The 143,128-nt window shown below is 45.1% G+C and overlaps 1 protein-coding gene across 10 annotated transcripts; it reads left to right on the forward strand.

Moving 5' to 3' along the window:
* Nucleotides 1-6,311: 6,311 nt before the first annotated feature.
* Nucleotides 6,312-109,558, forward strand: BIN1 (bridging integrator 1). 10 transcript variants are annotated; one of them, XM_075028715.1, is made up of 18 exons: nucleotides 6,312-6,443; nucleotides 50,502-50,582; nucleotides 58,215-58,269; nucleotides 58,732-58,826; nucleotides 60,714-60,809; nucleotides 65,162-65,269; nucleotides 73,315-73,400; nucleotides 75,199-75,274; nucleotides 77,289-77,371; nucleotides 80,148-80,198; nucleotides 85,049-85,199; nucleotides 89,272-89,400; nucleotides 92,247-92,354; nucleotides 97,838-97,927; nucleotides 98,719-98,829; nucleotides 100,241-100,342; nucleotides 101,572-101,622; nucleotides 103,840-109,558. In XM_075028715.1, exons 1-18 carry the CDS (start codon nucleotides 6,360-6,362, stop codon nucleotides 103,945-103,947), a joined length of 1,665 nt encoding a protein of 554 aa, XP_074884816.1. In that variant the 5' UTR covers nucleotides 6,312-6,359; the 3' UTR covers nucleotides 103,948-109,558. The 10 variants fall into 10 exon arrangements, with proteins under 10 accessions (XP_074884816.1, XP_074884817.1, XP_074884819.1 ...); XM_075028716.1 differs by having other exon boundaries at nucleotides 80,148-80,192; XM_075028718.1 differs by lacking the exon at nucleotides 101,572-101,622.
* The last annotated feature ends 33,570 nt before the right edge of the window (nucleotides 109,559-143,128 follow it).

Consider the following 143,128-nt stretch of genomic DNA (forward strand, 5'->3'; position numbering starts at 1 on the left):
CTATTATAAATGTCAGTAATTATTAATTAGAAGAGATTGTATAGTAATGGTGTATTGAATACATGCAGAAAACTGCACTTGCCCAAAGCAGAAAGTCCTCATTTTCTGAAAAATCAAATCCCAAACACCAAAAGCAAAGAGTTGGATAATTTTGAAAACTGAGCAAATCTGAAGTGATAGTGAGCTTACAGTAAATGAAGGTGAGATAGCTCTCATAAATAATTTGTAGTGAATGAGTCAGTCAATTGCATTACCAAAGAAATTAAATTAGGCTATCGGTAAAGGGAAGCAAGGAGGAAGACATCGCAACGGAGGCAACTGTTACCATTACATAAGTCTACCTGGTATGGTTATCACCGATGTGAAACCTTGTGGAGGTATGTTTTATTGAAAATATTTTCAGGATTTCACTGATGTTTTGTGCTGTTGATATGATATCCTGGTGATATGATATCCTTTATATGATTCCACCAGATGGGCCATGCATTCTACCATAGCTATAGATGGGGATAAACTGGTCCATTAATAGAGTATATAATTAATTTCCATTTTTTAAATATTGTAATAAATAGTAGAAGGCTTCCAGAATTCTCAGAATAATATCCAAAGCAAGCACACGATTCACTTACCTGCTCCCTTGTTAATTGATGATAATGAAAAACTAAAAAAGTTTGTTTCATATCTGCCAAATCCCTTCATTTCCTGCACGATGGGGCACACAGAAATTTTGGTAAGTTTCTAGGAAGTGTATTTGTGCAAAGCTTACAGACCATTCCCATTCTTTACGCACTTCATTTGTTACTGAAGTGTAGCTAATCTATCACACATTCAGGGCCTAAGATGACTTTGTGGTGGCCAAATCCACACAGGCAGAAACCAGAAAATAGCTACATGCAGCTGAATCAAGCATCCAAAATGGCACGTGGATGGAAAAGAAATTTGTTCTGCATTTTGAAATTCAGTGAAATATCTGCCAAAGTTTTGAGGTCCCAGTAAGATATATCATGAACACCACCACATAATTCTCAAGAATTTAAGCACGCTTGCAATCAAGGGACAGTCTTCAGTGAGATACGAGGCAAAGTTTTAATGTAATTTTATTTCCTGCCTCTCCTCCTTTCTGAGCGGGTGAGTCTTTCTGAACTAGACTGGCAAAGCTCTTAGCTTTGGAGCCTTCCCTATGCTGTGGCACTAGGTATTTTTTTGTGTTTGGGACATGAGAAGAGTCACTCGGGTATCATCATCTGTTCCTCATAACAAGATAGTGAAGAGATTCAACAGAAGTGGTGAGTTTGAGAGATGTGGGAAAGAACACCTTCTGGACACTACTTTTAAATCAAAGTTGTTTCATCTTGCTTTTGTTTTGGAACACATAATCAGCGAGGTTTTATCTATTATTTTTATGGCAGAAACTTCCTAATCCTTCCCAGCACCTTTCTGTGGGAGAACAAAGGGAGAATTTGCATGAGAATATAGTCAGTCAGAAAGGAATGCTAAAGCAAACTAGATAATGATGAAACTGATGTCTGAATTACCCTTGATAATGTTATCAGGTTAGAAGGAAAGATAAAAGTCACCTTTGCAAGCTCTTCTTCAATGTTGTCACAGAAGAATGCATACCTGCAATGGAAAGAAAAAAGTGAGCAGGCTGTGTAAGGCAAGCAAGGTTGGAGTCAGAAGTTGATTAGATTTTGCTACATAATATATTTTGTCTAATTCGTTGTTTTCAAGGTGTTGGATTTACTGTTTTAAATTAATCCTTCAACTGACATCACTAAAGCAAGGGAGTAGTGCTGGGAATGAGCGAAGCTAAGTGGCTTGTAGTGTTATGGCTAGAGTTAGAGCCAGAACAAGACTATGGATCCAAACAACCAGAGGCTTTGGGGTTGTTTAAAATATGAACCTCAGTTTTGAATACAAACAAGAAATCATGAGTGAAATAGACCCATCCTGCATTATATTAGTACTTGGGGAGAAGGGCTTTAGAGTTTTTGCAATAATTTATTGCAAATAATATCATTTAGTATGAATATAAACATTTTAAGAATTCAATAATGATATATTTATATTTACCATAAACATCTTTAATTAACCGAGCTCTACTAAATATTTTAAACTAACAATAATCATAAACTTAAAATCAGACCTTCTTTCTGAAAAGAAACAAAAATGGGTTTTAATCTTCTCTGTAACTGGAACAGAGAATATATACTTCTAGTTCCATGAATAGTAGAGACCACTACTATTGAAATTTTAAGATAATTTTATTTAAATGAATTGGATTATACATTAAAGATTTTGCCACCAGTAGCAGAGAAGCAGATACATTTTGATTATCGCAGCTTGTAGCTCTAAACACACAAGCTACAATTGAAAGGTTCAAGTCAGAAAAAATAAAGATATTTTAATGGACACATTGCTGATATCACTCTTTAAAAAATAAAATTTTATACCAATTTAAATTGGGAATCATGAAGAAAACATCCTGCTCCCAGATGGACAAACTTGGCAAACCAGGAACAATAATTAAAAAAAAAGTATCAACAATTTGTGTAATGAAAGGAATAAATTGTACCTAAAGTACAAAATAATATTCTCCAACCCAGCAAGCTCTTAAGCATATGCTTAATTGTAAACAGGTGAGCAGTTCATCTCTCTTTAATGAGACAAATGAGAAGTGAAATGCACTTATGGGGCTGAGACCTAACATAGGCATTATTGACTAGAGTATTAATCAATTAAGAAAGCAATAAAAAAGCAGTGGTAGGTATGTACATGTTAAATATGTGGGTTAGTGCTGTTGTGTTTGACAGATTTGTTTCTTCCCTATGAACTGTGTAAATGAATCACATTGTCACCAGGGAGATGGACTACAGGTGGGTTTCATAACCCACCTGGCTTTCTTAACTTTAGCTATTTAAGCTATTCATCTAATCTCCCTCTGTAGCTAAGGGGGGAGACGTTTCTAGAAGCTGTTTTACCTTTATCATCCTTTGGAGGTACTGATTTCGACTATAAAAGGAGCCTAGGTGACTCAGCTTAAATTAAACTAGATACAATTAGCTGGTTACAGTTAAGTGAAAGGAAGCGTCCTAGGGTCTAGTGTTAGAATAAAGGAAATAACTATGCACACATTGAACTTAATGAATCTCATTGCAAGAGATGGATGTAAGCATCAAGTCCTATTTAACTCCAGTTGTGCAGAATCTGTCACTAATGGCTTCTAAAAGGTTAGGCAGCTCTTCCTCACAGTGACACAAAGCACAAATGAGTATAAGTATTAAGTTGCTAGCCTGTATGTTTGTTACTATGTGCAGCCCTACTGAAATACAAAATTATTTACATTTATAAGAATGTAAAAACCTGTAAGCTTGAGATGAGAACAATGGTGGATAGATGTGAGACTGAAACCTCTCCTGTCCGCAAAGCAACAGCCTTCAGCATATATCACCTGGCTAAAATGGCTTATGTGTTCATTCAAATGCATAGCCACTCATCGTATGTGATATTCACTGGGTCATGCTAGGGGAATACCTTTTGCGACACACCTAGAGCCCTGCAAATGCTTTGCAGCTTTGGTGCTGATCCAATCAGGAACAGAAATAACTGGGAATTGACTCATGCTTAGAGGTGGATACTTGCTGTTAATCCCAGCTTTTAAAATGTACACAGTTTGTCATCGTTTTCATTGTGGTGAATGTGTGTGTCTGGCCACTTTTGTTTCACAATTGTCTGATGTTTGCCATGGACTCTTTTTTCAGCTCATGTGCTGCAGTCATTCACTTTTCACTTGAAAGGATGTAATCAGACAAAAATCCCTTCAAAACCAGTTTCACTGAAGAAACGACCTAAGCAGGAGGAGCAAATATATGAGGTAGGATGGAGAGGAATGTGTTCTGACCCTGAAACATCTGCTCTTTTAAACGTGACATTACAAATGTTTAACCACATGTGCATTTTTCACTCTTAAAAGCTCAGCTAAGGAGGAGGAGATGGGGAGTAAGAGACAAAGAAAATGTTTCCATATGAAACTGACCAGTGAGATGCTACAAAATTATAGATGATACTGGACAAGAAAAGTAATATGAAAATACCTAGTAAGGCTGGAATTATGGTCAAAATGAGATGCGTTTGGGACAAATACACAGTTGTGAGTCTACAGAAAAACACACAGAAATATGAATACTAAATGTAAAGCTAGAAAGGAATTGAGTAAAATGTACAGTTATGCATGTGCTTGAGTCTGAATATGTCTTGTATCGCTGCACTTTTCTCATATACAACTGAAGCACGTGCCTAGAGTATTTTATTAAATAGGAATAGTATGTCTAGTAACATAATTGAAGTATAGCACGGATTTAAACCAGTTTCTCAATGGGGGCTTTTGTCATTAAAAAAAAAAAGCCACTGTCATAACAGGCAAGAAATGCAGAGGCACTTATCTCACAAAGCCTCACAAAGAGGTGTTGACAGGTTCTCTGCCCACAGTTTCTAAGGGCTCTGGCAAGACAATTGTTTTTATTCTGAGTTCTGAATGAACAGAAATAGTACTGAAGCAGAAATGGGAAACAATAAATGAAATACAAGATGAAAAATCTGGCCTAGCTCTCTCAAATAATCACCTTCAACATTTCTCTGTTGCTTTAGATTGCAATAGTGAGTGCTATACTACTCCCTATGTGTGTGAAACTCTGGAGATAACAGTCTTCATCTGGCAAAATAAAGACTGTGTGAAATCGTATTGGAACACAGGTTTTGGTACCATCTTTCAATGAAAATAGGTGCAAGAGATGCAAATCTCCATCTTAAACAAAGGCAAATGCAAGTTCCTTAGATAGCTAAATTGCCCACAGAGCGTCGGTTTGGTCGATGCTGTGCTGGGTACTGTGTGCGCACAGAGCCGATGTAAGCTCCCACAAAGACGACGAGTGTGCAGAAGCAGGCTAGGAAGGAAGCTTCCCCACCTGACCGTGCGTGGAACCGACGGAAGCTTTGGGGCCGAGTATTAGGATATGAATATAACAGCACTGAGGTGGCTTCCTGTGTTCCAGGAAGCAGAACTTTGTCCTATCTTGTAAAGGAATAGAGTTTTGTGAAAGGTATTTGCACAGTAGGTCTAGCAAAGCACCACCAAAGCCCTGTTGCGATGAAAGCAGTGGCGTAACTGCAGTGTCCGCAGTCAGGAAGTCCAGGTTCACTGACGGGGGACAAGGGCAGGGTGCATGTTTGGGCCAGGAACAACGACACTGAAAAGCAGTTGAGTCACAGCTGAAGAGTCATACCATACAGACTAAGGTAGCAGGAATTCAGGGGAAGTTAGGCATATAAGGCTGTGCGGTCGTGGTTGGTTTTCTCCTGGTAAATGCCCCGTCACTGCAATGTCTTCTGCGGTGGAGACACACAGAGCACCTCACTCCACTGTCACCATTACTCCCTAACTGGAACAGCCATCACGTGCAGCCATGCTGAATCCAAATTCTTGTGCAAATCCTAAAACGTGTAAAAAGCTGCTACCACAGCACATCCAAAGTTCGATACAAGCATTAACTAATTAGCCATCCTAATGTTCCTGTGAGATAAGCCGGTCAATTGATTAATCCAGTTTTCAAAGGTGAAGGGTCACCTGGGTCCCATAACAGGTTGGTCCATTAAAGGGCGAAATCTTCTGAAATTTCAGCTCGCTTTTTAAAATCTGGGTTTTGATTGACTTACAGATACCCCCCCCCTCCCCCCAAGAATGTGAATTTCTCACTTTGTAAAGACCCAGGAATAATCTGAAGAGTCCCTTTGTTGTATAAACTTAGGAGCATGGACAATCGGTGATAGCGATTAGTAGTACAAATCTCTTAAAATGCAAAAGAATGCTATTTTGCTGCAGGATGAGAGACCTCTAAGTAAGGTTCCTCATTCAGCTGGGGTTTTTTTTAGCTCCTTTTACACCGAGAGGCTCCCGGGTGTCTCTCCCTCCATCCCACCTTGCAACGCCTCCCAGCTTTTCCCACCTTGCCCGGCTCCTCTGGGCCAGGCTGCGGCGGGTCCCCCGCCGCAGCCTGGCCCAGAGGAGCCGGGCAAGGTGGGGGAAATTTGGCTAACACCCGCCTCCCCCCCCGTCAACCAGCATCGCAGACGAGATCCCCAACCGTGCTGCTGCCCCCTCCCGGGGCTCGGCGCGGCCCCTTTAAGGCGGCGCGGGGCGCACTGTCCCTTTAAAAGGCGGCGGGCGGGAGGAAGGCGGGAGGCGGCGGTGGCGGCGGTCGGGGCCATCGCCTGCCCGCCGGCTTTTACCCCCCCCCTCCCACCCCCCCCTTTTTCTTGCCGGCCCCGCCGTTCGTAGCCGCCCGTTAAAAAGAGGAGGCAAGATGGCCGAGCTGGGGAGCAAGGGGGTTACCGCCGGGAAAATCGCCAGCAACGTCCAGAAGAAGCTGACCCGGGCGCAGGAGAAGGTAAGGGGGGGGGGGGGTTTTGCTGCTGCCACCACCGCCGTTTTCCCGGGATGCGGGGGGAGATGCGGGTACCGGGAATGACACCCCTCTCCAAAGCAGAGATGCGTCTCGCAATGGGTGCAGCGGCGACCCTGTCCCTCCCTTACCCCCCCACCCGGGGGGGGGGGGCTGTCAGCTGCCTTCTCTGCTTGCGGATTTAGGGCCCCTCTGCATCCTGAGAATGCAAAATATCGCTGTAAGGGTTTACCATCCGTCTGCACGCTCAGGATAAGCAGAAAGATGGCATCGGATTCAGCTGGGAGAGGGGAGGGAGGCACTTTTTTTTTTTTTGTTTTAAATATGTAGATGCTTATTGTTTCAGCAGGAGGAGACCGTTCTATGGTATTTAGGTTGCGCTTCATGCGACGATTTCAAGAGCCGTACTGTGTTTTGCGGTAGCGCTAAATACGTAACCTCAGAGGCGGTGAGGAAGAGGAGATGGGTACTGGCTTCCTTATCTCCTAACAGCATAGCATGATAGCTGCTACTTGCTTTTCTGACCTTGAGCTCCAGATTTTGAAATGGTGGTAAAGCAGAAGCCATACGGTCTTTAAAGGTTGTGCCGACGTCTGCTGAGAGAGGGGTGGGTTTTGAATCCCGGGAGCCCTTTCGCTGCTCTCCACCCACCCCTCCGCCAGCAAAAGGTGCCAGGCATATGCAACGGATACTTTTCGTGTTCATCTCTCCGGCATGCCGCATCTGATGCCAGCTGCCCGCTCTGTGTAGGGATTATCGGACATTTTATGCAGGGACATTGATCAGTTGCTTTTTATCTCAGGCACGCTCGTCTTGGTTTTCAGTGATTTGCTGTGAGATGACATTGACTGAATAAGGACTGGTGCCTCTTCGAGGGAGGGAGGGTGAACAGATCTGCCCACTGCTGCTCTTGTTCCCTGGGAGTTATCTTTAGCAGCTAGATTTAATCTAGGAGGTTTGGGATTGGATGCAGCGCTGGCCCGAGCCTTGTACCAATCGCCGACACTGTTACAAAATGCTGCTGGGTCAGAAAGGCAACCCAAACCTGTTGGGCCTAATGTTGCACGTGCTGCTTCCACTAGTTTAAGATCACTTACTGAGACTAGAAGCATGATTTGTACTTGCCTGACTGCTTGGAAAAAACCCCAAGCGAATAGCAGATCCAGCATGGAACTGGCTGCAGCAGCAAGGTCCCGGCTTCGCTTCGCTCCGTACGTGAGAGTGAGCGTGGCCACATCTGTGTTTTTTCCCCTGGCTGCGGTTTCAGGAGTGGACAGGGCAGGGAATCTGTCTCCTGGTATCTGGCCCACCCTGAACTCATCATAGATGCTAAATTCATTCTGTGTTAGCCACCAGATGGCAAGCATATTTTTAGTTAGCATTAAGGTAGGTGGTAAAGGCTGAGCTCCTTGGCCTGCTGATGAAGTTATTGTATTTATCGGTGCAGCCTGGTGCCAAGCGTGGCCTGCCAGGCCCTTCCCTGAGGGCTTCTTATCTGAACACATGCAGGTTCTTTTCCTAGGGAGAGTTTTCCACAAATTCCTCTCTACTGGAGATCCAGTTCACTTCCTTGCTTATTCCCTGGTGGGTACTGGGGACGTGGGAATGATGACAACAATAATAATCAAGAGTTTAGCTGCCTATTGCAGGTGATTTGCACAATCTGAAATAAGTTGTTTGTCTCTTTACACAGAAAAAGCACAGATCGTTTCCCTCTAAGGAGAAAAGGAAAACAAAACCCGGAGCACTTGTTTAATAAGTTAACACAAATTCTAGGCCCTTCAGCTGTTTTTATCCAAAAGCAAACAAAATAACTTTGCTCTCTGGGCTCTCAAAAAGGGGGGAAAAAAAAAAAAAGGCATTGCTTGCTTCATCATCTGACTTGCCCCTTCATACTGCTGCAGCTTCATCTCTAACAGTTCTTCTTTTGTGGAGGGTTAGGTATTTTAAACTTGTCTCTAAGGGATAAACGTTCACTGAGGCAAACATGTGAATGTTAACTTTCAGCTGGTGAGGAAAGATACAGCTGAATAAAAAGTGATGAGGAAGGCACCACAGGTTATGGCACTATATTGGTGTTAGTCTTGTGGTATTTAAACTGTGATACTACGTTTAGCAGGAAGGGTAAACCATAAGTCTGGAGATAAGGACCAGGTGTTTGAAAAACAATAATAAAAAAAAGAGTAAGCAGGAGTGTGCAGGGGTACATCTGGGTATACAACAGACCAAGCTCTTAAAAATGTATTAGATTTTTGTGAAGGGATGTTGACTGGTGTTGAACTTTCCTTTTTGAGGCTTAAACAAGCTGACAGTGTTCCTTTTACGTATCTTCCTTCGATTTGAATCTAGGATAAAAATTCTTCCCTTCAGAGTCATATCTCCCTCCCAACTTGAGCCCTGGGGCTTTGACTTCAGCAGTTTCCTTCATGGTGAATTTAAGCCTTATGTTAAGTAAAGAATGATGTCTTTTTGTTCAATGCAGAATTCACACTGAAACCCTGTACACATCCTTTTTTCCCTTCTGAGATGGCTTTTATGTAAAGTATGTAAGATATTCCTTCAAAAGTACTGTTTGTTTTAAGCCTTTCAGCAAAACTATTGGCTATTTTTGGAAGATGCTTTCTCAATTCCACAGGAAATGTGGGTCAGAATGGTTGACTATGCTGTTTGCAAATGGGCTGTGCACCCTTTTAACCTCTCTTTCTATTCAAAGGTAGCCTCAAGTACAACACTTGGCAATAATTTGCCCGTTGTCCAGTGAAATGTATTCAAGTAAGTTGATGCCTCTGTCCAGAGGAGCCCACCTAGCAGAAAGGACCCATGCAACCATTGCTTACTCGATATATCATCCTTTGCAACTAACAGTTAGGAGATTTAGGCTGGAAGTCGTGCTTTGTTCATCCTGTAGTTAGCTGAAGGATTTTCAGACCGAGACGTTGAGCTCTGAACCTTTCATAATTCTAAACTTCTTAAAATGGAGTAAAATTGTAATGCCTCCAATGTCATGGTGTCTTGGAGAGTTTGCAAGCTCTTTTAAACTGTCAGTAAGGATTTGAAGTGTTTTTTTCTTTATGTCTGTAATCCATCATCTTGTTAAAGTTTATGTTTCTGCTATGTGATCAACTTTTGTCTTATACTTTGAAACTTTTAAAAACCTCTGCAATTTCCACAATTCTCATTTTTCTCAAAGAGTGTCCTGTTTCTGGATGTGTCAGTCTGCATATGCACAAACATTTCTGCTTTGAACAAAATAAAACAGCACCTCGATGACTTGATGCAATCCTGGTGCAAGGGTAACTCCTCTGCAAGGTTCCAGGAAGGGGGTTGAGCTTGGGGAGCAAATGGATGGGGGTTTTGTTGCTTGGCTGGCAGTGAGGGTCCTTGTCACAGGATCAAGCTCTTTGCTTTCCTCCAGCAGGTTAGGCAGCGATTCAGGGTGGAAGGATGATACTGGCTGTGCGGGCACTAACTATTCAAATTGCATACAGCTTAATAGGCACGTCTGAGGAGATGAATTGTAAAGTTGACATAGGAAAGAGAGGCGTTTTGTCAGGACCTTTTTTGCGTGGAGAAGACTAGAAAGGGATGAACTTATTTTTCCCTTTCTAGACTTAGACTGAGAGTGGGAAGTTCCTATCCTATAGGAGTGGTGGTCTCTTGCTCTCTTTTCATTACAAAGCTGGGCAAAATGAGGAGTCTGTGTTCCATGACATGAATAGGCTGTCATATTTTTTTCATGTTTTTACTCTGATGCACCAACAAACCAAGGCGTCCCCTTTTCTCCCTCTCTGTCCCTAACCAAAGGGGAAAGCTTTGTTCTAGGACCTGGCAAAGTTTAGTTTGGACATCCCAACTTCCTTGCATTAGGGGGTATCATTTAGGTTGTAGGGTCTGCCACTGACTTTCCATGTTGCCATGAGGTGTCACTTCTGCTTTCTGTTCTTGGCTTTCTTTATTTATCACACCGATGTTTACCCACATCTATATTTGCAAAGTTTCCCTGATTAAACCTTCTGTCAGAGCAAAGTTCTGCTCTCCTGTGGCTGCACAGTCCGAGGAGGCTAGGCAGTAGTCCTGGTTTCACAGGGCTAGCATGACCACAGTTGTTGGTAGCCAGGCTTGCTGATGCTTATTGCCTGCCTGCTACAGTGCAAAAAAAGATTTATATGCTAGTAAACCAGAGGAAGCAATTTGCAGTCCAGCAAGGAGAAATAACCAAAGACACTGGCCCTGAAAAGGAAGGGGGAGGATTGCTTTTGGCAAGCCTCTGTGGCATGATGTCTCAATGCTTTTTCCAATTGATTTGTCTCACGTAACAATTGTAGTAGCACAGACTGTGTCCAGAAAGGATCTTTTCCTTTTCCAGAACCTTAAGTTTTGTTTCTTTCCCCTTGTAATCCTTTGCTGGATGTGAGGAGGTTGTGATTCGGGTGGAAGGGGGTTTGCAGGAGGTGTGTCTTGCATTTTGAGTTTGCCCTGACAAGACTCCCCCCCCTGCCCCAGACATGTGCCAATAGGTGGGGCATGGCATGTGAGAACACCTAGAATGAAATCTCAGCCCCGTTGAAGCAGGTGGGAGTCTATACCAATAAGCAGCACCCAGGAACCTTAAACCAAATTTAAAAACAGCTGTCTTCAGGATTCAGCTGTTAGAGGCTGCCTGATCTGTAGAACCTCTGCAGGTGGGGAGGAGGCTTCACATAAAAAAAGGTAGATGCAGAAAGCTCTGTTATTGAGAAGTAAGTATCACATCTACCTACTTGAGAGAAGTTCCATACTGGTTTTCCTTCGGGAACCTTCTGTCTCTTCAAAGCTTCCATGGTTTTTGCTTGTCTTTGCGTAGGGTAGGATGGTTTGGTGGCAATCTGCCTTGTTGTGCCAGTGAAGTACAAATAGCCTGAAGAGCTACAAGAGTTGCTGTCTTGCTGATGTGGCAGGAAACTTCCTTTTTTTTTTTCTTGCAGGACTCCCCAGATGACAAGTAAAGGGCTTTTTACTTTGTATCTGTTAGCTTGCTTTCTCAAGAACGCAGGGCTTAGGTGACAGGTAGAGTCTCAAAGGTACTTTCTGCCTAAAGGTTGCTGGAAACCAGGCCCTGGATAGAGGATAGAGATCTGAATTAATGCCCCTAACGTACAGATGATTCCAGTATGAGCTCAGACTGTATTGCTGGGTATCAGATAATCTGCGTGGGGCAGGGAGGAGGTGAAATAGGAAACCAGACTCCACATGGTTCCTTGCCGATGGAATGGTTTGACTGGCAGGGTGCTTACAGTGCCCTGCTGAAGGTGCTCCTCTAGGTATTGGCAACAGATTTCTTTTAAGCAGCAGAATCTCACAGATGGATGAATTTTCTGATTGGTGAAGGCTCAGCCCTACTCCTGGTCACTTTATCTTCCCTGTAAGTTCTGGTCTTACAGCCAGTCCTCTTCAGTGCAGTTCTTGTGAGATCAGGTTCATAAAGTAGGACCTGGAAGATCTCTTGTCGTTGAAGACTTTTGGTGAGGCTCTAGGCAGAATGGAGTTAGTGTTACAGAACTCATCTGTCAGGGGGGCTGCCATCAAACTTTTCTGTCCTCTCCCTCCATCGTGCATGCTGATTGATAAGCAAGGTTTTGTGTTTCCAGGCTCAAACGTTTTTTGCAACATCACGAATGATCTTGGCATGTGACTAGCAAATGACATGGCTGGTGGCCAAGCCATTGAGGAAAGCTGTGTGCAGCCTGAAGTGTTCAGCATCTAGCTGGACTGGGGTCTTCAGGAATAATGCAAGTTTTCCTTTGTTCCTGGCTCTTTGGACAGACAGGCAAGACCCTGTTTCTTGAGACCAAATGTGTCATAAAGTTCTGGTCCTAGAAACTTCTGGAGTGACAAGAGGGTAGCTTAGGTTGACAGGTATTAAAAGTGGCTATTTTTTTCCGCTGTTGTGATGGTGAGCAGACACCTGAGCTGCCTGCTGGGTGAGTTCTGCAGCTTTGAAAGGATCATCTTACAGTCCTGGCTGTCCCCTGTAAATGCAGGAATCAGACTGTCTTCCCAGAAGTGCTGTACGGGCAACTTGATGTTATCATGAAGAGAGACTCAATTTGCCCAAGCAGAACAGACTTGCAGCCCTGTCTTCTTCAACTGGCCACAGCACAGCTCAGCTGCCTAAGTGGGCCAGGAGACTGTGCATTCTCCAATCCATGTTCTCATGAGGTGAGAACAAATATTAAAATATGAATAAAGCCTCGCTGGAGAGCTGCTGGCAGATGGAATAGTACATTAAGGTCCATTTTGACATCAGCCTGTGTTTTAGCCTTCTGTTGAGGGACTGTATATTTGCTTTTCTCCAGCAACTGCAATGTTGAATGCACGCGTGCCAGCAAACCTGTACCATTCTGGCATTCCTACTGCTGAGGTAAAAGGGGACATCTCTCACAGGAAGGGGTTGGAAGAGAGAAGAAAGTCATTTACATTGTCTTGCTAGTTAAAATAAATTTTAAATATGGTATTAATTGACTGTTTAATACTGTGAGAACAGGAGCAAGGAACTTCTGCAGATTTGCCTGAACTATTTGCAGTGCTGCAAGGGATGAATAAATCTTGGCAGGTATTTTTTCAGCAGGTGCATGCAAGTGACTGATGGACCTCAGACAGCTCAGGTTTCCCTTGGAACGTTTCCTGGCTTTGCTAGCCTCTGAAGCTGCTTGATCTTCACAAAGCTGGCAAGTACTGCAGGGTAGGTCTCATCCACATTCCTGGAGAAAAATTGGAAATACAGTTATTAGCAGAAAATAGGATTAATGATTTCTTTTTTTGTTTTAGGTTACATTTTCATTATGGCAACTTGTTTGCATAGTTTTGTTTCTTAGCTGCTACTCAGAAAATACCTCTCTTTAGATTTGTAGTTCTGTGGTCTGAAGGAACAGCCCCGGTAGATGGGAATACAAACTCTCCAACCTGAATAGGTTGTACAGTTGTTTAATTAATTTTTTTCCTCCACTCTTTTTTCTAAGTTTCTACTTGACTATGTTGGGAGCTTGCATTCAGGAAGGGTTTGGACACTAGTTACATTTTGAGGAAGACGTGGAAGCCAGAGCTTGGGGCACTACACAGACCTAGACAGAGGTCTCACAGAATCACTATGAAGCAGCTTTATGAAATGAGGAATATGTACTGTGTTTGCTCAGACGTCTGCACGTACACATGTATGACATAGATTTTTCTATTATTTAGGCTGTGCTGGAGTAAAATTTGCTCAGACCTGTGGCTGGCAGGTTAAAGTTTTTGACAGTCAGCATTTCCAGAGGGGTGCAGTTACGGGAGTCATAACGGTCAGACAGTGTTGCGTTTCTTTTTGTCCCTTTCTTTAGAAGAAAGGAGAAGTCTGGGTGGCAGTTTGTTCTTAATATAGGCTGCTAGGCAGGATGGAAAGTGCAAACTTTACCAATAAGGAGGAAAGCAGTACTTAACAACAATTAATCCCTCTGTGAAAACCACAGGCCACATTTAATCTCTTGATGATACACAGATATCAAAATCTGAAGTACTGGCCTCTCTGCAAGGATTTGACATGCAGATTCAGAAAGCTGGTAACCTGTTCTGAAATAATTTATTTTTTGGTAATTCTTCATTGATCATGTTTGGTTTGTCTCTTTTAAGTAGGTTTGGAACTTTTTATTAAACTTGCTTTAAGAGCCATGCTAGTTTCTCAATTCTTTTCAGAGGTACCTTTTCAGGAGGGAGATTAGAAGTTGATCTAGCTGAAGTACAAACATTTTTCACTGGGCAATTGTTAATACCCTGCTTTGAAACTGTATTAGACAGAATTGCAATGCTTGTTTGCCAGCAGAGATCGAAAGAGAACTTCAATGGTACAGTAACTACAGTGTTTGAAAACACAGCTAAAAGTGTTCATGCTTTTTGGGTTTTTTGCCTTTATGCTACGTGGCCTGATTGCACATTTTATCAGGCCAGAAACAATAATGTGTGACTTATGTTCAAACTCAGCTGAGTTGGTTATTTGCAGAGTGAATTAGCAATTCTGTCCCATTGGATTTATTTGGAATGGTGCCAGTGACAGACGTGAACATACACGGAATGAGGTATAAAGAGGTATATTTGAAGAAAAGTAGATCTCTGCATCTTTTTCCTTAACAGAAATGCTAGTCCCGTAGCTCTCTAGTACCCTTGTAGGTAATGCTACCCATTCCTGTAAATTATAGTAAGTCTTGATCCTACGAGCTCTGGGAGTCTTGAGTGTGGAAGGACCAACCTTATTTCCATTCCTACTTTCTCAGCCATTGTGGGGGAAAAAAAGGGCAAAAACTTGAGGGAAAATATACTATATTTAAAAAATGCAGGGAATTCCTTTCCTGTAATTTGAATGTTCAGCTCATTAATTTTGAATTTTCAGGCAGTCGAGCACCGTCTTGGGGAGATACTTTCTTCCCCCTCTGTCTGTGGGTGCAACATGACGCCTCTGGTCCAAATGTTGATTCTGGCACAAGAGACCAAAAAGGGGATTGAGTTACTGTGGCAGGGGACAGCATGTTTCAAAGGTTGCTTTGAAAATATATTTTGGAAGAATTCTGGTGGGAGGAATGTCAGGCTCTGAGAGAAATAGTGGTCATGAAAAGTTTAAATCTGTTCAGAAGGAGAAATATACTTGGTATTCTGCATTGAAACACTCCTTAAGGTGTAGGTTCCTCAGTGGAGGAATGAAATGACTATTCTGTGTGTTGAACTGACTTCTACAGTAGGAGAATAGTAGGGATTTTTCTCTTTTCTGTCTGATGAGACTGAACAGTCATTGCAAAAGGCCAAGCCTAGCTGTGTGTTAATAAACTTGAGCCATTCAAAGAATGTACCCACTCTGATAATGTTTCCCTTGTCATGCATACAGACAGTATGATTATTTGTTAGTATCTGCAGTGTGATTGTATTTATAGATTACCAAAAAAGGCCATTCCCTATCCTGAAACAATTCCAATGTAAATACTGGACAGTCTCGGTTCATTAAGATACTTCTGGTTTGTTTCAGTAAAATTCTGTATTCCAGAAAACTTAAAAGGGTTTTCAGATATTTTTTGCAGAGGTTTAGTAAGGATGGTTTTGTAGGCAAGAGTGCAGGGGTGGTTTTGTACAGCAAAATTTTTATGAAATACATCAGCTGAAGAAATTGGAAAAAGAGATTGGCTTGCTTTGGAGAGGAAGAGCAGCTGTATGTGCAGGGCTAGGAGAAGAGGGTTTGGAGCCTGACTGTGGTGTAGTGGTGGTGGGGGTCAGAGAAAGTCAGAGGGGTGATGTGATCAGTCGATCATAGTGCCCTGTAGTGGTACGCTACATCCATTTCCTCGTGGTCTGGGACTTGTCAGTGAATCAGTATCAGAGCCAGTTGCTAGACTAGAACTTTTTGCCAAGCTGGAGGCTTTTGCTCTCCTTATTCCCTGACCCTTGGTGAACATAAATAGTTTGGGAGGAAGTGTACATTTTCAGGGCTGGATGTCCTTACAATGAGGCTGTGGGTATATTAGGTGAAAAGAGCTGTGTTGCTCTGCTGGAGGAAGGTAATCGACTTAAAGCTAGGGTGTTTTTAGCTGGAATGTTTTCTAAGCTGTCAATCCCAAGTGTCCAGTTGAGGCCTTAATTTTTGAGGAGGCTCTTTGGGGAGTGCATTGTGGTGCTCTTCCTCTCCAAAGACAAGGTGGCCCAGATTCTCAGCAACTACTCCGGCAAAAAAGCTGGTGAGCTTACATCCATTCAAAGCAGGAGAACTTGCCCTATCAAGCCCAGTTTTCAAATCTGCTGTTACTCATCCTTCAGCTCTTCTGAAGTAGAAGCAGTCCTTTCAGGTGGAAAGGAAGAAGAGCTGTTCAAAAGCCGCCTGGGGAGAGCCAACAAGAGCTGATCGTCTGTGTTGTTCCCTCTTTGATGGGACAAGCCACACTGTAACCCAACCTGGCAGTGGAGGGCACGGTTCCTAAATCTTTTCCCCATGTCTGATCTCTTGCAACTAGTGCCTTCTGGCTCAGGGAGTCCCAACAGCTGATCCAAATGTCTGTGTCTTTTCCCTTTGCCTCATCATGCATGCTACTTGTCCAGCTCTGTCCTGCATTTGAGAAACTCCCATTCTTGTTCAGTAAGGTGGTCGTGAACCCGTACAGGAGCTTTCCTAGCCTCTTAAGGGCTCTGCATCCAGCCTGTCCTTTCCAGAGCCCCCCTCTCACGTCGTTCTGCCTTATAAGACCTCCTCTGCCCCTCTCCCTCCTTCCTAGCACACACCTGCTCCTTTATCTCTTTCTCCAGCTCAGGCATAGCCCCAGATGCTTTTATGTTTTGACCCGATTTGGTTGCTTCATTTTGCATTAGGGCCAGCGTAAAAATAAAACTACTTCTTGCAAATGTATCAACATATAAAATGAGTGTTGCAGAGGAGGAGGCGGAGGACTTGAGAAGGGGGATTTGTACAAACAGCACTATTTATGCTATCTATTCCTCTTACTAGTGTTACTGTTGGCTATAGATAGGGTTTAATTAAGCTATGTTAAATGCCTACCCAAGTAATAGACATTGATGTTGCTGAAGTACTGTTGCCTGGAATGTCACATTAATGCCAGCTGAATAAGTGATGCCATTTGGCCTTATTAACTACAGAGCTATGATGTAGCTACTATCCAGCTCCACAGTTGTGCCCACTTTTTTTTGTCTCTGATTTGGTGTCTGCTTAAGACTGGGACAGATAAAAGTTAGGGTGGAAATTTACCTGCTTTCTTGGAGACTGTTTGACATTTCCTTCTTCTTTATTTTCAGGTTATTGATAGATACATATTCGCCCCAGTCTCTGGTTTGCTGAAAAGCAGGAACTCTGGGGAATTCAGTGTTTTTACCCACCTGCTTTGAATAAGAGCAAACCAAGTGGAAAAAAATTGCCCAGAAAGTTACGAGTTAGGCACACAACCGCATATGGCCAAGATGGCTTGGTTGCACAAGCACACCTAACAGCTGTGTGTTCAGTGGTCCGTCTCTTGGGCAGTGATATGGTAGAGTGGTAGACGTGCAGCTTGTGCACCCCAGACTCAACAAACCAAGGCTGGCTGGTCAAGATGACCATAATGGAGCCTATGTGTCTTCTGGTGAAGGTGTGAGTTTTCAGCACCTCTGGTATCAGGCAACCTGCTTAGGGTGTCAAGGTTGAAGCATTCAAAGTCTGAAAACTCTGGCTTAAGCTCTTAAGATTCTTAATCTCTCACACTTCTCAAGGTAGGTGCCTGCTTCTGCCTCTGGGTTTGTTCTGGTGGAAGAAGTCACCGCTTCTGAATGGTTGTCCCGCTGCCCTGTTTCCTGCTCTGTGCACCTGCCGCTGGAGCACTTTGTGTGAGTCTCCATCTGCTCGCCTGTAGATAAAATCTTGTCTTCGTCAGACCAGCAGTTTCAACTGACCTAGCTACTCCCACTGGGGCAACAGTTTCACATCACTTTTAAACCACATCTACCACTGAGATGTGTCATCTTCAGCTGCTTCTTTTCTCCTCCTTTCTGCATGCTGCTGCTCCGTTACCGTGCCTCTGGTTGTGCTGCGTTACCTGTTTTTCTTTCAAGCCTCTCCTCACAAATAGGTGCATTTGATAGTAAGTTCTGGATGGGCAACTAGAGGGGCAGCAACGAGTACAGGTACAGGGGAAAGAATAGCAATCCAGGGTGTTCCAGAGAGGATCTGCCCTTAGGTGAGGGCAAAGTGGAAGTAATCCCAAGTTTGACCCGGTGCAGGTATGCCTGAATCAAGCAGGACCATGGGGCAGTGGGGTGGTACCTGAGCCTGGGACGTTGGCCTGTCTTGTAGGACATTTCCATATCCTTCTTAAAGATAAATAGGGGACTGAAGAGTAAAGGGTAGGAGAGGGAGACATCTATGCTTTCTTTTTAACTGCTAAAATCTGTCAAGCAAATGAAGAGATAAATAAATAAAACCCAATATGTTTTTGTAATAAACTTTCATAAAGCAATGCAAGATCAAGCGTTTATAGAAGGCGGAAAAAAAAAGTTCACGAAACAACACGGTGAGTTAGACCTGGAGGGAAGATGATATATCAGTCGAATGTTTGGGGGTTGGTGAGGGGGTAGGAAGATAGATATATCCGAGGAAGAAAAAAAGCAAGAAATAATTCTTGTTTCACTTTTTTGTATACTGTTGGTTATAGCCGAGAACCAACCCTTGAATTTATGCTAGGGTACAAGCTTAGTGCATGGGTTGTACCTATCATACAGGGCAGGTTGGTACCTATCATACAGAGTAACATAACAAGACTAAATCAGCTAATGTAGCAGAAACCTTTTAAAAGGAATGTGGTTTTGAAGGTGCTTGGATGGCCTAGGGGTAGGCAGACACTGAACTACATGCAAGTGTGTGAGCGTAGCACGTGACTGCAGAGACCAAGCTATGATGTCATGTCAGTGAGAAGAGAAATTGCTTTTCTATACTGTCTGTCACAACACAACTCCTGCTTTATCATGACTTAATTTAGACTTGAATGATGCTAGAAGCTAAACTGCAAAAACTGTGGGTGGAGGGGGAGGGAGAAACAACCTACAATGTTGGAAACAGTCAAGAGGCTAAAATCATATAAAAAATCCTGGAACGTCAGGATTTGGGTCAGTGCTGTATGTACACCGGGGGGGCCCAGTGAGCTCAGCAGATCAAGACTTGTCCCTCTTCTAAGTGCCCTCCGTGGGAGAAGAGATGGTTTGGTTTGAGCCCATGGTTATGTATGTAAGAGAACTTTTCTGCTTGACTGATTTACCATGTGCAAAGATGGTGAAAGATAATGCTTGCAAAACATCTGGAGAACCAAGGATTTATTTATGTGTTTTTGTAAACATGCTGTAGAGTTGCCTTGAGGAAAATAGCTCTTGCATCGTGGAGATGTACTCTGTATTTTCCTAAACTGCCAGGGTGGCTGTTTTCTTGTGGAAAGCAGTCCTTCTAAAGGCTGATGTTAGAAATATAGAAGGTGTATTAATTTTCTCTTGCAACAACGAATACAGATTTTTAAGCTACAGCTTTGCTGCTACTCAGATTTCAGTTTAGATCAAACAATTAATATTCACCTATTTTCACAGCCAGCTTTTTGTTGCTGTGGTGTTGGGGCCAGTCTCCCACTTGTACTGGCCTTTTCATTGTTGTGAGAGCAGTTTCAAAGAGGTTTGTGCTACATCTTGGTAATTTCTGAAAGTCACTTGAGGGATTTAAGTATTTATCTATTTAAGTAACCACATCCTTAATGTTAGTGCCCTTTCTGAACAGGAAAGGCTCTCCCATCACCCCCATTTCATTTTGTTTCATTCTTAATGTAACAGGCAGCACAAATCGGTTGTTACTGTCGAAAAAACTTTGTCTTTACTGTTGATTGCCAGACTCCTGGCTGAATTCACAGTAAATCTCAGAGCTTGGGCTGGCAGGCATGGGTGAAAAATCTCTCCCCCCCCTCCCAGCCCGTTCATGCGCATGGTAAGTTGACCGTGACTTACTGCACATAAAGGGGAATAAGGAGTGAGGCTATGGCTGCACAGATTAATGAAATTTAACGGATTCTCTTTCTGGGACAAAAGAGAAAGCAAAATGATGTTGCAGTTCCTTGCTACCTTAATTTAATTTCATGGTATTTGATGGATGCTAACAGCAGCTTTCCTTTCCTACTAGTTCATGTTGCACCAATGTGCTTTCTCCTGCAATGGGTGCCAAAGCCGCTTTTTCAGTTCCTGCTCAAGGTGAATGCTACCGGAGAGTGGTTAATGTTCAGAAAAGCTGATGTGATAGTAAAGAGTCTGAGTGGCTCCTCCTTCAGTATCCCAATGTTTCAACTCTGATAACTGCAGTGCAGTATGGATGCCAATGAGCTGAACAACTTACCAGAGAAGGAGGGGAAAATGATGCTGCTAGCACTTCTCAAGATAATTTTCTTCCACACAGGGATAGATGATTCATCCAAAGTCACTCTTAAATTAGGTGAGAAGATGCCCAGGGTGATTGGGAGAGGGGAGGAAACACTTCAATTCAGGACTGCAGTAAGTTGCTATCCAGCCAGATATCCCTGGGTATGCCAGGAAACTCTTTCAGCAAAAGTGCCCTTCCCACAGTGCTCATGTCCTGTTCTGGGGAGCTGACTCCATAAATGGACTATTTGGAGGCTTCGGAGCGTAATATTCCCAATTACATTACCTGCAGGGTCACCATGCCCTCTAATGCAGCTTGCAGCCAGAGTGGCTTTGCCCTGTCATAGTTACATGCTTAAAGAGCATTACTCTCGTTATCCAGGAGGGTGTATTAATAGGAGTTGATGGATAATTGGAGGAAGGGAGAGGTGCTCCAGAGGTGAATTTGAGTTGGCAGACTTGTTATGCAGAACAGTGCAGTCTGCTTGTGAAAAAGTAAACCAAAGAAACAGGTCTGAGGGAACGGTCCTGCCTTGAAGAGCTTAAGGAGGCAGATAGCAAGGTGCTTGTGTGGGAAGTTGGGTCATTAGAATTGTCACTAGCGAGTTGTGGTGGTGTATGAGGTAAAGTCTTCTGGAATAAAATGTGGGGGAAAAAAAAATAAAAAAATCCTTCTGTCCCTCCAGATCTTGGCAGCTAAATTGGAATTGCTCTAAACCCCTCTGTTTTCTAGCTCCAGCCTTCTCCCATGGTGTAAGAGGAGCAGAGTCCTACCCAGTGGGACACGGGGATCACAAATGGGAGGCAGTTAGACATTGCACAGCAGCCTGATCTCTGTTCCAGCCATGAGTGGGCAGGGTTGGTGAGGAGTTGCCCATCTCTGTGGTGGACAGAGGAGGCCGTGTGGCAGAAGGGAATGAAGGAATGACCTGGCCATCAGAAACCTTTTGATGTCCAGTGGCTGAGAACAGCAGTGTGTTGGGAGTTGTACAAGCAGTTTGATGAGGAAGGGAATGGAAGTGTTCTCCTGGTCACAGAAGAAGATCTGATTGTGTAGAAGGAACAAATGTGTTTTAGGGAGCTGAACAGGATCCAGCTGCACTAGGGGTAATGAAGAATGGGAGAGAGCAAGGGCCAGAGTGGGGCTTCCAGAGGAGGAAACGAGACTTGCTGCAGGGGAAGTGACACTAGTGCCAGTTCTTACCTGGAAAAGGGCTACTTTAGCAGGACCGGAAAGAAAGAGATTGCCAGAGAAATCCCTGGAGAGTGATGGTCTGCTTTGTCTTTCTGGAGCTTGTGTTTGTAGGGACTGAGTCCTGCCCTTGAACAGGCTCTTAGCAGCACCGCTGACCTTGGCAGGGGCTGCATGTGCAATGCTAACCCCGTCTGTCCTCAAAGTCCAGGAGACAGAGATACGTGTGCCCCTGTTCCAGCGAAGTAACAGTAGCACAAGTTGGTTTCCTGGGTGAGTTAAAGTTTCATCATCATGAATGGGGCTGTGAATGAAAACCGGGATGGGACAGTGGAGTGGCAGGCCTTGGAAATAGTCTTTCTTGAGAGCCTGCAGTACCTGCCTGCCAACCTCTGGTGATGGGCAGCGGGAGGCAGAGGGACAGCTGATGGCTCTGAGGGACGCACCCTGCAGCACGTTCTTCAAGCCCGGGGATGGCATGGGTTCAAAACCAGTCATGCTGTAGATGTGGAAGGGTATCAAAAGCATTGATGGGTATTTTTAGCCGGAATGAGCAGGGGCAAGGGTTGAAGGGGCCAGAAAAAAATTAGCTATTCTTGTGTTTTCAGTCTCCTGATGCTGAGGAACCAGGTGTCCTCTTCAAGGGATGACTAATTCCTTGTTTTGTGGAGTGGAGAACAGAAGGCAGAGCATTTTTTTTTTCCTCATCAGATGAAACAAGTACTTGTTTTTGGAGGTGAATTTGTCAGGCTCGGAATCCGCTGCCTTCAGAGCTTCCTCCTCTGTTCCCTCTTGAGCTGTTAGTGGATCTGTGGCACTAAGACTTGTCTTTTTAATGTAAACCTCAGCTCCCTGGCACATTGTAACATCACAGACTTGACTAATGTCCCTTTCTCTTAAAAAAAAAAAAAAAAAAAAAAAAAAAAAAAAAAAAAAAAAGTTGAGGGCCGGAGGGGAACCCTGTTCAGGCAGAGTGCATTGTTCAGTTGCTCTGGTTTGTTATTGTAGGGTTGCTTATCAGAGCTGGGCTGTGAGTATTTATCTAAGGCCTTCCTGTTCCCTCCCTGCCCCCCCCCCCCCCAGTGAAACAGCTGGGGAAGATCTGGGAAGGGGAAACCTGGGGTCTGAAAGATGTGTAGACTCTTGTGCCATGCTTAAGTGCTCACCCGTAAGTACTCTCTGGATGATGACCATTAAAAAATGGAAAAGGGTGTGTGTGGCAAGAGAACAAATTCTTCCTTCATTTCTTTCCCCCCATTGCCACCTTCCTTAATTCTCTGACTGTAGTAACCCTCTGACAGTATTTTTAATCTAGAATATTGTCCCCAGTGGTAATGGTAGCTCTTCTACTAACCCCATGCACGTGTACAAACCTAGATAGATTTTTTTTTTTTTTTTTTTTTTTTTTTTTTTTTTTTTTTTTTTTTTTTTTTTTTTTTTTACTGTGTTATCCTGAAGCTGTGGCCAGGATGAGCAGGGATCTTAAAAAGTGGCTGGAAACTTGAGGAAGATGTATGAAAACAGAATCTGTTTTCATGGTGACAGGCTGAGAGATGAAAATTCATGTATAATGCTTTTTGCTGCCTTTGCTGTCTGGCTCTACTGCTTCCTTACTAAAATCCCTCAATCTGCTTTCTGTTTGTTGCTGTCATTCTCTCTAGTGTTTCTTCTAGCTGTCAGTCAGGGATGGCTTGGATTGCTTTTGCCATTTGTGTATAGAAAAAAAAGGTGCAAGTCAGGATATCCTCTGCTGAAGTCAGCTGTGGCTGCCCTGGGAGAGTCTTGCTGGTGGGGAGGAGATGGTGCGAGGTCAGTCAGTTTCCCTATCCTTGTGCTTTGTCCATGAGGCATGCTGGACTGAAGCAACTCATTTTTTTATGCTTCAGAACTAGTTCTAGCTAGTAACACATGGATGGCAAAAAAAGAGAGGCTTGGAGAAACCATTTTGTATTTACCTGTGTTAGTATATCTTGGAACTAATACTTATGCATCCTGGATGCTTCAATCCTGTCTCTCTCAAGCAGTAAGTCTTACTTTGGCTGAGAATTACTGGTAGGAATGTTCTTTTGAACCTGTAGACTGGCTTTCACTATGCAGTTGGTGTCCTTGCTTTTCAGAAGGAAAAGACCCTGTGTGGCTGAGATTCAGCCTATGCAAAGCTGACTCAAGTTTGCAGAAGTAAACAGTTTTTCATCCTGCCCTCACCATCACCCAGTTCTTGAAACCTGGAAGGCTGAAAGAGCCAGCAACACAATGAACATCTTTGTCTCCTCCAGCGATAGCTGGGCTTGCCTATGTGTCAGAAATCTTACCCTGCAAGTGTGTAGTGACAACACACTGGTCTCAGCAATGTTAAGGAACAATGTTCAGGCGTTGTGAAATCATGCACTTGATTTTTATCGTGCCTCCTCAGGGGCTATGTGAGAATACTAGCCCCACTACAATAGAAAGGAAAGGTAATGATATGGAAAGGCGTTACGATTTGTACAAAACCAAACAGAGCATCTGTGTGACAAAGGCAATTTTTCAGAGCAGCTTTTCCTGGTTTTGAAGGGAACTGTGACAGTTTCTCCATTCCTTCTGTAATAAAGGTTAATGTTTAGTATTGACCTACATGTAATTTAGGGTTGCTTCATACCATTATTGCAGACTCCTTGTATAGGCATGGGCAAGTTACTTGTTCTCTAAAGGTCTCATTCTGACATCTGCAAGTGATAAAGAGGAAGTGATTCTGTGGTGGGGTGAAAAAAAAATATCTTTGAACGCATGCATATGTACAAAAAGCCATCACACGTAGCCTGCTGTCCTCCTGACAGTGCTGTTAAAATGCGGGTAAGACTGCCCTGCTCTCTGTAGCAGAAATTTGTTAGGCTGTTGTCTGTGGTGGTGAAGATTGGCCTAGACAGACTGCCTGCTTTCAGCAAGCTTCTTTGGCTTATTTATGTCTGCTCTGGAGTCTGAGATGAGAAAGTAAGTGTGTTTTGTGCTTGCAGTGCAGTACCAGTGCTTTTCTGTGATGCACTTGTTTCTTTTGATACAGAAGAAGGTTCTGTGTTTGTTTCAGAGGAAGATGTCTTAGCATTTCTTGCACACCAGCAGGTGCATGTGGAAAAATAGCTGCAGCTGGATACTTGTTCTTCACAAGATATTGGTGATCAGCTCTGAGTCTGCATACGTTTCTCTCCTTTCACCTGCTTAGCAAAGCACCTATCTTCTTGATAGCATCAGCTGTACATCACTGAAGTCCCTCCTTCCAAACACATCTTCCTTTCCATCCCACACGGTAATCTCCAGCCGGCACTGTACTTGGTAGGAAGCCAAGTGCTTAATGGCCTGGATGCCCTCGGCAGACAGCTATCAAGAAGGGGGGCTTTCCCCAGTGAGATCCAGGGGAAGCCCTAGGGACCTGGTCGTGTTGCTGTTCTCCCAGCTCCTTTTTGTTGTAGGAAAAAGTGCCCCTGCTTTGACTGTATTTTCCTGCTTTTGGAAAAACTTAAGCTGTCACATCAAACAACTCTTCAGATTTTCTGTCCTCTGATTCTAGACCAGCCAAAACACAGGCAACCCTTCCTCTTCCAAGCTAAGACTTCTTTCTCAGGATCCATGTTGTTCCACAGTAATATCTATTTAGTTGTTGTTCTAGGTCCTTCTTGGCTAATTTTTCTTTCTCTTCCCATCATCTTTAACCTTTGCCTGTGGCAGCTGTGCAATCAGACCAGAATCAAAATGAAGCTGTCTCTTTGATCCTACCCTGCATTTAATAATAGAGCTGTGGTTGTTACTGAGGAAATAACATATCAACGTACATTGGCTCTTCTGTCATCCAAAAGCTTAATTAGAGATTTGGGCAATATACAATAGTCTCTGGGCTCTGGAGTGGTTGTATAGAATTAGGGATCCTGGACACTCAGGACTACATTTCCTGCTCAGTAATACCTGTTACTTTTGGTACTTACTAAACTATACTTAAATTAAAGGCCTGTGGTAGGTATGACATTGAGGTCATGATGCCTACAAAACCTCTGGATTCTGAATTTTTGTCTTCCCGTAAGTTTTCCTGGGAGCATTTGATGCATTCTAGTACAAAATCCAACCAGTTTTGGCTGCCCCAGATCTGGATGTTGTTTCTGTGGAGCGGCTAGATGGAAGCTGGGCACACAGAAGTGCTTTGGAGTTTTGCCATTATAGATTTATCTCCATAATTTTGGGTCATACTGTATGTGTCTTAGAACAGGGGAGTCTCCCACTTTTTTTTTTTTAAACACTTGAATCACAGTAAACCTTGAAGCATTACAGAAAGTGTGCAAAAACTGAGGTTTGGAAATGACTCTTGGTGAGTGGAGCCAAAGTTTTCCGTAAATAAACTAGTTCCTAAAACACTTCGAATTTGAATGAGTTTGTCTGCAAATGTGGCTGATTTATCTGCATATCCCTTGTATAATTAAGAGTTTAAAAAAATTTGAAATGCCAAGACCAGAATTCACCAGCTTATCTTGAAACAGAAAAAGGCTTGGCTGTGATTCTCCCTCTTTAGAAAAGGAAGTGAATTTTTAGTTCTGTTGAAATACAAGTTTGGCAAGTCTAAACCTTGGTGTTTTCCAGGGACTTCGTGGATAAACAGGACACATTCTATTCAAACTGCCCAGCCACTGAATCTAGTCCTTTAGCCAAAGATCCACCCTCACAGTCGGTGTGACTTAGGGAAAACAATGGCCCAACACTTTGTAGGAGGGCAGAAGTAGGCACTGCTGCTGAGAAAATTGGTTCCACCCCTTGTGAGCCAGGCTGGGACAGCAGAAACCATTGGTTACTTTTAACCCAATCTGTGTTGCTATTTTTAATTGAGGTTCATTTCTCAATCCTGTTCGGCATATGGCCACTCAAATTCTTGGGTTAGCACAAGGGGATACAGTGATGTAGAGTCAGGAAAGAGAGTGGGAAATGACACTTTTTCAGTGGCCTTGTTGGAAAATCTTTTAAGTATTCATGAAACTGTGGCCTCTGCAAAGACTCCTCTGTGCTTTGGGGAATTCTCCAGTCCAAGGTAAATTTTCTTTTCATCCCCGAGCAGGATAGTTCCGTTCTGGAACTCTATCCATCTGTGCTGGAGAACATACTTCAAAGGAAGGTCCTATTGTTTCTTGCAGGAGATGAGAGCAGAGCTTTCACCCTGGAAACTGCGACCATCAGATCTCTCACCTGGAGTGATTAGGTAGCAGTACTTCTGAATGCTTTGTATATATCAGCTGTCTGCAGAAGATGGCTTCCACATCTAGCCAGTGCCTGAAGGTTTTTAGGATGGTAGCCTTCTTAAGAGCCCGGGTCCCTTTGACGCGCAGCTCCCCTCAGTGCAAGTCAGAGGTGCACAGAAGGTAGGAGCAGCCCAGCCTATTCTTTCCTGCCCCATCCTGTTTCCTAGCGCTGCTGGAATCAATCCCTGTTGATTCTGGCGCAGCCGTGCTGAAAGCCACCAGGGGACAAAGGCTCTTTTTATTGGGATCTGCAGTCAGGGGCATAGACGTGCTTCTCGGCACTTGCCTCTTCCTGGGGTATCACGCAGTGATTTTGCTGCCTCCTGGGATGCGTGTCCCTCAGCTTGGTCTTGCGGCACTGGCCAGGGAGTGTTTCCCATTGTTGTATTCTGGGAGAGGGAGGAGAAAAAAGGCATGAGTAAAGTGAAGTGGTGGTTGAGGTTTGCACAAGAGGAAGCTAAATATTGGGCGAACATGACCCTTTATAGCCAAGTGCAGATAACAAACAGTGAGTCAATAGGGACAAATAGACTTTGTTCCCTGTTCTCTTCTCTCTTAAAGATATTTTATGCAGCTAAATATCAGTTGTGTGGTGTGGTTTTTTGTTTGTTTGTTTTTTTTTCCTAAAACCTGTCTTTGTTCAGACAGTATTAGTTCAGGCTTCCGAAGCTCTGCAGGCTGCACATCACTAATACTGGAGTGCAGTGGTTGGTTACTGGGGGGAGGAGTTGGAGAGGTGTAAGTTGGAATCAGAGGCATGAGCTGGGGAACACCTACCCTGTACAAGAATTCTCCTCCCTTCTCAGGTTTCTGTTCCCCTCGGTGGGAGCACTCCAGTTCCTGTCCTTGCTTGGCTGTGGTTGCAGAGCTGTTTAAGAAGGGGGAAGCGAAACCTGTGGCAGGATGGGATCCCAGCAGGGAGGTTTTATTGACTGGTGGGGAAGGGAGGCAGCAGAGCATGCCTCTTGTCAATGAGATCTCAAAAGCTCACGTTTAATCTTCAAAACGCTGTCTCCCATGTCCAGCAGGTATCTGCGGCATCATCCAGTGTGGTGGGGAATTGGGCAGCTGCTGCAGCAACTGTTGATGGCAGCCTCAATGCCTACACCTCTTTCTTGCAGGTGATAGTAGAAGTATTTAGGTGATGGCACTTGCCTCATGGGAGTGAAGGCACAGATTGGTGTGCACATGCCATGTTTGTTTTCCTGAACTATTAGTGTGGATAGCAGCAGCTGTGGAACACTTGCTGGTTGCTGTCATGATTCATTTTTATTAAAATCATGCCAAGCCAAAATTAGTATATAGTTGCTGCCCAGGAGGCTGATGTGACTGTACTGGAAAGACATCTGTGTGGGTTAGCACGCGTCATGCTGACGCCCTCTGTACTGAGGAGGGAGGTATGTCTTCGCCTGGTTGCAGCAGTTTGCTGCAGTCGCAACACGTGTGTTGCTGAATGTGAAAGTTAGTGGCTGGGTTAGGAGCCTTACTGGGTGTATAACATGGGATGTGCCATGTTTGGACAGCTGTATTGGCAGACCTGGCATGGCTCTGTGTTTGAGGATCAAGAAAGGGATATTACTCAATTCCCCTGACTTCTGCCTGGGAATTATAGAAAACAGAGAAACCTTTATAAGGTTTTTGGAAAGAAGACTCCTCATCACTATGGTTCTTTTGTTTTTTACCCTATTCACTCCAGGTTTAAGTCTTTAGTCATAATTTGAGTAGATTGTCTTGTGTTAGTCTAATGAGGTGCTTTTCTTCTGCCAGACACACTGGGTACTGGCTTCTGCTGGAGTGGTTAGGCCTGACAGACTGGTGTCTAAGGTGAAGTTTTTTTTTTTCTGTCCCCATAGCTGGGTGGTCTGCGAATGTGTTGGTGGGATTGAAGGAGGCTCCCTTAAAACCATGATGAGGAATATACCTCATGAAAAAAGTCCCATCCATGCTCTAGATGAACTAGGGCAGGGCTTCAAGCCTTTTCTTGAGTCACGGGGCCTTAATTTTCTTTTCCAGGGGTTTGGCCTTCTCTGTAAATGCCAAATCTACAGCTTGCTTTCCATGGTGCTTCTTCATGGGCCTTGAAGTCTGCAGACCACATGCTGAAATTCACTCAACGTTCTCTTATGTTTATTACCAGATCTGTAACTTCAACCCAGTATCTTCTGGCCTTGCTGTCTGTTTAACTCCCTGTGCTGTTTACACTTTGAGATTCTAAGCAAATAGTAACGCGTAGGCAGGCACCTATAGTTCTTCCACATGTGCTTGAGTTGTCCTCAGCTTGCTTGTCTGAGCAAAGAGTTTTCGGCTTCCCTCTTTTGAAAGGGAATTTAATTTAAAAGCTGAAGTGTTTGCATGTGGTGCTGATTCTGTGTGTCTCCACTTGAATTCTCTTCCCCCCTACTCCAAGCCCAGATCTTGAGATAAACTCCCTGTGCACAAAACTGTTCTTCCAATTTATGCAGGTTGGCTGGTAGATACAAGGTTTTCCCTCCGTTCACCCTGCTCCTCTCCCACCTCCCTTTGTTCCAAGTGGCCTCTCACCTTGTGATTAGGACCCAGTGGAAGCAGTAGCTTACCTCCCTTTGGTTAATGTTACAGGCAATTCTTTGAACATTATCAGGCTGGGAGCAGCAGTACTTGATGGCTTCTGCAGCACATACAGTATCTGGTTACTCATTGTGCAGGGGGATCTCAAGGACAGGCAGCCTTTCTTTCCGCAGCTGCTTCCACTGCCAATTCTTTTTTTTTTTTTTCCTCCCCAAGATATTTCTCCCCTCCTTTCCCCTAAATTCTTCCCTCCTGGTTCAGCCAAAAAGGAATGAGAGAACAGTGGAAGTGTCAGCTTTGCTGTTCTCTCGTTGGCAGGTTTTGAGATATAGAGCTGGGCATGGCTTGAACTCTTGGCAGCAATAGCTCTGCAGAATAGCCTCATCCCTGGACAAAGGTGCCTCAGAGGTGCTATCCTGATGGAGCTGTGCTTGCTGAGCCGGCCAGGGATCAGGGTGAAGGCAGGCATGGAGCTGGATGCCAAAGCGGCACATGTCAGCCCTGAGGATGATGCAGGAGGGAACAGCTCTTCTCTTAGCCTCCTTCTTAAACTCTGCCATTTAGTATGGCCTCCTTGGTCCAGGCATAAAGCTTACGATGCTGTATGTCACTCAAGTGAACTTGCTTTTCTTTGCTTGACAAATTTATACATACAGGAAGATTCTGGAGGGTCTATACCCTCATAGGGAAACATTTTTAGTGGTTTGCAAACTGAAAAAGGCTGAACCGCCGTCCCAAAACCCAGCACGACTGTTGCAGAGTGAGCTCGGACCTTTATTTGGTTCCTAACATGGTCTTCTGCATCTGGAATCCTCTTGGCCCAGTCCTGCAGTGATCAGCACCTGATGTAGCAGGTTTGTTTGTGGCGATGGTCAAAAACCTCAGTGGGCTTTTCTCTCCACTCTGAAGATGTTAGATGAATGCTGACAGTGTACCTTTTATGAGTCCTTTGTATTCTTGGAGGTACTTGCTTTATTAAAACCTGGTGACCCCGATCCAGGCTGTGTTGAACCACTAGAAGCACAGTATGTTGTTGAGAGCTTGTCGCTGGGCCCATCCAAACATGGGCAAAGCTAAATTGCCTGCTCAGATCTGGCTGCCAGAGTGGTGAGATGGCTTTGCACCAAACGCCCCCTCATTGATCCCCTTGTCTGTGCTGAGAAGGATGCTTCTTGGCAGTGCATGGTGGAGATGGGTTGGCTGATGCCTATGTCTTCCTGGCCGTCGTGGTTCATCTCACCTCCTGACTGATAATTGCCCTCCCTGTTCCCCTTCAGCATAGATCTGGACTCTGCTCTGCGGGGTTCATTCTCTGGGAATATAGTTTCTGAGTAGGTGAACAAAACCTTAGATCACTTCAGTCATTGAAATCTTAATTCCCTTCTTTTGCTGGTTCTGCCTCTTCCCTGACTTCAGCAGCACCAAGAACAGGAACAGAATGGGGAGCCACCAGGATAAGGAGGGGCTGTGTCAAAACAAAAGTGAATCTCAAGTTAACAATGGAGCAAATCCACTGCAAGGAACTGGGCAAGTGGAAAAGGCCCCTGCTGTATTTCATGTGTGGGACAAGGGAGAACAAACTGACTTGCACATAATAATCTGGAATAAAAATGCTTAAAACGTTGACTCTTTAATAAAGATTCAAACATGGTACCCCTGTTCCAGAGGCAGAAGGTTTTCAAAAAGCTCTTTGGGAGACTGATTATTACCCAAAGTTGTACATGACTGTCTGGAGACAGTTAATGTTTAAATGAAGCAGGTTTTAAAATAGATAACTTGCCCTGTTAGTTGTAACAAAGCATTTAAATGCATCCTGTTGGATAGAAGCACAAAAGCTTGTGTGTTCCTTTCTTTCTATTTGATTTCATGTTAAACTTTGATGATGATTGTGCAGCAGAGCGAGTTGAATGGAGTGCTGGCATTTAAGCGCTCCACTGCTGAATCTACCTCAAGGTCACAGCTTGGTGCTTTTGTCACTGTGGTGGTGAACTGGCTTTTCTTTTGCAGTACAGAAGATGAGCTGGTCTCAGAGCACAGCCTGCCTGGTCAGTGGACATGGTTGTAACATATCAGATATGAGATAGAAAGTATACTACTCTGTTTACTCTTGTTCCAATGCAGCAGTCAGGTCTTTGTGTTTTCCTTACAGTGCAATCATGTCTTGTGGCAGCACTGCACAGCCAGCACTGAACAGAAAAGGAGTATGACCACCTTCTTCTTAGGGCTAACTTGCTGCAAGGCTGTGTGAATGGCTGGGACATGAGTGTCCATATTGCTGCAGAGTGAGTTTGGGACTAGAGATGTATTAGCAGGTTCCTTGGTCCGACTTCTTAAGTAGACTGCATGCTTGAATCCTTCTTGGTCACCCAGTGTAGTGCAAGGTGTCTATTGCATATCAATTTTAACGTGTTGAATATGAAATGAAATGTAAGAGGCTGTCAGTGCACTTAGACATGAGGAGGGGCTTCTCTGGTTCATGCACTGTTTCTGTGCTTGAGAGTTTTGGGTGATGTTTTATGGCTGGCAGCTCCTGTGGTCTGTGTCCTAGGCAGGAAGCATGCTCCTACGCCAGCTCTCAGGTAGTCTGAAAAGCTGCTTCATCTGCAGTGAGACAGCTTTGTAGTAGCCAGTGGGCCAGATGATGTACAGTCATCTGTATGGCATGGTAAATTATGAAGGTTTGTTAGTCATGAAAACATCCTCTTCTCCTGTACTGCAGAGCAAAGCGGGTTTACAGCCTGTATGACCTCAGCTGATTGGATAGAAGCAGTCGGATCCACCTTGAATCTCTGGATTTGCCCTAGTATACACATGCCAAATTAAAACCTATGTGACTTAAGCTATGTAAGGTGGAATTTCAAGGCACTGGCTTTTGGTACTGCAAAGGGAATCTAGAAAAAGTTAGTGAAATACTGAAATCTTGGCATCAAAGACAGATTTAGTCACTGGAGATAAAGGTATCCTGGTAGTGCTCTTACAGCCCATGTCGAGTAACAGAGGAGACTTCACTCAGCTGTGGAGATGGTGGTGATATCATCAAGGGTGGGCAACAGTGAATGGGCATGGCATCTACTAAACAGCAGTGATGTGGTTAAAGAGTCTTGCTGTGATCCAGAGACTGAGCTTGAGTTTTACCTGGATTTGCTCTTGCCTGCCTCCTGGTAACACTTTGCCAACAAGCTCATGGGCAAGAGCAAATAAAAACAGCTAGATGCAGTTCTGGCCTTCCTTTTCCCATGAGTGCTAGTAGCTATAGAATAAGTGTGCTTTAACCACAGAAGGTCAGCAAGACCTTTAGGCTCTGGACACACATCTGATTTTATTGGTAGCCTGCATAACAAGATTAGCACCAAATCACTCATAGAACAAGTCAAGTGGTCTTTAATCTTCTGTAACTGGGTTGGTATGAAGGCGTTTGCATTATCATGACAGAATGTGGCTGAAAACTTTGACAAAATCAGGTCTTCAGTGACAAGTGTTTTCTGTAGCAACTCTCAACTTTAATCAAAACTAAACATTGAATGATTGGTGTGGTTTTTTATTTTTTTTAACAAGAAGTTGAAAATTCCCATAGCGAACCTATGATAAGGATTTTGTCGTTGAAGTTTTTGGTGGGAGAAAAAGCGATGCTTTCTCCTTGGCTCTGTGGTGAACCCAGAGGTGGTCCTGAAATTCCTGATGGAGGGGGCAATGGACATCACAGCTGAAGCTAAAAGTTGTACCAGATTTTGTTGTGGAGGGCAAGTTACTTTCTGACTCCTGAGCTGTTTTCACTTGTGTATTTACAGGTTGCAAGCTGCTAACTATTGCCCCAGCATGAAGTAGTGTTCATAGTACTAATAAGTTGGTGAATCTCCATAATAAATGAAATCTATGCTGAATAAAGAGTATGTGTTACAGCACAGACATTTCCCTTTCTGTTAACCGCTTCTGTGATCATGGCTGGCCTTTATGCCACAAGTACAGAAGGCACAGCAGTTTGCTCCCGTAGTAGGAGCAGGCTAGGGTTCAGATTAGAATACCTTTTTTTTGTCTCCATTTCAAGCTTCCTGTAAACAACACAACTGGCACAGTCAAAGGAATAAAATCAGAGCCACCCTGCAAATAGTGGTTTATATGTCATTTTGAAAATGTTCTGGAGTTTTCCTTATGCTGAAGGGAAGCTAATCCTTTTTTGGGTTGGGTTTTTTTGTTGTTGTTGTTTTAATGAGAAACATTAACCTATGTAAATACCAGGGGGCTTTAGCTTATCAAGTAGTGCGATGGGATGGGAAAGGGAGTTGTATTTTAAAAGTGGAGATCCTAGCTTGTTAATAGAAATGTGACCGGAGTTAATGATTTCTGACAAGGTAACTTATCCTCCCTGTAACTTTACATCTCTTCCTTCTTGTTATCTGGTTGCGATAAGTTTACGGTTCTGCATTGTAACAGAAGAGGTTCAAAAAGGACTTGGATTTGTGTAATTTTTGCAGGAGGGAACAGAGAAGCCTAGACTCTGATCCTTGAATTTTCAAGAGGCCCCTTGAATCATTTCTGAAAATGTGCTAGGGTGAAATCAGTTGTGCAGGAAGGGTGAGAACTGTGTGCTTGACTCTTTGCAGGAGCTGGGACCACTTAGAACTGTGGCACTACTTCTGTGTACCAGCTGTATAATAATAGTGTGTGAAGATGGTGAACAGAAGATCACAGAGCAAGAGGGAGGCCAGGAGAGAGTAGCTGGGTGGCATCACTTGAGCACACGGGTGTCTTAGCAGCCTTTATGATTCTGGCTGATATTTGTTTCAGTCTTACAATGACAGAGAAGGATTGAAGGAATAACTATGATGTCTGTAGACATGCAGGTGCTTTTTAGTGGATGATCTTCAGATATTGGATAAACAGAAAGATGATTAGTACTCTGGTGGGCAAGTAGTGCTCAGGGGCTGGTGGCTGTGGTTTCAGTGATATGCATGCCTAGGGACCAGGGAGTGGGATATACCGCCTCTCCTTTAGGTACTGCCCAACTTTGCTCCATGCAGAAAGCCAAAAATCACATCTGCTTTTCAGCTACTCTGCTTTTTTGCTAGGGGCTGTTTCTGCCCTGCCTTAAAAGGTCTGTATCGGAAATTTTAAGTCTGTAATGTATAACAAAACCTCCCCTTCTCTACACCCTTTCATGTCTGAGGTGCAAGCAGAAGTGAGTGGGCTGGGTTTTGTCCACAAGTACTGCCACAAACCTGGAATCATTCATCTAAAAGCAATGGGTTTTGCTCCCAGATCACTGAGAATCTACCTGTTTCCCAAAGAATCTTACATTCTCAGAGAGCCCTTTTGAGAGATGAAAGACTGCAGGTGCAAGGCTGCCCCTCTCTCACTACATAATAGGATGTGACTGGGGTGGTGAAAAGCAAATGTTGGCTTTTTGTGGCACACACCTGAGCGATGATGCAGGTGAGCTGAGCACAGGCTAAGCTTAGTCTGCTTGTGTGTGCTGTTCTGCAGACCAGAGGCAGGCACATTGATTCGTATATAAAATGTTTTTGTTTTCCACAAGTGATGCAGGTCCACTTACAATTTCAAGCTTTTCCAAGTGAGGCTGTAACATCAAGTGGTGGCGTGTGGAGCAGGGCCATGGGAAAGCTGCAGGTTGCTGACAGTTCCCCTGGTTATTAATGGCCACAGCAAGGGCTCGCAGGCTCTGAGAATAGACTCTGCATTTGCTTTAGAAGAGACAGCTGACAATGGTGTTTGATACAGCAGTATGTCTCTGCCTGACTTTTGACTGACAGTAACACAAATGCGCTCTCCTCCCAGCCATGGCTTAAACCTGGTGACATTTACAGCAGAGCTAACTTCTCCGGTCTAAGTTTAGATGGTGATTTTTGTGTTTTTCTGCATGTGTGTGCCTAATAAGATAAAAAAGCAGGAGACGGCTTCTGCAAATAAAAATGGAACAGGAATTTCAAACCACAGCAGAATGTGAAAGAGGGAGATGTTAAACCTGCATGGATTTTTCATGGACTGGTTGCTGTGGATCCTTGTTCAAGATATCTGGGTGTTGAAGGGTTATTACCTACTTTGGCACTTTTAGTTTGCTCTCATGAAATACATGGTAAATATCTTAACTATGGGGCCATCTGTTTGATGGGGTGGTTTTGTTTTTTTGGGGCAAGCTGCACTTGGAATTGGCTAGTAGCCTTAGCCCCACCTGTGCTCAGCTAATGACATAAATTGTGAGTGTATGTCCATAAGCCATTTGGAAATAGCATGTGATCTTAGCTGACTGCTGAGACTTCATTTCTTGCCATGCATCCATATTACTCTTTCAAAAGCTTCTGTTAATGAACCCCCTCGCAAGAGAAGAATCCTCCTCCTGCCTGCCAGCAGACAAGCCCAGGAAGACAGAGCTGGCAATGTGCTTCTCAGCCATGCCTTGAAGGATGAGCACTCTCAGGGAAGCCTGTCCTATTTGATCCTCAAGCAAGTAGTGCTGAAGCACAGTGCGAATGAGAGAGTAGATCTTTGTCCAGTGATGGCTGAGCCAGAGGTGTTCTGAGCTTATGCATAACTTTACGCTGTTAAATGATGGTTGAGTGGGAACAGCTTTTGGTCACTACCACTTAGAAGCCTATTTCAGATGAATGACCTAAAGGGGAATTGTTTTGTCTCCCATTACAGACCTTTGGTAAGCCTTCATTCTTTCAGAAACATGACTTTCTTCTCCAAGGCCTGGTCTGGCAGCAGGTCATAAAACCCAAATAGAAATAACTGCCTTTTAGACCTGGCCCTGAGGGCTAGACACTCTGTATCCTTCACTAGATGCATGAAGGATTTCCACCTATGTTCCCCGACTATGAAAGCTGGTGGAACTCAACCCTTCATGAACATCATGAGCAACTTATTGGCCATGGTTTCTGGAGAGTTGACCTGTGACTTCAGACAGTGCTAATGGAGTTACTTAGGCAGAAAGGTCTGATGGCAAGTAGTGTCCAGAGAGGCTGTTTCCATAAACCAGATGAACCCATTTCAGAATAACACTAGTGTTTAGAAAAGTGGTTTCACCTATCTGTTATAGGGAAGGAAATCTCCTGGGTTTGGCTCCCTTTTCATCTAAAATGAAGGTGCAACTGTATGATCAGGGCAGAGAGACTTGATTGCACTGACCCCTTCAGAACTGCTCCATCATGTCAGCAGTCCACATGTCTTTGCATCAACCTTACCTCACTTCTGAGTTCCTTGTGAAGAGCAATTGGCTACCTGTGATGGGTTGGAAAAGATTTGCTGGAAAGGGTTTTCTTTTAACATTCCTTTTCCTCTGTGTTTCCACTTCCCTCACTCCCTGCTTTTAATGTTTGCAAAACTACACTTACATAAGCAGTGCTAGCAGTGTTTTACACTGTCACTTGATATTTGTCAAGTAAGCTGCATCTTTTGTCTGCAGGAGACTTGGGGATTTTCAGTCCCGTGTGCTCTGCAACCCTTCTGCCCTTTGCTAAGCCAGACACGTGGTCCAGATTGATTCTTGTTAGTGTGATAATGCATTAGTACTGCAGCAGTTCTGAAGGGTAAAACCCCAGGGTCGGGATCCCACTGTAATCAAACAAATCTGGAACAAGAAAGGCCTCTTGCCTTGAGGTTGCATACAATGAACGATGATGCAAAAAGACCAAGCTTGCAGCTGCTCTGGTGCTGTAATCAGCAATCCTGGTTGCCTGGATTTGGGATTTTCTGGGGCATGGTGTACAGGTGCAGGTTAGAGGGGTGAGTCAGTCCATCAGCACTCCTGTGAGTGAAAGGTGCAGAGCTCTGCTGATCTGATGAATCTTATTATTTCAGTAGCTACTTATGGGATAGTACCAAAATCCCTAGGTGTTTCATGTGACATCTATAAAGACTTGAGTCGTAGATTGGTACTGCCTTTCTTGGAGGAAGATGGAATGGGAAATTTTTTTTTTCTTTCCACACCCCATCAGATTAAACAGATGTTTTGAGCCATTTCACAGTAGCCATTTACCTCCCCAATGCTTTCCTTAATCTTTGGCAGCAGTGTTAAATGATTACCCCTGTATTGTTTCATGGACCTGTTTTTAATGCTGATGAATGTATGGTGTGTAGCAGGAATAAAAGCAGTCTGAAGATCTTTTAACAGAGATCTCTCCAATTGATTTGTAGTGACAAAGTTTCCTCAGTGTGCCTTTTCCTTCCCCTTTGGGAGCGACAGCTCACGTCCACTTGTTCGTAATATATTCAGCATCTGTCGACACCCTTCCAGCCTGGAGCTGAGGAGAGCGCCTTCTTGTCCAAGGCTGGTAACTGAGCTCTGAGACTGCTATCAAAAATAAAAGCTGCTGAGCTTGAATCAGATCTGGTTATCTGAGAATTGGAAACTGTGAAGGACAGAAGGGACTGAGCTGATAATTAGGAGCACTTAACGCTTTGCCTTGGCTGGGAGATCTTGATGTGAAGGTTTGAGAGGAGAGGAAGAACATGAAAAGCCGTTTTCCTTGAATTCCTGCATCCTGTACCCTTTTTAAGGATTGGGCAAACAATGCTGCTGCTTTAGCATGTGAAGGAGCCCTCTCTCTTCTGCTCCCCTGCCTTTTTAAAAAAAAGAAAAAAAGAAAAGCACCCTGAGGTGCCTCTCTTACTCTGGCTTCACATGCCAAATTCACAGATACAGACACTCAGCAATCCCTGTTGTCTGGTAGAAGTGTGACAGCTTCAGCACAGCACCCTTTCTGCCCTGTGGCAGAAAGCCCCTGCTGAGCTGGGCTCTGGGCTGGCCCTCACACCTTCTGCCACATAAGAAGACGACACTTGAGAAGTCTGGACAGCACTGTGTAGAGGACATAGTTGTGATCAGCTGGGAAGAGGGGGCAGCTGAACTCCTCATGTGGGAACACATACATGACTGCTAACACGGCGATCGCATCCCCTTTCACACTGCCGGTAAATCTCTGCCTGATGTAGGCAGGACAGCGACGTGCGGAAGAGCCCTGTTCTCCACAAATGGTGATATCAAGCAGTGTGTCATTTGTAGCGTACCTGATATGCGTACGCCAGGTGTCCTTGTGCCCTTCACCTTTAATTTGTGCTTTTGGGAGAAGAGAGTGAAGCATTCTAGATCTGACCTTTGCAGTGGTGAAAGCATTTGCTGCCAGGCCAACCAAGTTAGTCTTTCCACGGTACCTTCCCTCTAAAGATCTCCAAGTTCAGTGTCCATCTTGCTGGTAGCTAATAGAGCAAACCTGCCTGCTGTGGTTGTGTTCACAGTAGTAGCTGTTGGAAGGAGAGGGCTTGTGCTTGGCAACCTGTTCTTAGACTCTGAAGAAAATCTGGGGACTGGTTGTATGACTTAAAAAACCTGCTGCTTTGTTCAGAAATGTCTTTTCACTGTTGACCACTGAGAGGGTGTTACTGTAGGGGCTCTTATAAAAGCAGGCTTCTACATTGCCAGTTTTAACAGTCCTTGCAAGCATATTTTGGACTTTTCCTAGGACAGCTAATAAAAAAATACTGGACATACTATTGTTAGGGGAGCAATTCTATTTGTGACTTTTTTCTTAAAAAAACCCCAAAACTTTATGTAACATTTTAGGTGGAACAATGTGCTTGTGGTGTAACTTTTAAATATATCCCAGGGATATTGGGAAGATATGAGTCTGGGGTTTGTATTGTTTTTCTGTTTAATACCCCCCCCAAAAAAAAAAACCCAAACAAACAAACTTGGCTGGATCCATTCAAAAGTACTATGAACAAGGTTTTTTTCACTTAGTGCTATCTGAAGTAAAAGGAAGGGAGTGCATATAGAGCTTGCCTGTTTCTTCAAAGATCTTGTTATTTATAGGCTTTTTGCCAAAGCTGATGCCACAAAAAATTGACTGAGCCCCTGGGCTTTGTGTACACTTTATCTCTTTCCTTAATGAGTCTGTACAAGGCTGGAATTAGCAAAGATGAGTTGCACAGTACTTCCTGTGCCTGTTGGTTTCAGAACTGATTTGTGGAATAAGTCCCACTGCTGTTTTGTGGAGAGCCAAGAATCAACTCATCAAACTTGCTGAAATTTAGATATTGTAGCCCAGTTGCATGGGAGGTAGCAGTGAACCTTTGGAATAAGGTAAAGGACTATGAACATTTTTTTTAAAGCATCTCTGTACTGGCTGAGTATCTGTACTGCACACATTAAACTATCTGGAGGCCAGCATGCTGTGAATCCTATATAAGAGGTATAGAATAAACCCATCTGTTAGTTCAGGTTCTTGATGATAACCTGGGAACTTGGAGAAAGTACTGAAAAGAAGAGGACTAGATCAGTAAGTGACCTTTCTGCATCAAAGCAAAAAAATACCCATAAAATGCCAAACACTACATAGCTCCTTTAACCTGTATTTATTGGAATAAAGGCAAATTTCAGAAGTTTCTGTGCATTATGCATCTTTTCACAGCTCAGATGCTTCTAATATATAATGCAAAACTGTTCATAAAGTAGCAGCAGGAAGCTGCAGGGGTGTTGCAGGGGGTAGTTGGCCACTGGAGTCATGACAGGTAGGTGATAGGTTTAACCTTGGTTTCCTGCCTACTTGTGCAGTGCTTGCCAAATAGCATTGGATATGAGGTACTTGTATGGTCAAAAATGGGAGGATGAAAAGGACTGTCTTGTAGTAGCCTGAGAGATATTCCTGCTGTAAGTATGAAGTTTTCGGAGAGAGGTGAGATAAAAGCTGTTGGCTTGTTGCTCTTGGAGTGCTCCAGGCAGTGTGGTAGATTAAAGAAGCAACGGAGTACTCAAGCCTACGCCTAGGATAGAAGAGGATCATGGAAATAGTCAGCAGACAGCTATTTCAGAACCGCCCTAATTCCCGACAAAAACCCAGTTCTTTAGTGGGCACTAGCTAAAATGTGAGTTGCAGCCGTGTCTTGTTTTTCATTTGTAAATGCACAAGCCTTGGATACTTGATTACCTGTGCTCAGACCTGTAGACAAGTGGACTCTCAGGCTTCCCATAAGTAGTCCAGAGTTACATGCAAAGAGAGGAAAAACAAGACATTTGGAGACTGGAGATTTCAGGGTTCTCAGTGGGTTTTTAACTTACTGTTTTCAATATATGACTGCTTATTTTTAGATCATGAGGACTTGCGTGGTTCTGCCTTCTTTTGGAGGATTTGTCTTTCTAAAACCTGGCTGGATAAGTTCTGAAGGCTGGCTGGATAAAATAAATAGAAACACTTTGGATGTTGTTGATATTGTTCTGTATAACTTGCTGGAATATTATGGCTTTGCCTTCTATAACAGTTTGCATAACCTTTCATGTCTTCAACAATGTTAATCAATGCTGACAAGCCTTCAATGCAGCTGGTATAGTCTGTGGACAGACTAAACTCATATGATACTATGTGCACAACTGAGTTACTACAGGTCTCTGGACTGTCTCTTCTCTAGTGTCTTCTGTTAGCAGCCACCTACAGAGGTTCAGATTGTTGGTTAGGGTCCTCAAGTCTTGGTGAATTGTACAGAAATGTACATGTGTGAATATATGCACGTTTAGAAAACTTGAACAACATGGGCACCTGCGCAGTGACCAACTCTTGTAGCATGCAGGATTTTGCCTTGAGAAAGGGGAGGGGAGAGTGCCTACGTCCAGAACCTCAGCTCTGATCTTTGATGTTTGGAGCAGTTACACTTTACTGTCTGAACAATGTGACTTGAGCTTGCAAAAAGCTGCCTGTCCCATATGCAACATTTGGAAAGGTTACATAGGCAGAATGTTGTAAATTTTGGTGGTGAAGGAGAAACCTTCGACCTGGGCAAGTATCTAAGAACAGGGCTTCCGGAATTACTCTCCTGACTCGGGGAAGCAGGAAACAGAATGAAGCTGGCAAAATTATTCTCTCCATCCTCTGAAGTCATCATACTTGACTTCTGAATAAGGAAATATCAACTTTTGGAGGAAAATACTCTGCTCAGGAGGTGGTGGTTGTCAACATACTCCTTTTCTAAGAGGGAGGGATTTTGCAAAGAAGTTTGTGCCACCCAGGTATGGAGCTTTTAGCCTGTCCTGTTGTGCTGCTTCTTTTCCTTCCTACTTTATTCCCGTAGTTTACTTGTTGACAATATACTATACTTAGAGACAGTGTTAGCAGATCCTGGTAATGAAGGCTTCTCAGAGTGAGTGGCATTAAGGCAGGGAAATGTCAAAGCCCAATTTAGAAAAGTGATTTGATCACAGGGTGGAAATTGAAAACAAAGTGCTTAGTACCTCCCTCAGAAAGACCTGAGTACTGTCAGTAGGGTGGGAATGGGCTGGGGGGGGACCTTTTGCAGGTTCTACTCCAAAAAAGAGAGGCTCTTTATGCTGGTCCTCAGAGATGTCAGCCTCGCTGAGACAGGGAGTGGGGGCAGCAGATATTATTGCAGATGCTGAGAGCGGTAGAAACAGACGAAGTGGTAACCAGGGTAATGAAGATCATCCTGGCCTTTTTCCTAGTGCAGAAGATTAACTGGGGTTCTAGCCCCATCTCCAAGAGGGCTCTTTATCTTGGGCACAGGGCTCTCTACCCATGGGCGTAGCAATTTTGGTTTGCAAAGCAAGACAACAATTTTCCAACAACAGCATGGGAGCCAGCTTCTTGAGCTCCAGGTCCAGGAACAGCCTGAGATCTGCTAGACTCATGGAGGTAGCGTGGGAGGAATGTGAGTCTCTGGACCCTGGGCACCCTTAGCAATTTTTCTACCCCTGTGTTGTGCCATAAAGCCATTCCTTTAGGCTGTGGGTTGGACATGGGAGACCGACCGTTGTGCAGAGCTAAAGTACCCAGGGCCTTTTCTCTCCCCTTGCTGTCTGTCCTGGGCTGAACAAGTTTGAGGGTTAAGCCCAGTTCTCATTGTGTTACCTATGGTCTTAGGACACTTGATAATGTTGTACTATGTATAGTGATGTACTGTTTGATAACCAGTACTATGAGTGATGTGAATCCCTTGTTTGATAGCCTGTAACTTGAGAAAAATGACCCCAAAGGGAGCCACACACAGGAGGAAGTATCTTAAGAGTAAAAGATTTCACAAGCTTGCTCCAATTAGTCTTCATAGTGAATATCATGAAGTAAGGTAAGTACCTTTACAGAACACAGAATGCAAATACGAAAGTGATATCCTCCCTGTAGTAGTATTGATTAGCATGTTTCTACATGTTTTTGATTTTGAGATGTTTCAGTGCAGCAGCTAGCTGAGTCTGCATCCATTTATGGTGGATACTAGCTGCCTCACCCCATGGGGAGAAACCAAGCACAGCAACTTTGATTTGCTTGAAGTCTTGGGTTAAGCACATGGTGCAGTTGGGAATAGGTTGTCCCCACAGGGCCATCGCTACAGGCTTGTACCCTGTAGTTGCTTCAAGGAAGGCCTCTGAGTTTGGAATGAGGATGGCAACTGCTATAGAAGAATCTGCTGTGGCCAAACAATCCTCTTTTCATGCTTCATAGAAAAAGGGGAGTCTTCAGCAGTGTATTCAAGGGAAAATGCTGAAATAAAGCAGGCATTCTTAGATGAGCATGGTGCAACATGCAGCTTCAAAAGTGGGACAGGTCCTTTGTGTACCCCCTTCTTGGGGACATTACTCATTACTCATGACTCAGCCTTAAGGATAAGCTGACCATCGTTCCAAGCCACCAGACTTGAAAAAAGTCCTGCACCTGCTGTGTTTATTTCTACATCTTGTCTTACACCTGGCACGATCAAAACCAGGGGTATATTCTTTAGATGATGACTTCAGTCTGGTGAAACTTGTTGCCATGATCTCTGTCTGAGCCAGTTATGGGAAAGCAGTTTTCTCCAGGAAGTCATTCAGAATGAGAAAGTGGGGCTCCTGTTTTTTCCCTATTGACTACAGAGTGAGGGAGAAGGATGAACCTTGTAAGGCAACCCAATGTGTCCATACTGAGTCATGTTAAACTCGAGAGGTGTGTCCTGAAGGTGCAGGTCATGGTGAGGCTGCTCTTTAGTAGCTGTCAGAGGCAGATATTTGAGTTCAGCCTTCGAGGCAATGCAGTGTGACTCTTGCTTCTACAGAAATTTTGCAATGTAGTGCCATTTAGGGAAGGTGGCAGTGACGTGTTCCTTTGACAATAGGCTATGCATGCCATTATTATCTAGTCGTGCTTGGATGTATGTTACACTTTTGACTGTGATATGGAGGAAGGAGTAAGGCCTTTCTGTGAAGGATATTTGTTCAGAGACAAAGTGATTGACCTTCTGCTGCTGTCATCTTCAGGATTTGAGAAGACTAGCTTTGGAAGGGCCTTACAAGATCCATCCCCTATAGGGGAGAAGGATCAGTCTGGCTTAAATCACACGTGAGATCCTTGTCTAACTTTTTTTGAAGTCTTTCATTAGCAAAGGATCTCCATGCAATTTATTCTAAGGGTTTAAATTCTTCACTGTTAGCATATTTTGGGGGATATTTTGAGACTTCAACACTGCAATGTAACCAGAAAATTATATTTTTAGTTGTTTGGGTTTTTTCTCCCCCTAGTTAGGCTGGGGTTTAGGATATGGCTAAGCATGCAAACTCTGGGGTTTAGGATATGGCTAAGCATGCAAACCCTCACATTCTTTAATTAGAGGGACACCTGTGAAAATCAAACTTAGTGTGTCTTGAGCTGAGCACTCAGAGCTACTCATGTCATCTCTCTTTCCTTTTTGCCAGCTGGAGAAGCCAGGGGTAAATTTGGTGACTCTGACATGCTGAACAAACACTCCTCTTTACAGCTGGATGGATGTGACATTGGACATGGCTTTTCCAGGTCATTCAGGAAGTCTCTAACAAAATGCCATGTTGAACCCTATTTCCCAACTCTTAGCCCAGTGACGGAGGCAATGTCCTATCTTTGCAGGATCTATTGAACCTTGTTAGCAAGTAAGAAGCAAACAAGAACTGCTCTGTCTGCATCAAGTGCGACATTGCCCTTTCCCATCTTCCAGTGATCCGAGGCTCTTGCTGATTGCTCAGCCATGGGAATAATTTTGTCGATTTAAAATGAAGCATTAATATGTTTGGAGTTTCTTCCTCTCCACCCCCATCCTCCTTTGTCCAGTTGTTTCAAAGAAAGACTTAATTGTGCCAGGCTTGCATGAGGAAAGCTAGGCTGTCCCCAAAACCATCCTAGAGGCAGGCATGGAGGGCAGGAGGACATGCCCTGCTCCCAGGGGAGGGTCAGAGGGGGAGCAGGACTCCCACTGCCCCTTCTGCTTTTCTCCCTGAGTCTGGGTGCAAAACCCAAATTATTCCATGAGCAAAAATCTACTTCATTGAGCAAAAGTCACATTTCATTTGGGTAGAGAAGAAACCAGGCTTAAAAAAGTTTATGAAGTTTCCTTTGTTTCTACCTTATTAAGTTACATGGCTTTGTGCTTTCCATCTGACTTGGATACTATTTTCTTCTCCCCCTCTTCCAAGTATAATGTCTTCCATGGAAGAATAGGCAGCGGCCGGAGATCAAAGATTTATTTGTTCTGTTGCTAGTTGACCCATTGACACATGCCAATTTGTTGCAATTCAAAATTAGTCACAGTATTTACTGGCTCTGTGCCCAGTTGGTAGTTGGAGATTATGCACTGGAGTTGGCAGATACAGCAGAAGTCAGAAGCATCATTTATGAGGGGTGGCGAGGTCAGGAGATGGAGTGATTTGGGAGCATTGGGCCCATATTGGTAAGATGTAACTGCAGCCCCTTCTCTGATGCAGTGGGGAGTGAGATGTGGACCTGCAGGGCTCAAGTTCTCTGGCTGTGGACATAATGACTCCCCCTTCATCGGGGCTAGACCACCCTAAATTCAGATGTTTCTGATGCAGATTTAGCTTGTTTTGGGATCCACAAGCTGCGTTTATTTTTTGCCTTCCTACTCATCACTTGCATTCTCTAAACTGGTCTTTCGCCTGGGTGGCCCATATGCCATGGAAAGTAGAGTTTTATTAGGTTACTGGTTCACGTAATGGGTCTACGTGGGGTTAGCTGAGAATATTTGGGTTTTCAAGGCTTTTGTTTTGGCATTGGTATTTCAGAAGAGAGCGAGGGAAGGTGCTGAGTGAGAACTGTGGATGTATTAAGCAGCTGGTGTATATTTCTCTATTAGAAAGCATAAATCTGAATCTGTTACAGTTGCTTTTTAGAGCAAAGCAGAAATGCATTTTAGTTGGTCTGATACTGCTTCTTGATGCTAGCTGCTGTTGTACTGCCGGCAAGGGTTTGTCACTAATGGTGATTGCTGTTCTGTGTCAGTGTGTTTGGTGGTCACAGGGCTGATCTCCAGATCTCCATTTCCTTCATGCCTAGTGCTCAAAGCAGAGCATGGGAGACCTTGTGCTAAGTAGTGCTGGGGTTTGCCCTTCAGGAATGCTTCCTCCTATACACCTGGAAAAAAGACAGTAAACTGCAGCCAGTTAAGATGCTTCCTTTTGAGTCCTACAAAGCTGCGGTGTTTAGGTAGTGCTCAGTCATCCTGTGAATCTTACGGTCTTGCGTTTGAGAAAAACCTGCAGCTTGGATTTCCCTAAGCAAACTTTCCATTTTGCTGGGACAAGTTGCTGTTTTTAAAGGCTATTTCATGACCATTGCTAGCAGAATGCCAGATTTCTGGTACAGAGGATTTCCAGATTTCTCTGTCACTTCTGTGTTATCTCACTTCTCAAAGTATAGTAATTCAAAGCTTACTGCAAATAGTTCTGCCTGCAACAGCAGATTACAAATACATCAATTATATGAGAGGAATGTGATAATTTACTTATTTGTTAATAGCATCTTGCTTCCTAGGATCTTAAAGTGCTTTTAAAACTTCAGTGAAACTCTGAGTCTCCTTGTTCCTTGTTGCTTTTATTCAAATGCAGGGAAAACTGAGGCTCCATGGGTGGAATTTGGCTCTGTTTGGAAATGCTGCAGTAGCTGGCCAGGTGCCTGTGGTCCTAGTTTGAGAAACACAGAGCACCTGCGGATCTAGCTAATTGTTGGAAGAAACCTGGTTTCTGAGAAACACTGGAAAATGGTGTCCAGTGCCTGAGGCCGAAAACATGGGTTGGGATGACATTCCCATCCTGTCATAGTGAATCCGTGGTGAGCCAAGACTGAAAACCACAGCAACGCTGGAGCCCCCTCTGAAATCCATCCCACAAGGTGTTTTGTGGGATTCATACAAAGTATTCCCTCCTTCACCCTAGCTTGCACCATCTTGAAATGGTCCCTATCCTTATGGAGGGCCAGGACTTCTCAGGTCAAGGGCAGACCAAGGAGCCTAGCCATGGTTGCTTCTTAATCTTCTAAATGCCAGATCCATGCCTGCTGCCTGGTGTGGTTTGCCTCCAGGCAGCAGCTGACAGATCACACCATCTCTGATCCACCCTGAGATTTGGGAGCTGTGGCGGGGTCCCGACTCCTACCCTGGTAAATCTGCTCCATTAATAGCTATCAAACAGCCTGAAGTTTCCATCCGAACTTTATCTGGCTTTGCAGTGAGCTGGAGGATTAAAGACTGTCGCAGGGGAAGGGAGGGAGCAGCCGTGGCTCACCCGGAATAGCCTGACCTATGACGGCACGTACCAGCCCGGGGAGGGGAGTTGTCCTGTGAGCTCACGGGTTATTAACAGTGAACACAGACATGCCTGCAGTCAGCAGCACGCCCAGGGCCATCTGCTCCATCCCTGGCTGGTTTAGGGGCTCCAGAGGGACTCGTTAGTACGGCATGCCTCTGTGGCTCTTTGATGGGCGAGCTGGGAGCAGGCTTGAGGACCAGCCTTATGAAGCCATTGTTTTATGCTGCTCAAATGACTTAGGGTTTGACCTTTGGGCTGTTTGTATGGGGTAGATCTGTTTTTGAGGGAGAGTGGTATGAGAAGATAACCCCTGCCCTGCTGCAGCCCAGGGCTGTTGTCTCTTTGCTGTGTCATAGCAAGTAATAAAGGGATCAGGGGGCTGTATGGCTGGGACTTGCCTATAGGGCCAGCAGGTATGGGGCAGAAGCCTTCAGTACCAGATGGTGGAATAGTGTAGGAAGCAAGAGCAGGTTTTTTGGTGTAGCCAGGGATTCACTTCTCACAGCCTTTCTCTTGTAACTGGTTTTGTTTTCCTTGCCTTGTTCTTCTGCTGGTGTCCCTAAGTCTTCTGTTTCACCCCCCCCATGTCATCTCTGTGGAAAAATGCTGGGTTTCTTCTTACTTCCTCCCCCCTCATTCAGAGCTGCTCCTTAGCTGAGTATTGCTGTTGCACCAGGAGTTTTTTCCTTAGAGAGTGGCTGTGAGTTAGGGCCCTTTCCAGTGCCCAGCGTTTTGCAGGACTTGTGCAGAGCACCTCAGCGTAGGGGAACAAGATCTTCCCAGCTGGCCGGATGACCCCAGACTCAGTGTGCATGTCCCCCAAGGAGCAGCGGAACTGCAGATTAACTTATTGGACATGTGGGAAGCAGGCACGTGGCTGCTGCAATGAATAGTCTGTGGGTGCTGCTCAGTGGTTTACACCAGGAAGTACTGAGGCTGTTCTAAACCTTTGACCCTGGCGACATACTCCAGATTCCTCCCAATTAAATGGTCTCCTTCCCTCCCCTCCAGGCCTGAAAGCATCATGTCTGCTGCCTAGCCAGACAGATGCGTTGCTCCATAAAGAGCTCCTTTATATCCCCAATAATTCTATTGATCTGCACTTTGGGAACACCATTCTGCCTTGGAATTTGCAGTTTGTGTACTTTGTTATCAGTGATGGGCACTACTGGTGTGATGGCTCTTTGGACATCTAGGAAGTCACCCAGCAGGTAGGAAATCTGTGCTCCATAGATCTGGTAGCCTAGGGCCTGAACACAGGGCCTTGAGCAGCATCCTTTCTGGCAGAGGTTCACCATACCACCTGATGAGAAAGATGAGGCCATCCTGAATCCTTCCCTCCTGCCGGCAGGGCAGAGGAATGTGTAGCCTCAGCAGCAGTGTTGCTGTGGCATGCGTTCCTCTTCACTGGAGCAGAAGAGCAAAGGAGGCACCAGTAGCTGGTGTACAGGACTCTGCCTGTCCAACCAATACTGCTGCTTCTGCTCTCCAACAAGCTCTTATGTGCCAAGGGTTTAAGAGGAAGAAGGCAATATTCATGCTGTGTCCTGCTGCGTAGACAGGTTAACCAGGCATGTTAGGCACTTGTAGCTGTAGTGTTTGTTGCTGTCACTTGAGCCGTAGGCAAGTTGTGCTTCTAACTCTGGAGGTTTTTGGTTCAGCCCTTGGTCACAAAGAAGGCAGTCTCCATCTGTATGTGTCCTTTCCCCTCTTTTTGCTGACACGTGAATACCTCAGCAATTCCTGGAGGTCAAGAAATGCTGCTGAACAGAGGGAGAATGAAAACCAGTGATTCCCTCCTAGACATTCAATCCCAGCCTAAATAAGGGACTTATGAGCTGAGTGCTGAATGACTGCACTGATTTATCATGTCTAGTGCTAAAGTCAGGTATTGTGGTCAGGGGTGAGCTGGGGATATCCGTGCTTATATGGGGGAGAGGGGAACTGAGATTAGCCAAATAGACATAACACAAATGTCCTCCACCTTGGCAGTGTAAAAAGATGAGAGAGAGCCAGTAAGTGCATTGGCAGTTGGACTAGATGATCATTGTAGGTCCCTTCCAGCAGAAAATATTCTATTCTGTTCTACATCCTGTTGCATGGACCTTCCCAATGCCGTTTTGGGGACCAAACATGGAAGTCTGGTCCCTACCCTGCAGGGGAAAAATCCTCTTTACATTCTCTGAGAAGATCCCCAGGTAGCAAAGGGAGCTGGAGGAGGCTGGTTTTGGTGGCTGTCATGACTACCTGGCAGTCTGTCAGAGCGGCTGGTCTGGTGACACTTACTAGTGGCCTTTCTGTGGACCTGATGGCTGTAACATGCACCTGCTTTTCCATCTTGACCCCCTCCTTTCCCCAAGAGGAGCTGAACGTGATGGCTCAGATCTGTGGCTAAAGGACTGCTGTGCTCAGCAGAGCAAGAGAGACTTCAGCTTTCCAGGGCTTTCTGCTCCTTGGGCAGTCATGCTCTTGCCAGCCAGTGTTCCTTTGCATTTCGAGATGTTCCCTCAGCACCCTTTCTAGCCCACCTCCCCAGAACGTCCTGTGACTGAGGGCTGGGTGGGCTTTTCTCTGTTTTTACTGGCCCTGTGAGACAAAGCTTTTTTTTTTTTTTTTTTAAATAGTTAGGTTTTATTTTTGATTAACAAGGATGTTGTAATCAAGCTTAACCAGCTATAGTGTACATCCTTGTCTCCCTGCTGCTGGAGTTGCTTTTGGGGCATGACGACTGCTGCCCTCCTCCCCAGCTGCAGTTTGCCCAGCCTTCTTGTGATGGACCTACCTTCCTGCCCAGAAGATGAAATGGTTTGTTCGAAGCCTGGGAGCGATCCACTTAGCTGCATGGAGAGATCATTAAGAGAGGAGGGTGATAAGGGAAGTAGCGTGATAAGGATTTTTTTTACAGGCTGTGGGGAGGTGTGCTGTGCAGGGAGGTGGTGAGAGGAACAGGACTGTCAGCTGATGCTCTCAGACGTGACACTTGGACTGAGTGTCACATAGATTCATGGCGTAAGGTCCCCGGCTGCTCTCAACAGCCAGCTCCTGCCAAGCATGTGCACAGTGAGGGAAGGTAGAAAGAAGTTGGGACTTTAACTGCTCCAGCCACCTTCTCTCTCTAAGGAGGCCTCTGCATGGCTTTCTGTGTGTGACGACAGTCCAGCTGTTCTGGGAGCAAAAAACCCCACCCGGTCTGGACCAAAGACTAGTGTTAAATCAGGGTAAGTGTAACCACACAACTCAAAGCATATTAAGGAAGTGTGGTTTGTTTCTTGCTGGTCCAGGAGATAAACAATGGGGTTGCTATTGCCCTGTCTGCTAAAAGCATTAGACCAGGGAAGGACAAACCTTGGTTATGCTCTTCAGTACAGCAACATATAAGAGGTCTGAGTTCATACTGATTCGTCTGCAAGTCCTTTTTCAAACTATGGCTGTGTGGAGAAATATTCCAGAAATTCTGAGTGCAAGAATAAGGGAGACTTTAATTTTCCTTCTGTCAGCCTCATGAGCAAAAACTTGTAACTGTTTCTTTGTCTCTGCGTTGCTATATCTGTGTTTGAAGTTTCCTATCTTTCTTTCTGCAGGTCCTTCAGAAGCTTGGGAAAGCAGATGAAACAAAAGATGAGCAGTTTGAACAGTGCGTGCAGAACTTCAACAAACAGCTGGTAAAATAATTGGCGATATGTAATTACACCTGGCTTTCAGTATTAGCTTCCAGTCATCTGCTGCAATATGCAATTAAAGCCCATTAGATTAAATGATGCCACAGGCCTACTGAAGTGACCCAGAACTGGTAGCTGTTCACTTATGAGAAGTTACGCTGTGTCTTCTAGTGCCCCTATCATGGAGTCAGTGACAGTGTATGCTGAAAAATAATAGTTGTTCTAGACCCAAGTTTAGGAAAAGAAATAGCTCAACCAGAACACTTCCTTGAGTTAGCAGCTGCTTTGTAATGTAATTTTTCCTGCTGGGCTGGAAGCACAGATATAAGAACAACATTGTGTCTCTGAAAGATGGGTAGGATGGGAAAGAGATTAGAAATAAAAAATAAAATGGAACAAGGCAGTTTCAGTTTCTGAAGCACAGTGGAGGGCAAAAGAGACAAAGAAAGCAAATGGTGAAAAGGAAACATCCAACCATAGCTAAGATCTGAGTCTAGCTTCCTCCCCATCCTTGCACAATCACTGTGTCAGGCCTGAGTCATTATTCTTTCACATGTCTGCTTCATTGCTATATTTTAGCGCACAAAAATATTTTAACAGTGTAGCAATTTTCCCCCACCCTCCTACTTAAACAGCAGCAGGTTTGTATCTTGAACTGGGTGTGTGGTGGTTTTTTGGTGGGTAGTTTTTGTTTTTGTTTGGTTTTTTTTGTTGGTTTTCTTGTTTTGTTTGTTTGTTTGTTTTGTTTGTTTTGTTTTTTAATCTGGAGCTTTCAGCCACCCAGAGGAGGGGAAAACATCAGTTAACCCAGGGGATTTGCACACTGGTGCTTGGTGTTAGGGGAAGTGTTGTTTCTGTTTCACGGCACGAAATGTGTGCCACACCAAAGCTCAGGTGGCACTGAAGAAATCTTTTAGCCCCTTTGTGCCCTGACATATTTAGAACCTTTTTCTGGAGCTGTTAGTGTCAGCTGCATCATGTCTGTTAAGACTCAGCAGATGTGGTTATGCATCGCAAAACCAGCTGAGAAGGAATTTGCCACAGCTGAATATAATGAAAATCTTTCAGTCTGACTTTGACTTATGTCTAACCAGAGCTGACTGCAGATTCCTGGAGACTAACGCTCATTCTCTTGGCAGTGATAGTAGCTGCTGTTCCAGCAGTTCATGCAACATCTCTGTAGCATGTCCACCACTGATATCCTCTTGTACACAAAGGAATACAGTTTGGCTTCTTTCTGACGACATGACATTACCAGGTGTCACTTTTCCATATCATTTTCAATATTGGCACTCAGGAAATAATAATTTTAAAGGAGAAATACTGAAAAACTCAAATCCAGACTTCTTGATCTGGCTGTCTGGGATGGCTTTTTAATTTCCAAAGCCGTGAGTTCCAGTGGTGCACTGAGAAGCCTGTTAGAGAAGCACTGCCTCTTGTACCCATTACAGCTGAATTTCTTTTCCTGTCTTGCAGTGGTAAGCCATGAATGAAATTCTCTAAATAATTTATCAAAGGAGCTGGAGGCTGCTGTGCATTTGCTGCTTGGGGTCTGTTGGTTTTGCTTTGGCCCTCAGTTTCCCTGTTGCTAAAATAAATGCAAACAATGCCTGTTTTACAGGGCAAACCATAAATGTGAGTTAGCTGGATTGTTAGGATATCCAGGGCTCAGGAGTTGCTACGATGCTGGGTAGACCAGGGAAAAAACTTCAGCTATATGTGCATATATACACACTTGTTTTTATACATGTGATATGTGTGTGTAGTGTAGCTGTGTGTGAGATTTCTATGGCTTTCCTTACTGAGTCTGCTCCATTTGGAAATGTAGTCTGGAGGAAAGTGGATCTTTTGCTGCAGGCTTGTGACATAACCGCTCTCCTGTGGAACTGGCTGGGGTATGACCAGGCAGTGGCCTTGTTTGCTGTTTGATTAGAGGCTCCACTGGCTCTAATGACTGTGTTGGGCCACTTTAACACATGTTCCCATGCATGGGCTGTTGATGAATGGAGAGCAGGTCTAAAAATCACTTACTCATTTTCAACCAAGACGTCTTGTGGTTCTGTCAGATGGTGGTTGAGTGGCCGTAAGGGAAAGCATTGCACTTCCCAGCTCTCTGTCCATTCAGGTTCATATAAGAGCGCCCCTCTGAGGGCTCTGAATAGGAAGAGCTTTTTAGCTCAGACAGATGGATTTCCTGTGTGACAAATGAACTGGACATAACCAGACTTCTGCAGGGCTACAGACCTCGCTCTGTCTCTTGAAGGCTTGACAAGAAGCACAACTGGCCCCTATATTACTCCCTCATGACAGATTACCTCTGGCAACTAACCTCCCAAAAAGTTCATTCGAAGGCTCCTCCCTCCTTCTCTTTCCCGGTGTCACTTGTGTTCAGGTACAGGCACAAGGATCTGTCCTGGAAATTCTCCTCGCAAAGCTGGGAGCAAGAGGCCTGCTGCAAAGTTGCAACGCAGCCCCTGCCAGCGGCATGCTAGGCTTCAGCTTCTCTTCCCCTGCATTTGAAATACTCCCTGGAGAGACGGAGTGGGAGGCTGGTGGCAGCCCTTACACCTGGCACTGTGTTGTGTTTCTGCCTGGCAGAGCGGCTGGGTTTTGGTACCTTCCGTGAGATGTCACTGGTGTGGAAGTTCTGGGTTGGTTTACAGTGTTTCACACCAAATGCATGAGATGCAAGCTGCTGCTGGCAGGGGCTGCATCCATCTCTACCCGTACCCCACGGTGTTCGGCGCAGCCTCAGCGTGCAAGGCAGGCAGTGTGGACTTAATCCTTGCTCTTGCAGCATAGGTTTGGCTGTGGACCATTACAGTCAGTAGCTCAGAGACTTTCTTTCCAGGCAAGAACCCTTCACGCTCAGCAGTTTCCACTTCAGCCCTATGTAGCAAAACAAGTTTAACAGCTTGCCTGTTATCCTAGGATGGGAGCTTTTCACCAGTTGTTCATGCTTTGTGTTTTAACAGCTCTGAAGTTTTGCTGAGTGGGGGCTTACCTGGAGCTGTTGTTTCAATGCTTCCCCCTCCCCCTTCCTTTATAATTCCACAGTCTGCTCTTCCAGCCCTATATTAATCTAATCTGGAACAGGACATTACCTGCCCCTCTCAGGTGTAGAACATCACTCCTGATAATAAAATTCCTTCTCATTGGAACTGCAAAACCAGGGAGGTTTTGTAAAGAAGGGGTTGCAGACTAATATTGATGAAAGAATTTATTCTGAAGATTGGGGAAAAAAGGGGTTTAGGAAACCTGTCTACTACCAAGAAACAGCTCTACAGAAAATCACATACTTAGCTAGGGCTCAGTGAAAGCTGTTGTAAGTAACAACCCCCCAACAAAACAAGAAAGTACAAAAAGATACCAAATTGTTATCAATTAATATGTATAATATGATTGAAATAGCCAGGGAGCTGCTGAAGTCCTGTGTACGGCCTGCGTCAGTTAATATTTAAAGTAGAGAAGCGCTGACTAGACATGATTTAGGGTTTAGGAACTAACTATTGGACAATGGGGCCTTATGTTTATGTCAGAAAAGGTAATGGATTGTAGTCTGATCAATAAACCTCGAAGAACCACTTGGAACTGCCAAGATTAGCAAAGAATTAGGCAAAAGGCAATTCCTAGGGGGAGATTGTGACCACCTACTCAAATGATACTACCTCCTCAAAAGAAGACAACGAAGGAGGAAGACAGTCTGTGCACTAATTTTCATGAGGGGTGAAGAAAAAAGAACCAATCATTAAGGAAAACAACAACGCATATGTATTAGTTAAATGTATAAATGTAAGAGTTTTTGAGACAAGGGTGTGCTGTCTTGAGACAGGCACCCATTCATGCGCATCAATTAAATTAATTTGAAAATACCTCAACTCTGTGTGTTATTGGCTTGCACACTGGGTGAACGGACCCTGTTTGTGGGACAGCAAAACCGCTCTTGTGTCTTTCTTTCACAGAGCTATAAGTAATAGGTGTTCCATTAGGTCTTTGGAGAGAGAGCTCTTCCAGCCTCCCAAGCATAGCACTTCTATTTTTAAATATGCATCTTCCTGTACATACTGTCCTTTGTATTATACCTGATTGTCTTATAGGCTCACAGCGTGGAATTACACTGTGATTGCAAGTATGGCAATATCTGCTCAAACAAGGTGATACTTGTGTGTTTGAGTAGAATGACTTATTGTGGTCACTTCTGCATCAAGACACAGTGTCAGTGTCCCTGTGTGAAGGTTTTAAGTCAGTTTGTTAGTGCAGGGATGAGAAATGAATATGGGGTTCAGAATCGGCACTGATCTTCCATTTTTTTCCTAGTTCTACTTTCTTTTTGTGGAGTTTTTTTACTCTGAGATATATATACATGCACACTAATTCTTTCTTACATTTTTGCAATTTAAAAATTACTGTGCTATTAGATTTTTTAACATCTTTAGATTCAACCATACCTCTATAATTTCCCTCTGCACACCCTTAAACTCTTCAGTAACTGGGAAGTAGATTAATTTTCCAGATTCCAGTTTAACTCTCTTCCCTACATTTTTTACCTTTGAGTTTAGGAAACATCTCTTAAACATGCACTCAAGGGTATTGAAAGCTTCTGTTCTATACAGTATTTGACTGTGTCTAACTGCGTTGCAAGAGGTATTTATGCAGAATCATGGCTGTACTTGACAGCTTGCTATAGCCTGCTTGAAGAAAGCAGGTGCTGCATGCACAGAGAGAAAGCAGTTGCCAAAGTTTCTTGGGAAGGCATTAATGCTTAAAATTATAAAAAGAAACCTTTGTAGTAAGGAAGGGAGCTGCTTTACTGGTAGACAAGAAATAAAGCAATGGGAATGCCAAGAAGGGACTTGAATGGGAACCCCAGGTGCCCAGGGGAGCTGGGGAAATGGGATTCGTGCCAAAACTCTGAATATGGGCCTCGTAAAATCTGAAGGCGGCAGAAAGATTTTCAAGGCTGTAAAGTCTATTCACTCCCTCTGGCAGGCTTAGTACTTTTAAGAGGCTTAGGTAACCCCATAGTCATGGAGATCAGCTGTAACTCCAACTTTAAACATCAGCAAGAGGTAACAGAGAAAGACCAGTCCAGTTGCAGGATGCAGCACTGCATATTGGCTGACTGTACATCATAGCGAGACAAGTGGTGTTGAGGATGCATGGAGAACACAGAAGGCTAGTTGTGCATTGCTGCAATTGCATGCTCCAGTATTTGGGCCCTAACTTGCAGGTTTTTCAGGTGATCTGTCTAAAAATCTTGATTTGATGTTTAATTGTGATGCCAGTGTACCTCTCGGAGGATACTTTTGTCCCCATTACTTTGGGACTGGGTATCAAGACTTGAAGAGTTCCTGAGTTTGGGTTGTGTCACGTGCTGCTGTGGCAGGACTTAGGCAAATATGGGCACAATTTTAGAGGCAGTTTCTGATTTTAGATGCTATAATTTTGAGAGTCACAGTTCTAGACATTGCAGTGCCCAACTGTGTGGTGGGCAAGTTCTGCAGAGGACTTCCCTGTTGATTAGTTTCTGATAACCTCAAAGTTGTGTGTTCAAATTTAGTCATTCTTAAAAATGATACAGCTGCAGGATGACGATGGATCCATCTGAGGGATTTTGCATGATAGTTTCTTCTGTGCCATTTCCTCTTGTGTTCTGACATCTCATCTTTCCAGTTCCAGTCTGTGATTTCTAGCACGAACCAATTCTAGGCAGGCAGCACTGCTTTCCTCTAAGACTTTTTTGCTTCCTGCATTGGGCACAAGCAAACACATGTTACAGTCTGATTGAACTGCTGCTTGTCAGCTCAGCCTCCCTGACAGTCCTTTGTGTGTGTGCTCTTTGATTACTCTGGTACCTCTTCCCTGGTGGTTTCTGACTGCACTGTTAGGAAAGTCTCATCTGCCCGGGTTTCCGCATTCACCTTAAGCCAGCAAAAAGCTCTACATTTGTTTGCTCTGTGTTTTAAGAACTCCTAGGACTTTCGCAGCAGATGTGGTCATTATTCCTTTCCTCTTATACTCTCTTTGGGTCAGTTCCAATGCTTCTCCAGATAGGAGTCTGACTTTCTTTTATAAAAGTGGCCAGCTCTTTCCCATCCCTCGTTTCCTTTGTTGATGGCAGCAGGAAAAGAACAAATGTGAACTCATCCAGAACTTTCGAGGCAAGAAAAACAAATTGGGCCATAGTGTTGGAAGCAGATGGATTTCTTCACAAGGCTATGCGAGCACTGCCACTTCCACAGCTGGGCAGATTTAGCCTCTGCTTAGAGAGTGCAGCTGCAATGAGAGCACAAAGGATCACAGCATGAGCTCGGTTGAGGCAGGAGTTTCTTGAGTGGTGGCGAGGGCTGATGGGAAACATCTGCTTTTGAAGCTAGTTGCTCCAAGGCAGCTGTCAGAGATGTCCTGTGAGCTCCCCATCTCTGAAGTTGTCTTTAGCTGTCAAAATTCATTATGCTGCCCCCCCTCCACAATGGGACACAAGCTGGGAAAAAAAAGGAGGAATGGCAGCAGGCTGTGAGGAAGGTGTGAGGTGTAGTTGTCGCTTTCCTGCATGGTTGTTTTTACAGCTAATTTGGGGGATAATGAGGATCCAGTGAGATCTCACAGGGTAACAGAAACCCTTTTGTAACAGAGATCTCTCTCAAACTTTTTTCTGTACTTCTTACTCGATGTTTGCTCCTTCCCTTGCTTTGACATGCTCTGTGGTGGTGGTGCTGAACTCCAAGCCTTGCTTTTCTCTTCCTTTTGTTTCTGTTGAGTATTTCCCTGTCTGCTTTGCACTGTCAATGACATATGGCAAAGTAGAGAGGGGAGGTGGACCTGAGTGTGCTTATCCAAGTACAGAAGAGCGGTCATATTGCCAGTGCCTGAGTCAACTTTGCCGTAAAAATCTCCATGACTCTTTCTAATCTGGGTTCTTGTACTGCACTCACCTGTGTCACCTGAAGGTTCAAACTGGCAAAACTTGGCCCAGCTTCTGGTTTTAATCCTCTGTTTCTTAGTGAGTGAGATCTGCTGCTGGTAGGCCACCTCCACGGTGAAAGCTAAAGAAAAAGGTGATTATTCTGTATTTGTAAGCCCTGCTGCACAGGACAAGTTAGACAGGATGTTTGGGCAGGTCAGAGGTCCCTTGCACCCACTTTGCATTGGGGTTTTGGTTTGCAGTGTGGCAGGAAAAAGTGGTGAGCTGAACTGCTCCCAAACCAGTACAAAATAAATCAATTGCATCTATCTTCTATATCCTACAGATTCACTTCAGTTACATTTGTTGTACAGACCCACTAGCCCTTGGCTTATAAATTAATTGTTGCCCTTAAGACCCTCTGTGGTTGCTTGTACAAAATCAAAACGCTAAAGCTGGCTCTGCTGGGAAGAGCAAAGCACAGCTTTACCCACATCAAGTTATCTTGGTGGTATTGTTGGCTGAATATGCCTGCAGGTCACCATCTGTGGGCTTACCAAGTCAGAGGGCTGTGTGGTCTCCCTGTTAACATTTATGTTTTGTGTGGTCATAGGGCTGGCATGTAACCTATCTGCAAGACCATTTTTCTTAATTTAGAAATGCTTGATGATTCTGCCTTACACTCTCTTTATATGGGAGAATAAACGATGGTCTTCTCCTTATGTTCACAGTCCGAAGGTACGAGGCTGCAGAAGGACCTCCGAACTTACTTGGCTTCCGTAAAAGGTAAGGTCTGCATAAGCAGAGAATAGTTTTGTCTCCAGTGCTTACCCACGCAGTGAGGTTTCTGCAGCCATCCTCTCTTTGTGTTTCCTCAGGCATGAGTTGTAGGAAAGGTCAGCCTTATCTGGGTAGGGGATCTTTCAGAATCCTTCAGAACCAGCTGGGGTGGAATGGGGTTGTGCTTTGATGCCAAACAGGTGGTGCTGTCTTAGGAGATAGACTCTCATATCTTGCTAGGGGAGGAACGAACACAAAGGATTTGATGTGACTGCATCCTTGGTTCCTTTCTCCACCTGGTTACTTTCCATCTTTTTTTATCAAGGGTCAGACATTCTGTAAGGAAGAGCTTAGCATTTGTTATAGCCCATTCAACAGCTCCTGCGTCCCTGTTCCTCAGGATGAGCGTTAAACTGTGAGGAACATGCTGTCTCCCTCTTTCTGAAGCAGTTCCTTCTTCTTTCCTAGCCATGCACGAGGCCTCCAAGAAGCTGACAGAGTGTTTACAGGAAGTTTATGAGCCGGATTGGCCTGGGAGAGATGACACAAATAAAATAGCAGAGGTAAGACTCTGTCCAGGATGTGGGGTCACCAGGCTTGATCTGTCAGCAGCGATGAGCTTTGGAAGCTGTGTCTGTGCACCACATTTCTTCGGGCATATGGCTTTGCAGAATAATTGGAGAGACAAACTCAGCATTGGGAAGAAGGGGAAGCTGAAGGGATGTGGACTGTATTTTTGTCTCTGTAGAGAGCACTGTCCCCAGATGCTTAAATGCTATACAGAGCCCATATGCTTATGCCAACAAGCAATTTGTTCCCCCAACAGTGCCTAAACAGGGATGGAGGATGCCAAAAGAGAGTCAATAGGGTTAACTGCATTTATTGCTTATGCTCTGTGCGAGAGAAAGGGGAAGGTAAATCTATGGCCAAAGCATGGTCAGAGCAGCCATTGTGCAACAAGCTCCTGCTCACAGCAGTACCACCAGCTGCCATATTTTAGTTACCACCTTATTCGGCTGAGCCACGTGTCACCCCAACCTGCTGTTCTTCTCATCCCTTAGTGAGGTGATGTCTGTCCAACTTGCCCAGGTGTTTTCTGTGGAGCTTAGGGCACAGCCTGTCATTTGACAGCTTGGATCCCCCTTGGCATGTGTGTGTGGTTGGTCCAGCTGGAGGCAGGTGCCCTCTGCTCTCTTGCTCAGCTGTTCTGCTGAGCAGCAGCTGTGGCAGGTCAGCACCGTGGATCCATCTGCCATGAGGCTGCAGGACTGGCCTCCCTGCAGCTGTCTCTGGCATGGGAGCAGTGGGGAAGGAATAGAGAGGAGAGCAGGAGAACGATTCTTCCCTTCCCCAGCTTTCCTCTGCAGAAAATCTCACCTGAAATAACATCTGCATCTTGCCTAGGAAATACCAACTTCAAAGCAGGTAAATCAAACAAAACCTGAACATGTCCAGGTCAGTGTTTGCATTAACATGGAAACTTTCCATTAGGAAGTGCTGTTGCAGTAAATAATGCAGTTGTAATTCAGCTAGTTTTGCTTCACATTCTCTATTGGCCTTTTTTCTCTTCCTGAGCTACTCCTGGGAGACTGTCCCTTCAGAGAATTTGAGCCAGGGAACATGAGTCCTGAGAACGAACTGTAGCTATCCTGTGGGTCTGCAGGAATATTTCCAGCCTTCCACCTCCCCCTTTAATGCCTTTGTTTATGTTTCTGTCTTTCAGGAAAAGTCAGGCAGGAGAAAAGTGCTATTCCTGCCCCAAAAAGTAATAAATACCCACACAAAGTAGGCGTTTTTTTCTGAGTATTTTAGCCAAAACCCTTTGTTTAATTGGAAAAACAGGAGAGAGGGGCAATTTCCACCTAATCCAAAATGTTGACGGGAAGTTACTGAGCCTAAGATAAGATCAAGGATAAAGCGTGCGCAGGTTAGGGTGCAAGCCTTGGATGTGACCTCCATTGGGCTGTGGAGGCAGGTGGTGTGAGGGCTGAAGACTGCTAGAATAGCTTTCTGTTATTGTTCGTTATCCTCCAGAAAGCTGCATTGTAATAAAAAGCAGAAAATGGTGCCTAGTGGTGTCAGGTGTGCTGCTTCTGTGGCTTCTGGGAGAAGGTAAAGCCAGCCTAACCTTCATCTTCCCTTCCGTTGTTGAGACTTGGGCTAGCACTGCAGGGGAAAAGACAGTCCCTCAAAGAAAGGTTCACAAAAGGTGTTGTGTCCTTGTAGAGGTCACCTGAATTAGCAGCACCAAGCTTTCTTCTCTGTTTCTACATTTCTGGCATGATCTCTGTTTTCAGCTAACTTCTCTGCTCCTTAGGTTTTTTTCAAATAAATGTTTATTTCTTAAGAGCTCTGGGGAACTGAAATCGTTGACTGTAGTACTCTCAGAAAAAACCAGAAATGCAGAGCTCTGTGTTCTTAATAGTTAGCTCATTACTTTTGTTTTTCAGAACAATGATCTTCTCTGGACAGATTTCCATCAGAAGCTGGTGGATCAGGCACTTCTGACCATGGATACGTACCTTGGCCAGTTTCCAGATATTAAAGTAAGATTCTCTTTAAACCTTTTGATCTACAGGGTCACAGCAGGTGAAACCTCATAAGAATCAATTTCTTGCATCCCCATCTTCTTAAGGAGGATGTGTGTGCTGTGCTACTGCAAGCTCTTCTTTTAGAGCAGCCAAGATCTTTCCAGCTCTGGGTCATGTGAAAATCTTATGTTCTCCTTTGGGTGTGAAATGAGAGTGAAGAATTCAGGGGAAAGATGCTGAAGAGAAAACGTAAGTGCAAAATAGGAGGATCCATAAAATTTCCAATTGTATTGCAGTGCCGGAGGGCAGGGTCAGCAATAACTCACAAGCTCTCAGTCTCTCTTTTCAGTCCTTTGGTTTTTCAACTTCCTTGTAAGTACAAAGCATTGAGGAAGCACTTAGTGGCAAACGTGCTTTATAGGTGTGGACAGCGGATTTCTGTGTGATCCCTGCAGTCCTGCTGTGCATGTAACCAGCTTGTTGTAGGGAAGGGGGAGAGCTATCCAGGCGTCTTTTGGGGGGAGATTGTATCCAAGGACCTGGGTTTGCATGATGTCCTGTGAGCTTCCCTTTCCCCACAGTTAGCTCCTCTCTCTTCGTTTTGAGAAGGTTATGCAGGAAATGTCTTCACCATATGGAAGCACTAGTAATGATATCACCATATGGGAAGTATCAGCTTGGCTACTTCCCAGTGAAAACAACCCTTTCCCCACCACATGTCTCTTAAAACGTTTGTCAATATTTGTTGCTTCCAGAGGATCATGCTGTATCAAGGAGGGACGGGTCACAGGCTTGTAAAATGAGCCCTGAACAGCAGTGTCCTTGCCTCCTGGGGCTCCTTGTTTTTGCTTCGTTTTTCCAGCCTCTTCTGTTCCTGGAAGTCTGAAGTGGGGAAGGTTGAAGAGGCTTGCTGTTGCTTTCTACCCGCTCAAGGCTGTAGAGCTGATCGCTCCCTGTAGCGTGACGCCGTGTGCCTCAGCAGCGTGGGGGCTCGTGCACTGCTTCCTAGGCAGAAGGTTTTATTTCAGGCTCGCTGTAGACTCAGAGTTCTGCGCTGCTTCAGTCCAAATCACATTTTACCAGCCTTGTTGGCTTTGCACTGGGTCACCTCAGAGTGTCACTTTTTTCCATGCTGAGTATCTCCAGGATTCCTTAATTCTGCTGGGGTCCCACTGAGGTTTTACGGTGGGATTTTAAAAGGAGCGCAAGACTGCGACCACCCAAATGCCACCAAAACTCAAGGTGTTGGGCATTGAGCTCCCATGGATCCTTTCTGACTTCCGAATGGGCCACTAAGGTGTTTATTACTAATGTTCCTTTCTCGGTCTTCAGATGATGGTCTAGAAAATGGGAAGTTAAAGCAATTTTATGCACAATTTAAGTAGTGCTTTAAAGAGACTCCTACTCACCTCTGTTTCCCTTCCTAAAATGAGTGAGAATTTGGCTTTCTGTTGGTTCCTACAATAAGATATGGATATATTTCACAAGAGTTGGCTATTTGTTTAAAGTGGACTTCCAGTGGTATGAATTTAAAAAGGTTAGTGTGTTTTTATTGGTAATTCAGCCAGATGCATCATCCTCCTTATCCTGGAGCAGTGAGAAGTGCTCAAATCAAGTATGTTTTCTTCAACTGGTAGAAACTCCTGTAAGTGCTGTTGTTGAAGGTTGCTACAGTTGTACAGAAGTGTAGTTTGGCGTCACATAAGGAATTGGAGTTCTTGAGTTTGGCAGCCAAAAAAACCCCAGCCTTATGCAATTTACGGAATATTTGAGTTCGTTTTTCTTATGGTAATAGTTTTCTGGTTTTTGTTTTCCACAAAAGCAAATTTTATGCTTTTCCTGGAATTCTGGCATTACTGTGATAATGAAAGATGATTTATGGAGATAAAATGATTTTAATTTAGTTATGTGAAGGCCTGTTTTTTGTTAACAGCCCCGTAATTCAAATGTGTAATGAGTTAGATCATGCATGCATTATTTTTTGTTAAATTTTAACATATTCTGAATCCTTCTACTCCTGAGGGGCTGGAAAAATTCCCTTGAATTTTTTGGATTTGCAATGGGATCAACAGCAGGAATGTGAAAACATAGCATTCCTTTAGTAAGGAATTTTTATAAGTTAAAGGGAATAATTTTAAAATGTTGGGTGGGGAGGGGTGAAAAAAGCCTCTCTATCTTCTCTAGCTTGAAAAAGAGGAATGCAAATAGTACTTTATCCTTCGTTGCAGGTCAATATCTGTAGCTTCTTGGAGTAGGACTCTTGCATAACCTGTGATATTTCTGAGTGAGTTTTTGGTTGAGGTTGCAGAGTATGCAATAAGAGTACAGGTCTTTGCAGTGAGGCTCAAATTAAGATGGATTTCTTGCAAAGCAGTAAACTCTGTTGGGAGTTCAGCTTTTACCTTCAGATAGTGGTGGGTGGCTCCAGCTATCCTAGAGTCATACAAGGAAGCTGCCCTGCAGCCTTCCAGGACTGGGCTAAGTCCCATCACTGCCGTCACAGGCAGTCGTGTGATCAGTGGTTACCCCAGGAGGACTAGCACGCAGTGTACCCATACCTCGCGGCATTTCCACCTACTCTAGTAGGCATGTGAGGATAGCGTTTAGAAGATCAGGAGCTGCAAAAAAGGGCAGGAGTTACCTTTTTTGAGAGATGGGTGACATTGAATCAAACTCCCTGGTGGGGTGGCAGGAAAACCTGGAAGTTTGCCATGTCAGAGGTGGGCAAAACTCCAGCTATCTCTACCAGTCTGGCCTGGGGGAAAAATCCTCTCTCTTAAATCCCAGATCCAGCCGTGTGTTTCATCTGGTGTCTCTGGAAGATGCATTAACTAGCATCTCAGAGATCGTCATGCTGCTGAAAGCCCCCTCTGACATCCCGCCTCTGTGCCTGGCTGGCAGCGTGATGTCTGGGAGGTGTCTTCTAGTGACCTTGACTGTGGGGTGGCTCGGCTTCTTCGTGATGTCTCTCCTGGAGTGAGCCGAGTGCTTTGAAATCAGTTTGGGTGTGCATGTGGCTGAGATTCTGCGGATCTGCTGTGACTCACACAGAGCTGCACCAGCATTTGCTGAAAGTGCAGAGGATCATGTGTGGGAGACGTGCGAACTGGTCCCAGCTGGTCTGGCAGAAAGATCAGCCCCGAGTGCGGTTTTGCAGCTTATCTGTAGGAGCTTAGGGAGAGGAGACTGCATCTCCTTGCCAAGTACAGTGGAGGGGAAGATTTGCTTTTGCAAGTAAATCCCAATGCTGATTCTTCATCTTGCACTTTCAATTTCCCTGGGTGCTGAGATTTATTAGAAACCCTCCTGGCTCTTTGCCATGCCTTTTCCCTCCAGTTCTCCAGCCGGTCTCTGTCTAGACTGCTGATCACTGATGCTGGACCAGGCTGTCTGAGCTGGAGAGTGCTAGGGTCAGGCTGGGAAGACTTGTGCTCCAACCCAGATAGTCTGGGGTGTTTGTAGAGAGTGCGGGAGGCAAGGGTCTAAGGGGGGTGGATGGCTCCTAAAACAGGGCAGCCCAGTGGGCCTGAGCCTCACTGAGGTGAAATGCGGCTTGGGGAGAGAGCCTGAGGCACCTCAGATGAAGAGGGGTAATGGAGGATCAGGCCGCAGGCTTGACTGTCCGTTCTGGATTCTCACCTATGGACTTATCGGACTCCATTCCTGAACGTGAGTCTGGTACACAGTTGGCTCCCTCCTTGTATTTGTTACTGCTTCAGTGTGTCTTGCCTAATAGTGACACAGTGCTACCGTTTTTCCCTCATGTTTCTCTGGCTTAATAGCTAGTTAGAAAGGACCACTGCCTGTGGCTGCAGTCACTTCTGTCTGGACCTCCTGTTGCAGGGTCCAAAATGCTGTCCTAGGTGTATCCTGAGCATGTGGATGAGTGCTTTTGCTGTGCTGGCAGCGGAAATGCCTTCTTTTGTTGAACTTAATCTTTTGAGCTTCCACACGAACTCAGGGCTGTGAGCTGGTTAGTTAGAGTCTGGCTGCAGACCTGAAAATGATGAAGCAGGTGCCTGTAGGATGCAGGCACATGGGGAGGCTTAGGAAGCACGGGAGCTACAGTTCCAAAAACATTAATGTCATCCAGAGGTGGGGCCTGTTGGTGGTTGGATCCCTTTGCTTTCCCTGGCTGGATCTGCTCTCCTCCTGAGGAGCTCCCTCTAGAAGGGTGGTTGTCACAGGTGGCTCCCAGGGCCATCTCTCTGGGCGGCCTGTGTGGAGTATCCAGTGAGCATCCTTGTGTGGGCAGAGCACGGGGTGCTCGGGAGGTTGGGTGAAGAGGAGTGGGGGGGTTCCTGAGAGGCTTTGTGGTTTTGGCTGCTGGGCAAGATTGTCACAACTCTTTTCTCCATCTTTCTTAGTCTCGTATAGCAAAGCGAGGAAGGAAGCTTGTGGATTACGACAGCGCCAGGCACCACTTCGAAGCCCTGCAAACTGCAAAGAAGAAGGATGAAACCAAAATCGCAAAGGTAAAGCAAGCAGAAGGATGTGCAGCCATCCTTTCATTTTGGGAGGTCTACGTTTGCCTACTGAGCAGGTTTTAAGTGCGCCTGTACCTCTTCACTGGGTGTGTTATCATAGAATCATTTAGGTCGGAAAGGACCTTTAAGATCATTGAGGTGTTGTGAACTGGTGAGGTTTTGCTAGGTATTTCCTTCTCATCTGTTTAGTTCTCCTAGAAGGGAGGATGGTCTCTGTTGTGTTGGTTCAGACTCTCTGTCATCAGTCTGCATCTCTCTGTGGCAAAGGCCTAGGTATGGCATTTCCTCAGATACTGCAGGACCAGCATCCTCTGTCAGAAAAGCCCATGTGCCTCTGGGGGAAGCAAAACCTTGGAATGCCCCCAAAAATTTTCCAGTTTGCTTCTTGGGGCTCTGTCTCCCCATCTTAGAGCAGTGGTGAGAGTAAGTGCTTGAGTGTTGCTTGAGGTTGGTTGTGTTTGTGAAGTCCTCTGATATTCTAGGACAGAGATCCTTAGGAGTGTGAGTTTACAAATTCATCAGTGAAAATGCACCCTATGCACACTTGATGACTGTGTTCTGTTGTCTGTTGGTCACAATTACTGGGTAATAAATACAGGTGAAAGCAGAAAACCAAGAGTTTTCTCTTGTTAGGGTGTGGTTTCTTTCATGCCTGTGAACATCTTGATCCAGGGTTAACCGCAGAGCATGCCCAACATGCAAGTAAATAAAAATTAGATTTTCTTTTAAATGTAGCTGAAGAAAGGTGATAGTGGTAACCTTGTTCTAGAGGAGGCACATGGTTTGAATACCTGCCCAGAAAATGAGCTGTGGATTACTCCTGTACCCTGAGTGGATTTGAACCCATGTGCTCCACTCCCCAGGACAGGTCTTGACACAACAGAATAGTCCAGGGCTGGGGAGACATCTTTAATTCTCTTGAATGTGGGCCATGGCACATCAGGACTCTTCAAGCTAGAAGCAGTACAGGAAAGAAAGAGCCTGGATCTGTGCCTTTTAAGCAGGCTGAGAAGAGTTGTCATTCTTTGCTTAGAGTTATTTCTGGTAGGGGGGAGATACGGGCTATGTGAGAGATGCTGGTGTTTCTCCTGCATGGAAGAAATAAAGATGTATCTCTCCCCCAAGTGAAAGATCTGCATTTAATGGCCACAGTACTTTTATTTTTAAGCTGCAAGTCATCAGTCATCTACTCACCCAGTGTATGTATTGTGATTAAACCTGATGGACAAAGGGGAGAGAGATTGATGGCTCAGGTGTCGTTGCATCATTTGCGTGGCAAAGCAAGTATTGGTTCTGTATGCAAGGCATGAGGCCCAGCTGGTTGTGCTTTCTGTTCAAAGCAGTACTTCACTGTGTTTGGGGGTAAGAGCAGAATTTCCCTGGGGTGTGGTATTATTATTATTGGTGTGTGCCTGTGAGATCTTTGCTGCAGTGGAAATGTTTTTTTGTAGGAATTAATTTACTCAGGTTGGTACCTGGTGATCCACACCAAAGAGGCTGGCCGCCTTTGTCATTGCTGCCCTCTCTTGTGTTGCCCCAAACGCTCACATAAGATGTTATTAGCAAGGGATTCTTTGTTGCTCTTTTCTCAAAAGTATGAAGAACAGTGCAGTTTGAAGAGCGGAAAGTTGAGATTTAGGAGTTGGTGCTCTGTTCCTGATTGAGCCTGTGCAAGTGTTTCTTAGTACTTGATTGGACTCGTGCTTTAGGCTGTAAGGCCATGCACGGGATAATACGTGACACATTGCACTGTCCTGATCCTGTAAAGATGGGAGTAGTGAGTCCCTGGAAGTTATCTTGTGTGTTCTTCCCAAATGGGCAGGTTTTATAGCCCAGCCTGTGATCCCACACTTGCAGTCGTGCAGTTCTGCAGGGCTGTGGGCAGCAGCCAGGGCTCGGTGTGCCCTAGGCTCTTGTAGAAAGGTCACCTCTCTGTTCCTGTGACTGTGATTTTGCTTGTGTGAGATTTGAAGTAGGGTCCTTCTGGTGTGAGGTACTTTGGAATAGGATGACAGGCCCCTAGGAAAGAGAAATACTGTTTATGACGCAGCGTACAAATGGGAACTGACTTGATTGATGTTTCATGGTATAGTAACAGAAAGAGCAATGCAAATACTTTTTGGAGCTGTGTGGTCTCTTTTTTTCTTCTCTAATATATGGATGTTCTTTTCCCACCCAGGACTCCTGCCACTTACTGCTAAACTCACAACCTGCCATTAAAATAAAGCACTGTGGACTTTCAGCTGTTGCATGCAAATAATTAAAATGGTTAATTAATCCTGACCTCTCTTTAAGGAACTCCCACTTCACAGCTGTGACTTGGAGTAGGGTTGTCTGTGTGCTAGGTCACTAACAGCTATATCTGTTACTCTTTGCAGCTGCCTGGCTGGTCTGCAGTGTCCCAGCCCACGCTGGAGCATTAATTACTGCTAAACTTGGCATGCTTCAAAGGATTCATAACTGATCGGTCCTGGGATGTTTGTTTTTTCTCTCACCTTGGTGATACTGGTTTGGCCCAGCCTCTAAATACACTCTCTGTTGTGATTTTAATTTTTTTATCCTAAAAGATGTATGTTTGTGTCTCTCTTGTTCTCTGTTTATTTTTTTCTCTTTTCACTCAAACATGCTCCCTCCCCCCAGCCTGTTTCGCTGCTTGAGAAAGCCGCGCCTCAGTGGTGTCAAGGGAAGCTACAAGCTCACCTCGTTGCGCAAACTAATCTGCTCCGAAATCAGGTGACTGCTGATCTACCTGGCTCTAACCGTGCATGCGCTATTTTGGGCTCTAGATTGTACCATGCAACTAATCTCTAGGCAACGTTCACTCTAGTCCTCTCTGTTAAGTGTGTCCTTGATACTCCTGAGCCAGAGTGGACACATGGAAGTTGCTGACCAGTGAATGAATCTGTGCCTGCCTTATTGATTTCTAATCACATGTGTTAATACTGGACTATTGTTTTCTCCCCCTAAAATGAAGTGTGGATGAAGGAAGGCTATGGAATAACGCCAAGGCAGAGGGTGATGTAGTGTAGTTCCTCCAACTATTGCTTTATTTTTCTTCTAAGAGAAGCAGTCAATTTTTATTGCTGCTGTTTCAAAAAGGAAAGAAAAAGGAGGGAACACTGAAAAATTGGCTTCTGCATTTGTGCTGTTAAGTAAAGCCAGAAAAAAAAAAGAAACATTGCTTCAAAAGCAATTTCTATGGCTGCTCAGTTAGCTTGCAGCATTCTCCTGTGGTAAAATCCAAGTTTTCAATATGGGCACTGTCCTGCCTCTTGTGGTCTAAAAGAGCCATTTCCAGATACACAGAGTTTCAATCTGCATAGGAGAAGAGGTGGGCCCAGACCAGGGAATTTGCACCCTGTGTAATATATATGAAGAGCTCCAGGTTGAAGTCGTGGTTGCATCGTGTGGCAAAACTTGGCCTAACGTTTAGGTTACAGCATCTTGAGGGACGTGAGAGCAGCTGAGAAACTGCAGGGACTAAGAATTTCAATCCTACTTGCATACAAGAAGTTTGGCTTCCTGATGAAATCTCCCTTGGTATTTACCTTGGAGCTGCTTAAGGGATAAGAGGGAGCTGACAGAAAACAGTCGGTGAGAAGAAAATGCTTTTAATGGGCAAGGGATAGTAAATCATTACCCAGACTGGGAGAGTGCCAGTTACCTGCTCACAAGTTCCTGGTGAGCTCATCTGTTCTCATTCAAATGCTCCTACGTTTTCACATTCCTTGTCAGTGAATGAATTGCAGTTTAGAAACACTAAATTGCTCTCACCTTATAAAGCACCTGAGTTTTTCACAGTCAGATTATGACTGCAGATCAGGGGAAAGGCTAGATTACCACATTAATAAAGCCTGGGGAAGGAACAGCTGTTAGCATTCCTGCTTAAGATGCATAGCAAAGGGAGGAAATATGTATTCATTCTTGATCGAAGGGAGAAGGGCATTTGACAGGCTGCCAGGGGCTTTTCCTGTGCCTTGGCTGGCCGTGCTGGGAACGATCTATGTGGTTGTGGTTCTTGACTGGTCTGTTTGGCTGGTGATATTTCTGGAGGACTGGAAAGCAGGTATGGGAAGTTTGTTAAGCCACATGTAAATAAGTAAATCAGCTCTTGGGCATTTTTCCTCTTCTCAGGCTGGCTGGGGTGACTGGTAGTAATACCACCGCCCACAGATTGCCTAGAGAAACAGTACCTGCGAATGCTCCCTCATCCACTGCACTATGATCTTAAACAGGCTACTGAGAGTCATTTGATAATTTCACTGTACTGGGTGACTTTGCCCTAAAGCATGTGACAAGGGGGTATGTAATCTTTCCACCCACTTTGTTGAGGGGTGTTAACCTCCTGCTACATAGCATTAGTATTTTCAGTCACTCCAGATATTTTCAAATCAAGTTAAGTACTCCTTTAATTTTTTCCTCTTTCATTCTTGAACTAAATAATACTATTGCCAACCTTAATTTTTTTGTTTCTAATTGTGCGAGTCTTTGAGGCTTGGTTTTGGGTTGGGTTTTTTTTTCTTTCTTTTTTAAATTTTTATGTTGACTGGGGACTAACCAAAAAAAATCTCAATAAAGAAGATTAGTTTGTATTTTGAAGCTGTAGGTTTTCCAGCTTTTCTTCACAAACATGAGCAGGCAGGGGAAAAAAAAAAGGCTTCCATTTTTATATTTGCATGACTTCAAGACTGACGGTTTTTCTGACAACCCTTAATCTCATTAAGCTCTTGATAAAAGGGGGAAGGCTGATGACACTGCATTAATTGAAAAGCTTCTCAATGTTAAGCCTAAAAAAAAAGTCCTTCCCCTTACCAGCAGCTGTGTTGCTGTCTCTTCTTGCCTGATAATTTTACAAGCCCCAAGCAAAAATGGGGTCAGCAAGACCTATTATTTGTACTGTAAAACCAAGTCCCTCCCTCCAGTGTGCAAACTACTGGCTTATTAGGCCTTTAGCAGATACTAACAAAAACAATACAGCAAGGGTTTTCTGTAAAGTCTCCTGGGGGGCTTGCTATTGCATGCTCTCAGTTGCAAATTCTGGTGACTGTGCTTTTTGAAACAAAAGGAAAAACGGCTTAGAACAGCAAATTTTTGCCTTTTTGCTAAGCTCCCTGAAATGCTGAATACAGACTAAAAAGCAACATCTTTGGTGCTGCAGTGATAACAGAATGGTATTTCTGTCTGTAGGAGAAAGCCAGCAAGTTGAGTCCTGGGCCATGCTGCCCTTCTGAGAGGCAGGTCTGGCTGAGACTGGTGGGGGGCTTGGGCCTGGGGTGGGACACCCAGCTCTCCTCCCTGCCCCTGCCTGGTGGATGTCTAAACTGTTTACTGAGTAGTGTGTAATTACCACAGTTCACAGCAATAGTGTTTGAAGAGAAATGGTCACCAGGTTGCCTGAAAGCACCAGGCTGGATTTCTCCAGACACTCATGAGTGCTGGGATGCATGATGGTAGGAAACATAATGGGGAATAACTGTCCCATTGTGGTTGGCACTCTGAGCCTTGGCTAGGGGGGAGGTCAGGAAAGCAATTGTGTTATCCAGCTCCTGCTCAAACCTTCCCCCTTTCAGGCAGGGAAAAGAGAGGAAGAATTTTTTGAGATCACATTTCATGGACCTGGACATTATGTCCTTCTGCCTCAGTTTTCTATCAGGTTGGCGATGATGACAGCTGAAATAGAAAGTGCACAGATACGGTAGTGATGGGCTGTGGCCCCGAAACCTATGTCTTTCCTCCTTTCCCCACTGTACTGCACAAGCTGGCTTTTCTTCTAGCAGGGCTCATGACCAAAGTCGACGTCTGTCTTTGGCTCTGGCTGGAAGCAGTTAGGGCTATCCATTGTCAGGACCCCTGCTTCCAAGCAAAATAAATCCCACTGGTGGGAAGATCCCTGGGCTGCCAAAGGAGTGAAGAATTAATTCAGTGCTATACCTGAGACCGAGAGCACTAGGTGAGCTGCAGGCACTAGATGGATCCCTGATTCCTACAGCTGCTCTAGAGTGAACGTTGCCTGTTGCTGATTTTGCCTTTGCCTCGGGATGTTACAATATTCACACGTTGCTTTCTAGGTTCTTTGACCTTCTGAACGGGTAAACGAGAGAGGGAAAGACTATTATTAATATTCACCGTATCTGAAAACCTAACAGCATTCAATGGTGCCTCATCTCCCAGCTATCCCATCTCCTGGGTTGATTCAGGTTCCAGTCTAGTTTGGAAATCAGAATAAGATAAAGCCAAAGGATGGACTAGAATTTTTTTTTTCTCCCTTTAAAATGGTTACACTAGAAACATTCATTCGTAGAGGGATTTTAAGGCAGAATGAGTCTTTGTGACCATCATCTCTGATCCAGCATAAACGGTGTCTCTGTTTAAATGGGCTTTTTGTTTGTTTTCTGCAAACTCTCTTGAAATGTTGGGTTTTTCAGCGAGTGTAGCAGTGAAATACAGGGTTTTCTGGGTGGAAGCATCATGGTCCCTCCTCCCCCTGCCTGTTCATCACAAGGTCTGCTTAACCTTTGAATACTTCCCAGTTGTGTCTTTTTCTGGGGGAAACTTTCTCTTCTGACCTTGAGTACAAAGTCTTAGCCTTGCCTTTGGCAGCAATGAGCAGCCCTTTGAAAGTTGGAGCTAGCTAGAAGGTAGGAGCTTCTGCGGTGTGCTCATAAGTCAGGAGAGAAATGGAGAGTGTAAAGATCCTATGCAACACTGTGAGGAACAGGACTCTGAACTGCAAAATATTTTTAAGTCCTTTCTCCCGTCAATCTAATCTTTGCATACTTGTCACTTTGCATACCTGTCACATTAATTTCTTTAATTAAGCTGGCACAAAGAAAATAAAACTTCATTTCATAGAAGAGGTAGGAATCTGACTGCAGGCTCGTAGAGAGATCCAGTTCCCCAGTGGCTTGCGGGCTTTTTGCAGAGCCCTGTGGCATTGTGACATTCCTGCTGTTGCCACACATATAAGTAGGCACTTGTGCTGACCTTCCTGTTAAGATGTGTTGTCACATTGCTCATGCAGGGATTTGCCATCCTGCATCCCACTGCACAGGGTTATGAGAGAATGCTGTGCTGTTGCAAATTACAGAATAGAAGTGTTTTAATTAGCAAGCTTTGAGTTTTAAGTCAGGGCACTGAAAAGAAAGAGGTCACCTAGGACAAATATGGGAAGGGGAATGTGCTTGTTGCTGACATCTGCTGTCAGCATCAGAAAACAGGATCATCCTATTCATCACTGAAATCTGGCAGAATTCATGTATCAGTGTTGGGGTCTGTCAAATGAACAGATCAAATTTAACTCTCAACTGGGAGAAAGAGGTCCTGTACAAGGCATATTTCTTTTGGTGTTGGTGGCCAACAGCCAGCCAGGGATTGCTCTTGTGTTAGATCCTCACTGATTAGAGTATGTGAGACTGCTGAAACAAGACCTGCTGCTCAAGCACTCCAAGCCTGGCCTCCTGGTGGCACAACTCATGCTTTGCATACCCCTCCTTGCTTCCAGCTTTGTGAGAGCTGTATCAGCCAAGGATGCAGACCTCCTCCCTTCCTCAGAAGAGATGGGGCTTTGGCATGACCTTACCCAAGCAGAGAGTCCCCATGAGGGAGGGTTCTTCTTCAATGCCATTTGGGATGGATTTCAACCCTTTCAGAGACCTGGCAAGGGACAGGGGCCACTATTATCTTCATCTGTGTCCAAGCTGGAGGCTGAATTGCCTGACCAGCTCCATTTGGGTTTTGAAGCCAGGGAAACTTAAAGAACTTAAAACGCATTAGTGGATGTTTGAATTACTTTCTGAGTATCCAAACAGGGAAATCCATTGAGAGAAAACCTGAGAGTAACACTTGCAAGCTGAAGGGGCATCATGTCACTTGTGATGCAACCCTTGTTCCTGGGAGACTCATTTGGGATGGGGATTACCCCATGCCAGAATTTTGCCTGGTTTCCCAAGGAAGTCAAAAGAGTCACAGTTGTCCCAGCCCTGCAGGGTACTTGTCTGCACTGGAGCTGACAATCTCCCTTCTCTGTTATTAAGGCTGAAGAAGAGTTAGTAAAGGCTCAGAAGGTGTTTGAAGAGATGAATGTTGATCTGCAGGAGGAGCTGCCTTCACTATGGAACAGGTGAGCACTGAAAGTTTTGCCAAGGGCTGGTTGAAAGGAAGCAAAGACCCTTGTATCACGGTTCTCCTTAGCTTGGGCTGGGTGTCTGCTCTTGTTTTCTGGATCATCTCAGGGCATCTGTCCTAGGATTCCCTCCAGCCAAGTTCAGCCTGGGCTTTCTGTGCTTTGTGTCATGATCCTCATGAAAAACTCAATTTTACTGCAAAAAGAAACTGTGTTTCTATGCTTTGTCTGATTAATCCCTTTGCCCCACCAACTCTGCCCAACTTCCCTGGGCAGTGGCCCAGCTTCTAAGATTTTGGATGTGGAGCTGGCTGGAAGGAACATCTGCAGCTGAGTGGGTATGTCAGCTGACTGATTAAAGGAAGATGAGATGTCAGAGGGGTTTATACCGTCACTGGGGTTGAAGAGAGCCAAGAGGTGGTGCCTTGATCATTGTGTCTCACCATGCAAACTTATGAGCACCCAGTGAAACAGCAGGGTTAACACAAGAGGGTGGATGAAAGGACAGGTTGCTCTGCTTTGGATGCCACTGAGGTTTGGACAGTTGGGTGAACAAAGGTGAGGGAAGGATCCTCGTGTGGCTGCCCCTAGATGTGTTCCTGGGTATGTGACACGGGACTTGGTGAGGAACTAGTGGTTATAACTGTCCTCTTGTGCTCTAATTAACAAAACATAGCCTGGGCAGAGGAAGATGGGCTGAGAGAATAGGAAGACTTGAGAGACCATGGATTTGCCATACCAGTGATTATGGTGATGAAAAGGGAGGAGAAAGAAACAGACCAACACTTAGCTTGGAGGATGAACTGGAGGGCAGCAGAAGCTGAAGTATTCGGGAGGGCACAGTTGAAAGCAGGCAAAATCCTCCTAGGAGTTGTCCCAGTTTCTTATTTTTAAATGCAGTGATCACATTTGGGTTGGCAGTGCTGGTCTGTGGAGGATGGAGAGAGTGGGCGGCAGCAGGGCTGGAAAGGAAAGTGCTGATGTCTGCCTTCACTCCCCTTTCCTCCCAACCTAGGTCAGGACTCTCTGCTCAAAGCAGTGTGCAGGCCTGGCTGAGGAAGGAGATGGGAGGGATACAGGCATCTGGGTGGTTCCACGTGCAGAATGGTGATGCTGCTGGCCTTAGAGAACATCTACCTCCTGCTGTTGCTCCTCCAGCTGGGTGCTGGTATGGGCACTCTCTGTTGGCAGCTGGTGGGGTGGCTGGAGGAAGGAGGGCAGCAGGCAGCTGCTGGGATTTTAAGGTGCCACAAGTTGTTCACAGCCTCCTGCTATCTAGCTGATCCTTCTGCTTTCCTGTTGCTCTCTGTGCCTATACTGTGCTTTCTTACTCTTCTGCCCCTGAAGCAAACAGTTCATGCTTTTTGGCTTCCCCTGGTGCTGAGGGACTTCAGAGTGAATTAATATCTGTCCTCCTGCCAATTTCCCCAGCTCTCCCCACAATCCATCTGTGTCACAGCCTCTATCCTTTTCCTTTCCATCACCCTACCAGTGGCTTTTTTTTTTCTTATTTCCTTTATTTTTTTTCTGTCCCTCCCCCCTAGCTAGCACAAATTCAGATCCTATTCCACCTGGCCTTCTCCTCACCTTGGACATGTTTGCCCTATACCTGGCCTTTGCTCTATCACCCCTTTCATGCTTCTCTGCTGCGCTTCTCTTCCAGCATGTACCAGACTTGACAGAGTTGAGTTTGAATGGGAATGGTGGGTGGGAGGTAGCAGAAGGGGCAGAATTGAAAGTTTTTGGGAGAGCATTGTGTCCATTAAGTTCTTCTGTCTCATTTTTCATTTGGCAGTCGTGTTGGTTTCTACGTCAACACATTCCAGAGTATAGCAGGCCTAGAAGAGAACTTTCATAAAGAAATGAGCAAGGTAAGGCAACTAAAACTTATTCTGCTAATAAACTCTCTCCTCGCTGTTAATAAAAAAAAAAAACCAAACCCCCAAACAACTGAAAAAAACAACTGGAGAAAACAGAATGTTTGCCCTAAGTCAGAGGAAAATGTTAACCCTTAGTTTCTTCTGAGCCACTTGGGAGAAAGGCTCTCTGAGATAGGGATGGAGCACAGGGAATTGACCATAGGGCCATGCCGCAGTGGGGAGTTTGTGTCACTTGACAGAGCTCATTTGCAGATCCACAGAGGGAAGGAAAGCCACTTTCAGGCCTATCTCTTGTTGCCTTTTTTAGTTCATCTACATTATGGATCTGTAACCTATAACCTGGCCACTCTCAGCCTGGTATCTATTTGCCTCCTTCTCTGCTGCCTGGCAGCAGGTTGCTGTGAACCCTCATCTGTCTAGCTGTGGGCATGAAAACAGCAGGGAATCTGCCAAACTGCAAGTCAGCTGAAGTCTGAGACCTACCTCACTCTGGTCCCTCAAGAAGGCACTTCCCAGCAGCACCTCTCTGCTTTGGCTTCTTTCCTGCCCTGTGACGCAAGAGAAGGCATTTGAGTGCTTAGCGTGGCCCTTGCATTGGCTACCAGTTGGCCATGAGTTGGGAATCGCAGCAGTAAGCAGTGTTGTAACCTGGTTGTGGGCAGGCTGGGTCCTGGTGCTGTGTGCCAGCGCCCAGCAGAGACCTCAGGAACAGTGTCTGGCAAAGCCCCCCATTGCCGCTTTCATTTACAAATACGTTCTTGTTCTTTCACTGAAAAGCTAGAGAAGTCTTGAATTCCTTAGGTTTGTACGCTGCTCCTAAGAGTTGCACGCCCTCTGTAAAATGTTGCACTAATCTTGATGAGTGACTGAGAGCCCAGCTGGAAAACTCTTGTATTCCCTTCCCTCCCCAATGTCATCCTGACAACAAGACAGCCGCTAAGCAACAAGCAACATTATAGTCCTTCAATTCCCAGCACTCAGGGGCCCTCTGCCTTGGTGTAATGCATCAATTTTGAGCCCTGCTGACATTTCACGGAGACCTTTCCAATTAATAGCCTGCTCTTCTCCACTGAGGGATGAACTGGTTGTTAAGAATAGGGAGGATTGTTATAATTATCAGTTTGTTGCTGTTAATTTATATTCAGCAAAACATGGGAAAGATGCTTATTAGACAGGAATTCTCTTCTTATATCATGTCTTGGATGTTTCTTTCCTGAGGAGTTTCATATGAGAGCAGGTCTTTTGCTTTGTTCCATAAGAACCATCTGTTTCTTATTACTGCTATAGCATCCAATTTACTGCTGGTATTGCTGGCATGATGCCTCCAACATTGATTGCATTGGATCCCTCCTCCTACCAATGATAAATCTGGCATCTCATCTTGTTTATGAATTGGCTGTTTGAGAATAGGAGTGTCTGGAGTGAATATTGCAGCCTTCGGCGCTAGGGAGAGTTTAACCCCTAATATTGCATTTCTGCAAAGATAGCCAGGTCCTGCCCAAACCTAGACAGCCTAGGCAGCCTGTGAAGTCAAGGCTTATTGTTGACTGGAAGTCCAGCTGCCTTTGGCTCCACAGCTTAAATGGCCATATCCCAAGGTTTATAAGCAGGTCTGAGGAACAGCTTTGGCTACAAATCCAGAGTGAAGCTTCAATTCTAGCACATAGACCCTTAGGTAAACATTCTGCCCGCTTCTTCAATGGTACCTGGCAGCACACTGGTGGGGGCAGGTGACAGAGAAACAAAGAGGATGATGTGTAAGGGAGACGGAGCATTCCCACGAGGTGCCAGCAGCTCTTGAACAGTTTGAGTGCTCTAGTGTTTCATACCCCATGGAGGAGTGGAAACAGATGTAGGGCTGTCCTCTCTTGGGATAGCTGAGTATGTGCACATGTCTGGGCACAAGCCTGTGTTTGGTCAGCCTGTGCAGGCTGGCCCAGACTCTCTTCTGGCACTTAGGCTCTTTTCTCATTCTTTTTCTTTCTTTTGTTTTTGTATTTTGCAGTTGAACCAAAACCTCCATGATGTCCTGCTGGGTCTAGACAAGCAGTACTCAGGCAATGCCTTCCCCGTTAAAGCACAGCCCAGGTCAGTAACTGTGGGAGTAGTGTCTTTCCCTCATCAGGGGAGGAGGGACAGGGATGTCTCTACCAGGGGTATTGAAACCTCCATATTGTCAGTTGGGGAGTGATTTGACTACCTTCATATAGCCAGTCAGCGCCCTCCTGAGACTCCCTAGAACATATCCAAGATTGCATTTGGGGCTGGGTGACACAATGCAATATCTCTTACTTTTCTAAACTAGCATCTGGAGGCCTAAACTTTCACTAAGTGCTGATATTTAAGCACGGGACTCTCAGCTCTGCTTTTTTAAAGTCAAATTCCATGCACTAACATATAGTACTGAGCTGCCCTTCTTTCTGGGTCCAGTTGCCCAGCACCTGTCCTGTTCTTTCCCTCAAAAGCTTCCACCATGTACCTGCAGCTTGTGAACTTGAGCACCAAGAGCCCATTTGTTTCCCCAGCTTCCTCTCTGGCCCTCCCTCCAAACTTGCAACCACTCGTTTGCCAAATCCTTATGCCCCTCCTGCGTACCCAGCTGAGGTGTGTTCCTTTGTGTGTGTTGTGGAAGTAGTTGTAGCCTCACTAACAGGAGGCCTCCTGATCTCAGAGCACTTCCAATCTGCACGTATGCAAGGAGTGAGCATCCTCCAGGCATTTAGTTTTCTTTCCTCAGCTGGGTCCGGTTCTGTATGGTTAAGTGCAAGTCTGCACATTCTCTAGCACTGAGAGGGGAGGGAGAGGCTGGGCTCTGGAAGAGGCTGTCTGGCTCCCATCCAAATGTGTGAGTGATGAAACAGTGTCGGGCTCTGGCTTCCAGCTGCTGCTAATCCCACGTGCTGGGTGAGCAGGAGCACGGCCCAAGTCCTCAATTGGTACATTGATGGAGGGAGGAGGTGAAGTCAGCATGAAGTAAGGGCAAGCTGCAGTCTCTGAGTGCATTGATTTGGAAGGGCTAGATCAGCTGTTGAGACCTCTGTGCTCCCTTGTCTCTCCTCCCAGTTTAACCTCCTATTGCTGTCATGCATAGATGACTCGAGTGTCTTGTTCCAGCAATGTGTGTGGTGTTTGCCAGCTCTAAAGAAAGAGGATGTCTGAGTTGAATTCGGCCCCTGAGTTTTGGATTGCCAGCACCAAATTTCCAACATGCTAGTAGGAATGTTTCTTGTGAAAATAATATCTTCTTCCCAAGTTAGCATGTGGTGTCTGTTGATCATCACAACCCAGCAAGACTGAAGCCTCGGGAGGAGGCCGTGGTGCCCATCCTCTTGCTGCCATGTGCCGTGTTGTCTCTGATAGCAGCATCCTCCAGGGCCCTTGGAAGAGGATGAGGTAATGGGACAGATGAAGGCTGTAGCTATTGCTTTGCCCAGCTCCTTCCTCCTCCTTCCTTTCTTCCTCAAGGAAGAGATTGCAGGCTGTAGTGATAGCCTGGCCCAGACATGTTCATTGTTGTTGTGGCATGAAGTTTCTGGCCTGAAAGAGCTTCCAATGAATAAATTACCTGTCCTCACGATTCCCACCCCCACAAACTGCTAGCTTCATCTGGGGCTGTAATGGGTGTCTCGGCTGCAGTTCTGTGCTCTTCGGCTGGCTACAAGACCTAAAAACCAAAACCAAGCACACACAGAGAGAGGTCCCAGTGTGGGTATCAATCTGAGTGCTGCTGCTTCATCACTTACTCCCTGCATTGCAGCTGAGATGCCAGACCTGCCCCAGAGCGACTCTCTTCCTCCTGAGCACAGTGGAGCAGGGTGTAGTAAAAGGACGTAGCAAAGGTTTGCCAGGGTAGTAAATGTGCTTTACAGTGCCCAGGAAATGCTGTGAGGCACTCCCGTCTCCCCTGCACATCTGGCCTCTCGTTGTGGCGCAGGGCTGGAGCGAGAGTGTGCAGGAGGAAATAGCCCTCGCTGATCTGATTGCTTATTGTGGTCTGCAGTAGGAGCAGATGCTTCCCTAACACTTCTCTACTGGGAAGGGGATTGGAGATGGATACAATGGCAGGAAATGAATGAGGAGGTGTGAGAAGAGAGGCAATTATCTGTGCACATCATTATGGCATTCCTGCAAGGCCCTACAGAAATATTACTGTGGCTGATGAATCTGATGCTGGCTGTGTAGCACAGTAGCACAGAGCAGCTGATGTATTTCTGGGAACCTCAGACATATGTTCAGGATTTGTTTCTGAAAGAGTTTGAACATTCAGGGCTCAGATGCCTAGAAGACCTAGGACATCTGTAGTGTTATCCTAGTATGATTGGACAAACTGGAAAAAGATGTAGTAGGAAAGCTGCTGATTAGGTTCCACGTATACGACTGTGCACAGATTGCATAAGTAAAGGAGAATGGGGAGCTTGTTTCTTGTGTACCAATACTTACAGGGGAGAGTGAGGACCTGTGATTACCTGTGAAAAAAGGACATTTACAGTTCTCTGCTGGTCTATACATTTTCCTTTTTTTCTTCTTCTCCAAGTGCACCCTGGCCCCATATTCCAAAGAGCAGGGAAAACACTAGTTTGTTCACATATATGTAGATCTCTGACAGGTACAAAAAGCCCTCTTGCCCTCTTCAAACCAGGCCATAGCTTTCTAGGAACCAAGGGAGGTGTGTAGATGTTTGTGTGTGTATGCAGGTATGTGTGTGTATCTGTGTGTGTGAAAGGGAGAGAGCGGAGAACTTGCCATCTTGATTACAGTGAGTTTTGTGGCACCAAGTGAATGGGTGCTTGGAAGCTTAACTTTTCCTCCCTGGTTTGACTGTGCCATCCTGTAACGGAAATGATTTGCGTGCCATCCTCAACAGAAAGAAAACTAAACTGTTCGCCAGGCTGAGGAAAAAGATGAGCAGGTACCGGTACGGGGAGCAGTATTTTGATACGTGTTTGGTTTAGTTCCTAAAACTGGAGAGGCTGTTGCTGGACTCTAACAGCCTGGCACGTGTTAACCCTGTGATGGGAGAGGGGTCCTTTGCATGATAAGATGTGTTCATGGCCTGCTGGGTCCTGCTGAGATCTATCTGTGTCTGGATAATCCCATTAACTGCTTGTGTGCCTGGTTTGAATCCTTACTTCTTTTCCTATCTAAGAAGGCAGCGTGAAAGCTCAGACATTGTTCAGTTGTTTTTCTGTGACTAAAAGCGTGGTGCTGGGTTTTCCATGGGAAATATGGGCAATTTTGGTGATTAACAACTTCTAGTTTTACCTAGTGGGGTTTGCCCTTTTGAACAGGTCTGAAATGCTGCATTCTCGTTCCCTGCCTGGCTAGGGAGGACCATGAGGCAGGTCTTTCACATTCAGAAGTCCTGTCCTATCTACCTGTTGCAGTTGGGAGGATGATGAGGTGGGAGAAGGACACTTCCAGCTTTGCTCCTTACTTGCTCTATTCTTGAGAATCCCCACTATCTTGCTCCATCCATTTAAAATTTTGTGCAGGGCTGAAGGAAAAGGAAGCCTGTTGTCTTGTATAAAGACTAATGTAAGCATCTTGCATTTCAAGACAGTGATGGCATTGAATAACTGGATTGCTACAATGCCTAGAGTTACCATAGCCAAGGTCAAGGACTCTGACAAGAACATGCTCTGGAGAAAAGTGGGAATTGCTGCATAAAGGCATGGAAACTTCCACTGATTTTTGTTTTTCTTTGTCTTTGTGTTGGTACTCCTTCCATGGGGTCCTTATAGGAAGAAAAAAAAAATTCTTAGGATGATATTCTGCCAGCAATAAAAGCACGTGCTGGTGGATTGGGATCCTTGCTCTTCTGATCCTGGCTTCCCGTTGACTGGGGCAAGTCACACAACCCTTCTCTTTCTCCTTTGTAAAGTGGGGGGTTGGAGCATGGAGAATGGGAATTTCATAGGCAAGCTGCTGGGCAAATCTTGATTTTTATATCCTCAAATGAAAAGTAGTGAAGGGGACTGTCTTGTGTTGTTATTATTCTAAGGTTTTCTACTGTAGGAAAAGGAGGATTCAACTGGAGTACTTCTCTGGATGTCTGTCTCTGGTCCTTGGTTGGACCAGTGTTGTACCTGCACCAGGCAGGAGGTCTTATATTTCCAGTCACTGAGAATGGATGGATGCTATAGCAGGGGGAGAGCTAGTAAATCTCATCTCAATGAGCTCTAGCCACAGTGTCCTCCTGCTCTGCCCTGATGAAGTCCAGCTGGCCCAGCAGTTAAGGTGGCTGACCTGGGCTGTGCTGGGGGTTTCTGCTGTCAGAGCAGCTGCTGGGGTCACAGAAGTGTGCAGCCTCTGGTGCAGGGAAGGAGAGACTGAGACTCAGTCACTCTTTGATCTGCAGCAACATTGCACATTTGTGCCACTGTATGTTTGTGTATTTAGGTGCTTTTTCTTCCTTTCTCCTGCTCCCTGCCTGCCACTGCCTCCCCTCCCCTCCCCCTTTTGTTTTTTTAAATAATTCTCCAGCCTGCTTTGGTGCTGAAAATTAAATTACTTTTGGCTAAAAGGTTCTGTCTGAGCCTTAGCTGAGATGCCAGCCTTTTTTTCTTTGTAACTTGAGAACTTGGCAGGAGGTGACTGGTCTGTTTTTACCATATTGGAAAGTAGGTTTCATCCTCTAATGTAGGATTGTTACAAGCACATGGGAACCCCATCTGCAGATGTTACTCTGCTCTTCCAGACCAGATGAGGCAGCCCCATGAGGGGTCTGGGAGCTCAGCAGCATTAAAAGAGGCTGGGGGATTTGGGCTTTCCCTTCAGCTGCAGTAACTGCATTAGACCCTGTTCCCAGCTCTCTATTTGCAGAAGAAAGTTGACACCCTGTTCCCTTCCCTGCCTGATATTCCTGGATTTGGCATCACTTCCCAATTGCTCATGGGAAGGAAAAAGAGAGAGCAATGACCTTGTCGTTTTGACTTTCTTTTACTGCGGTGCTCATGCTTGGTCAGTGGGGACAGTACCCACGCTCTTACTTTTCCCTGTGTTTCCTGGAGCAAGCAGTCAGTTTGGAGACAGGACTCTGCCCTGTGTGGGCAGTGTGTGCTCCCCGAGGACCCATGAAGGACAGACGATCCTGGTGACGAGCTTGCTTGACGCTGGTTGCACTGGCTAAATGCGTGCAAAGCAACGAGTGCAGGAATGAAGGTGCCACTCGGGTGGCTGGAAAAGGCTCAGCCAAAATTAGCACTGGCATTTTCCTAGGGGGATCAGCCAACACATCAAATAAGCTGTAAATAGTAGTGACTTAATGAAGGCCTTAGTGCGGGGCCCTCTCAGGCCTTGTACGATGAGGGGAAGAAACTGGGCTCCCTCTCACATGGGAGCCTTTTACCAATATATCTCCAAATTAAGTCAGTGGTAGGCACCAGATATAAGGCACTAAAAAGCTGTTTCCTGGCCTTTAGAAATAAGCCTGAATTCCTTTCCCACTGGGACAAATGGCCTCTTCAGGTCCCTAGAAGAATTCTACCCTTTTGTTGGTAGGCCAGCTGATAGCCAGTAGTCCCAATAGTCCCAGTGTAGTCTGGGCATTTGAGGAGTCCTAGCAGTCTACCTGTAGATTACTGCCGCCCCCTCCCCCCCATCTTCTCTAAAGTGCTTTCAACTCTAGGGAAGGTAGGGTGGGTTTTTTTTTTCCTCAACTCTAGCATCAGAGGACATTTTCTGTCGTTGCCTGCTGTTCCCTGGTGACTCCCATTTAGAGCAGAACTTCCTTACCTTCACCCTCCAACCATTACTTCTTTTAATCTGTAGCACAACCACATCAGTTTGGCAGAATCCTTCACACAACCCACTGTTTTGAAGTGATTTTTGGGGACCTCTGAGCAAGGACACTGTAGGCATATCCAGTCAAACTGAAGAGCTGTAGGGGTTGGCGCACATGTTCTTTAGTCCCTCGTCTTCCTTTTTTCCTCTTCCTTTCCCTCTTTTTCCCTTGGCGTGTGTGGTCCTGGTTGAGAGCTACTGGCAGAGAACATCATTGGGTTTGTTGCATCATGTTGGTGTGCTGCTGGCATTGGTGTCATCAGAAACATCTGACCTGCATGCGGACCTGAGAACAAGCGCTTTGTGGGGAAATGTGCGTGTGGTTTGTGGATATCGATATGGGGAGAGGGTGGGGGGAATGGGTGAGGGCGAGGTGAATGAAGAGGGAATGGGATGGGGAGCTTGAAAGCTGGAATGCTGAGCAGGGGGAGATGCTTGCTTGGAAGGGGAGGTTTGTTGAAATGCCTTGCTGTCCCTTCCTCCTCTTGCTGTCCCCCTACTGTGAGTGTTTAGGAATGAGGCCATCATGCATGTTAGCCAGTGACCACCACACCTCAGGCATCCAAGTGTGAGTGGATGTACATGTCTGGAGCTCTGGGCTGTCTTGGGACAGAGCAACGAAATAATCAACTTGATGTCCCTGAAGAATCAGGTCTGCATTGCTCTAGTCCTGGCTTTATGCCAGGATTTATTGTCTCAAGTTGTAGGAAAGGATCTGTTCCTTTCAGCCTTCTCACAATGCCTTTAACTTTGCAAGAACTGCAACTTTGTAAATGGGGCCAAATATCACTCCCTGTAGATGAGGTTGCACAGCCCTCTTGCAATATTCTGTAATACTCTGTTTTCAGCTGTGTATAGTTTTGCCAAACTGTAACCACTTCTGCTAAAATATCCCCTACCAGTGTCTGTGCTTCTGCATGACTTGAGATAAATTGATTAGTTTGGGGAGCTGAATTTCAGCCAAGATGATTCAGCTGTTCTGGAGAATTAGGCTGGGAAAATGGTTTTACCTTTACCCCTGTTGAAATTCCCTGGTAACCAACTTTTTACTAAATCTCTCATGATTCCATACTTTGAAGCACAGACTTGACACTTGGCCAGTGCATGCCCTTAGGGAAAGGCGTGTGCCTCTCTTGCCATTCCTTTGAAAAATCTGTCCAAAACTGGCCAAGTTGTGAACCAACAAATGCCATTGGCATATGCTCCTTGCATCTTAATTCCCTGAAGAATCCCTCTTGATCGTGTGTCAGAAACAGTCCTGGAATAAGGACCAACTGGAAAAGCGAGGGCAGAAGGGGTTCATCATTGAAAACAAGGCTGGGGAGACTTACCATAATAGAGAAATGTTTTTTTAGTAGCCAGAATCTCACTGTTTCTTTGCTGTCTGGAATGATCTGTGAAACCTCTGGCTACTTTGCCCCTCTTCCAGCTTTCCCAGTTTATACCATGTAGTGGAATATGATATTCTATGATTACAGCCTTAGTTCAGGTGTTGCAAATCTATTAGTCATAACCCACATGGGTGTCAGTACACTACCATGCAGAAAAATTCCTACCTGTAGAATTTAAAACTAAATGAGCTGCACGGAACTCCTTCCCCCATCTGCTTCCCCAGTATTAAAAGACTATGACTTAATGTCAGGCACTTGTGTTAGAATCTAGCAGAATTAAGGATGCCTGTTTTTTTTGTTTTCATTTTTCTGTGTCTGAGGCAAAGTATATCCATGCAGTAGGAGTTTAGTGAGTAGCCTGCTGCACAGTAACGCTGCTGCAGTGTGTTGGACTGCAAGTGACTCAGCAAAGATGCTTCTCAGAAGCTTGTAGAGGCTTCAAATGTCTTCATCATGTGTCTGGGCAGCAAAGCAAAGAGATAGTGGAGGCCACTGATCTGTGCTGGTTAGCACAACTCCTCTTAGGCCTGGCTCAGACTTCTCTCTCTTTCTCTTTTCCCTCTCTCTCCCTTTCTCTCTCCACTTCCTTCAGTGACAGCACTCCAGCGAAAGCAAATAAAAGCCCCTCGCCTCCACCAGATGGATCTCCCATCACCAGCCCTGAGACCAAGACTGTGAACCATGAGCTGGAACCGTCCACTTTGGAAGCACCTGGTGCAAGCATCCCAAAGTCACCATCTCAGGTAGTGTCCCCATGACATTGACCATGTCTCTGCAGTATGACTGCTGATGGCACAAGCCCTGTGAGTCAAAGACATCCCATCAGTTGCTTTTTTGGATCTCTTCCTGCTACTGAGCACAGAGAATGTGACATGATGGTTGTTCTCCTTCACTGGTTCCTGACAGTTCTTGAGAATGCACGTTGCTCATTGGTCATCTCTATATCATAGAGGGAAGAACTGAGCTGTCTCTGAATGCCTCTACAGGGGCAAGGTCAGTAATACATTTTGCTGTCTGGTAGGATGACCAAGAAGATCCAGGAAGGATAGAGTTGTAGCTAGGCAAGGAAGTTTGTTCTTCATATTTGAATTAACCTGTGGAATTCAATGGTCCAATTTCTTCTCAAGAGCTTCCATAACTGAGGAAGGTTCAAAAAAAAAGGTTTAACATTGATCAAGAGAACACCTGTACTTTGCATGATGTTGTACTTTAATCCCAAGATAAAATATTATGCTAAAGATAAAGGCATTATATTCTTATGCTATGAAAAAAATTGGGTGGGTACCAGGAAGACGACTGCCCATTATATGGAGTCTGATACCTTCCATGTGGACTTTGTTAGTCCTTTCCTTACACAGTGGATACCCAGCACCATGTTTAAAATAACAGATGTAGCTCCTGCGACTCAGCATTTCATATGATATGTTTCATTTCAGGATTGAAAGAAAATAAAACATTTACTTCCTCTTCCCACCCCTCTATTGCTGAGCGGGGGAAAAGCTTAGTAGGGAAAAGTAGTAACTAGGCCAAATTTATGTCTGCTGCCAATCCTTGCATTTCAGTAAGTGGGACACCAGGGAGGAGTCTTCCAGGAAGAGTTAGAGCTGAGAGGGGTTCTGGCCAAACTGGTAAGAGAAAGCCTATTGCTTCTGAAACGAGACGGATGTGGCCCAGAACTTCTTGCTGTTGTCATACGTAGCATGTGATTCCCAGTAGTGTGATTCCCAATCCAGGCCTGTGGTGTAGGCTTGTCTCCTGTTTCTGGATAGCCTCTCACAACACTTTTCTCTCCACTGCATTTTTGATTTTCAGGATTAGCTAGGGACAAAAAGGGGCTGTTTGTACATTGGCAAAAGCATCTTTTCCAGCCCTGCGAGACGTGTGGGTGCCTGGCAGTGTCTTTTCAGGACTTCTCCAGGGTCTCTGCACTGCTCAGCATTGCACAGCCTAGAGCAGCTTCGCCACCACGCTGGCTAGGACCTTGGAGTAGGGTATGTGTACGGGGGAGAGAGGATAGTACATCCAGAATTGCCTTCCTGTTTTTTCAGAGATTGACATAACTTGACTGAAATTTGGAACAAGAAATCGTACAGATTTATTGAGCTGTTCACTGCAGACTTCACTCACCCTGCCTGTGGACTTGTCTTGCTGAGTTTGGCTTCTTCCCTTTCCTTTAAATAGCACATATAAGCCTTGTTTTTGCCAGCCTGCAAGTGCTTTCTCATTCACTTGCTGCCTTCCTGCCCGCAGGAATGGGGCTGGAGGCACCCCTTGTCGAGCAAGCAGAAATGTTCCAGGGCAGCCCTGGCTGGAACCTCAGATGGGCCACTGGCAAGACTGAAATGGTATTTGCAGCTAATGCTGCCACCGTCTGGCAGCTCTTTTCCAAGAGCTGTATTTAATTCATTCTCCCAGGTCTCACTACAGTGAAGAGCAAGAGCTCCACTCTGTATTCATACTAGGTGCTAAGAGGTGGAGCTGGCTCCAGAGGGAGGGAAGACAAGGACAGGGGTTTCATACTCAGAGCCTAGTGTCAATATGGACAAACTAAGTGTGTGTCAGCTTGCCACCCAGCTGGAAAACACAAGTGTCTACTCTCTCAACAGTGCTCGACTTTAATACTGAAATTTTTACAGGTGTCATTACTTTTGACCTATGGGTAAGTGATTTATTCTAGGGTCCTCCTAGGGAGGCTATGGGACACACCCTCTGGGGAAGGATGGAGCAAAAAGCAACAGGCAAGTGCAATTCTCTGGCCTCTTCCTGTCTGAAATACTAATGCAAACTGTAAGCAAAGGGTTTGGAGAAAAAGACAGCAAAACAGGAGAGACCAAATAAATACTAACTAAATTTTGATCTGTTCCCTATGCTAAAAAAAAATAGCTCTTTTACTGTCCTTTAATTCTCAAAACCAGCTTATTTCTGTCTTTTGGAAGAAGCGACTGCTATCAGCTCTCCACACCGAGTAATTTGATGATGACACAGGACTTCAGGGGTCTGTGAAATTTCAAAGGTCAGACTTTTGCTCTCAGTTACATCATTGCAACACTGTAATGACACTTTTGAAATTGGTGCAACTATGTTGAATTTAGACAGGTAAAGCTCAGTGGGATCCAAGTCAGCAGAAAATTTTAGAGGATTTGTTTTATTCTAGGCAGCAAAGTTATTCATGCTTGATGTATTTCCAGGTATAACCCAATATCAATATGCAGTCCTGTTGTCTTTGAAATGTGGTTTTAGACTGCAGTTGGAGGTAATGCTGGACACTGTGGAAGTGGTGGTCTACAAGACACTAATGCATTGGAAGGAAGGACACTGACTATTTTAGAGAAATAAATAGAAGAAGAGTTGGGACCTTTTTACTCTAGAGTTTGTAATTGGAGCCTCCCATTTCTGCAGATGTTGGCTCTGTTCTGAGAATAACTTTTCCCTGAAATTTCTGGTCCCTTCTTGCAACTGGCAAGCGGGGGATTTTCAGGAGGGGATTGTTCTCGGGTAATATGGACATACCACCTTCTGCAAGCTGTGAAAATTTGGAAGTGAACACACTACTTTCACTATTTTCCCTAGCCAGCTATTCAGTGGAAAATGTGTTTGCATACTCAACTCATACTCTCTAAAGTAGGTTAATCCAGTAGAAAACTGGGTGTATCCTTAGCAATCTGAATAAATGCCTTGTAGAGCTCAGTTATATGCTGGAGGAGTGTGAACACAGGACTGGGAGTTGGGGATTGCTGTGATATACTGGTTGCTCATTGTCAGGTCTCTGAGTCTTGCTGCCTTGGGACCCTAGGTACAATGAGAAGATCAAGTAACTGTAAAACATCACTGTAAATGGAAAGTATTGTCATTGCTGAGCATTGCTGTGGTGCTGGGAACTTGTATAGCTGCTTTGTTCCAACACAGCAGCAGCTCCTCAAAGATTGATTTGATCTAGAAGTGATCACTGGGCCTTGGGCATGGGAAAATGTGAAAAAGATGTGGATGGGTTGATCTAGAGAGGGTATACCACAGCTTCCCACAGGGTTGTGGATGCAGTGTCAGGCTGAGTCTTTTAGCATGATGGTGGGTATTAGGATGGGTTAGAGTTACAGGGTCAGACTTTTATGTGTTCTCTGGGATCTCCATTTGGGAAACACAACTTCATTAGTGTCAATGCTCATTGGTGAAACTGAGAGCAGAGCTGGGCCCGCAGCAGTCACGGCTTCTCAAGAGTCTGAATTGTTCTTGCCTAAAGCTGAGAAGTGGTGAGGCGCCATCAAGAGCTCCTTCAGACCTTTCTTACACTACACTGATAAACAGTGCACCAGGGAACCAGTACTGGGCAGATCAGAGTCTGTCCTCATGTCACCTACCCATAATAGGACAAATTGAGTCTGATCTCCGATTCCCTTAGGTATGGTAAGTACAGCAAAGGGAGGCAGTGCTGGCCTGGTCTGTTGAATCGTGTTCTCAGTAATTGATCTGCTCCCTTCCCAGTGGTTCTTTTGAAGGTTGCACATGCTTTAATTATGTATGCATGTCCTGTCAATGCATATTAATTGTGTTACGCTTCTCCTCTGCAGAGGGAAACTTGCCCACGGCTGAAGTGTAACTAATGATGCCAAACCTTCTCTGGAGGCGTGTGGTTGTTTTGTTTCAATTTAGCCCTTCACCCTCCCTCACTCTCTCTTCAGATGGAGTTGATTGGACCCTGCTCTGTGCCTGTGGTTGTGATTTCCCCCACCTTCAGTTTTTGTGGCTAACCTGGTTCCTGTCTCTGGTTTTTTTGGGTGTCGCCGTCTGTGCTGTGGCCGTGTGCTCACTTGCATGCAGTTGAGGAAAGGGCCTCCGGTGCCTCCGCCTCCAAAAGTCACCCCCTCCAAGGAGATCAAGCAGGAGAACATCATCAGTCTGTTTGATGACAATTTTGTCCCCGAGATAAGTGTGACAACCCCTTCGCAGGTTAGCTGCTATGCCCTGCCTTACATTTGTCTGCCTCTGAACTTTTCCTTTTGACCTTTCTTCTCTTTGGAGCTGTAAAGCCATGAAACCTGGTCAGGTGAAGGAGGAAAGCGAGCTCAGCGTTGGACCTCAGAAGGCAAAGGGTTAGATAGGAGGCCAACTTAGAGGGAGGCCAACTTAGAGGGGACGGTGGCTAGAAGGCAGCTTTGACCAACATGTTCCACTTTCTGAGCTTTCATTCATAGAAGAAACAGGAGAAATGCCGACTGGTAAAGATGCCAGAAAGTAATCACTGCATTTGTTTAGCAGCAATGCACATGGATTATAGCTCCCCTCATATCCCGTGATATGCTCTCTCCAGACCCACTGATCCTGGGTATGGATGAAGCATGTGTTTTCTGCTTTTGTACATCCCCAAGTGCTAACCCTGGCATCTGTGCCAGTTCTGGGAGAAGGCAGTTCTGTGCTCTCTATGCCTTCACACGTGGGCTTTGTGGTTTAAAGCCCACACCTGCACAGGAAAGGCCAACAGGAATTTCATGAAGTTCTCTTTGCAGAGAATAGGTGCCTCCAGTTTAAATGGGCAGGACTGTGCCTGTTGTGAATTCAGGACTGCTGATGCAGTCTGTCACTCTTGACTAGCCAGTGGTTCCCAACAGAGTATTTCTTTCTTGTCATGTGGCACCTTTTGAAGCCCTGAAAAAGGAAGAACATTTTCAAATTATATGTTTTTCTCTTCACTTTCCTTTTGATTTACATCACTGCAAGAGAGGATACCCAGGTGGGGAGTTCTTTGTTGGAGCTAGGAGAATGGCAGTCCTTATGTATGTAGGAGCCTGACCAGATTTCTGGCTATATCATGAGATACCTGCATCTACTTTATCTATATATATATTATTTTTTTCTAAATGCTTGTTAAAGCATAAGCAATGTCTCTATCAGTGTTCATCTGCAACTCTTTCCCTGACTTTTCCTTACCTCATGCTGCTCCATTGCCTCTGGTTTGCTACCTTCCACCCAGCTGCTGAGGAGCAGAGGTTGAGCGGGGAGGGAAGGAAGTCCATTTCAGATTTTGCATTGCAATGGATAAAGTTGCAGAGCTTAGAGTGAGCAGAGAGATAATTTGACAGCAGTGTCGGAAGGCGGGGACCACAGGCAGCTGAGCAACTCTATCATTTTCTCTGCTTCCTTCTCCTTTATCATAATGGACAACTCTGTCCCATGGTTTGTATCATGTATTTCCATTTGAATGCCAGTCCTTAGTCGGATGTACTCTGACCCAGGATGGGATCTGCTGTGACTTTCAATCAGATGAAAGTTCTGAGGGAGGACTCTGGTTGCCAGAACAATCTTCACTGAAGCACCCAGCAGCCACTAGTGTTCAGTGTGTTGCCCAGGGCCATTCCTGTCAGATGTCTTAGCTCCAATGAGCTGAGCGTGAGGGCGCTGGCCCTTGCATGTAAGTCTTGAATGGCAGGTAAGATTATTCCATGACTAGAGCCTTTGATGTCTCATTACCAAACCAAATTAAAGATTGGGGTTGGAGCCTCTCTGATGGGTGGCCCGGATGCGCTGGAGGAGCGTACTAGAATGGCAGTTGGTTTTTGCATACTGGTCAGGGTTTATTATTGTGAGACAGGAGAGCTTGGTTCCTTGTCTTCATCCATGTGGATCTCAAAAAGAGATGTTCATAAGGGAGAGAAAAACCTGTAAGAGAATTGGAGTGAGAGGAAACTAGAGGAGGTGAAAATGATGGTGGTGTGGGTTGTATTCAGAGAACTTTCTCTTAAATGGTCTCTTGTTACGTTCAAGGAGTTTTTCCATTGTGGGCTATGATATAACTGTGGAGACCAACCTGCCACACTTTGTGTGTTGTTGGAAAGGTAGCTGAAGCAGTAAGGCCAGTGAGCTGGGAGAAGCAAATCTTGCTGGGCTTCCTAAAGAGAGCAACTTCCTCTGAAGCTGAGTAGAAAGGGGTGTCTTGTAGTGGTTAGGTTAAATCTAAAAACCAAAAGTGATAGTTCAGTTTTGAATACTAATGACTCAAGTCCATTGTAGAGAGTGTTTTATTAATGGTAATCAGCAAATGTGCCATCATTGCCTTTAGCTAGAGCATTAATCAGTTGAAGGGAGTTATTCTCCTGACTTTTAAGAGACTAGCAAAGCTTCTCAAATTTATGCTTTGTTAGAAGACTCGTGTGCATGTTTCTGGGATGTCCAGAAATGGAAAGTGTTGAAAACAGCATTTTTTTGGACCGGGGAGTGATTCAAATCCCTTAGCTAGTGTGAGCTGCACCATATTCTGTGTTTCTGTCTCAGAAGGCAGGAGGGAATTAGGAGCTTTGGGAGTTAGCTCTGAAGTCTCTCAGACTTGCCTTCCAGCAGTTTGAGTGGTTTTCTGCCTGGATCTATGTTCCTGAGATAAGTTGGATGGATGGCAGCTCTTCTGTATGTGGCTGAGGGAGTCTGTCCTGGCCCTTCAATACAAAGGCAGCTGGATGAGCTGTGTGGAATAGGTATAAATTGAAGAGAAGCCCTCCTGAAGTGGCAGTGGCAGTGATCCTTTGGACCGCAGCAGGTCGGGTGCTTATACCATGTCAGCTCATTTGGCCAGGTGGGAAGATGAATGACTCCTGTGGAAAAGGCTCAGGTTTGGTTTACAGTGGCACCTATGTGAACTGCTCATGATTATAGGCACCAAGCAGTCAGGAGTCACATCAGGTGTTTGCATTGCCACCGTGTCTTCTGCGCTTGCAGCCTTAGCTCCTGGATATCACATACCCTCCCTCTACTGTGCACGTGTGTATCTAATGCTCGTACTGCTTTTCTTCCTCACTGCTGCCAAGTTTGATGCCCCTGGGCCTTTCCAGGAGGGAGCCAGCCTGTTGGATCTGGATTTTGATCCCATTAAACCAGATGCCACTGTGGGGAAGACCCCCACACCTGCCTCCCAGGTTGGTTCATATCACCATTCCTTCTCCCTTCATAACTGACTTGTTGCCAAGTGTGGCGTGACCTGCACCCACGTGAACGAAAACGTGGACCTGAGCTGTGGGTGGCCGGGCTGGGTGCCCAGACCTGTGCCTTGCAGATGGACACCTTGATCTTCTCTGCTGGATGTGTAAGTCCAGTGAGAATTAGGTGGCTATTAGCCTGGCCACAGTCTGGCACTAGGTGTCTGTGGGATGCTTGTGCTTTGCTCTGACGGTCTACTGATTGACAACTTGTTCAACTTCATGTATGTCCCTCCCTCGATTAGCATCCTCTGTATGCTGTATGGATTTAAACTGTTACTCTGTGGATTGGAATTCAGCCTCAGTTCTGGGGCCCTGCTATAAATTGCTCTCAAAGGGATTTTTAATAAACAGACACTCAGATAATCTGCAATTACTTAAGGTGAATAAAGCTGTAGACAGATATTCAAGTGATGTGAAGCCCTTCTTTTTCTGGCTATAAGATAGCCTCTGTTCATAGTTAAGAAGTAGCTTCTTCCCTGAGCATAGTGCTGCACAGTGCAGTATCAAAAAGGAAGATGCCTATTTTTGGTTTGGCCTGTACCTGGTCCTGTCCACTGTCAGAGGCAGGTGGACTGTGCTTCATTTTATGTCTAAATGGCTGGAGGCTTTGAAGGGCATCCTGAATTTGGCTGTCGTCCTCACCAAGACTACCCGTTTCATATATACAAAATTTTTTGCCTGTGGTTGCTATTAAAATTTGTAATAAACATAATTGGGATGTTTACAGTATTTCTCCAGTATCATCATGTCAAGTAGGCCTGTATGACACGGATTTTTGTAGCACTAAGACCGCTTTTATTAGAGAGATCAAACATTAGGCATCTGATTCTTCTAAATTAAAATACTCTATCTGTAAGATACTAGTTATTGTCATAGTTTGCTGCACACCAATATGGCAAGCTACCACTTTCTGGAACTTAAAGTGGGCAGATTGGTATTTTGTGTCTGTGTGCCTGACGGAACAAGCTGCATGCCAGGATAAGCTTTTTTTTTAAAAAAAATCTATTTACTGGGATGTATTTTTTTTTTTTCTGAATCACCAGTTATAACTTGAGTAATTTGGTATACCTGTGTAGGATACGAGTATAAATTTAACTTAAAATGGAAGTGTTTGTTACCCTTCCACCAAGCAACAAATAGTACACTGAGTGGGTTTTTCAAAACTGCTCAGCAATAGCATATTTGGTGTTTTAATGTATTTATTATTGGCTTCAGAAGTCACTAAAAGAAAGAGTCTGAAATCAATACTTTCTAATGGTAACCACAGTACAAAACTTAGTGAAAACCATCTAGTTTTCAAAGCAGTCAGATTTATTTCCTGTAGGGTGGCACTGTGGCAAAGAGGTTAAGATATTTCACTACTGATCTAAAGACACCAGTTGAAGTCTTGTTCTGAAATCATACTAACTCTACTGGGTGTGGATATATGGGAGCATATTTAACCCTGATGAACCACAAACTCATGAGTTGCTTTTTTTTTTTCTGGGTATGTGGTCTGCCACTGATAACTGAACGTGGCTTGGCTGTCTGCTTTCATACCAGAGGTAGAAAAAAACGTTACTCAAATGCCTTGGTACTTAAATTTGAATATGCAGTGGGGAGGGTTGTATAAATTCAGGTACTAAAAAATATTTTTAAAACATGCAGAGTTAAGTGCTGTTGAATGTGTATGTCTGCTTCAGTCTGATCAGCGTCTGTAATGTTTGTACTCACTGAAATAATCACATATAAACATGTTTTATTTTTGTTGCTCTTTGACATGCTTAGTCTTTACCTTGGGATTTATGGGAGGTAAGAACTTCATATGGCTTTCATCTCTCATCATGTACGTGCATGTGCCAGTGCCATCTCTGTGTGCATACCTGTCTCCTTTCCCTCACTGCTTTTCCTTTCTGCACACCCCAAACCAAGTTGCTCTATGTGCTGCTGAACCCACTTCTGCACCTTCTGTGAAGCCCCAGGGGAAGTCTTATGTTTGCAAGTCAGGTCTGGCACTCTAAAACTTATGTCTCCACCAGCACACAACGCCATTGCCTTTCTCTGCTAACTCACTCATCTTTCCTTTGGCATGATGCCGTGTCATTCTCTTCAACATTAATCCCACTGTGGCATCATCCTCACCCTCCACTCCCTAGTATTTCCTAAAATCTGCACATCCTGTTATGTGTGATGCATAAATGTCTTAGCTGCTCCTTGTTTTTACTGTCTGTACCATTGGGTGTACATACCCATTTGGAATTATCTGTGGTGTTTGCTGTTCATTGACCATTGTTGCCAGAAAGGCTAATGTGAAATAGCTCAGCCTGTGTCTACACTGAAAGTTAAGTGCAGGCCGAAGACTTACCTGGCATCTGCTTCAACCTCAGCTTTGGAGCTTGCTGACAAGGGAGAACCCTACACGTGCTCTGCATCTGAGCCAAAGCCAGACCCTCATTTATGCCCTCTAGATATATTGGGCCAGGGAGGCTCTCAGACTGCTGCAGATTAGTCCACTGGGAGATGTTTCAAGCACAACTACTTTTGAGCCCCTCTGGACAAACAGCCACAGTGTGTACAGAAAACACTTGGTGGGGGTAGTCAAGCCTGCTACTTGAGCTGGCTATATCCCGTGGTGTAGATGTTAGCACATGTCCTTGGCTTCTGCTGGGGAATTGAGTCCTGCCAACCTTTCCATTGTCAAGGGCCAGATCACCACCTAGAGTCAGTACTCGGGAGGACATGACTTAATCCTTGCTGAGAGCCTGGCCCAAGGACTCACTGTGGCTAGCGCTTTCCTTCACGTGTCGAGAAACATGTTTCCCTTGTATGTTTTATCAGCCATCAGTGTTTAACATCTGTCATCCCCCTATATGTGCATTGTCAGTTTATCTCAGAAAGGAAAGAAGTCTGTGTTTTCGCAAGGAAAGATCTCATGCCTTTCAAGTGGATAGGCAGGGGTGAGGTGTGACTGTATCTGAGCTGTGCTTACAGTCTGGGGTGTAAAAAGTGTTTTGGGCCATTTCTCCCATCCTGGAAACTGATTTCACCCAAGGGACAATTTAATCCACTGGGGAATGCTACTAGCCAAGATGTTCTCACCATGCCAATTCTCACCTTGGCATACCATACACAGTTAAAGAGCAGAGCTCCCTATTACTGGGGAATCCTCCTCTTACTCTTCAAGTCTTCCTCAGTGTTTTTGCTCCAGTGTTGTTCTTAGCTGTTGATGAAAGAAGACTTGTTGCATGGTTACATAGTCCCATATGCCATGAGGTTAACAACTGGAGAGAAACTTGGATGCAGCAGAACTTGCTTAGTTCTGCAGACTAGGAAACTTGCATTTGGTGTGTATGATGCTGCTGTTGGAATAAGCAAAGCTTTCAAACCTGGCAACAGCAATGAGCAATTCTTCCTCTCCTCCCTATAGTATCTTTCCATGACTGTAAATGCTTTTATAGGCCTTGGAGTGCCCATAGGTACATAAAATAGAGAAATAAGTAGCTGACATGAAAATGCCCTTTGTTGAAATCCAGGGGATTAATTTAGATTCAATTTCTGTGGTTATTAAATACTGGTTTTTGCAAATTAGCTGCTTTTAAAAAAGGAGCTCACTTTGAGCTCCTTTCCACTTGTCCACATAAAAACTGTGCTTGGCCAGATAGAGTTGGGCTGGCATTTGTCCCAGTTCCAGTTTCACTGAATCCAAATAAAAAGCAACCTGGGAGTGAATCTAATTAAATAGGAGAAGTCTTTGTAGCATTTCATATGCATACATTTACCTTAGCACTACCAAAGCTGCTGTGGGAATTTTCTGCAGGATGGGAACAGCTCTGCTGTTTATAATATCCTCTGGCAATATAGGCCTGTGGACATGGTGATGGGGAGACATGAGGAAGGATGTGATAGGAGAGGAAAGCACGTGTTAAATGGCACCATTGGAGCAGCTGAAGGTAAAGTAATAGCTTTTTGTTAAATCAAGGATTTATTTCTTCATTATTGCTGCTGTTGTCAGAAAACTACTTGGAGCATTGTGCCAGTGCATGGCTAGTAGCCAGATGGGTGTAGAGTTAAGGGTTACCATGGGCGTTGCTTTACACTGGTCTTTTGTAGGCTGGGACTATAAGAATTACAACATTAAGAAATCTGGACAATGCCTTGTTTTGAACATGGTTGTATTCAGAGGTACACGTGTTTACCAAATGTATGAGGCATGTAGGCATGCAAAACTGGTTTATTCACATGTATTAAAAATGGGAAATGTCTGTGTAGCAATCTCTATTGTGCAGGTATGAAATGGGTATCTGGTTGGATTCTGCAGAGAGGCACGTGTGCTATCTGGTATAGAGAACAAACGGAGATAGATTGGCCACAAGGACACTCGGACCACAAATTAGACCCTGAGATTCTTGTCAGGAGTCTTCGCAGGTGCTGCCTGGCCAGTCTCCCAAGGGGCTGATCTGCAGCATTGATGCTACCAGATCCGACTTACTTTCTGCATTGCTGCAGTTTCTGGGAGGGGCAAATGAATATCTTTAATTTTGTGTTAAAACAGAGTTAGCCTGACTTCAGGCAAGGGAGAATAAAAACTTGAACCACTGGAAGTGTATCAGAGGTGCTTGGTTGGTCTTCTGTTGTGCACAGAAACTCCTGTCCCCAGGCTTCTTGGAACAGTCCCTGCCAGGCAGTGATTTGGAGTTGATGCTGAATATTTTTCCCTGGTGGGAGCAGCTTTTGTGCATTAGAAACCCCCCTCTCCACCAACACAAATGTGCACACACCATGTGGAATATTCATAGCAAATTCTTAGTAATAGAATATTCACAACAGAGTCCAAATTCATGACCCTTTGGCCCTATTGAAACTCAAATTGGATGAAAGTTAGCACAGTTTTCAGTTCAGTTTGATTCAGTGCTAATGTCATGTAGATGCTGGGTCCAGACTAAGTTCCATATCTGCACACATTATTACCATGCTCTTCTGTTTCTGGGAGTATGCAGAGGCTTAAATATTCCTTGATTGTTGATCCTTGGAAGTAGCCTATTGAGAGATCCTTGTCCCTTGGCATGCAAGCAGACTTGCATTCACATACAAGTAGGCAAGCTATGTGTAATAATAGACACTCTGCATGTGTAAAGTAGGTCTGCGATTTAAATTGTGAGAAGAAAGAGGTGCACAGGATTTCTGGTGTTTCTTTGATTTCCTCTGGAGCATTGCCTGCTGCGTGGCTGGATTGAGGGAATGCAGGCTTTACTGTGCTTTCACTGGGTTGCAGAGAAAGGGAGACAGAAACCTAGCAATACCCTGAGGTTTCTCACCTATTTGTCAGCAGATGGCAGCAGTCAACAACATAGAGCATTTGGACAGACTGAGCTGTACTTTTCTGCACACACATATAGCTGTAATGAGCATAACTCTCCACCTGGATGACTTTTGTATTGCAGCCTGCAGAAGCAGCCCATGCAGGAGCTGAAGCAGCTGGATCAGAAGCAGCTGGAGCTGAAGCATCTAAAACTGAAGCCGATTCAGGATCGGTAAGCACCTCGAGAGACAGCAGTCCCTTTTCTCCATCACATCCCTTTGTCATACAGCATATGTGGGAGGCTGGGCTGGGAAAAGAGTAGTGTGGCCTCTTGGAAAAACACATCCCTGCCACTCCAGCAGTTACAATGCTCTTATTCAGAAGCCAGACTTAGCGATTGCATTTTGTCTGTCTAATGCTTAGGAAGAAGCTTTGTTGGAAGATGCACAAAAAGAATTGTCCCTTCACCCATGTTGTGAAGCCAGCCCACAGCCCATGCTGTGCTAAGCTTGCACTGTCTGCTGGATTCCTCCTTGCTCTCCATTTACTTCAGCTACCCTGCCCTCTGGGCTCTGCCTGTGTCCCCTGAATACCCGGGGTTCCTCTTTTTTTCCTGACAGTGGCACTTTTTTAGGGGACTGGAGTAGGTTCCATCTTATGGCCACTTGCTTCCTATAGGCTGTCACGTTTGAGTTGTCTGTTCCACAAGGGCCCTACAAAAACTGTGTCGTCACCACAGTGAATGGGAAATGCCAGGCATTGTGGTCCCAGAAAAACTAAATCCTCTCTGCCCTTCTGCAGCCTTAAGCAAAGGAAGACAGTGGTCCCCTCTCCTGCCTTCTCACTGCTGCCTCTTCTGTCCTTTGGGGTGTTTTTGTCACTGACTGGTGTGCTGGGAAAAACCTGCTGAAGACATGGGTAGGGTTGGGATGTGGATCCTCCAGGGTGGACTTGGAGCTGCAATTTTGGATTCTCTTTTCTCAATGGCTTTTTTTTCCTTCCCTGGCTGCTGCTGCCTACCAGAGCTCTCTGCCTGCTGTCGTTGTGGAAACTTTCCCTGCTACTGTCAATGGCACTGTGGAAGGAGGTGCTTCATCTGAAAGAGCTGACATGCCCCCGGGATTTCTGTTCAAGGTGAGTGCATGATGGTGGGGTACCGAGTTCCCAGTGTTTTTTTCCTGTAATGAAGTAACTACTTTCGCTCAGCATGGCCATGGACTATGCCATGTTGAAAGGGAGAAAAGAAGTTGAAAGAGAGATACACCTTCCTCTCCAGCAGCCCAGCTTCATGCAGTTCCAGATGCTTCAAAGGACTGTATAAGAGCATCAGTGTCTAAACATCTGGCTGTGCTGTATAGCAAAGCCCCTCCTTCTCTCTCCTGCAGTTATTTCTATCTCTGGTGGTGTGGTAGTGTCAGTCACAGACTCTGGATAGTAGATAAGAAGTTGTGCTCCAAACTGGAAAGGTTAAACTTTGATGCAAGTGGCAAACGAAAAAGAGTTGGAAACACCAGTAGGGACAGGGGACTCTGTGTTTGGGGAAATTGAAAAGCCAAGATGAACAGGGATATAAATATAGAATTCGACAGGGAAGTCTGGTGGATGTTCTGTATATGCTAAAGATCACTCGCAGCTTGTTTCGAAGGTGTGGAGGAAGGAAGTGATTCTGGGTGAGGATAGGCCACAAATTTAATGTACATAATGGAATACGGTAGCAAGACAGCACAGATGCATCATGCCCTGAAAGTGAGAAATTACAGTCTCCTGCTATAGGAATGCTTTTCTTCTCCTATAGTTACACCCATGCATTTTTTTTTTCTTTTTTTTTTTTCTGGGAGTTCTACCAAAAGCAGAAGAATCACAAAACCCTGAAGAACAATAGGAGGCTCATCACGTTTAGACTGGTTACAGGCAGCATTATAGACTGTAGTGCTCAAAGTGGAGAGCTGCGATTTGAAGTAGAAAAGCTGTAATGTAGATGTTGATAGGAATTAGACTGAATACCAAAGACAAAACATGGCAGGATACAATCACTCGAAGATCCAAACTGATACTCTTACCTACATTTCCTCTCCCTGCTTGCTCTGACAGAGATGGGAGGCTATAATCTCTAATACTCTTGCAGTCCAGCTGCAAAAAGAATACAGGGCACCACTGGAGTGAATACAGGCTTTCTACCCCGTGATGTTTTTAGGCCCATACCATGGGAATTCAACCCTCCTAAGGAAGGATGGGGAGGTGCTGATGCATAACAAGTTAAATGAGACTCACCAGGATGCCCTTGTGGCACAGGTGAGCTGCATGCCAGGCTGTATGAACAAGCATGTAGCCATTAGATTAAGGGAAGTGGTTGTTCTGATAGATATGGCATTTGTGATCTAAGCTTGCCCTGCCTTGAGCAGCAAGTTGGGTCAGATGGTCTCCAAAGGTGCCTTCCAACCTGAATCATCCAGTGCATCAATGAAGTGGAAAGCCTCGTCATGTGTTACAGAGCTGGGTAAGAGAAGGCTGGCCTCACCCAAGCTCTCCTGTCCTCTCCCCATAGGTCCAGGCCATGCATGATTACACGGCCACCGACAGTGACGAGCTGCAGCTGAAGGCTGGGGATGTGGTGCTTGTGATTCCATTTGAGAACCCTGAGGAGCAGGTGAGTGGGGAAGACAGGGTGTGAGCCTGGGCTGGGAGAGGAACAAGGGGATTTCCAGAGCTGCTTCTTCCTCCACTAACAGTCGGCTGGCTGGATGCAGAGCCATCAGTTTGTGGCCGGGAGCTGGCGGGAGAGCCGGTTGTCCTTGAGCTTGAGATTGGCTTCCTGCAACAGAGGGGAGGACTCTGCTTGTGATTGGAAAGTGGAGACATTATCCTGCATAAAGCATGTGAAATAGCCATGGCTTCCTGTCCCTATCAGGACATTTGAGCCATTACAATGGCTTCCTTGATCAGGGAGCCCAACAGTGCCCATACTTTGCCTCCTCATTGCTCCTAAACTTGATTCACATTCCCTGTGACCACTGCAGTGCAGACTGTGGCATTGGCAGGAGTGACCCACAGCTTATGATGAAGTTTTCTCCCCTTTTGAGAAACGCTGGAGCTCTGAGAAGGCAGCTTGCTGTGAATGTCTTGCACTTCAGCATAGCAATGGCTATTTCCAAAAGACGGTGTTTGGTCAGGAGATGGCAGCAGAACCAAAGGCTGGAGCAGGTTGCTCAGCTCCAGAGAACAGTCTTACTGTCCATCTCCAACCTGAATTTAATTGGCCATGTTTTTCTTTAATCTGAGCTATTTCTAGGAGCCTTGAGTAAATCCTCCTTACCTGCTGTGTTTGAGGGCTTCCAGCTGATAAAATCTGCAGCAGTTTTACTACTTTGGCTGAGGGAGGTGGTGATTTTATAAAATCCATGCTCACATCTCCAGGTTTTTGTTTGGAAAAGGTAGGGAAATCTCCAAATTTATTCAGTAGTCACCAGCTATTTGGGTTTGGCCAAGCCCAGACAAGATCTAGATTCACAAGGGGTAAAGGGAGGGTCACGTAGTTCACCGACCACAGAAAATATGGATCCTCTTTGTGGTTCAGCTGTTGGCTTTGTGAATTATGGAGGGAGATCTTGCTGCTGCTTGTGAAATGGGAGCTATAATGTGCCAGCAGTTCCTACAGAGCTAGGTGCTCTTGGGGAAGGGTTGTATGGGGAAGAGGCAGTGATTCCTTCTGGAGATAAGACTTTTCACTGAGTGGGACTGCCCTGCACAAGCATTTGTGAGCATTTCTTTCTCAGAAAACTTTCTGGATGGGAAATGAGTGGCAGCTCCCCTAGTTTCTGTGGTAGGAGATGGCATTTGTGGAGCAGAGTTTTTCAATGCCCTATGTTTGCACTCTAGCTGGATGTGGGTGCAACAGCCATGAACTTGAGACTCTCCAAGCTGCAGAGGGTGAGCTCTGAGTGTTGCTAACATGATGCTGTAGCTGCACTGAAGCCTTCTAACCTTCCTACAGTGTATCCTGTGCTACAGCTCATTTCCCTAACTTCTACCATACCCAGCCAGAAAATGTTGGCTGTTAACATGTGCATGAACTGTGCACGTGAGTGGAGGAAGCTTAGGATAGTAGACTATGATCCATGTCCCCATCTTGCAGCTTAGGTGTCAGTTTGTGGGTACATCAGCCAGGCCTAGATTCATTTCTCTTGATGGAAGAAAGGGTTGAGGGCAGCAATGCTTTTAAGCTGGCACTTCAAGTGATGTGGTTCAAAACTGGCAAGGGTCAATCTGTGTCCTCGTGTCTAATCCTTATCTCTGAGGAGACCCTTCGTAGCAGGATGCAGTGGGAGTGATGCATGCTGTATGGCACAGACGCTATGTGCAAATGGATGAGCTTTTATGCTTGCCGTGTTGTGAGCTGGAAGCTGCCTTCCAGACACTTGGGCCCAACGTCTTCTGCCTAGTCGTTTGTCTTCCTGATTTATGGCATGTCAGTCCTTCCGCAGCCCCTGCAGCTGGCTGCTGCAGATGGGCTCCCGTCTCATGCCATTCCCATGACATCCCCTGAATGCTCAAATCTAAGGCAGCAGCAAGGGCTAACTGAGCCTGCAGGCACTCAGTACAGCCTGCAAGGAACAGGGAACTCTGATACAGGGGGTGGTCTGAGCTCCTGCCACATGAAACGTGCAGAAAACAGGACAAGAGGGTAGAAGCTGCAAAATGGCAGCAGAAAGCGATACGTGCACCATGGATCGCTTCTGGTGAGGGCTGCATTGCTCCTGTACTGCGCAGGTATGTTTTTAAAGAACATGTTTCAAGGGAGGCATTGCTTGGCCTTGGGTAGATATCCAGGTAACTCCTGCCAGTTCCAGGAAAGCAGAAGTGTCAGAACACCTGTGTGAACAACACGGACACATGCCCCATTTCCCCACAGCTTAGAGCATCTGGTTGCCTGAGCATTTCTGCCCTGGCAGGTTATGTTGTTGAATGGGATAACATATCTCTAAATGAGCCTAGTGCATGCTTTGCCCAGAGGAGTGGATGCAGAGCAGGCTGTTGAGTTTGGAGGCAGCATTTCCCCATGCAGCTCTCTTGCCTCATGCTGCAGCCTTAACCCATAGGCTATCCCACTGCAAATGACTCACATGAGTGGGTGTATTTGCATGCTGAAGGGGTGCTTCCATGGCGGCAGCTCCAAGGCATGCAGAGAATAGGGTGTTCGCACACCTGAGCTGCAAGCAGTGCAGCCTTCCCACCTTGAATATCTCGTCTCCCTCGTGTGTTTCAGATGGAGCAGAAATCTCCATGCTAGATAATCTGCAGGCAGAGGGTGGGAAGTCTGGTTCTCCTCCTGAGCAGGTTCTACCAAGCAGGACTCCCTTTGCCTCAGTGAAAATTCATTCCTGTTTATAGATGTATAAGTTTGGTGGCTAGGGAGGACTCTTGTGAGAGACCTTGAGCCTTACATCATGTGTAGCACAAGTTTGGGAGTTTTGCCAGCCTCACCTTGCATCAAGCCCAACAGACTAGTGGATTTTGGGAAGATGGGTTGAGCATCTTGGCTCCCAATTCTCATAGACCAGAATTTCAGCATAGCAAACAAGACTTATTTTGCCTGTACCACCTCTCTAAAATGCTAATCGTCTAGGTGCCCTGACTGGAACAGGGGACGAGCACCTCCAGGGAATGATTCATCCTTTCCAAAGACCCGTGCCCAAGATAAATGGGGTGAATCACACTGTGGAGGTGCCCATCTCTTTTATGACTATAGAGAATGCTAGACCCCTCATGTTTAGATTGTGAAAGGTGAGATAGGTGATTCCCATCCTGTAGCTCTAGAGACTTTCTTTGGCAGAATTTTTCCTGCTTTGGTGGGTGTAAATTATGATATGTTTCTATTACACTTGCTAATTGTTTACAATTTCACTGTCTCTAGACACTCTGGGTCAGACAGGAGTTTTGGTACAGACTCTGGGATGTAGCCATCTCCCTGTTTAAAAGGGAACGAAAGCATTTTTTCCTTCTCCTCCATCCTCTTCCTGGATTGTCTCCAAGCCAAATATGAGCATGGCTTTGATAGTGCCTTGACACCTCCTTGGCCTGCACACTGAAAGAAAAATCCCCACTCACATCTATCCCTCAGCATCTGATCTCTGTCTTCTCCTCCAGGACGAAGGATGGCTGATGGGTGTGAAGGAGTCTGACTGGATTCAGCGTAAGGAACTTGACCAATGCCGAGGGGTTTTCCCAGAAAATTTCACAGAGCGGGTGCAGTGAAAGCCCAAGCCCACCAGCCGCATTTCTGCTGGAAGAAAGCAAGTTTTCTGGTAGATAATTGAAAAAGAACAGCGGAATGAAAAGAAGAGAGAATTTTAAAGGAATGGAAGCCTGAAAAAAAAGTCAACTTAAACAGTGTGTTCTTCTCAAAGGGCAAGGTTTCAGAAGTAAATTGAAATTGAAAGTGTTATCAAAATATATACATATTAATAATAATAAGGCAAGTCAAATACCCTCTTCCGCCTTTGGTTTTAACAGCATTTGGAATCAGAGGACTGATGCAGAAGCAACTGAGTGTGGTTCTCTAAATACTGCATTGACTGAATTGGCGAGATGTCAGTTTGATCCCTGGAAAGGCAGTATTTGTCTAATGGCTTGAGAGTAGAAAGCTGCATTTGCTCTTGGGTGGGTTCATCTGTTTTGTCTTTAAGGTGGCTTGCATGGCAACCATAAAATTTCAGCCTTCCCTATATGTTCAACCTACAGTAGGCCAACCTTTCCGTTATGCTGTTGAAAAAAATATTTAGTGTATAGTGTTCACCAATACAATGTATGTGTGTGTGCGTTTGTGTGTATTTTATTTTCTTCCTTTAAAACAATGTTACGCAAACTGTGATTTTGTATGTGTAAAGACAGAACAAACAACATGGAAAGGGCATGGAGAAGATGAAATGTATGAAGCTGTGCTCAGTCCAAAGTTCTTTCAAATGCAGGCACCTAAATTCTTGCAGTAGTATTGGCCTGTGAAATACTAAAGGGAATGGACAAATACAAGAGGAGAAACAAGACAAAACAAGCAGATGCAATTTAGATGGCTCTGAAATTTAGAAGAGGGAATCCTCTGCCCCCCAAACCCTGTAAGTGGTTTCAGAAAAACTTAGATTCATGTAGATGGAAGATAGCTCTAAAATCTGGCTGGTTAGAAAATTTGCTTTTAAAAAAAGAGATAAGGGAAGAAAATTTTTGTTCTGAAAGAATGTCTAAGAAAAAACACTGAGGAAAAAACAATTCGCTTTCTGTGGATTTAGTTGGCTTTGTTATTTGTGGAATTGTATTTCTTATTTTCCTTTGAAGAGTTCTGTAAGTGAAATACTGTTAGATCAGCTTTCTCCAGTGCTGTGCTGGTGATCAAGTTAACCTGTACGAAAACTGGACTCTTGAAATACTCATTTAAAATGGCTGCATGACTTCATGATATTTTAATGCATTAGAAAGGAAGGCAAGAATATCAAAGTGTCAGTGTCAAGAAGACACTGCAGTCTAATACTGATACTGAGACCTTTCCTATACCTTTCCTTTGCTCCTGTTTGTTTTTGAGTTTTGTTTTTTAGTTTAAACAAGCAGATGACAAGGCTGTTTCAAAGTGCATATTACACGTGTTAAAATAAGCCCGTCTGACCCTCCAAGACCCTAAAGTCCCACAAAGGTACTTTAAACTTTACTTGAATACTGACGCAGCTGGCAAGCAGGTCGGGCTATTATCATTTTTTTAATGGCTTTCCCCCTGTGCCGCGCCCCACCCCGCCCCCCGATCTTTTTGCCTTGAAGGGATTTTTAACAGTGAGGTTACCTCCTGCTGTAAAGGGACAGGATCACTCTGAAATAATCTTCCTCACTGTTAGGAGCTGGCTTTTGTCAAAGATACGTGGAATGCTGACACACACTACTGAAAATCTCACCTTTTCCAATCTACTTTGATTATTCGTAGGACAACAGAAAAAACATTGTAGGGCAAAATGGATTTTTTTTTTTTTTTTTTTTTTTTTTTTTACTTTTAGTTCAGAAGGACAGATCAGATTTAGATTAGAGAATATATTCTTATATATGCAAGATTTGCTGGAGTTCCTCCTGCCTTCAGCTTGGGAGATGGTCTGTGCTAGTTATTTACAGCAATGTAACAGGCATCAAAATCTGTCCTACATGCCCAAATCCCTTCTCTTATTTTTCTGGGGTTTTTTTTTTGGTTTTGTTTTTGTTTTAAATAAACGTGCAGAAATTTACATTTTACATCACTGTTACAAAACCCAATAGTATTTAGGAGTAACTGCTCACAATACAGAAGGACTGGACTCCACAAGTTACAGTATGGTGAGCTGTTGCTTTAGAATACTGCCCTGTCTGATTCTCCCCCGCCCCGGGGTTGTCTTTACTATTACTTTTTTTTTTTTTCCCAAAAAAATATCTATTTTTATGCATTTGTGACTCCCATTTAAAGAATATTCATAGAAAAATTATACATAGAAATATATATATTAAAAAGCGGGTTGATCCAATTAACATAATGTTGTCAGCTTAAAATGTTTATTTTTATGCAAAACCTGTGGATTATTGTTTGTTTGTTTTTTTTTTTTTAAAAAAGACAAGATTCTAAGCACCAGAGCTGTGATTTTTTTTTTTTGTCTTGCAAGTAATTGTTCTAGAGCATTTAGAAGGCTGTGCTGATAGCTAATTTATTGTGGGTTTTTTTGCTGTTGTTGTTGTCTTCTGCTGCGTTTGAACCAGATGACTGTTCCAGCAAAGATCCCCATAAGGCCTTTTCATTTTATTGAGCTTGCAAAGCAACTATCCAGTACTGTATTGTCCCTGCAGAAGTGGCAACACTCTGCAAAAAAGGGATGTTGTTTTCAGGTCACATGAGTGATGGTCAAATATTGCTAGTGGGAAGGATGTTGCATCCCTCTCCATTTTCTTTCCCCCAACCCAAAAATCCCAACCCCCAAGGCCCCTTGCTTTAGAGCAGGTAGTGTGGGTTACCTGGATCTTGCATTGCTCGCAAATAAGTGGTGTCAGCACATCTCAGATTCTGAAAATGCAAGATAGGACCCACAGTTTATAAATTGCCTTATATGAGAGTAGGATGATATAGCAGGAAGCTTGTAGATGGCAGTGTTTTCTGGAGCCAGGAGATCTCTTCTCTCCTGGATCATGTTCAGCCCATTGTAAACAGCCACAACTTATCCCATTTTCAGTATTTTTACATCTGCTAAATACCTTGATTCTGGTAGGTATTACCTGGTGAAATGAACTTCCCATTTTCTTTGGCTTAGGATTGATTCAAATAGAAAGAGGGACAGTAAACTCCTAAGTAGGCTGTGCCCACAGTGGTTTTTCAGTTTGCGGGCTGAACTGAAAAATCTGGGGAAAAAAGTTGTAAGGGTCACCTGCAGTTGTAAGGGGGGTGACCTGAGACTATTTTTTTTTTTTTTCCATTTTCTCAGTGGAATGAAAAGGGAAAAATTGAAACATTAAAAAAAAAAATATCCTTTCAAACCAAACCGAAGCATCCATTTGTAGGTTTGCTTTTTCACTTTTTTAAAAACATTATGACTTGGGCTACAGTAAGTTGCTTTGAAGCAAAGATGTGAAACCTTCTGTTTTGAAAATGCTGAAAGAAAATGTTTTAATGTTAATAGTCTTTTTGCCTTTGCCTTTTTTTCTTAATCTGATGACTGGTTTCAGTTAACCCTAAACTGCATTTTTTGGTGAATACATTATCCACTGAAGAGAACCCAAAGAAGCCTATTGCTCAGTTCTGCTCCACTGACAGGTACACTGGACACATTTCGGGGATTACCTGGTATCTGGCCCAGCAAAGCTACTGTTTCCCCATCTAATAATTTTCCACTTGATTGTTTTACTGGGTGAACAATAAAAGCATCTCTCATCCCATGCCATTGACTGGTTTTGTAGCCTGGCTTAGAAAGACATTCTTGCTCTATCGGTCTCAGTTTGGTCACAGATGTATGACTATAGATTTATGATGCTACTCCAATTTGAGCCTAATCCCATTGTGCAGTGGGAATTATCATTTCCCCAACTGATAAGAAAGAAATAAGGCATTGCTTTTTCTCCCTTTTTCTATCTTAGCAATGTCAGTAATATATCTTTATTAGACAGAATTAGGGAAAGGTCCCAGGGTAAAGATGAATGTGTTGTTCCAGGCGAGACCCCTGCATACTCTGTGCTACTTTCCATGGGCATTCCTCAACTGTCTGCTTTACCACCTTTGCGTTTCTTGGCTGTGAAGGTGATGCAGTAAAAGGGATTGTGCAGGCTTCATTCCAGCTGCTCGGGGCTACTCCTGCTTTGTGATCTGTTTGCCACAATCCTTGAGGCTTTGTTCACAGTTGCAGAACCCTTTCCTGTCCCACTATCCAAAGACTGTGGCCAAGGCAAACACCCCCAAGTCAAAAGGTTGTCTCTTTTATGACCTGGAGCATGTGTGAGGGCTCCATATTCTGCCTGGAGTTGGGATGTCAGCTCAGTTAAGTTTTGCAATAGCCTGTTGAAAGGAAGAGGCCCAAGGCTAAGGAGATGCTGGGGGAGGATGGAGGGATGATACGTTATCTTCTTCATTTCGGGTTGATATGCTGGCTGCCTCACCTCTTGGTTCCAGGGAGGTCCAGAACCTCCTTATTTAGGGCTGAGAACAAAATGTGAGTGGTCAAGATGTGCATAGTCAATACAATAACAGGTCTCTCTCTCTTGCAAAGGACACTGAGTTCAAGAGTTTCCTCTTTCCTGCACTGTGCCAGACAGATTGAATGCTCTCTGCCACTATTGTAGATGTTTTGGATGCTGTGTAGTCCGTACGCCAAAACAGTAAATATCCTTTGCTGGAGGATGCAGAGGTGTCTCAGCCCTTTCTAGAAGGAGCTACCGATCTTTCACAGACAAGGCCTGGGTGCTTCTAGCACAGTAGCCTCTCTGTCTTTCAGCATCTGGCCCCACTCTCCAGCTCCTCCTGTTTACCAGCCTCTCCCATGCTCTTTGAGGATGACGGTAGCATAGGGCTCTTCCCACCAGCCTAAAGTGCAAAGCTAGAAGATGCACAAACGTGTCCATCAGCAAATCCTATGCAGTGCAGCTTGATAATGCCGGTATTGGGGAAAACAGCTTTTCTTCTCTGGGCTGCCAAAGGGAAGCTATTCCTTGCCACACAGGTACCATCACACCTGGCACTGATGCAGACACCTCTATTCTTGCATGCTCTGGTTTAGACATTTCTGAGTAGCAAACTCCTGATGGAAAGGGGTCCTGTGTGGTGCCCAGGGCTGGATTGTGCCACCAGCCCTTGCAAAGCTTGGGGTCTGTAGCTGACACACAGGGGCTGAGAATTAGAAAGCCATTTCAGAAATTTTGTTTATGAAACTAAATGGAGAAGCTACAGCTGTGAAGACTGGTCTGTATGAACTTGTACTTTGATGTGTCTTATGGCTATAATTCCTTCACCTGTTTTTACAGCTTATTCTGCCAGTCCTGTCCCTAGTCTGCATTTCATGTAGATGGTCCCTACTTGAAACTTGCCAGATGCAGTCCTGGGCTTATTGCTTCTCTTTAACTGAATCAAATGGCAATGACTTTGGCAATGTGTTTGCAATCTCTTTTCCTTCTGTTAATTCAGTCTCTGAGTTTAACCACAATGACCTGAGAAATGTTTGGGTTTTGAGTGTTTTTTTTAATTATTTTAATTTTTGTTTTGTTTAAACAAAGCTGAACAATTTCTGTTGTATTCAGAGCTGTGACGCCCAGTTCCAGTGACAAGTACTAGATGGATTTGTCCTATTTTGTTTCTTGGCAATGTTCAGAAATATAATTTGTGTCATCTTAAGTCCTGCGTCAGTTTCTCTCTCTTTCTCTCTCTCTCTTATTTTTTCTTGCCATTATATTAAGAAGCTGAAACAATTCAGGACTTCTTTGTCCTCAAAGAGGTGAGTAGCTTCAGAGGCTTGGTTTGTCCAGGCACCATTAACACTGGGAGTTCTTACAAACACATGGGATGGAGGGGGTAATGCTGGTCCTTCCCTGACCAAGTACAACAGCATAATGAACTCTTCTAGCAGTCATCTTTGTTCAGGTCTGTTATGAGGACCTGACACCAGGTGAATGCAATGTATGGAAGGATTTGAGACCTGTGCTTTTTAATAGCTACTAACCCCAAGGTGCCACTCCCTCGGGGTGCCTCATTCCAGACAGGCTCAGCACAGCTGCACACTGGACACGGCGTGTAAATAGCAAGTGCTGGCCAAAGGTTGGAATATGATCTGATGCAAATCAGTGCCAATTAGCACTTTGATAAATGGACTGCCAGAATTCTCCACTTTAGTATGCGGGTGTGCAAGCCTCAGAGCCAGTGCGGGGAGCTGGCCAGACTGTGCTTGCACGGTTCCTTCATTTCCAGATGGCCCAGAGGGTTTAGTGCCTTTTAGCCTCTTATCTCTGTGGCACCGGGATGGACCTGAATCAAATCTTGCAGCAGAGGAAGGAGAAGAGGCAGGCTGTGCCCCTGAAACTATCGCTGCAGTTGGTGACTGGGGCTCAGCCGTGACTTGGCGTGATGGCTCCTGCCAGGCTGAGCGGGGCCAGCTCTGCTGGGGCTGGAAGCTGGCAGGGCAGGAGTGAAACCCTGAGGTGTGGGGGCTCTGTGCATGCCTTCTGTTTGCCCTTCCTCGTGCAGTTTCATTCCCATCACCCAGAAAGATAAAAAAAACGGGAGGGGAGAAGGCAGCCGAGGGGAAGCAGTGTGCATAATTCATTGTCTGCCGCCTCTGCTCAGCTGAATAATTCATTCCCAGTGATGTCTTCTTGCTCCAAACAAGTGACACTTGGGCTCATTGGCCACGTGCAGGCTGTGGCCATGTGAGCCCTGGCAGCACGTTTGGAGCAGGGACAGGCTCATAGGCCCCTGGGTCCAGCCCTGAGAGCTCTCACCGTGCTGCAGGGAGAGCTGGGATTCACTCCGGGAACACAGCTGGAGAAGGAAACCTCTACAGATGGAGATGGCACACACAGCACCAGGTGAGGCTGGGGTGCCTGGGAGTGGGCAAGGTGGAAGCAAGGGCATTACGTGCTGCAGGGGACTGGTATTGACTGGTGTCAGTCGCTCCACAGCATCCCCCCATGAAAGAAGTAGTTGGTACTAGGGCTGTCCTTCAGTGGCAGCCCATGCCACCTGGGAAGACCCTGCAGCAGGGAGTTTGAGCCCCACAGTGGAGCTGGGAGTCACTGCAACCCCAAAGAGGAGAGAAGATGGGAGTTTGGGGCAGCTCTCAGTAATTTCTCCTGTTTGTTGGCTGGCTGAAGCCGGTGCCTTTTCCAGAGCAGGATTGCTGCTTCAGCAGGTGGAGGAGCCTCTGCTGCCCGTCTGCTGCACGGCCCAATCCGCAGAGCCATTAATAATGGTGCAGGAACAGGAATTCAGCAAGTGCCCGTGATTAATTAGCTCATCACAGGCAGTTAATGGCCAGCCTGCTCTCCTTGGCCCCGTGGTGCAGGTAATGGAGTAGGCATCACTTCTCACTGGGCAAGGCGCAGCCGTCTGCCAGGAGCAATGGGCAGAATTTGCAAGCTGTTTTGATGCACAGCTGATAGGTATTTGGTGAGATTGTTTTTTGAGACACTGGGTGGATAGATCTGTAAGGGGACTTGCTAGTTATCGGAGCCAGGTATCCAGCTCTTTGGCAGGAGCCCGATCTAATACCAGCTTTTCGTTTCCTAGCAGCAGCATTATCCCACGTCTCGCCTGCATTTCAGAGCGCTCCCTATTGCTGAGGCTGAGTGACTTCTTCACATGTACTCTGCTTGTCTCAGCACTTTCTCATGAATTAATATATAGAAATTCAGGTACCACCTATGCTGCATCAGGCACGGGGGGCTGACAGCCGTGCAGTAAAGAGGACATGCAAACAAGGCTGGTTTTTTTGAAATCTAAGCAAGATGAAATGATCCACTCTACAGGTGACCCTGCCAGGCAGGGGGCTGAGCTCTACCAAGCGCAGGTCATCACCTCCATCTCAGCTGCTTTGCAATGTGGTAGGAGAAAGAAGAGCTCTAGCAGGAGTGCAAGGTATTAAAATTAAATTGCACACATTCACATTGTTTGGTCAGCATGATACAGCCCAAGGTGTGAAGTGAATGTTATGGGACTGGGCTTGCTGCTGCGCCAGTAAGAGGAGCAGTCCAAGCCTCTTGTCCTATGTCCTAAAGGGGATCATGTTCCACTTTAGGGCACCTTCTGTGATTGCCACAATGTTGGCTATTGTGGCAGAAGTCAAGTGTGTTCGTAAACCCCTGTGCTACAGACTGTAATTTCTCCTATCTCCAATTCAGGGACCTGTGAGAGCCTCCTGGAGTGACTTTCCCTCTCTAATGTCCAGGACTGCTACTGTACATCTCTACTAGACGCTTCCAGGAGGGACCTGACTATTGATTTTGCAGAATCTGCTGTATTCGCTGTTGAAGGTGATGCTGTGGTTAGGTGTGCAGCGATCCAGCCACATGGAGGCACTCATGAAATCCGCGAGTGCCTTACCTTAGTACAAAACATCCCGAATGTCTGATGAACACCCTCTGTATGCCAGACTTCTGGCTCCTCTAAGGAAATCTGAGGAAAGCTCGTACTGAGAACATCTGTGCTGGGAGCAGGCAGGGTGTTTTAGTGGCCCGGTCATGGCTTTGCTCTTGCTGATCACAGAAAGGATCACATTAGCCAGAGATGCTTTCAGCCCTCTAAGAGCTTTCCCCGTAACCCACACCAGAGGCTGGCTTTGCTCCTCTGTGACAAGCGGCCACCTTCCCAAGTCCTCAGCAAGTTGCTCCCGGAGCTGTCTTGTGAAGTCTCGTGCTCATCTTCTGCCTCCCAAGCCCTCTTTCCCAGGGGCAGGCACATCAGGGAAGGCTGGACATCCTGCTCCACAGAGGTAGTGAGGTACCAGATCAGGAGGTCAGGTATTTTATTTTGCTTTTCCCTCTATCTGGCAGCTCCCAGCATTGCTCACTGTGTTTCAGGCTTTCTGCTGTATCTACGAAGCATTGTTGCTCTTTCCCATACAATACAGATGTTTTTGCAGGAGCGTAAATTACTCCCTTCCAGTAACTCTTTTATGAAACACTTTTTCTCTGCACAGCGAAGAAAAATGCAACTGAAGTTGGTAATTAAATGTTTACTGTTAAGTACTTTATATATTATATACTATAGATCATTCCATCCATTAAACAAACCATTTAACTCCCCTTAACAGCATTATTGTCTATTATTAGGTTAATCAGCATTCATATCCTGTAACTTTGCATTTCTATCTAATTAGCCTTTCTTTCTTACTTCATATTTCTATTTAATTAAGCTCAGCATCAGAGCTGAATTCCCTGTACTCAGCACTAGAGAGGACTTCATCCCCAGAGGGGCCGAGGGCCCAAGTTCTAAGCAGTCTCCTTGGATATCTGCTAAGGTTTTCTTCCCCGAGTGAGCCCCTGATTAACTCTAGAGAAATTTGTGTCCATGTAAGAAGCTGTAGGTGTGACACCTTCCTGATTATCTCAGATTATCAAAGAGCTCCCCTAGGTACTGTGGCTGCAGCTGGTGTAAGCATGCTGCAATGATTGCGCAGAGCATCCAGCCACCGCTCCAGCAAGAGGAAATAGTGGGTTTGCCGCTCTTGCCTTTGCCTCCAAGTCTTTCTGGCCCCATGGATATTCTGCTAAGAGGTCACTGGCAAATTTAGTGTCATACAAATGACTCTGTGTGTGGCATCCCTGGGCAAAGGCACTGAGAGTCTGCAGTGCGGGGAGTCTGACAGATGCCTGTCAAGAGCTCTCCTGTCCCGTCACCAAACCAATGTAACCTGCTGTTAATGTATTGCCTTAACCACTTAGCCTTAACTTAACAGTTAACCACTGTTCCTTACTATCCACTCTGGCATTTGGGTGAAATCTTTATGAATACATGGCAGTGCTGGTGGTAGACCTGGTGTCCCCTCAGAAGAAGACCTCACCCTGAAACAGTTCATGCTATTGCTTAGAGCACCAACGTGACAGAGGGTTCTGGCACTTCCCCCCTCCCCCCCAGTAAAGACAAGTTTGTTCACCAGAAAAGAAGAAATACTGAAACCAAGTAGAAAGGAGGTTCACAGATTTTTAAATCTGGATCATGTCATTTCACTGGGAGTTTATTCTTGTATGTGTTGGGTAAGGAGTTTATTTTCTTCCTGACTAGAAAGGAGGGAGTTTGAGCTGTGAGGGGCTCACACTTCACTCTGGAGGTCAGGGTAAGGATCAGCAACTGGGAATAGCTCGTATCTTACCTGACCAGGGCAAAAAAGTGCATACTGGTGCTCTTCTACTTGCTCCCAGGCTCTGGCTATGGGTGAAAGCTGGGGCTGGTGGGACAGGACAGAATACCTGCCTGCGCATGGGGTTTTGTCAATGAGCATCTGTTTTATATGTAACTCTACGGGCCCCATTTGACAAACCTTTGCGGAGTTGCTCGGGCTTTGATCTCCAGAGGGATGCACTTTTAACTGTTTTGCTAGTTAGCTGATGGCAGTGACCCGTGAAATGGGTGGGTCTGAGGAGAACAAGATACTCTGCACCAAGCCGCGTAAGGCTAGGCTGGGGGTTTTGAGCGCTGTTGTGACACGAGCTCATATCATGCCTGCTGATAACATGCTCTTTTGGCATAAACGTGTGCTTTGTTCTCTCAATCCCCATATCCTGGGGTCTGCTACGGGAGGCTGTCAGTTGTAATCTTTCCCCCTCAGACATTTATGGGGATACCCAAGGCACCCAACGTGACAGCATCGCTGGAAAGCAGATTAAACAGCAGGCAGGGAACACCTTGCTTGTCACTACTTAGCATCCAAGCTGCAATGGCTTTGAGGAATTGTCTGGGCCCCTCCAGAGTCCCTGAGCAGCGCTTTTTGCTAGTACCAGTCCAGAACAATCAGCAAATTGAGTTCTTTTTATTAACTTTAAAAGAAGACATTAGCCTCAGCCAGGAGAATAAAACCAATTTATGAGGCAATTAGCTCTGCAAAAACATTTCAGTCTCCCCAGAGCAGCCATCTGAGGAGCATCTTATTCCAGCTGCACAGCTTCTTCCGGCCTTGGGTTTATAGCACACTCCATTTATCATAAATAATAATAATGTATAAACAAATGGTTTCCTGATGTGTGTGTGAGACAGCCAGGAAGGTCTTCTCTGCCTGAAACTAGACTGTGTTGTTGGCTTCCTCCCTTCTGGTGCCATTCCTGTGGCCTGTTGATCATGATTCATTCTAATGCTCAAGCTCTTTATAAGCAGTATTGTCTTACGTGGGCTTTTCATGGGATTTGCAACAGGGTTAATTGCAATCCAAAGAACTTGAACTACATGAAGAGGCCATAGCAGTGGAGTCAGAGAGCTTCACGTGTATTTTCCAAGTCCCTTTGCAGGAATTGCAGCTTTCTTAAGCCACAGGAATTGCCTGTTAATGCTGGAAGTTTGGGCAAAAGCCAAAAATGGGGTCTTCCCCTGCCATTGTCCTGATCAAATAAACTCTGGATGATGAAAGTGGTGCAGGGATGAATATGGATTGGAGTTGACACAAAAGTTTGATTTGCTACTTGTGGGCTAGCCTGAGACTTCCAAATTTGCCTTAAAAGCAAATTGAGATGAAAAGTTAAAATTCAGTTTCAATAAGCTGATGCAAAATATCATTCTGCCAAATACAGAACTCCTATTTTCTGTATTTTCCTGTTTCAACTTTTCCATTTTATTATAAACATCTGTTTCCTGATTTTAATTACATGATGCTATTGTGGAAGGGAAAACTGTACTATCAAACCCAAAACTCTAGACCATAATATTTTTACTCCAAATATTCTCAGCAAAATTAATGAAGTTCTACAAAGCTTTATGATTCTGTTAAATCAGCATTTTTTGACAGAAGGTGATGCAGCTGGAGGAGTGCTGACCAGCTTTGTTTGGCTTATAAAAGGAGCACTCTTCAGGAGAAGAGCCCCAGGCTTGCACCATTTTCACCTCCATCAGCAGGAGGGAATCCTGTAGGGCTTAGTGCGCTTTAAGAAACCCAAGGGGAAAGAAAGTGCAATTGTCTTCCCAGTTATATGTGATCATACTAAAATGGCCAGAAAAAGAAAGGGCTAACCCCCAAGCTTTTCAATATGAACCAGGGTGCCCAAAAGTTTCCTATGGAGACTTTTCAGGTGTTAAAATTGGGGCTGTCTGTACCTCTGTTTCTCTCTGAGCCCTGTTTCTGAATCTCAAGAAGGATGTACCCAGCCCTGAAGTGCAATAGTCCTTATATTTATTAAGCTAAAGAGCATGAAAGGGCAGGGGAAAATCGATGAAAGGCAATGATCAGAGTTACAACCAGCACCAGTCCTGTTGGTCGCTGTGAGTCTTGGATACAGCCATGGATACAGCATAGGAAGCACAAATTCCAGGCAGACCTTCCCAGCCTTGAATGTCCACTGCTGCCTTTGGTAATTGGATTAAAGACCTCACAGGACCACTACCTCAGGTGTGGTGGCTTCAAACCCTCGAAAGGTGAGCTGCTTGGAAGGGGACTGTGTGTGTGACCCAGCACGCTCAAGCCTTTTGCAGCAACTTCCCATACAATTTCTAGTTGTGCATATTCCTCATACTCCACACTGCAGATTAAGCGTGGGATTTACAGCCGCTTAGAAGTACTGCTATCAGTAGCTTGACCAGCCCAAGTCTATCAGTGGCTTTGAAGGGATTTTTTTCTTCTTTATTTTTTAAAATCCTCTCCTGCCCCACTTCTTTCTCCATCATTGAGTTAAAGGTCTGGTTAACATCTCCTTTAGAATAATTCTGTCTTTAAATTTTGATGACTCGGTGAGTCCAGCCAAGGCTTTTTAAAAGCTTTTAAATCTAAGGTTTGGGGTTTTACACAGCTGGTTAAATCTGTAATGAGTTTTCTTCATTCCCACTTGAAGTTTCTACTGTTCTAGTGCTCTTTAACTCCTGCAAGGCCTCATTTAGGTTCCATCAAAGCACTTGTACAAGGAGAGGAATGGTTCTTCCAATACCCCGTTTTTATTAATGTATGAGTGCATAAATAATGCTGCCACTGAAGGGATTGAGAGTAGCCTTAAGACACAACCTCCTGAGGTATTAGCTATCATGGCTGCATCAATCTGTATGGAACCTGTAGCAACTGAAATGCTTCCTCTGTGTGTGTGTGTAATACACCGTGCACACAGAGCACTAAAGTCATTCCTGCCTCTGGCTTCCCTAGGCCTGTGCATAGTACTGTTTATTTTACATCCAAGCAGTTTTCACATCTTGGTCTGCAGACCAGGGACATGGATGCTTCAACAAGCCATTGCTGGCCTTAGAGGAAGGAATGGATTCAGCCTAGTTTTAAAAACTGAGGGCTTGGTTTTATGGTCAGGACTGGTGCCAACCATCCCACTTGCTGAGCAGAAAGATCTTGAGCTGCAGAAAACAAAATTATGCTCTCCATGGCTAAAGGTGAAGGGACACATTGGCACAACAGTAGCAAAGAGAGCAATTTCTCAGCAGCCCTTCTCTGCAGGACAGATAGCCAGGGCAAGCCTTTGTGACACACCACTGCTGCTGACAGCCATGGGATGTCTCACAGCAATGGCAGTCCTAAAGGCCCACTGCTTTGCCTGCCTTCAGGTGGGAGATAGTCACTAGGCAGTTGCTTGAGTAGAAAAAAGAAAAAAATTAGCAAAGAAAACAGGGAAAAAAGGGTGAATGAATACATTGCGTTGTACTTGGAAACCATCTTCTGTTATCTGTATTGTTACATGCATCAGCTTTGATAGGCTGCTTAGTCATCTCCTGGCCAAATATTCCTGTGCTGATGTACAAAAGCCGTCCCACTTTGATACTCGCTCATACAAACGTTAGCACTGCTGTAGTGGAAGCAGCTGTCAGCTGGATAATTGCATGGAGGCTGCTGGGTTTTCCTGCTGATTATGAAACGATTCAGACATCCTAGTGGGAGGCTACAGCGTGATGTTTGGGCTGGATTTTCAAAGGTGTTTAGGTGCTGGAAGATTCAGATAAGTGCCTGTGGGGCTTGACAATGCCTGAGAGCCTCTGTGCCTAAATCTTGCTGAAATCATGGGCATTTTGGTCTCAGAGGTGCCAAGATGCTTCTGGAAAGTCCCATTTGTAAGAAGAAACGTTGGTAACACACCTTGTGTCATGGAGAAGCGGCAGCTACAAAAATACCTGATGCCAAGGTAGAATAAACAAGATAAATGTATAATATGATGCCCTTGCCATTGAAAAGGGATATGGATCCGAGATTTGAAATATCGGAGATCATCTACAAGGAAGGGTAGATGGGTCAGGAAAGAAAGTTCAGCTGCAGCAGGCTTCAGGAAAGCTACCTTCCATCTTCACCCTGCCCCAGACTTGCTGTGTGATCACAGGAGGCCATGGCAGCCCAGCCCCTTCAGAACATAGCAGCTGAGGCTGGTTTAGGGGTCACCCACCCCAAGTCCTGTTTAGTCCCCGAATAGGTTTTGGTGGCCACTGTATCCAGTTTCCATCAAGAGTTACTAACACCTTGGTCTCCTTTAGATGTTTGGGTAAAACGTGGTTTTCTGTTACAGAAGGTTTCACCTGCCCAGTTCCCCTGGTCTGCAGGGGGAGGCCTCGCTCCATGCCTGGGCTCAGCCCGCCTGGGCCGGCAGCAGGCCGAGGAGCCATTTTGTATGTGCGACACCCGCCCTCGGAGGCCACATACCTGCACGACAGCCCTGGGTAGGAAGCGGCTGCGTGTGGCGTCTCTCACCAGCGCATTCAAGGGTTTTCGTCAAAGCGGACTTGGTGTTCCCCGCCTTGGCACCTTCTGCTGCGGGTGCAGGCTGTGGGCCGAGGGTGATGGTGACTCTCTGCTGGCTGGCACTGGGCAGTAGCCAGGGGCTTCCTGTGGGGTGGGGTGGGGTGGGCTTCTTCTCCTCTCCAGAAGTGATACTGTTCATGTTTTCTCAGCAGGAAACCTGTCACAAAAAGCCCAGTATCATGCTAGGCTGATGTGTGTCTCCTAGGGGTTGATCTGCCTTTCAGGACAGGCTGGAAGAAACATGTGTCTCTTGTAAATGCCATTGCAGAAGGGATAAAATGTCTTTCAGCGTTACCAGAAACAGCACTGTATGACTTTGCTTCTTCAGATACGAGGTTACAGGGCAGCAGGCCATCTTCAGCTGTCAGACACAAACAAGCAGCACCTTCCTCTTCTGACTTCTCTCAGACTTGACTCTTCCTTACGACATTCAGATCTTGGTCTCCTCTTGCTACAAGCAGGGGTGCAGCTGGCTCAGGAGCTGGGCTTTGACAGGGGTGAGTCCTTGCTTGCCAACAGTTCCTTTACAGCTCTTGTAGGACTTGCTGCTATGGCATTCGGGGCTTTTGATATGATCCTACTGCCGCCACCATGTTGCAGTTGCCTGCCTTCAGCAGAAACATCTCATGCAGATCTCAGCCCTGCAGTGTCTCAGCCTGGCTCTGCATTTGGGGGGAAAAAAAAAAATCAGAGTGGGAGGGAGGCTGTGAAGCCCCAGCAAGAGGCATGCCCCCCACATTCAGCCTCATGCTGTGGCTGGAAATTGTCTTGCAGGTGTTACTGGTCCGTGGGATGGGATGGAGGAAAGCTAACAGGCCTTATCTCAGCTGGGGAAAAGAGCACTGTAATTAGGATAAAGCCCTGCAGCTGTCAGCTTTGTAATTTCTTTTCTGCTTTCTTACTATGTAGAAACGAGTTGTGTCGCGTGCTCCTCAGAGGATAAAAATTTTGTTGTCTGAGACTGGATTGTACCCAGGAGTGTGGTCTGGTCATCAGATGGAGAAGGGCAGAGGTTAATGACAGCCTGGGCAGGTTTTTCAGCAAAAAATAGAAGATGAGGCCACCTTTTCCAAAGAAAAGGAGGGAGATGAGGAGCTGGGGAGTTTGTGTTACAGTCATTAGCCCAGAGTTTAGAAGAACCAGTAGTGCCCTGTGTTTTAAAGTCCAGTTGGTAGCACTTAATAGCCCTGGCTTCCTGCAGAACTCCCTCAGCCTGTTTGCAGTCGCTCCCGGCAGTGAGGCTAGTAGATTTATATGATTTTACGGGGGTACAAAAGAGTTGCTTTGCAGTGTGGCACCATTTCCCCTTAATGGACTCTGTGACAAAACAAATTTTGGTGGTGTAAAAGTGCCTGGGCTGCTGGACCAAAGTAGTCCATTTGCAACACCCTGCAGTGAGTGAAAGCCACAGGACTGGTTATGGCCATGCTGAAAGGTAGCAAAAGAGCTGATCACACCAGGCACTTAGAAAAGGATAGATTTATGGCAGTGACCTGTGCATTGTAAAGAATATCATTCTTTTTGCTCCTGAAATCAGCCTAATGTTAAAGAGCCAGTGTGTTGAGTGTAGCACAGGACATTGCAGACAGAGTATCTCCATGAACCACCCTTCAGGGAACCTGTGTGTGTTACTGACACACTTGTGCAAGGGCATATTTCTTCCTTTGAAAGAGGGAAGGGCTCAGCCCCTATGAGGAAGCAAAATAGTCCCTGGGATGTGGCCAGGTCTCCTTGGAGCAGTGTGGCATCTCAGCCATGGAAAAGTTGCAGGAGGCAGGTTGTGAGCAGGGAAGGATGCGTGAAGGGTGGCCCTGGCAGAAGAGGAATATCATGCTGTGACGAGGGAGAGGAGGTCTTGCAGTCAAGGCTGAGACACAGCCACAGCTTATAGTTAAATACCCAGGTATGGGTAAGGACCTTTATGTAATGGTGTCAAACAAAGTCTCTTTCCCTTAAGCGCTTCACATTTCATCTGTTTTGGAACTGCAGAATTTCTCCTCTTGAGAAAGATTGGGAGGTTCAGCAATAGCTCTGTCAAATTTCCTCTTCACCTTTTGTCTATGCAGAACAACTAGGGAATCTGGATTGATGGACTGGTGTTATAGCTGACACCTGACAGACTTTTGTCTAGACAGTGCAGATGTGGGTGCAATGTCTTGTTGACATGTTACTTGGCCTTTAGGAATGAGATACATCTAATCCACCTTGGAAACTTCTTATGGAAGATGTCAACAGCTAAGCTAGAAGTCCAGTGTCCAGAAGGGCAGAGGAAAGGCACCTACAGGTTACAATGCCTGGCGTGGACCAAAGTTGTCCCCGTTGGCTGAAGAGGAACTGAGCCAGCTAGCTCAGATATAGATAGCACCAGCAAGGTGGCCTTGGTTAGGTGTGGGGAGCTAAATTGCACCATATGTGGGGAGAAATGGTTTGAGTTGTTCCATGAGCATGAAGGAGGATTGAAGTTTCCCATGTTCAGCCAACACCTCCGCACCCTCTTCAGTACCTACACTCACACAGAGCAGGAGAGCAGCTGTACTACCTTTGTGGACACATGACTAAAGCAGAAATTAGGCATGTCAGGTCTATTCAGATCTAAACCAATTTAGACCTGTTCTCCATTCAGCCCAGGGGGTATCATTGGAGAAAGGTGACTTCTAATAGTCCTGTTTATGCTCCAGTTCAGCCACCTGATGCAAGACCAACACTTGTTGATACTGAGCTAAAATCTCGTGTAAGTCCCCACACATGAGTGATCAGCCATACACAAGTACCCTCAGAGGACAGAAGATCAGCCACATGAATGCTGGATGTGTGGCATTGCAATGACTTTGAATGAGTGGGTATACGTAGAGGGGCATGATCCCTGCTCAGGTCTCCAAAACAACCCAGTCCACAGATGTGGATGTCTGAGAGTCTGCAAATTGTGAGTAGCCAGGCTGGGAGCATTGAGTATACCCACACCACTGCAAGTAGGTGGGGACTGGAGCGTCATTCCACTATCTGTGGCTTCAGTGGTGTAAGCCAAATGTGATGCAGAGAGGAAAGGGGCTTCCTGAAGCTAGAAGAAGTTTGAGAGCCTTCTTTATGGCTATGGGAGCTGCTGCCTAAACCAGGAGACACAACGATTCTGTTGCCTTATGCAGCTAAACTTCTTGCTGTGCCTTGCTGGTCTGCATATCCGCAGGAACAGCTCAGGGTGGCAGTGCTGCCTTGTGGTTTGAACCATTCCCTTGCTCGATTTCTTTCTTGCTGACACACAGGGAGTTGTATCCCCAGAGTGAGCATCAGGGGTTTCATATGAAAAAAACACAGATGCAAACTGCAGAAATCTGTGTCCCACCATGCTGGGTTTAATTAAGGGCACGCTGAAAAAGTCCCTGTTCAGTAACACCTCTCTGCAGTCACACTGTGTTGGAATTCAAGTGGCTTTATGGCAAAGCTGAGTTTGGGCTCACATCTGGCAATATTAAATCACTGCCCTGTAGGAAGAGAAGGTTATTTCTATTTTCTGCGTTTGGAGTGACTACATGTGCCAAAGACACATTTCTGCTACAACTGATAGAAAGAAAAAAATATGTAACCGCTGTAGGAAGCATCGGAAAGGAGCAATGTAAAATGCCACGCCATTGATTGTTAGTGCTGCCTAGTCCCAAAGGAAAATGTAGCCTTTGAAGGACAGCACTTCATCTCAACATCATCTGGCTGGGAGGTAGCAATGGCACAGGTATCTGGTATGAACACAGCCTTGTGGTGTGCCAGTTGCTATTCCGCTTGTGCTCTCAGCACTGACCTGTCTCCTGGGAATGATTGACAGTGTTTCATGTATTTGAGAAACTTCAAACAGCTGATATATGGATGCAAAATCTGCCTACTAAATATGTTTCATTTATTTGCCTGTGCAATTTGTTATCTATGAAATCTATTTATCTAATACAATCTACCTACCTACCAAATTAGACACAGTTGTATACATAGAGATTAAGGCAATGGGACATCACATTTTTTCCTAGGCATGTGCACTTCATCCACCCCAAAATCATTGTCCAGGTTGATCTTAAGAATTTCCCTTATTTTTCCTGGATTTCCAGTGTAGTTTGACTTAAAGTACCTATGCTATATAGTTACTTTTCCCCTAAACAGCAGGTCTGCTGTGTGGATGCTCTGCACAGTTTATGTGGAACCTGTGGCCCGTGTGTTTAAAAGCACATATATTTGTCCAGGGGTTCCCAGACAGAAATAAGGCAGCCCTCAGGATGTGTAAAGAGATACAGAAATACATTTATGTATCTATATATGAATCACAATTCCAAACACACCCCCTCTTACAGTGGCTCTCAATTTTGTCATGGGGAATTTCAGGAGCCCTGATAGGAAGGAGTCCTTTTGCAGGCATCCTGCTGCAGAGCACAGCGTATAAGCCAGTATGTATATACAGCTGTGTGCTTCCTCTCTGTAATGCATCACTCAGGATTATTTCAGCCTCAGAGGTAACATCCCATCCTGGCACAGTGGCAGATTTAAGGCCTGAAATATCCTTGAAGCTTTGTTGATTTGGGCAGAAAAGCATCTCCACGTGTTCTAGGCAGCATCAGGGCTTCCCCTGAGCTTTGGCAATGCCCAGGGCAATTAGTTGGCTTTTGAGTCATGACTTCTGCTCCTCGTCCAGCTGGAGGCTTTCCTCGCCACCTCCTTTCCCCTTGCTGTGCTTTGGATCTGCTCTTTGTGCAGTGAAGTAATAACCCTGAGCCATAAGGGGGTTAATTATTGTGCTTATAAAGCAGAGTGTTAGCAGTGCTTAGGCAGAGTTGGTCATGGTGGTGGATGACCACCTTTACTTACTTCCAGATCTGTTTTCTACAACCCTATGGCTCTGTGGAGTCAAACTTGGTATTGCCCAAGGGGAAATGGCTCCATCAGAGAGAAGATTCACTTTCTGCTCCTGCGCTTGCTACCCCTAAAGGTAAAACAGCAGTGCTATTTTGCCAAGGCTTTGGAGACTCTTTGGCTTGAAATAAAAAAAAGGCAAAGCACAAAGAGTAAGGAGAAGTAGCAATGTGCAAAATGGAACCAAACACAGTTTTCTAGGATTTGCAAACCCCACAAAATCCAGGCAGAGCGTTTTATCCCTCAGAGCAGAGACAGCCCTTGCTTTCTTGGAGGATGAGAGATTCTGTTGACTGTCTGCAGCACGAGTCTCCGCTGCTGCGCTGCTCCCGCTGCTGCTAGAAAGGGAGCACAAAGGCTCCTGTTTAGTAGACATGGCCAAGAGTTTCTCTGAAGCATCAGATGTCAAATCAACAATTTCAATCTCTCCTCTCTGCCTGAGTTGCTTTTCCTTCATGTTTCTTTCACTGCTTTTCTCCTTCTAAATCCTCCCTCTCCTTCTCCCTGATCAAACCCTTTCTCTCATGGCAAACATCATTACTACAGCAGGCAAGATGAAATACGCCTCAGTCTACCTCAATCCCAGTGCAGACAGAAACCCAAGAGAGAAGGGCAAAGAACAGCAAATAATGAGGTTTGCAGAATGCCAACACAGCAGTGGCAGTGAGAAATACAAGACAGAGCTGTTAACCACACAAGGAAATAAATGCTCCTGTGGGAAAAATCATACACTAAAGCCTATTAGCTTAATAGCCCTGTGGTTTAGGCAGAGGGCTGAGAGACAGGGGGTCTGGGCTCCGCACGCTGCTGTGCCGCAGCCCGGCTGTCACTTGGGAGGCTGGATGCTCGCTCTGCCCTTGGTTGTCTTTGCTTTCAGCTTTGCTACTTTCCAGTGTAAAACAGGAACCAGTTTCTTCTGGGGCTGTCAGACAGTGGCAGAGGCCAGCAGCATCTGGAGGAGCCCTGGCTGTTGGATGAAGGAGTTCAGCACGTGTGTGCGCACACTTGTGCAAGGGTCAGATATCTCCCCGCGTGCGGTTCCTCCTCTCCCGTCTCACACTCTGTCCGGATGTTGGAGCTGAGGGAAGGTCTCCAGCACTTCTCTTCAGAGAGAGATTGCACACAGTGTGCGTAGTTCAAACTCAAAGTACTCTGCAGGTGTTTTGTTCATTGTTGGGAGTTTGGAGACTGAACCTTGGAGCTAAAAGGCCATGGCAAAAAAAGAATTAAATGGAAGCAAATGGCAAAGCCAGTCCAACAGAGAGCAGGAGATAATCAACAGTACCAGTTTACCAGGAAGGTTTATGAGGGAAGGAGAGCAAAGCTTCCCTTGGAGAAAAGATAAAGAGGCAGATTATGATATACTTTACTTCATAGTGCTTCCTGAAAAGGAGCTCAGGGCATTGTTTCTGCTTTAATATTTTGTGTTAAACATTAAAAGGATGAAGGCAAGGAGCCCGAGTAGCTCTGAGTTAATCCAAAAAGCCGAGATTTTTAGGCTGGGTAGCAGAGGGACTTTATTGTTTATTATTAGACTTTTCAGCTCACAATGGACAAGTCAATATTTTTTTCTTTTGACTGCTGCTGTTTCCTCCTTCAATTGTTAAATCCCCCCCCTCTGCCTCAAATGCCCTACCTTGAACAGAGTCTGCTTGTACCTGGCAAATGACCTAAGGATGGTGAGCATTGAGTCACTGGGGCCACAGCAGGTAACTCAGTCTGAGCACTGCAGAGGCTAGATTTGGGGAGGTACAGGGTTAGTAAGAGATAAACATCCTGCTCTAGCTGTTAACATGAGGATTTGGGGCAAGAATGTATTGGCTCCCAGCATCCCTTTGCTGTGGGAAGGATGAGATCTTAGGGAGGAGAAATAAGGGGATGAAATTCTGTGTTACAGGTTATGAATGTTCTGGGTGAGAAATTTTAAAGAAGAGTGGTTGAATGGAGGTCCTTCTAGTAACTCAAGTTATGAGACCTTTCTTACTTCAGATTTAGCCTTCTAAGGCTGCCAGGAGTTAACAGTAAAGTACTTGTCAGGCAGCAGGTAGATGGTGATGTGATGAACAGGCTTAGGCACCCTAGGGAAAAGAAGGAGCTCTAACGATAAGGGTGTTGCCAAACACTGCAAAAGGCTTCATCGAGCCAAATAATACAATTAGCTGTTGTTCGCTACTGCTCCTTACATTGCTTAAAAAGGAGGGGCAATGTTCCCTATACCTGGAAACTTCTGCAAGCATGGGGGTGAATTTTGAATAGATATTAAAAAAGAAGAGTGAAATTTAATATTTTTCCTCTTATGACCATGTCACATCAGATTTACTGCCCTGCAGTGGCTGGCAAGAAGCTTATTAGGAAATAATACTGCTACCTCAGAGCTGGGGTATTAATTTTTAATTGATTACTTCTTTGTGACAATGATGGAAGTGGAATATCAAAGATGGGCAAAGAATGTAGCACATGCCCTTGCTGTTCTGGAAGCACACACTGAGCCCCAAGCTGTTCTCAAGGCTTTTCTTTCCCAGCTGGCCGAAATAAGCCTGCGCCAGCCCTCTCCTGCATCCTGCTAGCATGCGAGCATCTCCAAGTCTCTAATGCATTCATTATCACTGTGCCACCACAGGGTGACGGATGAGGAAGCAAAGGCAGGAGGGAGGCTTAAACCCTTTGGTTCTAGTGGGAATGAATCACAGAAAGACGTTTTACGGAGTTGATGAAAATGAATAGAAATCCCCTGGCAGAGGAAGGGAGCTGAATCTGCATCGCTCCATGATCTGAAAGGGACAACCAAAGCACGGCATTGAACACCCAGGGTATATAGGGATGTGTTGGGAGAGGACTGCTGTGTGCAACTACTACCAGAGAGGCGTGAGCACACGTCCCTGGCTCCTGCAAACGTCTCGCCACGACTGCTGTGCTGACAGCCCTGTGCCATTCACTTGTGTGTATCACCAAGATCCAGCTCTGCCACTTGAGTCTCTCCGGGCCTTCCCATAAGGTGGTCAACCAAGGCTCCAGCCTGCCTCAAACAGTCCCCAAGGGTTCTGGTTGGAAAAGGAGCTGCTCTTCCCCCAGGCTGCCCTCTCTACCTGCCAAACATGTTCTTTGCTGCAAAGGGGAAGCATCTGTTGCCTACACATGGTAAGACTGAAAAGCCAGCATCTGAGGATGAAATATGAAGGGAAAAAAATTGTTTCAGTTGCAGCTGCCGGTGGGGAGCAGCATGTAATCAGGGAGGCCGAGAGCCAGTCGGAGGAATGCCAGCCCTCAGGCCCTCACTGGGTAACGTCCCTGGCAAACCATGCTTGCCACAAATGGTCAAATATCTTGCTTTTTAATATCCCACCCGAGGAAATGGCCCCTCCATCCCCCCGGCCCCTCAAGCTGGAACAATTTTGCCACTAATATGAATCACGAATGCCATTTTCCTGCAGCGAGCTGTGTTTCTCCCTAGAAACTTCCCTTGCAGTTGTGAAGCAACAAACTTTGGCTTTCAAAGAGTAGGTACGATCAAATTCTGGTGGTGGGAGGATATTTGTGTGCATACGTATATGCACAGATGTTACTTACAAACCAATTAGGGTTTGCTTTCCAAAAGGATTTAAGGCCTGATTTTAGTGTGTTTGGCTTTGTAAACTTAACAAATCTTTCTAATGTAACAAATTCACAAAAAATTTTCAATCCCCCTTAGGTTGAATCTGTTATCTCAACTACATCACTGTTTACTTCAGTGTGGGCTGGAGAAGAGAGTCCCCAGCATTCTCCAAAAAACGCAGGAGGAAAGAGCCTGCTGCATTTGACAGATGCAATAGATTGATACTTTGTGAGTGTGTTTGTGTGTGTGTGTGAGTGCCTATGCAGACTTCATCCTCAGAAAACACAGAACTGCAGACTGATTGATGAAAGAACTTTGAAGCTCAAATAGCAAAGCAAGCAAGCAGCGACGGGAAGTGTAAAACAATTTTTTCCCCCCTTTTTTTTTCTTTTGGCCTTTCTAATTCATAAAGAAATTCTCTAGTCAATCCTAGTGCATTTGTAGAAGCTTAGCTGGCAAGGAAAACACAAGTTAAAAGTAATGCAGTGAGTTGCTTTCCAAAGCTTGTTTCATTCATAATGATTATTTGCAATATACTGGATTGTACCAATACAGTGTGTTTCACACAGGCTCACGCTGCAGCCTCTCTCCCTCAAAGGCAAGTCTTGGAGCTCAAAGAAATCGCAAAGCCAATTTTGCTCCCTTCTTGCAGATGTGCTTCTAGGGGTCACAGGTGGAGGGGAAAGTTAGAGGTAAGTGTGCTTTCAGTCTCTCCTTCCACAGGGCTCATAGCGAGCACTAACCAAGATTGTGGCTCCTTGCCTGTTATGCAAAGCAAGTACTAGTGCATCTTAAGACAAATTATATGCAGTCACAGACTTCAGCTTTAAAAAGTTCCCAGTGGGGCTTGTGATTTAGCACAGGCAAAAGGCCAGAGGCAGGGAATGCAGGGAAACAGTAGCCCCAGTCCTTTGGGAAGGGGCTCCCAGATTTGGTTCCACCTGAAAAGGGACTGAGAAGAGGAGGCAACTTGTTGCTTTCGGTTTTCAAGAAATGGAGAGATGGAAAAGGCTTCCAGGTTCCCACCAGTCTTACCTCCTCGTCTGACTACTTGGTGCTCACTGAGGGACTGAAACCAGCATGTGAAGTGGAGCACCTGACGCCAGCGGGAGCTGGATTTGACCCCTCTGCTGTACTTGAGTTAGAATTTGTCTCATAGAAACTGGCTGAGGGCATCATCCATTACTGTCACATTTGGGTTTGAGTGGATGAGCGTCATCTCTGGCCATAGGGAAAGCTGTCACTGGCCAGTCTGGCCTGGAAGAGAAGGAAGAAGTCTGTGACTTCAGAGAAAGAAATGTCTATTGGCTGGATGCTAAGTGTGCTAGGGTCTTCAAAAATTTGCCTCTTTTTACCAATTCTTTCTCTGAAGGATCAAAACCAATTCAAGAACACAGAAAAGAGGGAAAATAGAACTAGGGCTTATAAGCAAAAAGACTCTATTGTGTATCAGGTCTGAACCCATCCCCTGGTTTACATTTCACTGCTCATCTTGGAAGAAAATTCAGTCCTGAGGTTTGCCTTCTCCTCTGCACTGAACACAGTGATTATGTTCATCCTATTCAGATTCTAAACTCAATTTTTCTTCCTTTTTCTAAGGCCTGTGCTGTTATTTTCCATCCATCCACTCTTACAGTTAGAAAACGTACATTTGAGAGGCTGACTTGACTTGTTCTTTCCCTTGGGGAATAATAGATGTCATGGTGTTTAGAAAAATGAAAAGAAAAAAAAACCTTTCCATGCACCAAAGGGTGTGGAGAGAAAACCATATAAAAAAATCCACATCCTAAATACTGTAATCTAAAGCTGACAAAGATGGTCACAGACTTATTTTCTTCTTCTGGCTCAACCTTCCTTTAGCCAATTCGAAAATTTCTTGTAACTCCAGTCTCTCCAGGAAGCTTGACCGGCATTGTCTCAAGCTGTGTGCTTTCCCCACTATTAATATGTACCATTTATAGAAGTTTTGACTTTTTTTTTTAATATTCTAACAACAAAGATTTTCCAAACAATCACAACTTTTTTTGTCTCTTTCAGTCCTGTCTAATACCTCATTGTAGGTATCTGTGAAAGGCAAATAGACATCTGTGGAGTCTGAAGAGGAGCTCTGGCAATTTTACACAGCTCTCCCTGCCCCCCTCTCCCCCGCCGCCCCACCTGCCTCCGTAATCTGACAATAAAATTGGATTTTTGGTATCTCTTTAACACTCCAAAAAGTAAACTCCTTTCATAACATGTATCATTTTCCAAGGTAATTTGAAGATAATACCTTTCACTTTCAAATTGCCCTTTAGCAGATTTGAAACCACTACTGTTTTGTGAAAGCTCTTGGCATTTAAAACTGCTTTGTAAGAAGGAGGAGGAATAAAAAAAAAAAAATAAAGCTCCCATCCCTGGCTACTTCATGTTCCTTCTGATCTGTCCAGAACTCTTCAAGTGAGTGGGAACACACCGACAAATACATTCTGAAGAAAATCTCATTTTGACCCTAAATGGTGCTTCACAATTTCCAATTCATGCTGTTGCCATTTTTACAGGACTTGATGGCTGCCATTGTTATCAAAGCTGACAGGCCTCTGGTAGGTTGCACAATCAGCGCAACCTGCTCGAGCCTTTCATTATTCCCAAGTGGCAGATTCTCATGATATCTCTCTTTTATAGGCACTGCTCATTTTTATTTTGCATTTGACATGGCTCCTTCACTCACTCGCTGCTGGGGTGCTGAGATAAAACAGCTCTTCTAAAGTTAAAGGAGCAGCAGCTCCAACGCATGCCGAATGTGGTTGGCGGCTTCCGTCCTTCCAGTGTGTTTCAAATCAGATGCTGCTCTGTGTATTGAAATTAGCAGTTGGGTAATTGCCCAACATGCAGGTCCATTCTCCTCAGCCCTGGCACTCAGGCAGCATTTTGCAGACATGCAAATGTCCTCTGAAAGCAAATCCAAATCAAAGGTTTTGGGGGCTTTTGTGCTTGAAAAAAATAAAGAGGACAGTGTTTTTGTTGAGCCGGTTTTGTCTAAAAGTCTCTCTCTCTCTCTTATCTCAGCTGGAAGAATCTGGAATGGTGCTGAAAAATCTCCCAAATTACCAAAGTGGTCATCAGGCTGAGAAACAGGATGAGTGGAGGAAGGGTGACCAGCTCTCCGGGAACGTGAAGGAGCTGAATGGAAGATGAAACTCCCTGCAGCCAAGAGGTGTTTCCCTGCACTGAGTACAATTTAGGCAACTTGAAAGGATGATATCCCCGTGCCTCCCACATTTTCTTATTGATAATACTCCAGCTAGAGGTTCTGCTCAAGCCTGTATAGGGCCTGTGAATGCCCCATGAGTTCCTTGTATGACACAGACAGCACGAAAGGGTGAAAAAGAAGGAAGGCCTTTTGACTAAACCTGCATAAACCTCATTTTTCAGGATTTTACTGAGTAAGATTTGCATAATGTCAAATGGAAGATTCCTGGTAGATCTGGGAAGAGATCTACCAAATCCTCCAATGTCATCCCAAAGACTTTGTGTTTGTCCCTACTGGATTCCCACAGGATTCTCATCTTGCCTTTGCCTTCAACCCCAGCTGTGCTTTCAGCATGATTCTTTCTATTATTTAGCCTGGATTTGCTTTGAAGTTCTACTTTATGAAGATAACTTCTCCATGAGGAAAACACTGTGTTTGCTGGCTATGTCTGTCCTGCTCAGAAAGTGATCTGCAGTGGGTTTCTCCCAGCCACTGGACTTGGGGCAGCTTTCTGAAGGTATATAGACACCTAATGGCATCCACTGGGATATGAGACCAGCTGTATAAATGTAGTTCTGTAGCTGTTATGTGCTAGTACTTACACAGTTTAGAGGGAATGTGAGGGAGGGGGGATCTGTGCTTCTGCACCAAACCTGGCTTCTCTAGATTTAGTTCAAGTTTAATCAGCCTGTGCTAAGTGTTGTAAGTTAAAATCCTGAAGAAGTCAAATTTCCCTGTAGGGGAGGGCCCAGTGGGAGATGTGGGTAGATGCAGCAGTCAGTGAACACCATAGGCACAGGGATGCAAGGGAAAGTGGGGCACAAAACCACAAAAACTACTGTACTAGAATAGGCAAAAGAAACATCTCCCCCATCTTCTTGCCTTGCACCACGAAGGTAGCCAAAAGCAGGGTCTTTCATGATATGAGCCTTCTTTCCTGCTTCTGGTGCTTGGAATCATTGTCATAAGGGAAGATCTATTGCTTAATAGAAATAAAGAAGGAGGAAAAACCAGCCTTGAAGGTAAATTAATAAAAATATTATGAAAAAATAAATTAGTGAGCAGATATTGACAGATAAGTAACTCTACAGCCCCTAGTAGCATAATCGCCATAAATACTCAAGACAAGATTGACAGACAGGGATAATATCTTTTATTATTAGATCAAGAGCCATACCTAGACAAAAAAAAATCGAAGGATCTTGTGGACACAACAGCCTTTCTTTGGGTCTGAAACAGAAGCAGCAATCTTCCAGGTAAATAAACATTAGGGACAATTGTCCTACTTTGATTTAATTACATGAATCATTTAAACAATTAGAGAGGAAAGGGTTGCTAAAATCTCAGAAGCAGGTGGGAACATTCAGGTTTGATTTCCCAAGACAAGCTTTCATGATGATACTGAGTCAAGTATTCAATCCTTTCCTTCCCCTTGCTGTTTGTTCCTGGTCTTATCTTTGCTGCACAGCCAACCACTGCTTGTGCAAAGGTGCTGTGAACAGGGTCAGGAAACTGAGTGAGTTCAAAAATAATTCCTGAAAAAAATTATCTTTTAAGCTTTTTTATTTAGGTCACAGGACAACTGTAGAGGTAGGAGGAGAGGGCAGTCACTGCTAAAAATTTCAACTCATGGCCCTACTGCTTCTGGAACTAATGCTATGAATAGCTGATGTCTGTTTGGCTCAGCCGGAGCCGGCATCACTAGAAATTAGCAGAAAGTGGGAAAGGGCTGGCTGGCCACTATTATGCCACATAGGACAAGTAGTATTGTATCAAGGGCATGCTGTCCAAAGACTTTGTCATATAAGCTGGAATCTTAACATGGGACGTAGAAAGAGGCTGAGGATCGGAGGACTTCTCATGGTGGACAGTAGAGAAATAGATATATTTGGTATCTATGGGTAGGGCTTAGGATGGACTGTTACTATTTGCTTTGTTAGATTTGAGAGTTAGATTTTGAAGAATAATGGCTCTCCTTGTAATTGTGCGAGACTCGATTTCCATAAATGGCTTTGATATCACTGGAGGCCAGATGCGCTATGCGGATAATGTGTTCTTACCACCATGGTGCCTTGCAGAAGCTTTGACAAACCAGATCTTGCTCTTCTGATAAAACTCAGAAGAAAACACATTCCTGACCAAGCATGACATTGAATACGTTTCCTTCTTAAGCAGAGATGAAAGACCCAGCATCAGAAAGGTTCATACTATTTCTCATCTGACAGGAAGGCATGTAGGTACCAGCAACAAACACAGACTAAGAGCCTACAAATAAACCAGGTGAGCAGACAACCCTACACTTGTATCCCCTGCCTGTTTCTCATATATGGAAATTCTTGCTTCTAAATCTCCAAAGGATATGCTGGAGTCTCACAGCCTGACAGAAAACTGGTAGAGGATGCTGGTTTGCAGATTCCTGCTACCCAGGGCGCTCTGCTCACATCCATGTTCCCTACTGTTCTTGCTGGGAGGTATCACAAGAGATGAATTTCACACCATTCACCATCACAGAACAAAGTGGCAGCTTCTTATCTGATGTATAAATTATCCTCTTTCATTATGTTGGATGCTTAAATACACTATCTGAAGACGCATTCTTCTTTGTAATAAGATATAAGAGGTTTGACTATTTTTAATGTGACAGAGGATCTTGTTTAGAGGATAAATCCCCTGCAGTGCACACTTGCCTGGAAACAAGACAGAAAATATTTTTTCATGTTAAGTTATCCAAAAGCAAGCCCCCAAAGGCTATGGATGCACATCCAATGTGTGGTTCCAGGCCATGCAACCTAAGCAAAATACAGTGGGCAGAAATCTATCGCTTTCACGGACATCTCACAGCAGCCACATGGCTGTTGTTTACTTTTTACATTTTGGGGGAAGGACAACCTCTGTGCTTTGTGTTTTTGTCCTGCCCCAAAGTAAAGCCCTGACCCAAATTTTATCTTTAATTTGTTTCGTTGTGCTGCTGAGATGGAGGAAACCTTTAATGTCAGAGCTTAGTTCTTCCTGTCTTGCTGAAGCCTTCTGCTTTATGGGAAGCATTATTTAGATGAGTGACCAAAAGCTGATTCAATGGCAGGAGTTTATCAGCTGTTAGAGGTAAGGACTCAAACAAACTGGTGCCGTGCATTCCTCCTCCTGCGCTGCTGGTCCTTGCCTCATTCCTGGGGATTTTCTGTCATTACTTATTGTCTTTTCTGCTTAATCTCTCACTGTTAACGTGAATGATGGGCCATATATGGAGCCTGTTATCTCTTCCTGTGGTTTAAGCAATATAATGTCTAGGTTGAAATCACCATTAGATGTTTTTTTGAAGGAGTGTAATTTATATTGGGCTAGAGGCAGAGTGTACTGTGCCCTGCTGTCTGCCCTCTCCCTGCTTGGTAGAACAGCTCCTGAGCCAAAATGACTACTGATTTACCCTCAAATACCAGAGTTTTAATGGCACCTGTTGAAAAGTGACTTTTTATGGGATGAAGCAGGTAGTGCTGCAGGGTGACATCACCAGCCTTCTCAGCACATTGTCCCCATGGGTCTGATTTTTTTCCAAACCAAACTGGAATACATTTAAATCATCTCCAACATGATTCTGTGATGTCCCTTACAGCTCTCTGGGATTTTACCTTTGTCATCTCTTAGTGTTGGAAGCTCCTACTGCTGATCGTAGCTACACAACAAATCCTGCCTGTCCAGTGCAGGTCCAGAAGTAGATCTCACTGTGATGATACCAAATTTCTGTGACATCTTGTTTTTAAGATTAGAAGCTGTTGTGGTTTAACTCCAGCTGGCAACTAAGCCCCACGCAGCCACTTGCTTACTCCCCCCATGGTGGGATGGGGGAGAGAATCAGAAGACTAAAAGTTAGAACACTCGTGGGTTGAGATAAAGACAGTCTAATAGGGAAAGCAAAAGCCACGCATGCAAGCAAAGCAAAACAAGGAATTCATTCACTACTTCCCACTGGCAGGCAGGTGTTCAGCCATCTCCAGGTAAGCAAGGCTCCATCATGCATAACCATTACTTGGGAAGACAAACGCCATCACTCCGAACATCCCTCCCTTTCTTCTTTCTCCCCCAGCTTTATATGCTGAGCATGACATCATATGGCATGGAATATCCCTTTGGTCGGTTGGGGTCAGCTGTCCCAGCTGTGTCCCCTCCCAACTCCTTGTGCCCACCCAGCCGCTTGCTGGTGGGGTGGGATGAGAAGCAGAAAAGGCCTTGGCTCTGTGTAAGCACCGGTCAGCAATAACGAAAACATCCCTGTATTATTAACACTGTTCTCAGCACAAATCCAAAACATAGCCTCATCCTAGCTACTATGAAGAAAATTAACTCTATCCCAGCCAAAACCAGCACAGAAGATAATGATTTTCTTCTACAGTGTTTCCCATCATTAACAGTTAAAAAGTAAAACAGTTAGTAAAACAGGAAGAGACATCTGTCCATCCATCCATCCAGCTACCCATTACTTCAGCACTCTTTAACATCTAGCTGATGCCTACCAGCCCATAACCTTCCTAAGTTTGGATAAGGTATATTTAAGATATTTTGGCCTTGAACACAGCCTTTCAAGCCATAGCCCTTTGATCTTGCAGCCAGTCATGCTGACAAAGGGGCTGTACTTGACTTTGCGTGAAATCCAGGATGGGGGATGTTAACCCATGTAAGTCTGTTCCATACCCTGCCTGATTCATTGTTTTGGGGGAACATCTGAATGGGAAGGGGTTTCTAAGCTTCCTTCAGATACTTTTAGACAAACCCAGGAGGTGTTTTTAGAAGATGCTAAACAACATACTTCAGCAGTACTACTGTGTCGGCAGATTACAAATATTAGCTCTTTGTAGTTACTGCCTTCAAAGTGACAATAAAAGAGCCAGATAGGCGCATCTATAAGTCATTTGCATTTTGTGTTATTTTTGTACAATTATGTGTTTCAAGAGAGAATGCTTTTTTCTTCTTCTTTCCCCCCCTTCCAAAGCTCCCTTAATTACTTTCGGTTCAGGTTGACTTACCATCTTATTCTAGGTAATGAAAGTCAGGTCGGAAATAGTGAAACTTAATCTAAAGCCAATCAGTCCGTTAAGATGAATACAAAACGCACTTGTGGTTCATTCACTCCTGGTAGGGAAACAGAGGTGCAGGTGATTCCCACTGAACACCCAGAGAAGAAATGAAAAAATATCATTAAAGCAAGTATCAATGCTGCAGATAAGAGAGGGAATGAACACAATGTGCGCTCTGTCTCTGAAGTGCTGCTGTGTTACAAAAGCACAGGAAATAATAGTTCACATGAATTTCAGAAGTTTTTATCTTTTCTTTTTTTCCTGCTTCCCTCCCCAATAGCTCCATCAGCCCAGATTATGAATGGAGTGACACAAAGCAATGGTACTTTTATTGCAGTTTGCATATTTATGTGGGTAAGACTAAAGTGAAGTCCCCATGAGTTAACCTCTCCAGAGCTGGGGAGCAACCTGGGAAGGGAAATTGTTGTGTGGACGAGACTCAGCTCTATCCCCTCTAGTTCAGAGGCTGGTGCAGAGCTGGGAGAGGCTCCAATGTTGTGGGCTGTTGCAAATAACCTGTGTGCTCTCGTGCTTTTGGGCTCTCTTCCCTACCGAGAGGGCTGTAGTTGATTGATAGAGGTCTTGAGCAGAGGTTGGCAGCTGCAGCTGGACCTCAGCAGCTTGCCAGGCTCTTTTCGCCACCAGCATGTGCCTGCTTTTGGCAGCTAGGTCTCTTGGTTATTCCTGTCTCCCAGCTCCCTCACGAAGCAGCGTGGGCTAGTGGGACTGCAGACTGCCTGCTTGTCCAACCCTGATCAGCTAAACAACTGTGTCTGTGCCCTTTCTCAAGGTGAGACTCAGAAGAGACCAATTCTAGGGCCATTGTGCATTTCCTTCTGCGCTTCAATTTCCCTGGCTGTAAGATGAGGGAAAGGTTTCCAAACTCCCCCAGGCAGGTACTTCTGGACCAGCTCATGCACACAATGTGCCACAATGAGGTTAACTGGGCACTGGCTCCTCTAATCTCCTTGACTCCTTAGCTGGGCATATCTGTCTGAGCAGAGAAATCCTCATGTTCGGTTCACATCCTGCACATTAAAGCTCCAGCAAAATTTCCAAGGTGGGGTGGCGGCATATGTGAAAATACTGTAACTGCTGATTTCTCTCTGGCTTGCAGGTGTTGCGTTTTTTTCAGCCCATTGCCATTAATTGGAATGAATTTTAATGGCTTCATGTGGCTTAGATTGGTGGCAGTTATAATTAATTCCATGTGTACATGCCAGGTATATGTGTATGAGAGATCTCTTGATCAAAGAATTGTCTCCTTGCAGGAACAAAACCTGACAGTGCCAGCAGCTACCCAGGATCAGCCTAGACTATGCAGCCTGAATTACTCCGTGGCTGCAAAACCAGCTCCAGTTATTCCTAATCCCTGAGACCACAGGCAAGGTCCCTCACCATGATACGCCTCAGTTCACCCTCTCTGCAAGGATGTCAGTGCTATGAGTCACATTTCAAAAAGGTTTTTGAGATCACTTAACAAAGCATGCAATGTGACCAAAACCAGCCGTGTAGGCAAAGTGACTGGAAATCACTCCAGGAAAGGGATGGCGGCGTAGCTCTCCATTACTATCGTTTAGTGGCATCTGAGAGAGACAGAGCATGGGGAAGAATTGCTCATCTTGACATCTCTCACAAAAGGGGGGCTCTCTTTACTGTCCTGATCAGAGTGTCCTTTCCTCACGTGACAAGAAAGGGGTGGGAAGGTGTCCCTGTGTTAATTTTTCAGGCTTCTCCTGTCCTTTCCTAGTGTTCAATTTTTCCCTTTCAGATGCAGGGGTCTGTGCTAATGAAGATTAAAAAGTCTGTCCATCCTTATTTGATGCAGGCACAGAACAAGTCAGTCCATGTCAATATGTCTCTGGCTTTCCTCAGCCCCTTATGCAGGCAGCCCGTGGTCTCACAGGGAAGAAGGTGGGTGGCTGGTGGAAATGACCCATTTGTCTCAGCAGGCAGAAGGTGTGTCAGAAGTTCCCAGATGGCTACAGCACACACGTATTCTTGTTTTAGGAGCTCAGAGTTAAACGTCCCTTTTAATAAGGATGAGACACTTACATTTGCATAAGTGTCAGCCTTAATGGGACTTTAAAGCAGATAAAACAGCATAGGGATCGCTCATGTACAATTGGAGAGGCTGGCAAGATGGCCTGAGAGGAGCGGTGCATGTCTACCTGGCACGGAGGGTAATGCCTGTGATCCCTCCCACCACCTGCACAGGGTGCTGTCAGGAAACTTAATAAACTGTGCTCCCTAAGAGACCACAGAAGAGCCCTAAGCTACACAGCCTAACAACAGAAACCGCCGCCAGCATGCATATTAAAAGAGATGCTATGAAATACGGGGCTTAGACAATTTTCCAAATTAAAGCGGCTCACCGTGTTACTGGGAGGCAGCTGGGCACTGGTGACTGCCCCTCTGTTCACACGTTTTTACCCTGCAACTGGTGCAGCGTGATGTAACTTTTTTTTTTCCCCTGGGAATAACCCATGTTGTACTATCATCTGGGATGTTACCATGGGCTATGGAGGAGGACAATTACTGTAGCCCAGCTGCTGTGTAATAACGTACTGATCAGCAACTTGATGTTCTACTCCAATCTGATTTTGAGCCTGAGGTTTAAGTGTGATTCAGTTTGAGTGTCCCTTGGGTGGGTTCACAGTTAGCTCTATTTTAGTTAAGCTGGTGGAGGACTTTCCATGAAGTATCTTTTTTCTTGCTGCCCTGACTCTGTGCTGTCCTTTTTCAGATGGAGAATATGAGAGCCTGCAGCAGGGCCAGGGTGACTTTGACATAATGAACCAAGACAGGTCTCTACAGGGACACTGTAGCTGAACACAATGTCGGTCCTTTGGCAATCCAGTACAGGAGCTTCTCTGAGAAGATAAGAAAGTGAGTATCCACTGCTGCCAAGAGGAAAGGATCTTAATTCAGCTACAAAACTCTTCTTTGTAACTATTTACATTCAATTACAAGCAACAGCATTCTTGGACAGGCACTCAATCAGCCTTAGAAGCATGACATCTTTACCTAGCTTATCTTAGCAAAAGGTTCCCACAGAGCTGCCATAATCCCTCTAACTGGACACTGACAGAAACCTGCCATTTTCTCCCCATGGCTACTGCTGCCCTGACCTACTCCAACCCTTCTTTGGGGATCTCAGCAGGGCTTGGTAATTCTGGCACACCACTGTGCTAATGCAGAGATGTGGTTGCTAAAAAGCGCTGGTAAATCAGAGGGTGGCCAGGGAGCTTGGATCCAATCCAGCTGTCAGTGTAGACACAGTAAATAATATATTGACTGAACTTATCTATGTCCCCTTGCAGGGATCAGATCCTGGTTCCTGCTTCACAACAACTAAAGCTGCTCTGACAGGAGTGACTGATGCCTTTAGATCCAAGAGTCACAGTTCAGTTCATGTGCATGACCCAGCCAATGGACTGTGGCATGGTTTTTCAGAAAACTATTTCTTTGCAGTCTAGATTTGGTTTCAGGCTCTTACATGGGAATGCTAGTGCCTCAGAAAGGTTATTTGGTAGCTGCCTTTATTTCTGTCAAAGCATTTCTTTTTTTTTTTTTTTAATTGGACCTGCTCTGTAACAGCTATGATTATAAATCATATTGGATATAACTTCCCGATACCTTAAAATTCCATTCATCTGGCCCTTGGTTTAGAAAGGGCTGATCCCACAACACCCCTTATCCCTTTTCTGGATGTAGGCAGCAGCCCCATTAGGACTGGAGTCTGAAGGGTTAATTGACAAAACCATAATTAGTGAGTGTTTCATCTCCCTGGTGCAAGCTGTGGACACCCCACGCCAGTGATGAGAAGTGACTCCTCAGAAAGGAAAGCTGGGTAGTAGCAAGACAGATTGCTCATCAGCCTGGTAGCCCCAAGCTGATAGATTTCTGGTTCTGTATATGTTTTTGGGTTCTGCGGCCTGATCAGGTGCCACAGTAAAATTCAGTCCTGCCAAGATCCAGTGGCCTGCACATGACTTGGTCTTGCAAACAGCCTCATTTCTTCTGCAGACCTGTGAGAATCTTCATGTTGATGCCTAGTGGGTCCCTCAGGCAGGACCTGGTAGGACTCTCCATCCTAGGAGTGTAGGTAGTCACTGTGCTCGCTTAACCCTGGGTGTTTCTCTGCAGCATTTTTGCAAGAGCACATGTCGTCGTGGTATGGATTAGGATGTACGGATTAGGAGCCACACCACCATGCTTTTTCAGATAGGTTTCCAAAGAGTCAACAGCAGCTGGTCCTGACACATAGTACACTTGACTTTGTGACCTTGAAATGAAAGTGCCTGTTGTGGTTTAACCCCAGCCAGCAACTAAGCACCATGCAGCTGCTCACTCCCCCCCCCCCCCCCCAGTGGGATGGGGGAGAAAATTGGGAAAAGAAGTAAAACTCGTGGGTTGAGATAAGAACAGTTTAATAGAACAGAAAAGAAGAAACTAAGAATGATAATGATAACACTAATAAAATGACAATAGTAATAATAAAAGGACTGGAATGTACAAATGATGCACAGTGCAATTACTCACCACCCGCCGATTGACACCCAGTTAGTTCCCGAGCAGCGATCCCCCTGCCCCCACTCCCCCCAGTTTATATACCAGGCAGGACATCACATGGTATGGAATACCCCTTTGGCCAGTTTGGGTCAGCTGCCTTGGCTGTGTCCCTTCCCAACTTCTTGTGCCCCTTCAGCCTTCTCGCTAGGCAGGAGAAGCTGAAAAATCCTTGACTTTAGACTAAATATTACTTTGCAGCAACTGAAAACATCAGCGTTATCAACATTCTTCTCATACCTAACTCAAAAACATAGCACTGTACCAGCTACTAGGAAGACAATTAACTCCATCCCAGCTGAAACCAGGACAGTGCCCTTGTCACCTCTCTTTCTCCAGTAACAAGGAGTAACATGGTGTGATGCTACACTGGGATTTGCCCCCAGCTAGTGCAGAGAGAAACAAAGGTAATGCCTTAAGCTCTGCAGCCTTTCCCTGTGGAACAGTGAGACTTGGAGACTGCTGGTGGTGGGGGACATGCTGCCTTTCTGCCGTGAAACTTTGGTCAGAAGTGGAAACACGTGTGGCTTTTTAAAGGAAAGTCTGTAGGGTGGAAAAAAAAAGAGGAGGACTCTTTCTCTCCCCCCCTCCGCCCCTGCCAAGAAGGGAAAAACAGCTGTCCCAGCCCAGTGGGATACATTTGAAATGCTTTTGAAAGGCATTGTGAGGAGGTGGACTTCTCTTTAACCATTTTCTGCAGCTAAATAAGAGAAAGTAACAAACCCCAAAACAACAGTGAGGAAGTCCAGAGGCGTCTCACAAAGTTTGCTGCTAAAAGACAAGCTTTCCCTGTGACTTAGAGAGTAGCTACTGGCCAGGACAGCCTTTCAAGCAGCTGAGCAAAGAGATAAACATATGTGTGTGTGCATGTGTGAATCCTTTGGACAGCTTTGAGTGAGGAAAAAAGCCTCACTGAAAGCAGGAGAAGTCAGTGTAGGAGTTTCAGCATCTTCAAATACTACCCCTACTCCTTTGAAAAATCATGCCAGGCTGCGTATTTCCCTCACAAATTAGAAGGAAAATAATGGCTTTCCTAGTGAACCTCACACATGGTGAGGAAGGCATTTTTCTATACATACATGCATATCTTTATATATAGATACACAGTGACTTTACATATATAAATAGTCATATACATATACATGTATGTATAGGAAATCTTAGACTTTTTTTAGCCGTTTCCCTCTGCTTTTTTATGCTCTTCTTTTATACTTTTCTTGCCCACTGAGACATTTCCCATCTTTTCCGCAAATCAGAACCTGGGTGGCCAGGCCCTGTCTTTCTGCAGTCGGTCCACTCATAGCCAGAAGAAAAGAAATACAGGCCTTTGTGTGTGTGAAAGATTTTCTCTTTTCCCTGGATAACTGAAAATAAATGGTGATTAAATTAAAACAAACAGCCATGTCCTCCTACACCCCACTACTGAGACTGGACCTGAGAAAGGGAAGTGATTGCTGGCGTGGGGCTCCAGTAATCATAGCTTGGTGTGACGGAGCACCCTTCAGGCAGAGGAAATAGACCCCCAGCTTGCTTCGTGTTTTATTGGTCTGATCCTGTGGAGCTGAGTTGATTTACCACAGTGGAAAAAAAGCTGTGTTTGTAGACGTGTGTTAGTGAAATCAAGTCACCCACTCCGGAGCACAGGCTGGTGGAGGCTAAGCACAGCTGGGGCTCTGTGCCCGTGGCAGCAGGCGAGTGCTCAGGACAGCAAGAGAGGGATGGAGGAGTCAAACGACACGCGGGCAGCAGGGCTTAGGATGTAATCAGGTGAGTAGGAAACCTCTGCAGTGATTCATGGTGATGGCCATTCCCCCAGCCCTGTACCTGCCAGCTCCATGCAGGCATCGTGGTGGGGCATTTCCAAGCCTGCATCACTGCCGTGTTGAGCAGCCACCACTTGCTGTAACACCGCTGGGGTGCACACCTGGGTCTGCTTTGTCCTGATATGTGAAAGACTTGCATGGATTTATTTCCTCTGTGGTCTCATGCTGTGCTCTTTGGTTTCCAGGTGCCTCCTCCAGGCCAGGGCGCTGGTGGTGTGGGCTCCCTGCTGAAGGAGGGGTTTGAAGCCTGGTGATTTTTCACGCCTGGTTTCTTCTTGGTCAATGGGACAGTTTTAAAATGCTCCATTCCACTAACCCAGCTTGGGGGGGGGGGGGGGCGCATAGCTCAAGGCCATGGCCATACCTTTTGCTCAACCTTTCCAGCTTGGTAGCACTGGTGGCTCTTTGCCTTTGTCCACCCTCCTTGGCCCCTGATGAAAAATCAAGAATCTACATAGCCATTTCTGCCCCCTCAACACAGCCTGCCATAGCAGACTTCTTGCGGGGAACATGTTAGGACCTTGTGGACATGACCTTTGTGGAGCCTAATTTTGTAATGAGGGTTCCTTCCTAATGAATGCATTCAGAGACATTTGATGTGAAGGGTCCCCAGCTCCTGTCTCATGAAGGAGTGGCAGGAAAAGCATCAGAAACCAAGGTGATCAGAGGAAGCTGGGAGTGAAAAATCTGAATAAATAAGCAATTCAGTGAGCAATGGAGTGACTGAAATGTTTTTGATAATCTCTTTCCTACTTTCTTGAAACATCTGCAGCCTGGGCAGACTTTCAAATATCTCCTTCCACACAACAGTGCGATGGGGCAAGGAAAAATTCAGCATATTACTGGAAGGGTTAGCAAGTGTGAAGAGAAAGGTTTCTTGAGATGAGGCCAGTGGAGTTTGCAAGTTAGCTGAAAGCACAATGAAAATGCACCACTTAGTGAATGTATAAATAATTCCATACATTATTCTATAGCACATCAAAACACAGAGCCAGCCTCACATGCTTCAGCAATTTTTGCTTCTGAGTGTTTTAAATGAGCTTGAAACTCTCTCAGACGCTTTTCTTCACAGGTGAATGGCTATCCAATGTACCAAAAGCAAAAATGTAATTAAACTTTAAACTCTTAAAATGCCAAGTACCACTGGGATAACACATGGGTAAAACACAGTAATTGTTTATATTTACTCTATGTCTAGTTAGCATTTCTTTTCAGGTGCCTGCCAGAAATGGTAGCTTGGGGAAGGCAAAACTCTAAGAATTAGTTTCTCTTTGTGAATTCAGAGCTTCAAAGTCTTAATTGACTTTCTGTGTGGTGGGATCTCACTACCTGCATGCTGAGGATAGTGCTCTACTTGACGCTGGTAATGCAGTGGGGCCTCTCTC

The sequence above is a fragment of the Buteo buteo genome, chromosome 5 (genome assembly GCF_964188355.1).
Source record: "Buteo buteo chromosome 5, bButBut1.hap1.1, whole genome shotgun sequence".
NCBI classification, from domain to species: Eukaryota; Metazoa; Chordata; class Aves; order Accipitriformes; family Accipitridae; genus Buteo; species Buteo buteo.

Bases quoted from the DNA above. Each gene is read 5' to 3' on its own strand.
- BIN1 (XM_075028715.1), top strand. From the start codon at position 6,360: ATGGCCGAGCTGGGGAGCAAGGGGGTTACCGCCGGGAAAATCGCCAGC. The intron at 6,444-50,501 runs GTAAGGGGGGGG...TTCTTTCTGCAG, and splicing joins TGACCCGGGCGCAGGAGAAG to GTCCTTCAGAAGCTTGGGAA. The intron at 89,401-92,246 runs GTTAGCTGCTAT...ACTGCTGCCAAG, and splicing joins GTGTGACAACCCCTTCGCAG to TTTGATGCCCCTGGGCCTTT.